The following is a 121,896-nucleotide window of genomic DNA, read 5'->3' as shown; positions in this document are numbered from 1 at the left end:
ACTGACTCATGACTCCCTTGTGTGATTGTGGAAGCCAAACTGCTCTGCCGCAACAAAAATCAAACCTCTTTGGTGGATAATGAAGCAACTGCTTCAGCTGCTCATATGTTTTCTTTCCAGGGGTCTCAGGAAACACCAAATTGTGTAACGTCATGTAGGCACTGTTCCTGAGCACTGTGATAAACATAAGTCTTTTGCTCGTCAGTGAAGCTGTTCACAATAGCAAACGCTTAGAAATATTCAATGTAGGCTTTCAGGTTACTTGTCTTGGACAGAAGTTCAGCAGCTGTTCCATGAGCAGCTAGCTGGGTTCTGTAGTTTTGGACCGGGAAACAGCACATAAGATGAGGACAAATGAAAGAATGACAACACGTCAAGGGTACACGTTTGTCCTTGTCTTACACGCTGTTTCCCCATGCAAAATGCAGCACCAACTAGCCAAACATCAATCCCTTATTCTGTAGCTTCTTCTGTGTCTGACAAGGTGCCTGAATTTTTTGCATGTCCAAGACTACTGTGGGTTATATAACCATCCTCATCACCACTGTTATGAGGCCAGACATACAATAGGCAGAAGACAAGTTTATTCAGCAGTGGCTTGCCGCACCAACATGAATACAATAAGACACACAGCCCCATCCAGCTTAGGTTTATATATGTAAATAGGTGTCAATGTTTATGCACTGATACTCGCGGCCCCCTGCCGGCCACGTACACAACACATACAATACTAAATTACAGTCGGATATAGAGAGAGAGAGAAAGAAAACTTTAGTGTTGCTCAGTGGATTTCGGATATAGAAAGTAAAACGCAAACAAGAAGGCTTATATAGGAGCACTTAAGTATTGGAATGATAGTATGCAAGAAAAATTCTAATATGACAATTTACGTTGCAGAAAGCAGAACTTTCTTCATATGCACAAGCAACATTAGCATTGCTTCCAAGCAAGCTGCTGAACTTAATCATCAAAAAAAGCACACTGCTCACTCTTACGAATGTGAAACCTCTATTAAGTAGAATTTATTCATGAAGCAGGATTTTAAACCCTTATTATCTTAAATTACCTATGAGTCCTGTGCCGTTGAATGCGAAGGTAATTCATCTCTCCTAAGTCTGCTGCCACTTGGGTGGTGTACCCTCTTAAATAATACAAGGAAGATGATTGACATTTAACAAAATACAGTGAGAACAATGTGCCCCTCACGAAAGACAACAGCAGACACATTGCATTTGCACAAGTCCAACATGCCACACTGTGTACGTTATGCAAGAGTAGCGCTCATGTTCACTAATGTTTTGAGACATAACTTATATACAGACGTGTTACTCACTTATATACAGTCATGTTGGCTATGACAACTTGTACAGAAGTATGAGAAGATAGCAACCTACGCTTGAAACATGGCAAAGCACCTCACACGCACATTTCCGCAGGTTGCACGCAAAACACCACATCAGTTTACTATGCTGTCCATCAGCCAACTGAAATAGCTATTCCTTGTGCGTCCTCCGACGTTTATCACATGGCACACGGTCAAACATCCAGTCATCATCATTCAAGCCAAGTTCATCATCACTGACAATTCCTAAAGTGTGTGTTGCGGTCGCTTCCTGCGTTGATGGTTTACTTTGGTTATGAAAGGATGGTGTGTTATAGACACAACTGCTTGCACTTTCAGATGGACTTGTGGTGCTTGTTGAAGAGCTACTTATTAATACAGTCCCATTTGCCACAGCTTTCAAAGTGGTGCTACGTGGTGATGTCTCACATGTCTTCACCAGTGCAAACCTTTTTAACTTCTCTTGTGCACTACTGAATGAAGTAGTTGGTCTCGGCTTTGATGCTTTCTCTGATGAGACACAATCTTTCACCTGCTCCTTCAAAGCACTGACATCACCTAAGGTCTTTTGTAGTGCACAGTCAGTGACACTTTGCTGGGAAGGCTGAATGCAATTTCCGCGGCTGGGTGTCAATTTATCACCTTCACTTGAGTCCCCTGATGATGTTGCAGGATGCTCTGCCACTTGCTCTGAGGGTTGTCCCAGTCTATGCAAGTTATCTTCAGCATGAGAGTTTGCCCCCGAAAAAGGCCTCCTCTCATGTGCTGAGGCCTGGTTTTTTGGCTTGCGAACAAAAGTTTTAAGAAGCTTTGCAATGTCAACATTTTTATCAACATCAGATTTGGGGTTGACATCACTTGTCTTGCTTGCAAACAATGCACCCTCCTCTGATGCTTCTTTAGCCTGATGTGCCCCCGAAGTACGCCTTTTCGTTTTCAGTGCAATACGACGTTCACACAGTGAATCTTGACTAGTGCTACATTCACTGTTAAGACCTTCCAACCCATCTTCATCTGCACTGACTACACTGTGCTGTGCTTTCTTTGAACCGCTTTGATGCTTTTCTTTCACACTTTTTGATCCTTTTCGACTACTGTGGGATTCTGCACATGCAGCCAGTCTAGATATGCCCAGATTCCGAGCCGTCTTAGTTGCTTCATCATGCTGTGACCTTGGCTGCCCTGTGCTACTCTTCTGTGATGTGTCACTGATACGTTCACCTGGGCTAACACGCTGATCTTGAATATCATCTTTAGAAGAAAGGTGCAGCTTTTGGCCAGCACATACGTGCTCATTGCAGCTCTTGTCTTGTAGTGATAATTGGGAGCCATCACTGCTCTTGCGGAATGGGTAACTCTTCCCACAGCGGTGGCTTAGTTCCTCCTCAAGGATGTCAAGAAGGCCAAGACGGGTCAGAATAACTTTTGCTGGAAGAACAAGAAAGGTGCAGCAATGCAAGCACGTGACTTTTAAGAAAACTTTGCAATATCATCAGATCTGTAAGTATATATATATATATATATATATATATATATATATATATATATGGGTATCACACATGATATCAGCATTAGAAGTTTACAACACGACATGGGATCTATAAGAGGGCTACATTTCGGCTAACTGTGGGCTCACAGCCTGACACATATTATTGTTTTCACCCTGGAGTGGAATGTGTGGTTCACATATTGGTGTAGGTTTGGACAATCTAAAGGACCAAACTGCAGGAAAATTTAGTCTTCGCATAGAACTTACACCTCCAAAATTTTGATCCTGATTGAACATAAAATATCAAATGATGCTGGTGGGAAAGTTTCTTTCGGAACTCACATGCCACTTTGCAAAGCCAGCACAAAGAATGCCAAGTATCTGTCTTTGACAGAGACCAATGTTCAAATATACATGAGACAGAGCACTAGACTGTTTCTCATTATTCCCAGTGCTGCTGTTAAGGTGCAATAAAGGCACCAGAACTGCTTACCTGAACATCGTCTTGGAGCATTTCACAGGCACATGGGATTTTGAACTAGTGCATTTCCAAAACTCAAAGTGGCTGCAGTAAAATAAAGCAAAGATATTGCACTACACTACAGTTTACCTTGATTTCGATACTCCTTCTCCGGGTCTGTTGCAAATCCAGTGTGTAATGCATCAACATTTTCTACAAGGGCTGAACTTTGCATGGACACCTCCATAAGTGCCACAGCGACAACTGCATCTTGGACACCAACCTCCTCTCGAAACATGAGCCTTGCATGACCTATTGGCAGATTATAATGTGTAAGTAAAAGGGAAAGGCTTGAATGCAGACACTCAGATTCAACTCAATGTACCACTACAGCCAAAGGCATGTCCCCTATTACAGCAGGTGTATCAGCTGCCTTACATTGCTTCTTTTCCGCATGCTGTGGTTGACATGGATGAGATTTGTTCCTATGTGAGTTCACTCTCATCACTACCGTGACAGTTGCATCACAGCCTAAAGATAGAGATTTGTATACCACCGTTCATAAGCTTCCATTTTTTGTCAGGCCAACATCGTCTGCCTCTCTGGCAAAATAATTGCAAGCTCCTACTTTAACTTCATTATAGTGAGGTTTTACAGTATGTATGCAAGTTAGCCTGCAATACTCAGAAGCAGCAGGCAGGGCAAGCTTTTTCTTTTAAATTATTTTAATTTAATTTTTTGCCTATGAACCCACAGCTTTATTATGAAGTATATGCAAGTTGGCATTAAATTTCTTTCTGCTAAGAAAGCTGATACTGCAAATTTTTCAGAAATATTCTAGTCAAATTTAAATACTGCATTCAAACTAGCTAAACATTTAAATACACTTGAACAGACAAAGCTTAGACAACAGTAACATATTTCCTTGGTGACACTGCAATTGTCCATTCAGGAGTAACATATCAATCCAAAAACAAGATAAATATTTCTCGCCAGTTTTCCGTCTGTTACTTTTGTTGTTGTTGGCCATTACAAAAATTAATCTTAGCTGCACCTCTAAGCACTATCTTGAAGAGTTTATTGATTACTGGCACTAAAGAAGCCCAGTGACCATACTGTAACGCCCTAACATGAGCCTGTAACTTGCAGTAGGCACAAACAGTTTGTGTGAAACCTAATATAAGTTATAATACTTAAGAAATGGTCCACAAATATTACTTTAAATGAGGCAGGGGTAGCAAGTAGACTAGTTGAAAATATTTTTTAATTTGTTACGTTTGGAGAACGTTAGTAAAATGCAATTGAGGATTTCACAGCCATTATTTATGTATGTCATGCTTTCAATATCTAACTTGTAAACATTTCACATGGACTGCATTTTAAGACTAGAAACAGAGCACAAATGAGAGTGAAAACACAACACGGGTGCCGACTTGCAACTAACTATTTATTGGGAAAGCATCGAGTGTTGCGAGTCGCCAGCTGTGTTGTGTTTTCACTGTCCTTAGTCCTTTGTGTGCTGTTTCTAGTCTTCCAAAATGTACCAACATGGATACCAGCTCTCGATTCTTCAACATGGATTGTATTGTTTCAAAATAAGCAAGTTCACTTCCAAAAGGGTCATTATCTTAAAGTGGATAGTAGCTTTCCTTGGCTCTTTCACGTGTTTTTGTAGTTGTTGGTTGAAGGTTAACGGTAGGAGGTTGGAACAAAAACACTGACAGAAATGGCGCACACGCTCTTGTTGCAGGGTGCGTTCATTGCTGAACGCCAACAGTCACAGCTCTTTGAGGCGCACATGCTGTCCAACTATTCTACCGCTAGAGATGTGCTGGTTAACGGCTCTGTTCTCTACAGAATTATGCAATGAAGCAACAAACGCTATCTAAACGTCCTCACTGCAACAAATATATGTCGTCAAGCACACCATTCCTTTAATAAAACAAATAGCTTTCCTGGAGCATTCAGCTACTCGCTTATGTTGGCAATCATCGTCAATGGTCAACCGCCTTCCCCCCTCCGATCGCCTGCATCGAGGAGGCATCATCGTTCAAGATTGCAATAATTGATTATATATTGAGTTTATCACTCTAAATACTACTAATTGTTTGGCCATGTTGTTTTGCTATCGTTTATTGTACCCACCCCCTCTGTAACGCCCTTCTGGGCCCTGAGGGTACTGTAAATAAATAAATAAATGGTTTCTGCACAAATTTTTATTGCGGCACCACATTTATATTTATGCTCATGAATATTTCTCACATAATAGGGGATATGCAAAATACTGGAAGTAGGCTTTTCCACACTATATTAGGTTGCCCGCATGATATGGCCGACCTCACTCTCATTGCACCACTGAACAAGGGGTAGGCTTGCAAACAGCAAAGATGTAGTGGGGAAAATATGGCGGCAAACATAGTGGCACCAGCTAGTGTGCTTCTGCTTTATTTCCACTTATACAGCGATGTCCACCATCTTGTGAAGGGTCAAACAAGATATGCGAGGAAATGCACTAGCAGAATTCCGCACATTCGATATTAATGAATGCATTCACCCTTTGTAAACTTGGCAGAATTTCACACATTTCCAAATATTTCTCATGTAGCAGATACACAAGGAATAGTCTGATGGCTTCATACCCTGTGACAGTCGAACTAGACTCTCCAGAAGTCGCAGTGTTGTCCTGGCAGCATCACGCTGAGCTACACTCCTTTGACATCTGTAGTACTCCTGCAGAACTCTATAAGAGCAATCAATACGCCATGAATTAGCATTGGTAGCAGACACGTAACACTTGAGATGGTCATGTTGCAATTATTTTGTGAAGCGAATAAACTGTATTCTAACTGAATAACTGACACCATAAGAAGCTAGCTCAGATAAAGTAACAGCTGCTGCAGTAGCTCCCGCGCCATCACACTTACAGCCAATTGGCAAAAGCAGCTAGATTAACTACATGTACACAAGGCACACAGCACAGTTTTTGTTTTTTTAGTTAATGGTGTCCTTACAGCTACATATAGTACTTGTTTTTTTTACCTGAAGCACTAACAAAAGCTAGCACTAATTCAGGGTCGACTGGTAGGGGGGATTATTTCTGAATTTCTTCAGTGCAAGAAGATGGTTTCCTAAGGGACGAAACAAAGTACAAAATAAGAAGCTTGTAAAGAAGCAGCAGTTATGAGCCAGGAAAGTGTGGGCGAGTAACAATAGCTCACTTAACATGCACATTTATTGCCAATATTGAAGTGCTATTTGCTGCAAGTTGAGGAAATCAAAGCCACTGCATGTTTCTCTTTTACAGCGTATGCTGTTATGGGTTCATTCCAATAGCCGTTTCGGGTCGCGATGATGCCGCAGCCGGCGTCCGCCGCGTAACCGCTATCGCCAGAAACGCGAAAAAAGTACCCGATTCCCGCCGGGAACAAACCCGCGCCCACTGTGTGGAAGCCGGATACTCTACCACTGAGCCACGCAAGCGCTTGCTATCGGGCCGCGGAAAATACCCATATATAAGGCAAGCACGCAGGGGGAGACGACTCGAGCCTCCACCAGTATGGTGGCGCCGTCTAGGTAAGATGCGTGCAAACGCAGCATCCGCAAGTGCAGACGATATGCAATTCAGATGAAGCACGCAATCAACGCGCTCTCGAGCTGCCGAGCCTCCGCCAGTATGGTGGCGCCATCTAGTTAAGGTGCCTGCAAAGGCGGCGCGCGCCCGACATGTAAGTTGCAGTTCTAAGGCTTGATCAGGCTCAGCAGACTGCTGTGCAGAGAGCATTACAAGCCGCAGCTCGCCGTCGACGCCGGGCGGACAGTTCAGATCGTTCTCGTCAAAACGAGGCGAACAGACTGCCACAAAGATCCTGTTGTGCATGGCGCCCAAATTGGAGCTACTCTTGAGCCGCTCCACCAGCTTACGCTGTGATTGTGCTGCGTGTGCCGTGCAGGCCTGTGACTTTTTTACATAAATTTGTTAACTATTAGAATTATGTGCTTCAGTTTGACATTAATTATATCTCAGTTTGATTTTTGTCTGAGCGAAACAAGTCACATTCACCCAAGCCTACAAGCTACAGTGATGTGACAAGCCTTCACCATGTTTCATAGTTTGCTTTCAGCTAATCAAGGCCATCACAGCTGGAAATGAAAATAACTGCTCCAAAAATAAGTATAAGAATATTGTAAAAAGAAAGTTTACTGCAGCAATCAAGAACCTATGGAGGAAAGTGCTTTTACTAGTACTAAAGCTCTTGCTCCTAGCCACCAATTAAGCTAAACGAGCATCTGAACTCCTCAATACCAAACATAGAAACAAACAGCTACCTTTGAGCATCTTCAGTCAACCTGGGAGTGAGAGCTTTGATTGTCAAAAAGTAGGAGCGCATTCGGCTTATGGACCAAAATCCAGTGTCCTCCCGTTCTTCTGAAAAATGTAAAGCATGTGACACTTTTGATGATTCATCTGGTAATGTATAACATATGAAGCACCAAAGAGTCCTGCAGCATGTTTGAAAGATAGTTCTGGACAGCTTCAAGAAGTGCAGGAGAAATCGTTTCATCTAAAGATGACCTTTTGGCAATGATTTTACCGGAGCCTTGCATAACATGCCAGGGATTCCTAAATTCCACTGCCCTGCAACCAACTAACAAGTATAGTCAAACCTCATTATAACGAAGTTACATTGGACACAAAAGTAACTTCATTATATCTGACATTCTTTATGAGCATACATGCAGATATCAGCGGGAAAAAAGATTGTGATCACATCTATGCAAAAGAAACACAAGCAAGGTGCCTCCGATAGGCCAGCAAAAAGTCTCCTTTAGATTTCGATGGCCTGTCAACATCTTGCTGTGGCGATATGAGGCACAGGAACGACAATAAATTACATACATGCGCTCTGCACCACCACGAATACGCAACTGCGCAATTGTTGCTATTATACGGGATAGGCACGTTGGCTAGCCGACTGCAGTCCAACCAAGCCAAGCCACTGCCATCCGACTTTTTTTATATAAGGGGACCGCTCGTGGATACGTACTCTGCTACTACAACCATCAGTCATGCCCATGAACGTGATCTCACACTCGATCACTGATAAGCAGTGTTGTACACGTTCCTCAAAAACAGGAATGAAAGCCCGTTCCTCGTTCCTTCCCAATATTGAAACGAGTTCCCGTTACAAGTTCCTTTAATGCGAAAGGAACGCGTTCCAGTTACACTTCGAACATTGGAACGTATCATTACATTAACGTTACATTAACGTTACATTTGAGTTTTTAAAATTAAAATATAGTGTCGGATAATCCTGAGGCGAAATAAAGTGAGCAATTTAAAACTCACATCAAACTACGTATATTATATGAATTTCAACATTGCTGACAGCAGATTATCTGGAGATAAAAAGAATCCAATGAAACGCTCCTAGATGAATTTGTTCAGGGAGCACCACACATACTCCAGGCATGTCTATTACAAGTGCAACACATATGGCACCTTCCACTTCAGTCTTCAAATGCGCAGTCAGGATACTGCGCTTCAGATGTGCAAATAGAGAGAGAGAGAGAATAAACTTTATGCAAAAGAGCACGCGAGCGTAGGTAGCTCCTCTGCCCTGCAGTGGGTGGTCCCCTCAGTCTAGGAGATCAGCAGCTTTAGCTGCCCTTCTTGCTCGGTTGACCAGGTTGAGCTGGTCCGTCGAGTCAGCGCTGCCTCCCATTGCCGTTTCGTGGGTGTGAGCTGTGGTATGGTTGCGCAAGCCCATACCATGCGGTAAAGCGTTGCGCATTGATCGCAGTGTGGGCATTTATAGGAATATAGCGCAGGATGTATGGCGTGGTAAAGACTCAAATGTGCATATGTGTTTGTTTTCAGTTTTCGCCATATTACGGCTTCCTCTCGCGTCAGAGCATTGTGAGGCGGCGGTAGAGTTCTTTGTTCTTCGTGAAATGCAATAGTGTTGTAGGATGTGCGTGTAGGTTAATGGTATGGGCTCGGGATGAAACTGCTCGGCCAGGCCGTCTCGCGGCTCCCGGTGTGCATGCGCTCGGGCGTAGGCGTGTGCCTGCTAATTGCCACGTAAGGACTCATGCCCTGGAGTTCACACGAATTTTATGTATGGTGGGAGCTGGTTCGCTCCATCCAGAATGCGATGTGCAGTCCTGGAAATTTTGGCCCTTGAAAAATTTCTGCGTGCTGTCTGAGAGTCCGTCAGAACTATGAAGCACTCCCAGTGCAGTCTCGTCGTGATGGCTATTGCTATCGCTTGTTCCTCTGCCTCTGCAGCGCTCACTCTGGAAACCGACGACACATAGAAAGTTACTCACATGCATCAAAATAATTAAATTTCTTGCACAAGAAACCAGATCAAAAGAAACAATACATCGGCGTTTAATGAATGCTGATTCAATATTGCAGTATGAGTGGAAGAAAAATGTCCACTATAAATATTCGCAACTTAGTAAAGTCCCTTGTTTGAACTCAGCAAGAGTTGCATCTCGATGTTGGTGTCCGACAGACGAAACCTTTTCTTCGTCAGCACTTCGTTGGCAATGTTGAAGAGCCGTTCTACCGAAGCGCTTGAGGCTACTGCCGTGCTGTACTTGAGAAGTTGGTTCAGTCGCTCGAAGTTCTTCATCTGTGACAGCGGGTAGTCAACTGGTACCAGTAGGTACTGCAACAGCTCATCCTGTTTCTCAGCTGGAAGGGTTTGGTGCCCGAACGAGAAGAAATCTTCGGGAGCAGACAAGGTGAAAACATCTGCGCTGGCTAGTTTGGTCACCACAACCAACTCTGTCTTTATGTTTATGGTCTACAGGAAGGAGCATCACGTGACAATATTGAAGCCTAGCCATAAAAAATACAGCAGAGAACGCACGAAAAAAATGCACCATAGTCACGTGACAGGCAAGCGGTAGTTCTTTGCGCCTGACGTGGTCGCCCATCCGCCCTGCATGATGTGTTGCATACGTGCATGCGTCCATTCAATGTCGTGGAACGTTTGCAGAAGGAACACCGTTCCCTCTGTCGTTCCTTCGTAAACGTAACGAGTTACGTTACAGTTCCACCTCCCCTTAATGGAACGGTGGCATTCCTCCATTCCTCCCAAAAGGAACTAGTTCCAGGAACGCCGTTCCGTACAACATTGTTGATAAGGTATGCGAGTGCAAACACATTAACGGTGAATTTCCCACAATGGCTTGTCACTAGCCACTCTGCCAGCAGCACAATGTTCATGCCCTTGTTCATGCCCAAAACATTGTGTGGTGTCTGAAATTTTGGTTATTGCCATTATACATTGATGCTAGGGGTAGATGGCAATGCCACAAGAATTGTGATGGTCCGAAAAATTCAGGCGTCTGCAAATCGTTTGGTGGCTATATATTTGACATTTTTGCTACCTGAAGTTTAAGTTGAGCCACGTGCAATAAAAAATTGCTTCGCTATAACCGATACTGTGACGGATCCCACATTTTTGGCTTCGCTATAAGAGAACACTCTATAGAAATATAGCACGGCCAACCAAACTTTAGATGTACTTCCAATAATTTGTCATATCTGCGTTCGTTATACAGTGTAGACTGCTTATAACGTAAGTCGCCGGAGTCGCAAATATCCGCACTATAATGGTACCGCACTATAACCAAAGCAACAATTTTCAAGGCCCGCACATATGCAAAACATGTGCACCGAGCCGCCACGCGTATGCAACAGTCGAGGAATGCGGCTAGAACGTTTGCATTCAATGTACAGTCGAATCTCGTTAATTCGAACCAAATCATGCGGCGGCGCCTCCGACCGGCATTGCTCCGGCACCGCCATAGAGTAAAAGCTTATGAGAGACCCTTTAATGTCGCGCGCGAACAAAACAAAAAAAAGAAGAAAAAAAGAAAAAAAAATGCGGCAGAAATTTCACCCTCTCTCAAATGGCAAGGTCGCCGATTCTGCGTTGCGCCAGAACATGCGTGTACGTGCCGACGTCTCAGCCACGCTACCGTAGCCACGCGTAGAGAATGGCAGTGAACCCTTCTTTCTCCTTTATGCTTCCTCTACGTTCTAGTCACGTGTTGACCTTGCACGCTGCGGCTACGGTGAAGCGGGAAGCAGCGGCGCTGTCCCAGGCCGGCCAACGAAAGTGCCCACGCCAGCAAACGCCCGCTTCCCGATAACAGCAGAAAACGAAACTTCGGGGAGCTGGCGCCGGGCTGGCCGACGGGCGCGCACGGTGACAGTCGAAAGTGAGGCAGCTACGCGGGAGGGCGAGGGGAGCCACCGAAGCGGCGGAGTTGCCGAGGCAAAATCCGCTTCCCTGTCACCCTCTTCCCTCACATTCCACGGTCTCCGCGTGCGCCCTTCACTGTGCTGTGCCGGCGCCGCCCGCTCCCTGCAGTTTCGTTTACTGCCATTATAGTGAAGCACGCGTTGGCCGGCGTTGGCAGTTTCATGGTCCTCGCTCGCTATGCGCGCCGTGATATTTCACGACTTGCACTCAAGATTCTGGTTTCGGCCTCACTGGCTGTTCGTTCGCACCACGTGCCCTTCTCCTCCACTTCGTCTCTCTTCCTCGAGCACTCCTTGGGGCGCCCGTTTGAGGGGAGCATTCGCCGTCTCCGTTGACTTCCGTACTCCCAGGCAGCCGCACTGTAACCGGTATTTCGTCTCCCGCAACTGCACTGTAAGCGATACGTGTATACATGGAGTGCTATGGGAAAATTAACGGGAGTCTGAAAAGACCGCACTATATCCGGTCCTGCACTATAAGCGGTTAAGTTAAAAGTGGTCTATGCTATATCGAGGTTCGACTATATTATCCTTTTCATTGTGTCACAAGAGTGTCATCACAGATTGAATGATGGCGAAAGTCTAGAAAGGTTTTCCAGTGCCATGACTGTGTGTAGCTGGCAGTGGCCATGGAAAAAATAGGTTTGAATGATGCATCTGAGTAGTGCTGTTCTATGGCCGGAATCATTCACACTGTGGCATCAAAATTTTTCTCATTCATGCAAGTTTTATATACATTATACCCAGCAGCATGGGATTACAAGAGAGGAAGTTGTCACAATGCTTGGCACATGCAGCTAAAAGCCATCTCGCCAGTTGCAAAAGGGATGGAATGCAAGAAAACCTGTGCACACTTAGTAGCGTGCTAGAGGATTCCGAGGTGCCGCTTTGGGACATAAATCCCTGCAATCAATCAATGAGCACGTTGTATTCTATAAAGTGCCAACCCATTAACTGCCCTGGACAGCAGATAGGTTGCAATGCCTTGCCACCACGTGATCAATACATGTCATTGTATGCCAATATTGTAGCCAGTGAATTTGATAGTCTTTGTTTTCCTTGCTTCTGTATGCACTGCATTCTTCAAGACGAAGTTACACCAACTTGTCCAACTGTTGGTTCCTGTTAAACATTTCAGTGTGTCGCTCAGGTTTGGAAAAATGTGTTTTAGGGCCCCTTTAACTGTTTCCACTGTAATAATATCAGGCTTAATATGCAAGTATGATTAACAGTTTGTTATTACAGAATGAAGTGGCAGCACCAACTCAAAAAGCTAGAGGTGACACCACTAACCAACCTGGAAATGTTTAAAACCACTTCGGAAAATATAGCACAATGTCTGCATCCCTTTTCCAATATTGAGGAGCGTGCGTTCCATATAGTACTCGTAAAACACACTGTACAAAGAAAAAATCAGCTGATATAGTAAAAAAATGTGGTTGATCCCTCTTATATAGGAATCGGTATAGAACACGAAAGTGAAACGTGTCTTCACAGAAGTAGTGTAATGTTTATTGCACATTGATATATAATGTCTATTGGTGTTTTGTGGCTAAAGCGCCCTTAGGCGTTGATGCACCCACGCTGACGCCTGATGGCACGTCTCCTCCATCACGACTACCAACGTCGATGACAATGAGCAACCGTCGTGCATATGGAAGCTGCACTACGCTGCACACGCTAGCACAACGCGAAAGACGAAGCACGTAACTGACACACTAATACAACGCGCAAGACAAAGCACGTAACTGAATCGTCACCGAGTCAAATCAGCGCGTACAGCGCGTCGTAATTGCAGCCTCCGTGATCAACTTCAGAAACATTTTCAGAGCTAATTGCGGAGGCCACGCTCCGCTGTGCTGAGTACGGTGAACGCCACCTAGGTGGCGTTGGTAGTGCTTCTTGATGCCAGCGTCCCTTCGAATGCTGGCATCGAGGCGTCGTAGTGCTGAGACCACCGAAGCGTTCACTGTCGGTGCGCGTTAGTGTCATAATGCAGTACTTCTCTTTTCTGCTCGTAGGCGGCGGCACCGCCCCGAGCAAGAGCGCGGGTACACGGAGGAGTGTTAGATATATAAGGCGCGTCTGTGTAGCTCTCTGCAAATGCGTTTGTGGCGCAATGGGTTAAACGCTCGGCGATCTATCGTCGCGGACCGAGAGGTCGTGGGTTCGATTTCCAAATTTTGCATGTTTGTGGAACTTTTTCTTCTGGTTTCTTTCTTTGTATTATGTTCATGTACATTGTAAGCTGACGTATTTCCGTGACGGAAATACGTCAGTGAAGTCTTGGTGGACCCCAGCATAAAACACTTTCGTGTTAAAAAAAAAAAGCAAGGTATGAATAACAGGGGAGTACAAAGGCATTCAAACTATGACACTGCCACATACCTACACAATTGTTAACAGTTATAAGGACTAAAAACAACCTACCAGTAAAAAGCATATTATGTGCAGAAGTTTCCATCGTGTGTTTAGTTATTTTTATAATAAACCATACTTCCTATAACATACTGTGTCAATTCATTTCACATAGTTCAGTGTTTTCATCAGTACAGACAAATCTCAGTGGTCTCAAGGAGTACGAATATTATTGCAACTGGAATGTACATTTATTTTATGCAGATATTGGCATTATATAATTCTTTTTTTACTCACCAAGTGGGTTTTGTCCCTGAAGAATAAATTTGGAGACCAGTCGATCCCAATCTTGATTATGAGAATCCTTCAAGACAAGAACTAAGTCAAAACGACTAAGCAGAGGACTGGCGATGCCAGTGTTCACATCCAGTTCCTGCAAAAACATATGTTGTTAGCGCTGTCGGTTTTTAACTAGTTTTGGGTTTGAGTATCAAAGTGCCTCTATCAGCCAACCTCTTTACATCCTTTAACATCTTGCCACATCATTGTGCATAGCTAACCATCCAGATCATAAACTCATTCTTTCTCCACTCTTTGACTGCGTCTGCTTGACTCCACGTTGCCCGGCTGGTGGTGTTCTTTGTTCAGCCATTCGTGCCTACCCGCTGGCTGCATTGGCAATGCCACAGTTAGGTGCCTCCGTTTTATTTTATCCAATTACACATGTTCCTACATTTATTATTGTCTCCTTTCTATGCTACATCCAATAGGCTTCTATTATCCTAAGAAAGCTGTCACTGGTGAGTTGCAATGAACACACTGCCTATGTGAAAGGGTGCATGCCGTAGAAGATCGATGGATCTTCTACTTGACTTATCATTAACCCTTTCACTAACATGTTTCTCTGCAAAAACAACCTAAAATATACCAAATGCATTTATTTGTTCAAACAAAGATATACACAATGAAGCAGCATGAAATACTATTGAATATATTTGTTTCTGAAGAGGACTTTAAAAAGTACATTTTGAAAAAAATTTACTGGAAGTTTGTTTAACCCCAGTACTAATAAAAATTTCACTGCAGAGCTTCAAAACTCTAAGGTTAGCTGAGAAAAGTGTATTCTTTACACTAAAATAGAGCTGTGCTATCGCTTTGATCAACCCCGGTATAACTTATCTGCAAGCTTACTTAGTGTAAGGAAGCCAAACCTGTGATTGGAGGTTTTCATATGGACGAGCCCGGCTTGTACTCGGTGGGAGTGGTACAAATTTCAACAACTAGCCTGGCTCGTCCTTGGAAGGGAAAGGACACCCTTCTGTCACAAGCAAGCTAGTGAATTCAGCTTTCTTACCCCATCTGCTGAGCATGAGCCCTTTGGATTTGTGGCTGCCAGCACAGAACATCTTGTACTCAACTTGGTCACCAAGCCTGCCTGTAACATAAAATGTTGAGTCAAGATGAGATACGACCAAGAAAGAAAAAAGGAAGAACATGAGAGCAAGAAAAAAAATGAATGACCACTTAAAACATGAGTGCTGGATCGTCAATGCTAACTGAAGCTGGACATATATGCACATTTTGGACAATGGCTTGGCTGACCTGCAGCTGGTAAGCCAACATGCCGATCCTATATGATCACGTAGATCGCACAGCTGCATACTGACGATGGTTCAAAACACGTCTGTAACTTAGCACTGTTCATGTGTCATGTATCAACACAGCAAGCCGCTGACAGTCTATCAAAATTGACAGGGAACCCTTTGCTGGCCTGTCAGAGGCATTACATTTGCACTTCCCTCACAGAGACCCAATAGCAAAATTTTTTCTCACTAATACCAGCGTGTATACTAATAGTAAAGTTCAACTTGTACTATACAGGAAAGAGGAACTGCTTAACTTGCAGGTCTAGCCACCAAGAAACTGGCTATGTTAAACTAAAACCATGCACCTGACCTTTAGCTGCTCACTCTGTTGCCTGGGGCATGTATCAGCAATTCCCCCCCATAAAGCACAAAGCCTAAAAGCTGTGAGGGCTCATGTCCACTCAAGTCCACACGCTGAAATGTGGAATCAACATTGCTACCAAGGAAGAAGCTGAAGTGAAATGCGGGACGAGCCAGGACCAACTAGACAGTGCCCTGGCTAGCTTAGGGAAGAATTCACAAGACTGTGGACATACAGCTGCCAGCTGTACGGCTGGCAGCTGGCAGAAATCTTCAGGCAGCATGATTACAAGCACCGGAGCACTAAGCGTTGCAAGAGAACCTTGGAGTCGTCGACAGCAGTGACAGCCATGGTTCACGAACCCAAATGTTTCTGAATTAGAGTGTAGTGGGCATCCGATGAGTGATGGCCATCCATTGATGCACTATCTCGGCATACACATTTGTGTACATAGCGCCTCAAGGGGTTGATGTCTTTGATGTGAGACTGCAGGAGAAGAATGTAGTAGCTAGGAGACACATTATGTGAACATGCTATTAGCATCATGGAGACCCAGTTTCAATGATGCTATAGTTAGAAAAACATCTTAGCGAGGAACATATGAGTGATGTTCTAATGTATCGGTAGACAAAACAGTGTTAACTTGCGATACCACTGTGCAAAACAGTTGTATCACACGTGTGAAACACAAGCCTGACAGCAAAGGGTTGCCATCGATAACTAGTGCTGTAAGTTTTAGATTGAGTATATGAGGAAGTTTGCTTAGATCATATGATTATTTTGTGCTCAACATGGTCCTACTGATGTTGCCCTGTTAGAAACACTGCCGATGAATATAGGACAAGCTGCTGAAACAGTGCCAGTCGCTTGTAGCAACTGCCGTCATGCAATACCAGCTCTAAGACACAGCATCTAGTGCGACAGTCACCAGCTCTGCTAGTCACTTTCACTAGCAGAGCTCTTTCTGCTCAGCAGAAGGAGCACCGCTACTTAAATGAAGGCTGACAATACCAGCACCTGCTCAGCACAATGTATAAGTGACGCAATCAATAGAAAGTTGTCCAATAACACTCAAGTCACTGGTAACTCAAACTACTAAGTGCCACAGATGCTGGTGTGAATAACCTTAAAATTAGATTATTGGAAAATTGATACTGATTAAAAATATACACAGGTATGCACACACACAAAGCATATGCATCCTTTAAAAGTACCCAACAAAATCACATTATATTGCTATGTTGCAGAAGTCACATATAAAAATGTATTTACACTATTTACAAGGAAGGCAACTATATACAAACAAGATGGCTGTCGTGACCGATTACAGCTCGACATATCAAATCGTCGTCTTCTGACTTTGGCGCCACTCTTGATTGCGCCGTAACATAACCCCCACCAGTAAATGCGCCGTCTCGGTGCCAGCTATAATGGAGGTGAACTCGCGGCAAAGTAAGGCTTCAGCCAAGACACATGCACAATGTCAGTGGGGACTGGCGAGTCCAGCGGAGCGACCTCGTAGTTAACATCGCCAAGCTGCCGCAATATTGTGTAGGGCCCTCTGTAGCGCAGCAGCAGCTTTTCAGACAAGCCGATGCGGAGACATGGCGTCCATAGGAGGACAACGAAGCCAGGGGAAAACTGAACATCCCGATGTCAGCTGTCCTACCAGATCTTCTGCGCGGCCTGAGAGTCGGTGAGCCGGAAGCCAGCAACCTGACACACTGTGTGAGCCCTGACGAAGACGTCCTGAGCATATTCAGTGGTAGTGTTCATCGAGGAAGGAAGCAGTGTGCCAAAGGGAAAAGTAGGGTGGCGGCCGAACAGAAGATAAAAGGGTGAAAAGCTAGCAGTCTTGTGACGGGACAAATTGTAACCGAAAGTCACGAAGGGTAATGTGTTGTCCCAATCACTGTGGTTGTCAGAAAAGTACATAGACAGCATTTCTGTCAACGTGCGATTGAGTCGCTCCGTAGTCCGTTTGTCTGTGGGTGGTAGGCGGTGGAAAGCTTGCGCTCAGCAGAGCAGGAATGAAGTGAGTCAACGATGCGGGACAAGAAGGTGCGGCAGTGATCAGTGAGGAGCTGCCAGGGTGCAGCGTGATGGAGGATGACGTCATGTAAAAGGAAATCCGCCACCTCGGTTGCACAGCTTGTGGGCAAAGCTTGCGTGATCGCGTAACAGGTCCCAGTAGTGAGTCGCGACAACGACCCACTTATTGCCAGATTTCGACATCGGAAAAGGCCCGAGAAGATTGAGACCAATGCGAAAGAAAGGTTCTGAGGGCTAATTGATGGGGTGAAGGTGTCCAGCGGGCAGCACAGCAGGTTTTTTGCGGCTCTGGCAGAGCGCACAGGCTGCAATGTAGTGGCGCACGGAGCGGTACAGGCCTGGCCAGTAGAAGCGGCACTGTACGCGGTCGTAAGTACGAGAAACTCCGAGGTGGACAGCAGTAGGTGCATCATGCAACTGCTCAAGAATTGATGTCCGCAGATGGTGTGGCACAGCGAGTAAAAATTCTGGTCCTTCGGGCCGTAAGCTGCGACGATAGAGAACATTGTCATGAAGTACGAACGTGGACAGAGTGGGCTCCGAATGTCCAGAATGAAGACGATCGATGAGAACACATAAGCAGTCATCATGCCATTGTTCAGTGCGGATGTCACGCAGATCAGAAATGGCCAGGACACAAGCGCCGGTGTCATGTGCATTATATTCCGGGTGGTCGACAGGATGACGGGAGAGGCAGTCGGCATCCTCGTGCAAGCGGCCTGACTTGTACAAGATAACAATTGAATATTCTTGGAGCCGTAGCACAATCATCCAGTGGGGTCTTTAAGTGACGACAGCCAGCACAAGGCATGGTGATCAGTAACCACGGAAAATGTGCGGCCGTACAAGTAAGGGCAGAATTTAGCAAGCTACTGCCCAAACTAATGCCAAGCACCCCCGTTCAGTAATTGAAAAATTTATCTCGGCGGCTGATAGGAGGCAGCTGGCGTATGCAATTAAGCGCTCTTCGTTACGCTGCGATTGAACAAGTACAGCTCCAATGCCATGGCCACTGGCATCGGTGTGAAGTTCAGTGGTGGCAGATGGATCATAATGAGCCAGCAATGGGGGAGCCGTTAACAAGCATACAACGGCAGAGAAGGCTTTGGTTTGAGCAAGGCCCCACGTGAATGCAACGTCCTTCTTAAGTAAGTCGGTGAGTGGGCAAGCGGTGTCGGCGAAATTCTTGATGAAGCGACGAAAATAGGAGCATAGTCCAACAAAGCTTCTTACATCTGCGGTAGAAGATGGCACAGGAAAGTTCTGGACAGCGCGAATCTTGTCCGGGTCGGGTTGAACGCCAGTGGCAGCTGACGAGATGGCCAAGAACAGTAATTTGACTACGTCCAAAGTGGCACTTGGATGAGTTCAACTGCAGGCCACTGCATCGAAAAACAGCAAGAATAGCCGACAGGAGCGTTAGATGACCCGCAAAAGTTGCTGAAAAAACTATCACATCGTCTAGATAACACAGACATGTAGACCATTGATAGCCATGTAGTAAGGAGTCCATCATTCTTTCGAAGGTAGCCGAGGCATTACAAAGGACGAAAGGCATAACCTTCAATTGATAGAGGCAGTCAGGTGTTACGAGGCAGTTTTCTCATGATCCATGTCATCTACCGAGATTTACCAATAGCTTGGTCAAACGGTCTATGGACGGGAAGCACTTGGCTCCGTGCAAGCAGTCCAAAGCGTCATCAATACGCGGCAAGGGGCAGACATCCTTGCGCTTGATCTTGTTGAGATGCCGATAATCGACACAAAAGCGCCAACTGCCGTTCTTCTTCTTGACAAGGACAACAGGGGACGCCCACGGACTGGAAGATGGCTCGATAACGCCTTTAGTCAACATCTTATCGACTTCTCGTTGTATCACTTGCCATTCGGCATACGGATACCATACGGCGTCTTTTGCTGCCTGTGGTGCCGCTGCCTTCAACCGCATTTCTTCTAGCAACAGTCCAACGTGCTCAGCGTCTGCCACCATTTTTTCTTGTCGCATCGAAGTGGTCGGCTGCAAATGTGCGGCCTTAAGTCCCCTGTATCTGCCTTTTGAACTTCGCTATTGGAAATGACAAATAAAACTTCAGCGTACTAGAAGTTACAGCTTCAGTGATATTGTGAAGAAACATTAGGAAGAACTCGGAAGCAATATTTTTTGTAACTTGTTTAGAGAGTAACAAGCGAATGTAATGCGGTCCTGTACAAAGGGTTGGGGGCCAGAAGCCCCATTTTCTTAAGTTTTGACTGGATGCCCGGATGATCTCGTTTTGTTCTCGCAACTTGCCGGCACGTTCTCATTTTGAGTGCCCGATAACGGCTCTGGCTTTTGGCTCAAGGTCACTTGAAGGACGCCGACAACAAGAGCTAAAAGCATTTCATGCTTAATACGATGGGTGACCACCAATTCTGGGCTAAAGGGCGGCCATCAAGGTAAAAAATGTCACAGTAAGTTTCCAAGAGACGGCAGAGGTCAGCAGCTTGTGCAGGAAGAAGGTCAGGTGCGATCATCTTCCTAAGTTCGTCTGTGAGAGTCGGTGAATCAGCGCTTCCAGTAGAAGGCAGCGGAATTTTGGCATCAAGCGCCGATATCTCAAAATCGTTGACAGGTAAGATATCACCCAAAGACATGCCTCTGGGAACAATTTGAGTCGAGCAGTTAAAATTGAGGACGGGGAGTGAAGTCTTATTGCCTGTAACAGTGAGCACAGTATGGGGAATGGCCAAATTCCTTTCAAGCAGTATGTCAGTGGTGGGACATAGCACGTAGATGCCGTCAGGAACAGATGGAAACGACATTAGAGTGACGTACGTAGTGGCTTGGGGGGACAGGCGGATGTCTTCAGTAGAGCATAACCGTGGCGGTGTGACAGGTAGACTATAGCAGCTGCGGGTAGCTCAAGCTGAATGACACTAGACGCGCAGTCAAAGAGGGCTGAATGGGACGATAAAAAGTTTAGGCCGAGTGTAACATCGTAAGGGCATTGTTCCAAAACGGCAAACAACACAGTGGTTATGAATCCCGCGATGCCAATGCGAGCAGTGCAGATACCAAGTACGGTGGGCGTTCCTCCGTCGGAGACACGGAGGGTGCGTGATGGAGCAGGTGTGAGGACTTTGTTCAGCCATTGGCGCAATTGGGCACTCGTCATGGACATGTGCGCGCCAGTGTCAATGAGTGATGGGACACTGACGCCATCGACTACAACGTCCATCAAGTTCTGGTTGGTCGACAAAGTGATCAGAGGGTTTTGCAGTCAAGTCGTCAATGCAGTGTCACCTCCGGGAGCTGCATCGCTTAGTTTTCCGGAGACGGGCGTCAAGGCTGCATCGCGGACAGTGGACGATGAGCCTGCAGCGATAGGGACGATGGACAACGAGCTGGTGGCGAACGGGACTGGTGACGTCGGAATGACGACGAGGGACTGTTCCAAGTGGCACGATCATCATTGCTGTTGGGCGTCAAATGCAGGCTGGTAACGATGCAGGCTCTGGTCGGGGCAATAATAACTGGTGAATGGCGGTTGCTGAGGGGAACAGACAGCACGGTTGTTACAATGGCGAGCAACGTGACCGATGCGCTGGCAGGCAAAACAGATTAGCCGATCGCCTGTAGTTGGCCACTCTGCTTGATTTCGGTAGTGTGCAGGATACCGCTGACCATTGGATGGCCGAGGAACACTAGACAGCTGTGAAGTGGCAACGGCGCATACAGAATGAACTCCAAGATTAGCGAGTTCTTCGCGAACTATTGCCTGCACAAATGGTACTGTAGGCATGTTGCTCGGCTCACTGGGGCGGGAAAGAAAGGCTGCAGGAGCCATGGCTTCCAGTCTCAGCCATACTATCCGCTTCAGGTCGTCTGATGATGATGGTCGCTGCATTCCTAGCCTGTCGTCACAAGAGGATGTCACGGCTGTGTTCGGCAGATGTGCAAACGGCGCTGCAATGCAGCGGCTGCTTGGCCTCCTCTTGGCGATGCAGCGGCTGCTTGGCCAAGCGGCTTTTGGCCTGCTCAAAGCATTGACACTCTTTTATGATGTCCTGTACTGTCTCACATTTTTGCACATGAGCAGGTTGAAAGCATCGTCAGCAATCCCCTTCAGTACATATCCAACCTTGTCTGACTCGTCCATATCGCTGTCGGCCTTGTGGCACAGAGCCAGCAAGTCCTGGATCTAAGAGACATATGATTCTGTGGACACGGGTCGCTAGTAGTTTCTTTGCGGCGCTCTTCCACCCGGCGGGACGGCCGAACAAATCCCTCAGCTTCTGCTTGCACGTGCCCTAGTCGTTAAGTTCTTCCTCATGATTATCATATCACACCTTTGCCGTGCCTTGTAGGTAGAACACCAAGTTATCCAACATAATCGTCGGATCCCATTTGTTGTGGGCACTAACATGCTCGTACGTGGCGATCCAGTCTACCACGTCGAGGTGGTCGATGCCGCAGAATGTTCCTGGATCCCGTGGCTGAGCCAGGACAACCGTCGGGGTTGTGCACGTTGAAGTGGGCCACGCCATTTCGGGACCTGTTTCGTCCATCATGTTGTCCTGTCCGAGGTGACGACCACTGCGGAGCTCTGTTGTTGTCTCTTGTGGGTACCCCGCACCTCTCACCAATTTGCCACGTTGCAGAAGTCACATATAGAGATGTATTTACTCTATTTACATGGAAGGCAACGATGTACAAACAACATGGCTGTCGAGACGGATTACACCTCGACACGTCAAATTGTCGTCTTCTGACTTTGGCGCCACTCTTAGTTACGCCATAACAATATCATCATCAGCCTATATTTATGTTCACTGCAGGACCAAGGCCTCTCCCTGTGATCTCCAATTACCCCTGTCTTGCGCTAGCTGATTCCAACTTGCGCCTGCAAATTTCTAAACTTCATCACCCCACCTAGTTTTCTGCCGTCTCGACTGCGCTTCCCTTCTCTTGGTATCCATTCTGTAACTCTAATGGTCACCGGTTATTCATCCTACGCATTACATGGCCTGCCCAGCTCCATTATTTTCTCTTAATGTCAACTAGAATATTGGCTATCGCCGTTTGCTCTCTGATCCACAACGCTCTCTTCCCGTCTCTTAACGTTAGGCCTAACATTTTTCGCTCCATCGCTTTTTGTGCGGTCCTTAACTTGTTCTCGAGATTCTTTGTTAACCTCCAAGTTACTGCCCCATATGTTAGCACCGGTAGAATGCAATGATTGTACACTTTTCTTTTCAACGACAGTGGTAAGCTCCCAGTCAGGATTTGGCAATGCCTGCCGTATGCACTCCAACCCAATTTTATTCTTCTGTAAATTTCTTTCTCATGATCAGGGTCCCCTGTGAGTAGTTGACCTAGATAAACATATTCCTTTACAGACTCTAGAGGCTGACTGGCGATCCTGAATTCTTGTTCCCTTGCCAGGCTATTGAACATTGTCTTCTGCATTTTAATCTTCAACCCCACTCTTACACTTTCTCGGTTAAGGTCTTCAATCATTTGTTGTAATTCGTCCCCATTGTTGCTGAATAGGACAACGTCACCTGCAAACCGAAGGTTGCGGAGATATTCCCCATTGATCCTCACTCCTAAAGCCTTCCCAGTCTAAGAGCTTGAATACTTCTAAGCATGCAGTGAATAGCATTGTAGAGATTGTGTCTCTTTGCCTGACCCCTTTCTTGATAGGTAACTTTTTACTTTTCTTGTAGAGAACCAATGTAGCCGTGGAATCTTTGTAGATATTTGCTAAGATATTCACGTATGCCTCCTGTACTCCTTGATTATGCAATGCCTCTATGACTGCTGGTATCTCTACTGAATCAAATGCCTTTTCATAATCTATGAAAGCCATATAGAGAGGTTGACTGTACTCCCCAGATTTCTCGATTACCTGATTGATGACATGGATATGATCCATCGTAGAATATCCCTTCCTGAAGCCAGCCTGTTCTTTTGGTTGGCTGAAGTCTAGTATTGCCCTGATTCTATTGGAAATTATCTTGGTGAATATTTTATACAGTACTGAAAGCAAGCTAATGGATCTGTAATTCTTCAATTCTTTAACATCTCCCTTCTTATGGATAAGTATAATGTTGGCGTTCTTCCAGCTCTCTGGTACACTGGAAGTTGTGAGACATTGCGTATAAAGGGTCGCAAGCTTTTCAAGCATATCTCCTCCGTCCTTGATTAAATCGACTGTTATTCCATCTTCTCCAGCAGCTTTTCTTCTGGTCATGTCTATCAAGGCCCTTCTAACTTCATCGCTAGTTATAGAAGGAGCCTCTGTATCCGGTTCATCACTATTTCGAATGAAAGTAGCTTGGCTGTTTTGGGCACTGTACAGGTGAGTATAGAATTCTTTCGCTGCTTTTACTATGTCATCGAAATTGCTGATGATATTACCATGCTTATCTTTCAGTGCACACATCTTGCATTGTCCTATGCCAAGCTTTCTTCTTACTGATTTCATGATGCGTCCATATTTTACGGCTTCCTCAATCTTTCCCACGCTATAATTTTGAATATCCCTTACTTTCTTCTTGTTGATCAGTTTTAACAGTTGAGCGAATTCTATCTGATCTCTTGAGTTGGACACTTTCATATTTTGTCGTTTCTTGATTAGGTCCTTTGTTTCTTGGGGGAGCTCACCTACTGGTTGCCTTGGTGCCTTACCTCCTACTTCAATTGCTGCTTCTGAGATCAGCCTAGTTACGGTTTCATTCATTACCTCTATGTTGTCTTCATCTTCATGTTCTAAGGCTGCATATTTGTTTGCGAGCACCAGCCTGGATTGGTCTGCTTTTACCCTTACTGCGTCTAGGTTGGCCTGTTTCTTCTTGACTAATTGCACTCTTTCTTTCTTCAAATTGAGTGAAATCCTAGACCTCACTAACCTATGGTCACTGCACTTTACCTCACCTAACACTTCTACATCTTGCACTATGCTGAGATCGGCAGAGAATATGAAATCTATTTCATTCCTTGTTTTTCCATTAGGGCTTTTCCAGGTCCACTTCCTGTTGCTGCGCTTCCTGAAGAAGGTATTCATTATTCAGAGCCTATGCCTCTCCGCGAATTCTATCAACAGCTCTCCTCTCCTAGAATCGATACCGTAGTTGCTTGCTCACCAGCCTGCTTTTTCCCCACTTTTGCATTGAAGTAGCCCACGACTACAGTATACTGAGTTTGCACCTTTCTCGTTGCTAATTCAACATCTTCATAAAACTGTTCTATTTCTTCATCATCTTGACTGCAGGTTGGCGCATAGGCTTGTACTACCTTCATTCTATACCTCCTATTCAGCTTTATTACGACGACTGCTACCCTCTCATTAATGCTGTAGAATTCATCAATGTTACCAGCTAAGTTCTTATGGACTAGAATTCCTACTCCGAATTCTCTCTTATCTGGAAGACCTCTATAGCAGAGGACGTGGCCGTTAGTCAGCACTGTATGAGCCTCACCGGTTCTTCTAACCCTCACTAAGGCCAATAATATCCCAGGCAATACCTGATAATTCTTTAAATAGCCCTGCTAGCCTCACTGGATAGGGCGCGCATGTTGAACGTTGCCAGGTTCAGTTTCCAGTGGTGGCCTGTCCGGACCCTGAGATTCTTGGCACCCTCTGCCGCGTCGCAGGTCTGACCGCCGCCTTGGTCAGGTGCTCCGCAGCTGCTGGGGACTGAGGGCCATGGGTTAATTGTAGGAGTCATGAGGGAGGTAGTGGCCGAATACTGCACCAAGGAGGCCAATTCCTGTTCTGGTGAGGGAGTGACTTTGATGAAGCTTTGATGAAAATGCTCATCGGGCTAGAGGAAAGATTGTGATCTAAGAGTCACTGTGTGTCTCAGAATATTTCTGTATAAGTGACTGCTTTGTCAATACGTGATTTTGGAAGAGAATTTTGCATGCAAGCAGCCATATCATGATTACCTATTGCTCTATGAGCATACGCTATGTCACTCATTTCTTGCTCAGAGAAGTCACTTAATTTGGACGGTTCTTTGCTCAGGGAAAGAACAAGTTTGAATCAAATAAAGCCTGTTAGGATTAAATGGCGTTATTTAAGTACACTGGAGACATACATGGCCAACCAAAACTTCATAGCATTAGCTTAATTTATCGAAATTAATAACTATTTGAAAATAAATGATCATGAATTGACAGATTTATTGATTTCCTAAATCACTATTAAATTGCTGTCATCTGACTTTCTTAGATTACTTACGAAAGATATGTGTAGTCTGGTTGGAAGCATTTGCTGTTCATTTAGAAAATGTGCATCCATTAGGAATGTCTTTTACTCATTAAGTGACAGTGCTGTCTTGCAAGCTCAAGTGGACAGCGTTTAGCAAGAACAAAACGAGGTAGCACACCTTTGCCACGCTGATTGTCTGCTGCTCCATGGCCTCATGGATGCTACCACGGTCGTGCTCCCGAATACTGTTGAACTCATCTATGCAACAGATGCCTCCATCTGCCAGGACCAAAGCACCAGCCTCCAGCTGCCATTCCCCACCATCCTGCATGGTTGACATACAAGCTGTGTCATCATGACTCTTCTACATAAGCATGCTAAAGGCAAAAGCAGTGGCTCATACTAACAGACAAGATACACTTGCTATGCAAACTGATTCTGCTGCTGATAGGAGATATAAATAAGTAAGACCGTCAAAAGTTGAAGCCACATAAGTGAAAAATAACATGTACCTCTAGTTTCTGTTTATGAACTCTGAACAAATGGTACTTTGTTGATGGATGAAACTGGTATTCGTATGTTGTATGCAGTTATCTTGATCAACTCAGAATATTATGTTGCAGTCCATTTACTCCCCTGATATTCTAGAAGGTTGAAGAATGCATTCAGAAGCACCTAATGCAGTTGTTCCTATAAGGTTACCTTTCCCATTATATTACTTTTTCCAGGTTCTCAAGAGCGAGTAACGAAAACTGAATGAAGGTCTCTTGTCCAGTCCCATTGAGGCCAATATATGAACCCCTTTGTTGTTTCTAAGTATTAAGTAAAAGCCTTTTAAGTTTGTTTCAAGCTATGTGAAACACCCAGAATAGCCATGCGAGAAGTGCATGCATTGCTTCTTTCATTACCTCGTGTTTGTTTTTAGTACCACTGTAGAACTATCTCAAACAATGTGGCATAGATGGCATTTGGGGCTACTTGTTGTGGACTGTTGATCACCAAGACCTGACTGCCAATAAAAGCTGTAGCAGTTTTTGGAGTCAGCTCTGTCGCAAGTTACGCAACAAGCGGTGCATACAAAAACCAAAGATATGATAATGGCTGTAGCTTATGGTGCAATATGCTACATCAGCAAAAAAAAAAAAAGAAAAAGGACACATTTCAGCAAGATGGATAAGCAGGCTAGTTGGCCAACATTGATCATGAGTATTATTCCAACCCAATGAAAAGATGGGAGGCAGTGAACCACAAGACAAGGTGCTTACCCGCAACTGAAGAAATTATTGAAGCTTCAAATACATACACATAAAAGTAATCGCACATGAGGAGCAAAGCAAGGAACAAAAACCAAAATAATACCTATACTTAGTAGTGAAGAAACCTAAAAACTGAAAGCCAAACATACACGTGTGCTAACACTCGAGAAACACAAATTTTTCATCATGTCACACGACAGAAAGACGACTGATGGAAACATACCATCTTTTCCTAAAAGTACAGTAAAACCTCACTAATAATATGTAGTTGGTGGGGAATGTAGATCAAGTACACACTAAGCGATGTACTAATTAACCGACAATGGCAAATAGAGGCTATAGACTTGCTGGCCAAAAAAGAAAAAGGAAATTAATTCTCACTCAAACACACACACAGACAAGCTTTACTTGCGAGCAGGCAGCAAAAATTCTGTGATTTTCACTTGCCGCAGTGGCGGCCTTGCAGCAACGACAGCGTCCTCAAACTCAGCAAGGCTGCGAGCCAGTTTCTCCAATACGCCACACTTCTCAGCAAACGCCCTCATGACAGTTCAACGCACTAGCCAGATCGGATATGGAAGGGCCATCATCCATGTCGTCATGGATTACGACGTGGAAGCACTAGAAGCTCTGGGAGCACGAAACACGTCATGGCTACCATGTTTTGACGTCACTATTGGTGGCGACTGCAGCCCGGGAAAGGTCCGCGCTCCACAATTTCACTCTCTATGTCCTGCACGCACATTTCACCAGTTCCATGCTTGTACGTGTCGAAAAATGAAGTAAATACTGCACACTAACCATCTGGCATGCGTTAAGCGACTACTATGGAACCTCGTTGATACGATTCTGCATAACCCGTTTTTGGGATAATACGTTTCTTTTTCTTTTCCCAATAATACGTTTTTGTTGGATAACATGGTGGATGATACACTTTATTTTCCGGTTTCCATGAAGATCGTATCAACGAGATTCCACTGTACATTAAGCGGTCAGCTAATACATTAGGTTCAATGGCGCAAGGGCGGGGCATTCATTGTGAATATATTTGAACTGGAATTACTTGGGTATGTATTAACAATGTTTTACTGTATGGAAGGCCTCTACTAGTTTATATTTGTGTGATTGATTCAAAAAAGCTTCTACAGTAGAACCCCGCTGATACGTTTTTCACGAGACCGTTAAAAAAAAAAAATACTTGAAAATCGTTGTTTTGGTTATAGTGCGGTACCGCTTATAGTGCAGATATTCAAGACTCCGGCGACTTACGTTATAAGCGGTCTACACTGTAATGCAACAAGCAGTTACTTTGCATTTGTGAAGAAACAGAACATTGAGCACTGGCCGTTGGCTTATAATTGCTGATACATGATAACTGGTGCCAGGATTCAGTTGTAATGGCACAGACAATTTAACACCAGCCTCCAATCACACACAGTGCAAGTCACAAGAATCGGGTAACAGCTAGAAAAGATTTGTATGTACATAAAAGAATGGTAAAGCAGCAAGCTGGTTTGGTTGCATCACAGGGAACTAGCGCACGGGCAACAGAGAGAGTTGCAAGTCTAGCGATGTGTCATGTCTTCTTCCTCGATCTGTGTTGCCTGCTGAATTGGTTCCCAATGATGGAACAAATTGTTGCCAACTCACCTTGATTGCAGCTGCAGTAAGGCCAGCACTAGTGCTTCCAATCCCTGTTGTCAAAACCGAACGAGCACTCATTTTGGCTGCATATTTCAGGAACTGAGACTTGGCTGTTCCTGTTCACGTAAATAAAGATGCTTCCATAAGAGCAGGCAAAAATAAAAGCTATATCTCATCAAACTCGGAGAGATAATTGTGCATATGTCCTTAACACTGGGCCACAGTGCACAGAGCTGACATGTCTGGACATAGCTAAGTTAGAAAAACGAAGTAGCTGACACACCACATTCTCAATTCATACCAGTGTTTTACTGAAGCATGAGCAAAACCTATCACAATGAAGCGCACATAGAACTTTTTGTTCATAAGGAATGACTAACATACAAAACTGCAACACTTTTTCACAGTGACTGCACAGAATTTACAAGTGCAAAATGCATTGGAGCATACAAATGCACAGCATGGTTGGATACGGAAACTCTAGCAACGAACAACAGCATTGTCCGGTCAGGGGAACTTGGCAGAACGCAAAAAAGCAATGGTCACTCAAGATCACAAATGCAAGATTAGAGCCCTCTTATGCACTTTTTGATTTTACACCTCACCCAGGTAAGGTGGGAAAATGGTTAGATACAAACAAACATACATACATAGCACCCCAAAAATGTCTGAAGTATTCGAAGAATGCTAATGCATTAAAAAGCATTGCAGGGAGCTCTTCAGGTACACAACAAAAATAGTGACCTAGCGCTTGCCAGTTGTACTAGCTGCAAAACTCACCTGGATCCCCGACAAGGAGCAAATGGGATTCGCCACGAATTCGAGTGCCACTTGTATCACAATGCTGAAAGTTAAAATAGTTTCCAAGCTTTAAAGATGCAATATAGAAATAACATGAAAAATAATCTTGGCTGATAAGAGTTTTCATGCATGGAAATTAGTACCGTATTTTCCGGACTGTAACTCTGCACCCCCCTCAAAACGATCAGTTTTTCTGGAAAAACACGTATATAAGTCGCACCGGTGTATAAGACGCACCTGTTCGTTCAGTAAGCGATTAAAAAACAAAAATACAGTGACATTTCACTCCGTGAATGCGGGCCACGCGCAAGCGTATGGGTGCCATATATTTCCACTCCAGACGCATTTTTGCCGTCGTGGTTGCCGCGATGTTCCGTATAAAGTCCAGGGGATATAACATCGGCCCCATGAGCCGTATGTAGCTTTATATGCAAGTGAAAGCGTGTGCCAGTGAGCCGAACCGCGCACATGGGAGGAAAGCGAGAAGGCAGCACGGGAGGAGGGGGGGGGGCGGCTTGTATACTCTGGTAGCAACTGCGTAGTTTGCGCAGTGGCGCGCGCCATATCTTGACAGCGATCTGCAGATGCGATGATTTCAGGGTCGGTCAACTCGCGGTCGGCCTGACGCTGCTTGCGTTGCTGCTCCGTCCTCGCACGGCACTCGGGCACTCGATGATGAGAAGAACGCGGCACCTCGACAGTGCGCACAGAACACGTGCAGCAATTAAGTCAACCAGTGCGCCTCGCGTATGTGGCCATAACATCGAATCCGATTTTGACGGCAGTTTTTCCGGGGGAAAAAAAAATGTACATAAGTCGCACCGATCTATAAGACGCACCAACCAAAAATTCAGAAAAAAACCACGACTTATAAACCGGAAAATATGGTACAATGAGTATCTGTCAGACAAGGAAATGAAAATTCACAATGTTTCCATTAACTGTCTGTTTCTGCAATAACAGCAACATGCTGCCAAGACATTTGTCATGAGTCATGCTAAGCTGTCAAGGTCTCTCAAAGAGCAGATCCATTGGTGTTCTAAGTGGTGTTTTCACATTACCTCGTGCAACAAGCTTTACTTGTCCACAAGCAACTTATACACTCTCTCAGTCACCTCAGCTAGGTATAGTATACTCAACTCCTTTGCACATAGGAGGTTTGCATGCCTAGAATGCTAGCAGAGAAGCTCAAGCAGCTCACATGAGTGGTGCTGTTATTAGAAGGAACTATTTGCAGGTGGCATTAGTTAAATTTTAGCTATGCTCTCACAGAGCTTCATAGGTATGCAAGCAGTCGTGCCAGTCAGTCTCCATAAGGACTGTGCTGAGCTTGTCAGGTGTTGCAAAGTCTCACCAGACTTGGTAAAGTAATTGGCAATAATTTTTCACAACTTACCAATTAAGAAAGAAGAAAGAATAAATGGCAACAGATATTTTTGTACAACTGGGATTCAAACACGGAATCCTTCCTGTTTTCTAATCACATCTGAATTCGAATAGTATCTGGCTTGGTATTACAGGGGACCGGGCCAATTACTATAACCATTCGGCTACCATTACACTAGCACCAGCATGAATTCACATCGGTCACTGCTGCTTGCAAAAAAGCAGGTGTTTGTTGTCAGATAAAGGAGGAGGCATGTGTAAGTCCTGAAGGAATGGTTAAATAAAAGTGTTGATATTAATTACAAAAAAGAAGAGGTTGTGATTGCAGTAGACGTGTGATTGTAATTAGTTTTTTGTTGTGAAAAATTTGCAATGTTGTCCACTGTGCCAGCTCCTGCTGGTCCGGTTGAAAAAAAATATATGCACAAGTGTTTTGTCTGTGGGCAATTAGAAGTTCTGGCATTCCACTAGTACAACGTCAAATGGTAATTGCTCATAACACAAGGCCAAATCTCTCCATGTCCCTTCTGAGTGCAGATACAGTGGAATCTCGATGATATGATCACGGCTAATATGAATTTCCGGATGATACGAATTTTTCTGTGGTCCCGGCCGAGCCCCATTACTTTGCAACGTGCTAGAGAACGGTTGTTACGAATCGATTTCCGACCCGCGTCGGTTGATACGAATAACCGCCGCCCCACCGACGGCCGCGAAAGAGAACAGCGCGCAGTCACGCGCTTTCTCCGTTTCTCTTTTAGTGCGGAGGCGCGGCCACGGCGCCGGACAGCGCGGAGGTCGCGACTGGGCGCGAAGAGTTTGACGCGGTGGCGCTTTTCTTGCTTTTGCGCTTTTCCCCACGCAGGCGTGGGGAAGTGCGGTCTATCGCTACAATGGAAACTGAGCGGTGTAAGCACAGCGCATACAAAGGTCAGAGCCGTGTGGAGATCACTTTCAAGATACGGTGCGCGCGACAACCCTGACAGCCGGCACAGGCGCAAAGTATAAGAACGCATTTGTTGGCAGAGTAGAAGCCACCCCCCCACCCCCTCCCTCCTGCGCTGCCTTCCCGCTTTGCTCCTTGCTCCTTTCGCGTGGGAGATTGCGTCGCCAGTTAGCCTTGCGCCCGGTTGCAAGATACGCATTTGGTGCCCCAGAGCACAGTGTCGCCCCCCCCCCCCCCCCCCTGGCCTTTCGCGCGACGAAAGCAGGGCCGGGCTCGACTGGCGCGCCCGGCCGTGACGGAAGTTGCGTTTGCTCTCCGCTGTGCGTTCGCTCTCCGTGCGTGAAAGCGCGCGTCCCCCGCGTGAAAGGCGCGCTTTCACTCGCACATACGGCGCGCGGCGACGATTTTATCGCCCTTGGACTCATGCTCCACGTCTTATGCTCCTCCTCTGCATCGCCCTCGTTGATCTCCTCTCCCGTCGGTGGGCGCACCTCGTTGAGAAGCGTGCTCGCTACCGCCCTTGTCGGCAAGATTTTCCAGCGGAAGCCGCATTATAACCGGTATTTCGTCTCACGCGGCTGCACTGTAAGCGGTATGCGTATACATGGAGTTCTATGGGAGGGTAAACGGGAGTCGGAAAATGCCGCGTTGTAGCCTGTTCTGCACTATAAACAGTTACGTTATAAGTAATCTATACTGTAAATGCTTTTTACGTGCGTGTGCCTGAGTGAGTTCACCTCCGACTCTTTAATTTAGCTAGTTTTAATTGTGTTTCGATGATACGAATTTCTGCTAATACGAATATTTTTCGTGACCCCGTGAGATTCGCACCGCTTCCACACATACCTTGTGAAGATTCATGATCACTTTCACAGCCACTTTCACATGAGTCTTAGGTTAGCACACATGTCAACTCTGCCTGTGTGCATGACTTTTCACTATAATTGTGCAGCAATGATCTTAAGAGCCCAACAGACTTTGTGGGGGTCTTTTCTGAGGTGATATGCCCAATAACTACTGCTGTGCTGCGTTGCTTGCCAGTTTCTTATATGTAATAGCCATGCTCTGTGCTGAGCAGCTGTTCTCCTTACATGTCAAACATGTATTTTTATCTGGCAAGTCATTCACCGCATATTTGAGCCTTTAGGCCCAGACATTAAGAGGCCCTGCTACACATTTTGAGCATTCTAGATAAACATCTTAGTCACTAAACAATTCAGTCATTATCATCCAGGCCTAATAGTATTTCTGTTTTCATAGCAGGGATCCTACAGGTTCATTCAAAAAACCACACCAGCTGTAGCAACAACTTGATTTAGGTGAGTTGGTTCATTTCGAAGGTATATATACCATATTTTCCGGTGTATAAGTCTTGTTTTTTCCCCAAATTTTTCATTGGTGCATCTTATAGAACGGTGCTACTTATATACGTTCTTTTTTTTTTCGGAAAAACTGCCGCCAAAATCAGGATGGGATGATATGGCCACGCGAGGCGCGCTGGGTTGACCTCCTCTGGCAGTTGCTATGGGTTGTGCGCGCGCTATGGAGGTACCGGTTCTTCTCGTGATCTAGTTGCCGAGTACCATGCAAGGAGGACAGAGCAGCAACGCAAGTGGTGGCAGGCCGACCGCGAGTCGACAGATTCCAAAGTCGTCGCATCTGAAGATCGCTTTCAAGATACGGCGCGCGCCGCTGCGCAAACAACACAGTTGCTACTAAAGTACTAGCCGTGGCCCCCCTCCCTCCCACGCTGCCTTCTCGCTTACCGCTCTTGTGTGCAATTCGGTTCTCCATCGCACGCTTTCACTCACACTAGCCGTGGCCGCGATGGTGACTGCCGCATTCCTATATCATTGCTATCGCAATTATACAGGAATGACACCCATACGCTTGCGCGTGACCCGCGTTCACAATGTGAAACGTCACTGTAACTTTTGTAAATTGCTTACCGAATAAACAGGTGTGTCTTATACACCGGTGCGACTTATATACATTCTTTTTCGGAAAAACTGCCGTTTTGAGGGGGGTGCGACTTGTACAAAGGTGCGACTTATAGCCCGGCAAATATTGTAAGCTGTTGAAGCTATTTATATATACCTTATATAAAAACATACACAACGGCACTAATCCTGTTGTGTACATTTTTGCCCTCGTCCCATCGTGCTGCCTCATTATACCATCAACCACCTTCTCTTTCCTTTGACCTCCTACAATCGCTGCCACGTTTTGTGTTCATTCATATACACCTTTAAATATGATGGACATCAGCTGGCTTTCTATGCATGTCATGACTAAGCAGTGCCTCTGGCTGAAGCAAAAGTGGAGAAATATCATAACTGATGGAGCAGTGGTGAAGTATACTGCTGTGCTGGAGAAGTATACTGCTGTTCCAAAGCTATGGCCTTCAAGATCTATGCTTCTTCTAGAAGCATTCTGACTTTTACAGCCAATGGCCATTGTTTTTATGAGTATGTACGGATATAGATGAAACTTGACGGGGAATTCAGGAAGATAAAACAAAGAGCGGATAGTCTTTTGAACAAAACTGTAGGCTCCTTGCTACAAGTGGATGAATAAAGTTAGGTTCAAATGCTCACAACACAATTATGTAGCGACTAACCAGGCGTATTTACCATGTTAAAAAACTTTGCATTTAAGTGTGAAATATGAGAAAAAAAAATTTGTCGAAGTTTCACCCGAAAGGCGAAGCACCAATTGCGATAGCAAATTAGTAGAGAGCTATACGGAGTAAGGATAGTAGTTTTATCAGCCGTATAAACTTGGACATTCAGCAGCACCAGCAACGCGGAGAACTGTTGTCGACGCTGTCGGCGTTTTGTCCGCGTTCGCACTGAACGCGCGCGGCGTTTTTATATAAATACGCATTTAGTGCCGCTAAACGTCGCCTCCCGTCCCCCCACAGCCTTTCGCGCGACGGAAAAAGTTGCGTTTGCTCTCTATATATGGAAAGGAGGAAAGAGACGCTTAATTCTGCAGCCCTTCAGGGAGCACGGCGCAGAATGCGCGTTTGCTCTCCGACGTGCATTCGCTCCCCGTGAAAGCGCACGTCACTCGTGCCCTTTCACTCACACATACAGCGTCCGGAACGCGGCGACGATTTCATCGCCGTTGACGTCATATAGAACCTCACGGCGACGACAACGCCGATGGCAGAAATCTGCTTTGGAGTGTCCATATAATTGCTATCGCAATAAAAACAACTCAAGTAGGCTGTATCTGGGACGCAGCCACAGTGGAGTATTTTAAACGTTTTGTGTGTACTGGGAGATGGTGTACAGGCACTAGGGTACAGAAATGACGTAACCAAATAAATGGTACATTTATTCAAGCATTATAAAGTTTACATGCCTAACTTATGTTACAGATAGTGGGGGCCTTATGGCCAAATCTTTCAATCATGCTCACTCCTGTTTCGTAGTGCATTCGTTTGTTTTCCATAGGGTGTTTAGGCACTAGTGTAAATTAATGACCCCCTTAGTCCTGTAGACGGTTGGGGCTCCTGCACCTGCCTTAACCTCCTTCGCTTGCACTCCCTGAAGAGATGTACAGGTTCCATCGTAGTCAAAGGGGGTTGGATACCCGTCTGTCTTGCTGTCTGAGTCCCTTCACGCCACTTTTGAACCCTACACCGGATGCAGGGATGCCCTACCTGAGCAATTATGACATTTTTGCAACAAATTGCACGCCTGTAGGTCTTATAATGTCTGATAAGCATTAGATTGAGTTTGATGGGTTATACCTACTGTGGCATAGTGAGCTCTCTCAAACGCAACCATTCTTGCTCGGATGGCAAACGTTTTGTCCGCGTTCGCACTGAACGCGCGCGGCGTTTTTATATAAATACGCATTTAGTGCCGCTAAACGTTGCCTCCCGTCCCCCCACAGCCTTTCGTGCGACGGAAAAAGTTGCGTTTGCTCTCTATATATGGAAAGGAGGAAAGAGACGCTTAATTCTGCAGCCCTTCAGGGAGCACGGCGCAGAATGCGCGTTTGCTCTCCGACGTGCATTCGCTCCCCGTGAAAGCGCACGTCACTCGTGCCCTTTCACTCACACATACAGCGTCCGGAACGCGGCGACGATTTCATCGCCGTTGACGTCATATAGAACCTCACGGCGACGACAACGCCGATGGCAGAAATCTGCTTTGGAGTGTCCATATAATTGCTATCGCAATAAAAACAACTCAAGTAGGCTGTATCTGGGACGCAGCCACAGTGGAGTATTTTAAACGTTTTGTGTGTACTGGGAGATGGTGTACAGGCACTAGGGTACAGAAATGACGTAACCAAATAAATGGTACATTTATTCAAGCATTATAAAGCTTACATGCCTAACTTATGTTACAGATAGTGGGGGCCTTATGGCCAAATCTTTCAATCATGCTCACTCCTGTTTCGTAGTGCATTCGTTTGTTTTCCATAGGGTGTTTAGGCACTAGTGTAAATTAATGACCCCCTTAGTCCTGTAGACGGTTGGGGCTCCTGTGCCTGCCTTAACCTCCTTCGCTTGCACTCCCTAAAGAGATGTACAGGTTCCATCGTAGTCAAAGGGGGTTGGATACCCGTCTGTCTTGCTGTCTGAGTCCCTTCACGCCACTTCTGAACCCTACATGTCGGATGCAGGGACGCCCTACCTGAGCAATTATGAAATTTCTGCAACAAATTGCACGCTTGTAGGTCTTATAATGTCTGATAAGCATTAGATTGAGTTTGATGGGTTATACCTACTATGGCATAGTGAGCTCTCTCAAACGCAACCATTCCTGCTCGGATGGCAAACATATTGCCGAGCTATATAACACGTTCTTGTTACATGCAGTTTTAGCAAGCGACTGCCCCTGACTGATTTTAAAGATGTTGCGCATCAATATCTTGCATTAAATTTACAGCATGGTTTGGAATAAAATGTAAGGTGCCTTCTCTGGCTGGTAACTACATGAAAACAAACTCATGTTATAAACCGCATTTACTCACATATCCACAACCTCCATCACTGGGATTCGAACCCATGTCAATCAAGCAGTGTTGATTTGGGAGTTGGGCGTGCTAACCACCGTGCTATCACGCAACAACAGCGCTGGGCAATTACTGCAAGGTTTTGCATTCCACACAGACTCGGACAGCGCTGATGCCTGTGCATGTATTTCGGAGGCCAAACAAGCAATACTGTGGCGGATGAGGATGATAATATATGCATCACATAGAAATTGTTCTTGACAACATGGCAGTGTGTTGACATGAAATCCTTCATTGTCATGCTCGTGAAACAGCGTCAGTGGCACAAAGGAGACGTACATGACACTGATGATTATTGATGAGTACCTACAATAAAGTTTGTGCCAAGAATCAGGCGGCTGGTGAAAAACAATGAAAAAAGCCTTGATGGTGTCAATGCCAACAATGACATCGCAGCAATAACACAACATAGTTAACACAGTAGCTCACATGATCCACAACCACAAAGTGCCCGGCGCGGCAAATGTACAGGAGAAAAAAAAGTGAATAAATCTTGTAAGTAGCATTACGACATTTCGCTGATGACATCAGTTGTAGTAAATGTTTTGGCCTCACAGTTGATTAACCTGCCGGCAGAGGCTTCAAGATTACTCTTGGAGCTCAAAAAGCTGGATGCCTTTAACACATCAACTTCAACAATGCGGCTTAAACATTGATTTATGCAAATTTAAGAGATGGTGTAAGGAAACTTCATATTTAAAGGTCATCTGAATATGCCACGCTGCGAAAACGTCGGCCAGGACGGTGGACATTGGGCATTGGATGTTGCCCTACTGAATTAAGGAAACAGAAAATATGACTGTTGTACACAAGTTCTCTAAAATTATTTCACTGACCACAGCACAACCTCACCATAGTAACACACAACAGAAGCGAAAATAAACATGATGCAGCAAGATTGTCTGAATCAATTGTGTGAATACTGAAATAGTAAAATGTTACCCCCCTTAACAAAAAGTATAGGATAAGCCTTTGGCCAAGCAGCTGAAACAAAAGGTATAAAGCTATATATTTCAACTAAATAAATCTAGCCTATTTAGACATGGTGAGTCTGAGAGTGCTAAAGTCTGTGCATGCACATATTTTGAACTCCACAGCATGCACTACTATAGAGAAGTTCTGTACACCGCAAAGGAGGTAAAGTCACAAATTACTTATCTAATCTACACTTTTCTTGCTGTAATATCATTGAACTTATATTTATCGTTTAAATACTAAACATCATGAAAAAGCTTTATATCCTTACTTTAAATTAATACATTTTTATACAAGCGCACGCCTTCCGACAACCAACTGCCCTATAACTGCTAGCTTCTTGTCCAGTTAATTAAATGAAATTCTGGGCTTTTACGTGGCAAAACCACAATACGATTACGACGCATACTGAAGTGGGGGACTCCAGATTAATTTTGACCACCTGGGGTTCTATAACGTGCTCCCAAGATGCAGTACACAGGTGTTTTTACATTTCGCCCCCATAGAAATGCAGCCGCTGCGGCTGGAATTTGATCTCACGCCCTCGAGCTTAGTAGCGCAATGCCAAAGCCACTATGCCACCACAGCGGGTATCTTGTCCAGTTCCCTGTAGCAGGTGAGCACAATTATTTGAAGAAGCAGGCAAACAAAAATAAAATGGTGGTCTTCATAGGGAGAGAATGCAACATGAAAAGGCAGGCACTCCACCAAGCACAATATTAACACGTGCGAGCGGAGTTTGGATGAAGAGGAGAATGAAGCTGTGCTGGCTCGCGTGCGGTGCCATGAACTGCTTCCGCTGAGCGATGCCTTTGCATTCTTCATCTTGCAAATAAACGCGATCCATCATCACAATTGTGGTGAAAGGTGCTGGGTAAGCCAGCTACTCCCAAGTGCTACCTGAGGGACACCGTCTGCTAACGACAGAAGCGCAACAGTACGAGCTTTGCCGCAGCCGTCGACTTGCGGGCTAGGCACCACTACTTCATGAAATGAGCTCGAACGGAGACACCCAGCAACCGTCCGCGAGGGCATTTTCTTACCTCTACAGGGAGCCGCGCACCTTCACAGGAAAACCCGGCGACAACGTGGATGAGTGGCTCAGCCACTATCAGCGGGTGAGCCGATCCAATGGTTGGAATGCCGCTAGCCAGTTGTCTAACGTGGGGTTGTTTCTTGGTTTCACTGCGTTGTTATGGTTTAAGAACCGTGAAGACACTTTGACAACCTGGGAACTATTTGTGGAGGAAATTAAGAAATGCTTTGGAGACTCAGCAACGAAAAAGAAATGTGCGGAGCAGATGTTGTCGCAGAGGGCTCAAGTCACTGGGGAGACTTGCAGAATGTACATTGAAGAGATACTGAAGTTGTACAAGTCGGTGGACGCCCACATGGCAGAAGAAGACAAGGTGGGCCATATTGTTACAGGGAGAAAATATACGTATTTACAATATATACAGAGGGTTGTAGCTCTGTGGCCAGGGTGACACCATCTACCGAGCTCCGAGACACTTCAGCCTCTTCTTCCCCAATCAACGTCATTTTGTCCACAGCGGTACAAACTCGTACGTGACATGAACCCCCCGGTGGCAGAATCATCGTCTCGATGCTTCTTAGGGTGTCGAATCAGCGTGCGAGTTATAGGGCTTTAGTCGCGAAACGTGCACGATATCAGTTCCTGGTGTGGTAGAAGACTTTGAATTCACAGGTGAGATCTCATATGTGAGGCTGGTGACTTGGCGAAGAACTCGGTATGGCCCGACGTATCGTGGCAGCAGTTTTTCGCAAAGGCCGACGCGACGGGAGGGTACCCAAAGCAGAACAAGGGACCCAGGGCTGAAATGAGCGTCCCGACGATGACTGTCGTAACGGTGCTTCTGGATAGTCTGAGATGCCAGAAGACGGTCACGGGCAATACGACGTGCTGCGGCCGTGCGAACAATGGCGTCGTGAGCATAGAACGTGGTAGTGGTGGCGTCAGAAGGGAGCAGTGAGTCAAGAGGCAGGAGAGGGTAGGGGTGGGACGTGGGCGGACGGCAGACTGGATGTCCATGTTGGCAATTTCTTGGCGGACAACAGCTTGAATGAGCGAGATGGTCATGTTGTCGTGCGTATGGGGAGAGTGAGAACTTGGAGCCATAGCCTCAAGTTCGCGGCGGATGACCTGTGTCAAGCTTGGCGTGGCAGGCGGATGTGATGCCGGAGGGTCGTTGCAGGAGGAAGTGGCAGCCGTATTGGGAAGTCGGTCGAAGCGTTGTACGATGCGTTTGCTCTTCGCTTGCTCAAAATTCCGGCATTCCTTTATGATGGATTCAACCGTTGAGCAGTTCCTGCAAAGCAGGAGGTTGAACGCATCGTCTGCGATGCCCTTCAAGATGTGTCCAACCCTATTGGCCTCTAGCATGTTCGCGTCCGCTTTACGGCAGAGAGCCAGAACGTCTTGAATATACGCGACGTATGATTCGGTTGGTGTCTGGACACGAGACGCTAGCTCTTGCTTGGCCTCCATTTGACGTCCCACAGGCCTTCCGAAAAGATTGCGTAGCTTTTCCTTGCAGGAGTCCCAGCTTGTAATTTCGGTTTCATGCGTCTCGAACCATACCTTCGCGGTTCCTCCCAAGTAAAGGATCAGGTTGGCCAGTAAATGTGTGGCATTCCACTTGTTGTGCTTACCGACGCGCTCATACGACGTCAGCCAGTCTTCGACGTCGACCTTGCCAGTGCCAGTGAAGATTCCCGGGTGACGTAGCTGGGTTAGTACCACTTCCGCCGGTGTCTGAGCGGCGGAGGCAGCGTCAGCGTCGGAGGCAGCGTCAGTAGCCATAACAGCGGAACCGATGTGACGCCCGCTGCGAAGATCCAGGGCCGGCTTGTGGCGAGATTACCCCGCACTTCCACCAAAATGTTACGGGGAGAAAATATATGTATTTACAATATATACAGAGGGTTGTAGCTCTGTGGCCAGGGTGACACCATCTACCGAGCTCCGAGACACTTCAGCCTCTTCTTCCCCAACCAACGTCATTTTGTCCACAGCGGTACAAACTCGTACGTGACAATATTCTCAAAGGTATTGCCGAGGATGTTTATCACTTGCTCATCAGCAAGGAGAGTCTGGAATCAGTGGCTGATGTGATTAATTACTGTAGAACCTTCGAGGCTCTTAAAACATGTCCCATCACTTCGAAGTTTGGATGTCTGGCCAATGTCATGACGGTCGCCACCGTCGATGTATGCCATGATTCTCTATCTGCCGACCTTTCCTCCACCATTTGTCTCATTGTATGCGAGGAACTACGTCGGCATGCTTCTGTTCCTGTGCAAGCTAGAGAAACGCAGTGTGATACACCATCCACAACTATCAATGCTGCAAGTTTCAACGAGCGCAGCTACTAAAACTGCGGGCCTCGCCAGAGGACTCCACTACCAACGGCTTCTAACGTCGAGCCACCTTATGCGCCCCGTGACAGTTACAGCTACAACAGCCGACCATCTTTCATTCCAGAGTGGGAACAGTGTGCCGAGTACACTCACAATACCGTGACTTTTGGTATGCCACGTGAACAAATGTGTTTTAAAATCAAGACATAAAATGTTACCCACACGAACACCTCCAGCCAGAACCAGTGCCACGGCCAGCTTGACAAGGTACAGGCCGTACACTTGAGGACATACACTGGCCAGGATGAGGTCTCTTCCAACGAGTGGGCAATCCTTGTGCTCGTCCCAGAATTCTCTGAACTCTTTCTTCTGCACGAAACAAAAGAACATGCATTGCAGTGGAGCCCTCTTATAACAAGCCTGGCTGTCAGGTGGGACCTGTTCACTAGATCAAAGTTTCTACAAAAAATTTATCGGTTGATTCACAAAAATTCATGGAGAACAACTTTATCAGAAGAAGAGACTCAAGCTTCACATCGGGTGGACCTCATGTGTGAGCTGTCGAATGACACCTACCACTTCTGCAGTGACATCCTGTGAAGCATACTGTTCCTCGGCAACTTCCACGTTGTGCGCATGAAAGAAAAAGTTGACGTCAGGGCGCTGCCCACGGATGAACTTGTGTTGGCGTGCAGAGAGAATGCCACTGCGCAAAAGAGATTCATTCAAGTTATGACTCCTACAGGTGCAGATTAATTTTATCTGTACAAAATTCGTCATTAGCATGTTTCTTCTATCTTCAGCATCGTTAAGTATGAATGTACAGCAGAATAGCTGAATTAAAATTAGAATTTTTCATCGCGCTTCGTCATGTGCACAGATGTGGGCTACAGGTTTGAACTCACAGAAACGCATCAGGTATGAAAACGCATTTGACTATTTTGATTGGAAAGTGCCGTGCCACTTGAGGAATCGGCCTGATGTTATGAATTCTCTACGCAAAACAAAAGAAAAAGAACTGCGCGAGTCATCAGACGTATGAGAGGTAGATTTGCCTGAACGCTGTGTTTTCACTTGCCACATTAGGCATAGAAATATCCATTTGTTTGTCATTATTCCTGGCTGGATCCTTTTCTCAACAGATGCATATCATTACTCTTAAAAAAAATAAAGGGCAGAACCCACTATATGACCATGCACTGGTACAATGAACGAACAGACATTTATGAAGCAAATATTCTCTCCAGGATACTCTACACATATGATAATCAATCAGAAGTATGTTAAGACATATACAACACATTTTAACTCTTTCCTTACTGGGCCTAGAAATACTATCAATCATTTTGATTGGCAGATTTCCGAGACACTCTTAAACATTGCCGTCAGAATGCTTCCACGAGCAACTCCATGTACCATACGAAATGAAGACTGCACGTTACCTTATGATTAAATTTAGCCATTTTCAGAATACTATTGGTGAGTTTTGAAATATAAAACTTCAACAGGAGGTATCACTGAATCTGGCCTTCAGTACTACGAGCACTTCCGCAATCACACAATACAAAATTGTCACTTCGGTCGATTCAGGTGCATAACTTTTAAATGACAGCAGCAGTGAAAATCTGGGAGCTTCTCTCGAGATGTCCGATTTTTCGCTCCGACAATTGCTGCAACAAAGCCTCAAACATCAGCACATGCTCAGGAGAGCATGTTGTTTTGCATACTGTGTTTGAATATTATAAAGTGCAACTTTATTTTTTCCCACAATAAGTTGCTTTTATCTATTTGCGATTCGACAGCGTATGTAACACATATTATGAGAAATCCTTCCCGTTGTATGGAGTTTTCCCTCACACAAAAGCATGCAGTCGATTTCGGACCAGTCTTTCACAGAACCTTGACTAGCAGTCTGATCTCTTCTTTTTGGAACATATCCTGCGCAAATACATACTTTTATTTATTAATGTACAATACTGTGCAACATTGTAAATTACTGTATAACAAATTACAAATTCAGTCAAATGACTACTATATGTATAAAGAAGTGCTTGGGGCCTCCGAAATAATTAGTTATACAGGTTACTTTGTTGTAAATGTTTCACAACTCACAACAGAACCAAGACATAATTATTCCTTCGTTATAAAGGTCATTTCGTTGTAGAGGTGTTTCTTTGTAGAGGTGCTCGACTGTAGTGCACAAAGCTACAAGAAGGCTCCAGCTACAGTTCAAGGAGCATGACAGCCAGCTTTCCTACAGAGAAAAGCTAATCGAGCATGATAATTGAGTACAAAGAGGATTGTGGATCTCCTCAACATGGCAATCATCACTTCAAGAGCCTAAATATGCAGAAAAATAAAGAAACCATATGCTTGCTGCAAGGAGCCAATACGAACACTCCCTGTACAATAAGTTCATTCATAATCAAATTTGTGAATCCATGGCTTTCCCACATAGCATGCCAGCAAATCTGCACAATATTTTTTTACCTGGTCCAACTTGGAAAAGTTGGAAACCAGGAGTATGACAAATATTTTGTATATTTCAGGTTTTCTTTGCTCTCAGTACTTTTAGCGACAATCGAAAATTATTTTTTTTTATTCGTGGCTCTTTACATAGTTTTTTTGAAATTTCCGTAAGAATTCTCAAGAACTCTGAGCAATTATTCCTGCTTTTTATTTTTCCAGCTGCGATTTTCTCTGATACTAAGTCCTTTATTGGCTTGAAACAAGCACCGCAAGGTTTCTGGAATGATATTTTAACAGTCCATGCTGACGTAATATTGTGAGCTTTTAGTGTCCTTTAAAGCCCACAGCTAAGAGCAAGCTAATTAATTTGACTTTATTTGTAGATTCTTTGAAATTCTACTCAACTACTGTGTTTCTTTTTTTAAGACTACATGAACAATAACATCCATGCGTTTGCGTATAATAGCGTTTTTATTGCCCAGTGTAAATTAACTTCTACTATATTCAACAGAATGATGAATTGGGCTAGTTGGTGTACATTCATTGTTTTCTTTCGAGAGGATCTGAGAGGATCTGTTGATTTCATTCCCCACTTTGTTCCCACAGTCGCAATGCATCATTGTATTCATTTGAATATACGATACGATCTGACAATAAACCAGTTGGTAGTTTGCACTTTTTTGTGTCAGTTTGTGTGCTGGTTCCTACTCAGTGTTCCTCTTGTCCCCATTAATGTGTGTCGTACATAGTGCAAGAACAATGAAATTTCACTGTGTTACTTAATGCAGGTACATATGAGCCACTCCTTCTGGTAAGCTTTATTTTTTGTATTGTTGATATTTACATTTTTTTTAGACTTAGCATGTTTGTGTGTTTGTGGCACGCATGTGCGTGTTATGTGGGCAAAAAGGCATCCTGAGTTTTTAAACTGTGTCCTGGGGTAGCTGGCTCTAACATTACATTACCGTCTGTCTGCAGTTATTGAACAACAAACAAATAAGAGTTACAGTTGCATTACAGCTTCTTAGTTACAATTATAACAATCTTATTTTTCCTCTTGGACAAAAAAATTATCCCTCACATCATATTTGTGCAAATACAGTACTTCTAATGCAATGACTACAGATATACACATGGCATAACTGCTTGTGATGGCAGGACTAACCTGACAACCACTTCCTGTCCAGGCTTGCAGCATCCAACAAGGTCATCTTCAAGGACAACCCAAATGCTTCCAGGAACATTGCGAAGAACAAGGTTGTTGGCTTTCTCCTGAATCAACACTTCCTGGTAGTCACTGCACTTGGACAAGTCTGTTTCTGTGTGAGAGCAGCAGAAAGAACACGGAAAAGCGAAGTCAAGAACACAAATACTGTGTTCCAAACATGAAAGGCTAAACATTGGAAGCAGCTGTCCTGGCTCTTTTATGCAAATCTTCTGATTAAAAGAACATTTTCTTGCAACAGTGCTGCAACATTGTTCTAGAGAGGTTGCTGTCGTCCTCAATGGATGCAACTAAAGTTAATGACAATAGACAGGTCTGCTCCTGATCCCAGAACTGGCCAACGAAGGTCACTTGCAACCAGACTTGTGTGTAACACTAAAAAAATGAAGTAAAATTAGGTTACTTAGTGCCAAACAATTTAGGTAACTAAACAGAGTATAAATTAACAAATTCCAGCAAGTATTTGGGTAATGTACTGAATACCATAAATTTAATTCATTATTTGAAATATAATTCCAAAGTCCAAATAACCTTATAAGGTTAGAAAAACATTGCCAAGTTCCACCAAGAAAACCCCAAAATTTCAAGGAAATACTTAAATATATGTGTGACTTGGTGGGAAGCACACATCACATCCTGTGTCAGCAGTTGATAGTCACGGCATAAACACCCACTGCTGGTGTGTTGTTGCTTATTGTGGTAAAAATGTTTTGCCTCATTCTGTGCCTATCACGGTCAAAGGTTCCGCATCAGTTCTACAATTTTCACTTTTGTGCCGTCATGGCTGCCTGCCGCCTTTCAGCCTCCTCGTTGCAACAACCTCCAATGACATCATACATTCTATCACCATGCTGCACCGTTGTCTCAAACACCTGCAAGCTGTTCTATTCTCAGCTTCTGTTGTCACTTTCATGTGCCGCTCTCACTACAGGGCCCTGCAGTGCATATCTCGCTATGACTTCGACTCTCACTTAATTACTTTTAATTGCATGAGGCACTCATCACAACTATGCATCAAAATGAATGAAGGGAGTCCACTGTGTGTATGCTAACTTGCAGCTCATTAACCCAGTTCCTCAGTCTGCAGCAATTGTTTACAAACTGCACAGATTTGTGCCTTATGAACAAGCTCGCTAGGCAATTATGTTTTTCAGTAATTATACCTGTGTCTGTCATAATCACCCAGCTCAATTCTGAAAGCTCTAAGTCTAATCATATTGTGAACTATATCTGAGCCAAGTTTCAGCTTGCTACTGAACTCCTCTGCTTGTAGCAACTGTTTGAAACCTTATAGCAAGTTGTGGACACTACATACAGCAGAGAAGCATGCTGACACAGAAAATATGATGCGAAACTTACTGCAAGTGCCAATCAGAAAATCAATTATTAAGGCTATTAATTAAACACTTATATATCTCATTAGTCAGTCGACCTTGAGAAAAAACACGTAGGCGGCACGAAAGGTAAAGAAAGGCTATGAACCCTCGACCTTTCGTGGGAGTCGAACCCACGACTATTTGTAGGAGTCAACAAACCCATGACCTTTGGTGTTAATGAAGGCGAAGTTAATTCAGGCACAGTTAATTAAGATAAAGTTAAGGCACTTGAACCCATGACCATTGATGGGAGTCGAACCCAAGACTTCTGGTGCGAGTCGCAGTCATCACAGTTGGTGGTAATTAAGGTGAAGTTAATTAAGGCACAGGTAATTAAGATAAAGTTAAGGCACTTGAACCCATGACCATTGATGGGAGTCGAACGCAAGACTTCTGGTGCGAGTTGCACTCATCACAGTTGGTGGTAATTAAGGTGAAGTTAATTAAGGTACAGGTAATTAAGATAGAGTCAATTAAGGCACTCAAACCCACGACCTTTGGTAGGAGTCGAACCTAAGACCTTTGGAATTAAGAGGGATGACTACACGACTCAGTCTAAGCGAATTAAGGGGGATGTGAACATCACGTGTCCGTCTTTAATGCATCAGCACTTGGGCTTTCGCCTTCAAGCCGTCTTAGGGATAACATAAGAGACCATGTGAATTTTTGGTTCACATGAAAGGTTGATTATCAAAATAAGTATCTGACCTTAAGACAATATTGTATTTCGAAGTACGCTATGAATATCTTGAAAAATGTGTACAAGACATTAGGGCAAGCATTGTTAGAGTAATTTATACTAACCCTTCAAAGCATTAGCATGCATTATTTTGTTTTTTGCTGGAGCTTGTTTCCACTAGATTATCACTGTCAACAAATTGTTACTCAGTGTAACATGTACCTACAGTATCCAAAATTTCCTCAACATTCTCGCCAATTCTATAGCAAATGTGTCTGGTCAGATTGCACGCACATCGCAAATAGAGTTGTACATTCTCGTATATATACAAGCACCACTGATTATTCTGCAATATACGACGAGACATGTATAAATAGCAGATGAACTCAACCCGCGGGATTAGATTCAAACCTGTGGATTAGATTAGTAAACAAAGAATGCGCAAATGCTTTGCTTTAATATTGTAGGCATGCACATTTCCTGTCAGCACTGTTCTCAGTTGGTATTGCTGTAGAGTACACAGACAGATGCACAACAGATGCTATATGACAACAAGGAGTGCCCTTTGTTACACTGAGGTACCGCATAGGACATTAGCACCAATCACAAAAAATAAGGATTACTGATTGTTATTACAGAGAGAGAGAAAAGTTTAATGATACGAAACGCAGAGAGGTCGGCCTGAGGTACATTCCTCTAGCCAGCTACTCTGTGCTGGGGGAAGGGGAAGAGGGAAAGAAAGAGGGAAGAAAGAGGCACATGATGGATGACGATGACAAGAGAAGGAGGATGTAAAACATATAGCAAGCAATTTGGCCTGCTCATAGCCTACAGCCCAGGCCCGTACTTAGTCAAGTAATGCCTGGATGGCCTTAAAACTCAATTTAACGCCTGGCCAAGGGCCTAAAGTAAAATCCTCCGACAATGGTGGGCTTTCAAGGCGCATAAGGTCATTGCTCAACTTTTGTCACTCTTCCACGTACTGAGGGAAGTCACACAGCACATGACCTATAGTCTCATTCCCATTGCACAGCTCACAGTCTGGAGACTCGGTGCATCGCATGAGGTGCACATACCCACACGCAAACGCTACTCCCAGCCTTAGTCTGTGCAGAAGACTCGCACAGCTGCGTTGAATTTTTGGTGGTAGGCTAAATTTCATGGTAGGGTCTAATCTTTGGAGTCATCTGTGGCAATTATTCAGATTGGCCCAGTGGTTTTCCGTCACTTTCCAGATGACTCTTGAGAGAAGGCAGTTGGCGACCACTCTGGAAAAAGGAATTGCAAGCAGTGACTCAGGTTCTTCGAGTGCTTTGTTCGCTTCGGCATCGGCCTGTTCGTTGCCGTGTACACCACAGTGACTCGGAATCCATTGAAATGTAATGTGGTGGCCGTTCTCTTCTACTAGAGTGTATAGCTCGGCAGTTTGAAGAGCCAACACTCGGTAAGAGCTTCCTTTCATTACAACTCTAGTAGCTGTAGAGCAGATTTTGCATCAGTGAAGACTGTCCATACTTGAGGAGACTGTCCCAAAATATAGTTAACTGCCTCTCTGATTGCCACTAGTTCCGTAGATGTTGGTGTCGTCTTGTTACGCAGACGAAATGGTCGAATGGCTCGATGCGCAGGTAAGACGAAAGCAGCACCAGACGCATACGACAAGACTGATCCGTCTGTATACACATTCAACGAGGACCCATATTATTTCTACATATATTCAAGTGTTAGATGTCTGAGGCCCATGGAAGGTATTCGCGATTTTTTAGAAATTCTGGGAATAGAGAGATATACCCGTACTTTGGACATTACCTATGGGGCATACGTGGAAGATCATCAGGGGCAAAGTATGATGGTATGGCGGATTCTTGGCATTTAATGGCTGTGGAAAAAGTGGAGTCCGGCCATATGTCGGGAAGTGTCGAAATGTCGATAAGGGGTGGTGTCAGTGACGGCACAACAGCTGCAGGAATACTCAAAGAGGTTCGCATTGTAGATAGACAGGTAAAGGGGCGACGCGAGCATCCTCAATTGTACCATAAGCTCATGTGCAACGTGAACCCCTAGACATGTTCTCAGCATCTGTGCCTGGACACTTTCCAGCGTACGCAAACATGATGGGCTCATACTTGATAAAACTGGCAGGCTATACCGAATGTTGCCGACATAGAGAGCCTGGTACAACCGGAGTAGCGAATGCTCAGATGGGCCCCACTTCATACCGGCCAGACAGCAAAAAACTCAAGCAAGTCCACTTAATGTTTTCTTTAACATTGCCACATGCTTCGACCATGAAACACCGCAGTCAATGACAACGCCGAGGTATCTGTGGTGGGTCACATATGGGATGATATTTTCATTGATAATAATCGGATACGGACACAGAAGCTTCCGTGTGAACGCTATCGCAGTGCACTTATCTGTGGCCAGTTGCAGTCCTTGGCATTGCCCGTACTGAGAGGCTAAAGAAACAGCTCACTGCAATCTTACACAAATTTGCGGTCGCATGATTTTGGATGCCCATATGCATATATCATCGGCGTAGGTGCTGATGCGTACTGTATGATGTGATGCGTACTTCCGCAAGGCCAATAAGGGCAACATTGAAAGGGGTCAGGCTGAGCACTCCTCCTTGAGGCACTCCACAGACTACAACGTGTCTTTGCGTTTCGATATCAATCATGGACATGAAGACTGTGCGACCATCTAGGTAATTTACAATCCACATGTAGAGACGGCCGCCAATGCCAAATTTACTGAGGGCATCAGGAATGGCTTCATGCAGCACATTGTCATAGGCACCTTTTAGGTCTAAGAAAACTGCTCCTACAAGTCGGCGCCTCCCTCCTTTTCTTCGTGTTTGATCGTGGGCACAAGATCAATGACCCCATCTATAGCAGACCGTCCACATCTAAATCCGTTCATCATTTCAGGATAAAGCTCATTCTTTTCCATGAACCATTCCAATCTAGTGAGCACCATCCATTCCATCACCTTACCGACACAGCTAGCTAAAGCTACTGGCCGGTAAGATGACATTTCGTAAGGCGCTTTTCCTGGCTTTAGGAGGGCCACCAAACGGCTCGTTTTCCACTGCTTCGGGATTGTACTGGACAACCACGTGGCGTTATAGTACGACAGCAAGACTTTCCGACCTTCCACGCCAAGGTGGCACAGAGAAGTATATGAAATACCGTCAGGTCCAGGTGCAGAGGATCGTCTCAAAGCAGCACGAAGACCAGGTACTATCTTACTACTGACAGCTACTGACAGCGTCACATGGACAAGGGAACAATGAATTCATGTATTGGAGGTGGGCAAGGTACAATGAAAGAGGCAGCTACTGCTAGGGTCACTGCTATTGGTGGGTTTCCTCAAGTATGCCTTATCACCCATTTCTTTCTTAGTCTCTTAGCTTAAAAATCATACTCTGCAGTGCCTTACCTCTACCTTTTTTTCATCAATCTTATTTATCTTTTAACCAACATCAATGTAGACTCACAGCTTACAAAGTCAAACTTCATTATAACAAAGTTGCATCCAACACGAAAATGCCCTCGCTATATGGTAGTATTTGCTATGAGCATACATTCGTTACACACTGATATCATGTGAGACACATTTTAAGATTCACTTTTGTTATATCCGATAATTTGTTATATCCATGTTCATAACATCAAGATTCAACTGTATATAAAATGAGACTGCTAGAAATTCCCCACTCAGGTAAGCATCCAAAAATGTATATTTTTAATATCTTTCATTTTTTTTTAAACTGCAGTGCTTAAACGTTTAATAGTAAGGATTAGTGAAGGCCGGAGAAACAGTCCTGCTTGTCTGACCCAAGCAATTAGTGCGGTTTGGTCTTTCCTCATCTTCACCAAATAGTGCAAGAAGCCCAGCTTTGAAATGGTATAACAAGTAGATCAGTTACCTTGAATCAGCTTCCTTGCACTTTAAGTAATCCTTCTACAGCCACCATGATAGAGAAGATTAGGTGCGCAACTTAGAATTATTTTCGGCATGTAGCACATGCACATATATAATCGTCACATGTACTTCTTCACCTCAAGGTTTCATTGACAAGCTAGTTTGTCTTCCTGTTATAGGAAAGCACAAGAGTCTGCTCTGCATTGGTGAAGAATTTTGGCTGTGCAAAGACGCTGCCTTAGAGTAAGTTCAGCAAAAATTGTTTAATACACACAATTACCCATGCTAGTACTGATATGCAAAGCTGCCATGATGAGGCAGAAAGCTGTGCTAGTTGGTTGGTTGACTTACGCATTGTATCTACAGCATTAAAGATGAAGCCACATGAAATACAAGGGCCAGTGAGACAGGTGAGCACTCGCCCTGTAAATATTGTCACCCAAGTTCTCAGGAATATGATAAAATTTCTCAAGGAATGCTCCATGTGGCATTTACAATGCTCAAATGCAAGCAACCAAAGTTGGCGAGTCCAACCGGCTAGCAAATGAAGATGGTTCATACCCTTTGAGGAAGGCACAAACTTGAAGCCACGACAACCAATTGGATTTGGGCAAGTGGTAGGCTTGGTCAGCGTGCAGAACATTACTAATTCAGCCTTGACGGTGAAGGAGTAGCCACATGTAGTGCACACGTAGTCCCTCGAATGTTCCAATACCTTCATTCCTTTTATTCTCAAAACAGTTCCTGTGGGAAAGCAAATGAGGAATAAAATATAGCATAAATAATGGCTGCAGTTAATGCTTTTTATTGCTGCCCTCTCCACGAGTGAATGCCAATAACACTGTTGTACACCTCATAAAACAGAAGGAATGTCATTGTGCTAAAAAAGGAAGTAATAGATTAAGTGTTGCACAGAAGAAAGACTGATGGGCAAACTTCCTTAATGGGGGGTGTTAAACATCCACAAAAGCCCCTTTATCTCAAGTAACAATTAACATATAGCTGCCCAGTGTGTCATGATATGATATCAAAAACAGGCACTGCAGCATGCGGCACTGCACCATGCTGTTGCTCGGAGTCGTCTTAAATATTGCACTACAGATGGCAGACAATGTCTGTCTTTATTCTATAACAAAAAGAAAATTCCACCATACTATAATAGCTGAGCTTTTCAGTTAAAAGCAAATTAATCGCTTAAGCATATCGAATTTTTCGACAGTCCAGTCCAGTCCATGATTAACTTAAAACAAACTGTGCACAGCACTAACATGTGAGCACGGGAGCATGTGGTAGAGGGTGCAGGACATTACCAGTTATGGCCTGAAATCTTGAGACTTGCTTGCATTTGGGCAGTGTGGCTGTTTGAATGAATTGAGGGAGATTTACAAGTCGAAGATGGACATTCTCTTTCAAATTCTGAAAAAGCAGTAAAATATAACCAGTAAGGCAGAGTAAACGTTTAACTTGTTGCACCTGCTGAGCGAATTTCTGTAAGGCTGGAAAGAAAAAAGAGTTTTATCAAGTCGTATATCAAAGGGAGAATTAACATCACAGAATAATGTAAAACAATTCTACTGCTGGTTTGAGAGTCAACTGCGCAGCTTGAAGCAGCTAAGCAAGCCCCTTCCTTACAGGTATAATATACAGCTTCAAAGTTTATAGAACAGCAATTAGAGCAAGCCACTTTTACATGCTGTATGGATGATATTCTGACAGCAAGTCGTGATTAATGAAAATGAGAGTAAACCAGTTGCACCCATTCTAGTTTCATGAACAAAAAATTAGTCAACATTAATGCTAATGTTAAATTAGTCGCATTAATGTTGATGATAGTCAGCATTAATACGATTAGCATTAAAACAATGTAGCAGCACACCATATTGACACCACAGAAACGCGTTATGTACGAGGCGTGCATGCAGCCGGGTTCCTCTTTCGTGCTTCCCACTGAACACACTGCACCATCTCGCGGCACTCTGCAATGTTTGCGCATGGCACATGTGTGTATATATATTCAGACAGGATTGCCTCAGTATAAATGATGTGGGATCGATTCCCTCCAGCACCAACAAAATGTTTAATGATTTTTTTTTTGTCATTGAAGAGCAGCACATACCGAGTGACCCAAGTTGGTCCGACGGTTGGCTCTGAACCCTGTTTCCTCAGCACAGCAACTCAATGCTGTACCCATTAAACCATGGACTATCCAGTGATACAAGTTGGTAGGAAAACAGTTAGATAGTTCCCTGAAAGTGTGTGAAGTTCCAAAGAGTGCTAATCGCATTAATAATTTGTTATACATACATGAATGTACAATTCTTTTTAGCCTTCTTTGGTAACTCGACCCACTTTTCAGTTTGCATCTGAGCTCTTTCATCCAGTGACCAAAGTTGTCTACTAAGCTTAACCACTAGGTTAAGCTAGCTCGCTGGCTGCTGCCATGCCGAGCACACAACATGGCTCACTGGGTGCGAGGCCAATTAGAGAACTTGCTGCTGGCTGCTGTCTGGCCTAGTAGACAACTTGCATCAGTGGGTATGTGCCCCAACAGACAACTCTATTGTATGTGCCTATTCCTGGCCAATCTCCCAGAATGGATGTGCCAAGGTGACACGAGGGGTATGTAGCCTTAAAATATATTAAAGTGATAAAGCCCCACCCACAACAGACAGAGCGCGGCCACTTAATTATGATGATGATGGTGACCTTAATGAAGAGCCATTGTAACGAAGTTACAGCCAGGACACTAGCAGTACTATAGAGTTTCACCTAGGGTGCAGTGATTACAAGATACACTGTGTCGTGGTATCATTTGGCATTGTGGTTGGCAGCAAGACTGCCACTTCGTGTCGCTGCGGTGGCAATACAGTGTGTCGCTACATTGCTTTAATGCTAATCACCTTAATGTCGACATTCATCTTCGGATGGGTTCAACCAGAATTTTTTAGAATGCATATTTATTACATAAGGAACATAAGGAAGGCAAAGGGAAAATGGTGCATAAGCAGGCAATCCAACCAGTTTCTTTTTACATGCAGGAGGTGGAAACAATGTATGCAGTACAGGCAAAGTCACAGCATAGTGACCATAACATGGAAATGAGGATACTGAGCAGTTTTGCTTTACAGCATGAAAAAAATAAAGCACATTCTTGCAATGACAAAAATAGACTAAGCTACTTGGAAATGCGCTGTTTGCCACTCTCTTGGGTATTCTCAAAAAGTATATCTATACCTCTGATTCATTTTGCCTTTTCCTTGAAAGCCCATCATGCATATCCAGCCACATCATAATCATTTTGTTTCACGTGCATGTTTTGTAGGCCACACTCAAACAACTCATCCATGCTGCGTTGGGCCACTCGTCCTTAACATAGTATTCCCAATGAAGTCGATTCCACATATCTGAGCCTTCAGGTAATTAACCTTTCATGAAGTGTTGTCATGCAATAACGTCTGTCTCGCTTTTTGTTATCTATGCCAGCTGTTTGTAGATTTTCATTTTTTCACTGTATCCTGCGTATAATTGATAGTCGCTTTATTTGATCTGATTTTTACTTTTCTCGCTGTTCTCGATTAAGCTATGTTTCTCTTTGTTTATGCCCTATTGTCTTTACATTATTTAACCCCTACCCTATCCCTTACAGAATGATCGTTCCAGAGCCCGTAAAGTTCGCATAAATAAGTAAATAAATAAACAAAAGACTGGCGCACCCAGGTGAAAGTGTTCATTCGGTCCGATCGAGTGGACTACTTAATTGCTCGATCGCAACTAAAACCACCAGAAACTAAAAATAAACCGGCTGCAGAGCTGAGAAATGGACAATAAACCAGTTTTACTGTTCAGTTATCTTTACCTAGTAAATGTAAAAGATAACACGTAAAGTGACGTGTAGGCAATAAACACACGTGCAATAAATATGAAGAAAAGTAACCAAACCATATGTGATTACAGAGTGTGCCCACATATGTGAGTAAATATGCTATTAAGAGAAAGGAAGAGATAGAGCAAAGGAAACCTCACGTATTTGTCTCCAACAGAGCATTCGTCCAGAGCATCTCTCAATGCCAAAGCCACAGATGTGTTCATGGAATCAAGGGTTTTCAGAGGGTAGTAGAGGAGAGATTCTCCGAACTCCACGCTGGCATCAAAGAGTGTAGTCCCACTAAAAGAAAATAAGCATTAGATTGTGTATACATCGAAGATGGTGCCATACCCGAACACAATGATAAATATATGGGAGTGGATATTGTCACATGCCAACGCGCGCAAGACTCGTTCATGCTTGCACCGGCCCAACAACACTACAGCAATACAGGTGGTAATGATATGGAAGAATTGAAATGATGGTGGAATAATATCCCAATATTGTCTTACTTGACTCGTAGGCAATAATGTCGCCTGTCATCGTCAGATGCCAGAATGGCCTCAAGATCATGCTTATGATTTTCCAGCAGAAACGTCTTCAATAAACCTGCATAAAAGATTGGCGATTATTCTTTTAACTTAGGGATGACAACAACATCCTACCTTCGATGCGGTTCATGTACGACGACGTTAAGGTCAGCGATTAAAATTAAAAACTTTGCGAACTGAGTGTCTGCCGTCTGCTAGATTGGTACGGACAACGCGCGCTCGTTGTTTAGAAGTGTAGTTCGAGTCGTAGCCGCTACAAGCCGTTCTAGCAGTTCTGATTCCGGGTTTGTTGGTTTCGGTTACGGTTTTGTTGGTGAACCGAACCTGTCTACGAGAGCTGTGTCTGGAAGGAAAAGATGGTAGCGTAAACCACAAAAAAAAAAAAGAAAAAAAAAAGAATGTGTTTTTTTTTTTCTTTTTAGGTTTTAGTGCCACAAAATTATATACAGCTTGAGGAGCAAGGCAGCAACGGTTAAGTGTGGACGATAAGAGTAAACAGAGGCTGTTTATTCGTGGTTACAAGTCGTCTCAGCTGTCGTCGATGTGTTAAATGCGAAGCATTTCTTGGCGAACATTTGCTACTTTGACAGTATCTATCTCTCTATCTAGCCGCCTACGACTTTGTGCTCTCATGGTCGTTTCATTAACTTCGTATATACAAAAATTGGCATACTATGACAAGAGTATATGACGAACATAAATGATATGCCATGACATGCGTGTCATGTAGGTCATGAAACAGCCGCCTACATCTTGGTGCTCCCATGGTCCTTTCGTTAACTTGGTAGGTACCAAAATTGGCATAGTATGACAGGAGTGTATGACAAACTTAAGTGATAGGTCATGTCATGACATACGTGTCATGTACGTGCGTAGGCCATGACAATGATGCAGCGAAAAAGATTACCACTCAAAAACCACTGAAACGGGTTCCGACGTGGGTACTAAGTGAAGGAAACACTAAAGGATAATGGTAGAAATCTTAGTCATGAGCATGACTCAGCAAAAATGACAATGACTCGCGAAAAAAAATTAACACTCAGAAACCACTAGAATGGGTTCAGATGTCGGCACTAAGCGAAAAAAACACTAAAGGATTGTGGTAGAAGTCATAGTCGTGACCATGACTCAGCAAAAATGAGAAGGACTCAGCGAAAAAAGATTAACACTCAAAAACCACTGGAATGGGTTCGGACGTGGGCACTAAGTGAAGAAAACAATAAAGGATGATGGTAGAAGTCATAATCATGAGCATGACTCAGCGAAAAAGATGAATACTCAAAAACACCGAAATGGGTTCAGACGTGGGCACTAAATGAAGGAAACACTAAAGGATTGTGGTAGAAGTCATAGTCATGACCATGACTCAGCAGAAATGAGAATGACTCAGCAAAAAAAGATTAACACTCAAAAACAAATGGAATGGGCTCGTACGTGGTACTAAGTGAAGGAAAAGGCTAAAGGTTGATGGTCATAGTCATGAGCATGACTAAGGCCATCATAAATCATAGATGCATTTTCATGCATCTTATGATTTCTTAGGTGTAGCCAAAGGGACTCCCGAGTACTGATGACATGAATGTCATGACATGCGTGTCATGTAGGTCATGAAAGAGCCGCCTACGTCTTCGTGCTCTCATGGCCGTTTCGTTAACATGGTAGGCTCCCCGCACACTGCTTCGCATAACATCGATTCCCACAGGGTGTGGGATCTGCCGGCTTTTTGTTTTATTGAATGGCTCTACTTTTTATGCAAAATACATTCAGGTTATCAAAGGTCTGTTAATTAGTTGTTACTGCAAATTTTGCTAGTAAGCGGGCGGCGGGTCATGGACCTTGGCGGTCCGCTGTAGCACGTGCATTTCATCAACTTGGCTTTCGTTGGTGCAACAGAAACACTTCGCCACTTACACTTAATCCTGAATTATCCCTGTTACAGTTCTCAGTGAGCTGCGCTTTACATTAATTGGTCTTAATATGTGCTACACTGGACATTTCATGTTCAAATGGCTCATATTAAGTTTTGCATGGCTTAATTCATGTCACAGCTGGGTGATATCATGGCAATCGGAGGCGATGATTACGTGGTAGTATTGCAGGTCACTGATGCACATTTCAGCTTTTACATGTACACCATACTGTTGAAAGCCAGTTGGTGTCTTGGGTGACTAGATGTGCGTCCGAGTCCTGCTTCACTAGATCAAAACGCATTTTGACCACGTGGAGTCGTCTGTGTGTGTGCATACAATCATCTGCAATTTTTTTTTGTCTAATTTTTCTAATTCCCTTTTCCTTTCCCCTAGCGTAGGTTAGCCAACCAGACACACTAACGTTCCTGGCTTCTCCATTCATTTTCTTCTCTCCTCCCCCAAGTAGCTCCATCGTATACCTTGTCAAATGTGCACCAGGAAAAGAAAGGCCGAACGAGTGATGCAGAAACGACTTAACATGCTCGGTTTTCAATGGCATAAGAATGGCATTGCATGTCAGTTGCACCTGATCAACTGGAGTATGCATCAGTGGAATTGTGATACTACATGTGCGAAATATATTGTGGCGCATGCATGATCATGAAGCCACAATGCCTTTGGTGCATGTTTTATAAATATATATTGTATTAAAGGACAATCTATTTGTTGTGCACTGAAGGAATTGAAATGCCATACTGTAATTGAGTGGTTGACAGCTACAGAAATAAAGACAAAAATTGTGTCCGTGCTACTTTGAGCCCATGCACGTTTAAGATTTCACACATTTTGGGTTAGCATACTACTCAGTACTCATCAATTACAATTATGCTTGTTTAAATTTGAGTGCCTCTGAAATGCAAGGCTGGCCCCATTTTCATGCAGTGATCATATATCATACCATGTTGGTAAAATAATTCAGAAGCAAATATTTGTGGGATGTGGTTGCTTCCTGCTGAGGCCAATGAGCATGGCATTGCAAGTGGGTGCGATATAACTACGACGTGCATCAAACATGCAGAAAATGCATGGATGCCGATTGTAGTAGCTCGATTGTTCTAGAGATGAGAAATTGCAGTCTTGCTCTCTGGTTGAAAAACAGTATTACAGCAAGCAGTGCGGCAAAAGCTGTTTCAAGACTGTTCTAATATGGCAGAGCCAGTGTATGCATATACTATGCACATGCAAGATGCTTTAGCTGTAATATTTCCCCAGCAAATGGTACTTCCACAGCTTTATTAAGTTTTGAATGCTGCCAGGTTTCATCATCTGAGGAAAAAAAAAAAAGCATCCTTTCTGGTTTGAACTGCCAAACACACACAAAAGCATGTGTAGCAGTGAGGTTTTTTTTTTTAAATGCTTCTTAGCACGACAAATACTGGTACATTGCAGTTTCCAGTCAGTCAGTGCAGTTTCAAAAGTGTGATCAGGGCAGAGAGAACAAGAAAACCTGAACCGTAGATGCAGAAATTTATTTGAAGCAAATGCAGATTTATTAAAGCAAAGCTTTCCTTGCCTGCCAATTCATGACTTCACCTGGGTCGGTCAATTGCTGATTGAGTTCTTGGCGTGCAGATTTGCTTTCACTTGTAAAAAAAACAAAAACAAATCAGGCATGTTTTTTGGTGTGGATTCAAACCTCTGCCTCCTGCACAGCAGCCCGATACTCTAACCATTAGGCCACAACCACTTTTTTTCTTCTTCTTATTTCATTGTATTTATTAAACATATAAAACATGCATGCACAAGTTATATACATAGCAGCCAAAACAGCCATATATAGCCGCATCTACAAGCAACCTATAAGTAGCAGCATGTCAAAAGGCACAACTTCACATTTAGGTGGCACAAGATATCATATGAGGACTTACATAAAGATTGTTTTTAAAAGTATTTTGGAGAACGCCTTAGAATAAGATGGCGTCCTTGCAGCTATAAAGCAGTGTTCTATAGTTTCTGGTACATTACAGAGATGACAGTTATTCAAAGATCACGTACACTTCTCTCGTGCCAATGCCAAAACTAGCTCTTTTAGATGATCGCCGCTTGTTGATGATTATGATTCCTGTACTATGGCACGTACCCACAACGTGGGATTGGCCAAGAAGCATGCTCACATGTTGATTATGATGATGACTTCCGTATTATAGCACATACCTACAACGGGGAGTTGGCCAAGAAGTGGGAGTTGCATATCATGCCAATGCCAACTAGCTCTTTGAGATGACTGCAGTGTGTTGATGATGGTTATCATTTCTATACTATGACACTTACCCACAATGAGGGATCGGGGAAGAGGCAGCGGGTACATTTCAAATAAATAAGAAGAAATCAAGAAAAACAAGCCAACATAAGATTTGCCACCTTGCATAGCACAGGCAAGTTTCCTTTACGCCAAAGACACAGGAATGATATGGGCAAATTTATAGCATTTCGTTAACCACTTCACGAAAGCTCTGCTTCACACAGATTCCAACATGTGTGTTGGACCTGCATAATTTATTTTGCAGAATGATCATGTTCCCAGAAGGCCCTACCAAATGCCATGCACAAAATATAATAGTCAGCTTCCATTGATTGGACACCTGTTGTGCAGGGGCGGATACTAGGTAGCATGACGGAGGGGTTTATCAAAACGATGGCAAATGGGGGGAGGTGTAGAGAACAACACCGTGGATGACGGTGGTCAGTTGTGCTTTCACTACATGCCTTGCACTGCACGCTCAAGTTTTTTGGCGCACAAGATTTCTGTGCAACGTCTATACTAAGCCAAGACCACATCATGTGTCAGAAGTGCACCTGCAAGTTTCGGTGAGGGCGGGAGGGTGCCCAGAAAGACAAGCAACACTAAAATCACGGTAATGGTAATCACTGTTATCGGATATAATCTAGCAAGTCTGTTATTTTTACGTCCCACCATACATTTCGGAATAATCACTGATGCTCGCAATCTCATTAGACATGCCTCTTTCACTACAGAACTTGTAACACTAAACAAATTCTGGAAACTGAAGGCACATTTTGCGCGAAGTAATAATTTGATAACAGCGACTATCTAGTGATAAAAGCAAAAATAACAATGCAAGTAAGAAATAAAGTTCGGCAGTTCATTAAACCAGTCACCATTTTGTTAAATCAAGGCATTTCTTACCCAAGATGCTTATTACAGCGAAGCTGTTAAGGGCTCGGTTCCCGAGGATCGTGTCCGTGTGTAGAAAAAACTATCATCATCAGCATTGGCTCGAGCGTCGTCGTCTTTTTGAGCGCATGGCTCATCCTTCCTCCCGGCTGCGTGCCTGCGATCTCTCTCCTCTTGCGCCAGTCAACCTTCTTTTATGTCGCGTTCTCCCCTGAGTAGAGTCGGGCCTGGCTGTGAGGCTAGCGCGGCAAGCCTGCTGGAAGCTTCGCCCGACTAGAGTTGAGCCCTGCTGGGAGGCTAGCGAGGCTAGGTCGGTGGCACTGCTTTGCGTCCCTCTGCCTCGGCCGCTGACGCGCGCTATTCCCCTCGCCCCTCCGGCTGTTCCACATGCGTATGGAATGAAGGCGAGGAGGGCGCGGCGCAGCGGCCCGATGGCGGGGGAGAGATAGGCGGCTGCAGCGGCTGCCACGCATCACTGTGCGTGTGTGTGCCTGCTCTCCGACTACGGCGCATGCGCACGGCCCTGCCAGCCTCGGCCACCTGTGCCGCAGGCCACCGTTACTAGATTACTTTGCCAAGGCTAGTAACCTTGCCGCAGGCTCTCTCCGGGCTCCCGCCTGTCTACGAAAAAAAGTAGGTCAATGGCCGGAGGAGTGGGGTGTGAGAGGAATTCGCGTTAGCGTTGGTTGTACTATATACGGCGCTTTGGGGGGGGGGTTATTCTGTAAGAGTCCACCTAGTGAACTGTCCATTTCGGCTGTCGCGAATGGCTCCAGCTGCACGAACGAGGAGACTGGCTGGCTCCTTCTCGCTCGTGCGACTGGAGCCAATCGCACCAGCCGAAGTGGACAGTCCACTAGGTGGACTCTTACAGAATACCCCTGTCAAGGACTCTTGTCTGGGAACGTCGTACAAAAGCGTGAGGAACGCTGTCACCCGTGGATGCCGAGCTAGCTCTTTCAGAGCCGGGCATTGTATAGCCATCGTCTAAGCGTTAAAAAATCCCCATTCTGCTACTCGGAGCCGGCACCAAAGCCTTTCCCCGAGTACGTAGCGAAGAGGCCGGTTGACCATTTTGTAGCCAAATTCAACATAGCAAATCCCCAATATAGCTAAACCCCAACATAGCAAATCCCACCAGAGTGCCAGCTTCGCTGGATTTCCCTCTTCAGACGTGGAAGGGCTCTGACTTTTCTTTTTATTGCTGCCCAGTCAAAAAAAAACGTTTGACTCCAATTAGCTTTTCCAATAGGAATCAACTGGGACCAATAGGAACCAATTGGAAAATCCTTACTTTCAACCGGTTATGATTGGGTCAAAGGAGAAACCAATTGGAGTTGCCAATTGAAATGAACTGGACCCAATTGGAACTGATTGGAAAATCCCTAGTTCCAACTGGTTACGATTGAGTCAAAGTGAAACCAATAGAGTCTGATTGGACTTTCAACTGCTTTTGGATTGGTCAACTGCTTTTTCTGACAGGGTGTGTATGAAAAATCAATGACATTTCGAATTTACAGACATGCGACTAATAATGCATTATAGACATACTATATATAAGGAAGCTTTAGCAGTGTGTGACTGCACTAAACAGGGGATGGTGCTACCCAAGTTGGCAAAGAGGTTCATTGAAAACCAGCACAGGCTGAATGGCACATTAACAGTACTCCAAGTTGGCGTCAAAGAGTTCCTTCAAACAGCTGTACCTACCCAGTCCCACATCTACAGTGATTGCATTTTTCGTCATTATAGAGCAGCACATTCCCAGTGGCAATCACCTAGTTACCCAAGTTGGCGCCAAAGACGCTCATTGAGGAGTGGCACACACCTACTAGCACATACCAAGTGACCTAAGTTGGCATCAAAGAGGTCCATTGAAGAATAGCACAGACCGAGTGGCACATACCCAATGCTCCAAGTTGGCGTCAAAGAGTTTCTTCGAACAGCTGTACCTAGCCAGTCCTGCATCTACAGTGTCCCATGTCAGCGTGAATGAGGTTCGTTGTAGAGTGGCACGCACGTAAGTACGCATCGCCACATACTCAGTGACCCAAGTTGGTCTGATGGTGGGTTTTGAAACCTGGTTCATCAGCACAGCAGCCCAATGCTCTAACCATTCGACCATGGACTACACAGTGACCCAGGTTGGTGGTTGGTGGGAAAACGGTTAGATACAAACAAACAAACAGATATATAGCCCCCGGAAAGTGCATGAAGTACCATAATTACGCTAACACAAAAAAAAAAAAAAAAAAGACGAGAGAGGAGGGGAATTAAGGAGGATGCCAGGAATTTTACAAAAAGCATGCGGTTGTGTACCATGATAGGCATATGCGGTGTGCCGCAAGCCTGGCCTCGGCGCACGTTTCCTGCTCTTAAGCATTCACTCACGTCGGCTCCTTTTTTTGGTGCGTGTGCCTGTGACATGCACTTTGCTTGCTGGTTGCCTGCACTCACGCAGGGTCCAGATTTCTGTCAGTTTTTCTTTATTGAGTTAGCAATTATATGGACACTCTAGGCGAATTTCTGCCTTCGTTGCCGTGAAGTTCCGTATAAAGTCCAAGGGCGATAACACCGTCGCCACGCGCACTATGCTGTATGTGCGAGTGAAAGCTTGTGAGGGGAGCCCACGAGTGTGGCTCAATCTCGTCCGCGCGAAAGGGAAGAAAGCGGGCAGGAAGTGCGTCGTCTTTTGCCGCATGTGAGACACCCAGCGTTGTGAGGCATCGGGGGGGGGGGGCGGTATTTTACTCCGGCTGCAAGTGTATGTGGCTTTGTGCGTGCTGTGTGTTCTCGGCGCTCAATTTGCGTTGAAGTGATAAACTGCATGAAGGTCACTTCGCTAGCTGCTGCTGCTGCGTTTCCTCACACCAGCGTTTTGGCAGCGAGTGTCCGCGGTCATCGAGTGTGATTGTTCATGTTTGCTGTGCGCGCTGACACTATGCTTGTTAATTTAGTTAGCAAGCGAATGTTTACAAGTTGACACAGGCGGATAAAAGTACTATCCTTACTTCGTATGTCTCCTGGCTAATTTGCTATTGCAATCAATGCTTCGCCTTTTGGGTGAAACTGCAACTTTTTTCATCCTCTGCATGGCTAGGTAAAATTCCTAGGGTGCAACATGCTGAACAGCCAGCAAGAAAGAAGAGAGCGGTTTCAGAGGAGGTTGGCTTGTGAATGCTAGGTGCACTCCATCCTAATATCTTTTTTTTCTTTACTCCATGGGTCATGGTACCTGTTGAGGGTTGCTTCAGTAAGGGCAAGGTGGCCGGTGTTTAATTTGGATCATCTCATATTTCTAGTATAACACAAAGAAGTTGAAGGCAGCTTTGTCACACGATTGCCATGTTGGTAGGCCTGCACATTGCCTTTCTTCAATTTTTGTGCCAGAAGTTGGTGTGGCATGTCCTTTTTATTTATTCTCACAGAACTATAGACATCTGTATTGTGTTGAGAGAAGATCCACAAGCTCCAGGGAAGTAATAAAATTAGCTATAGTCGGACAATAACCCTTGCCAAGCAAGGGCGCAATCAGCTTCTTGGCAACCATCATCAGGATTTACTGTTGTGCTCAGATCCCTTTTCCAGTTTAATGAACACATCCCACACCCTTTCTGACAATGCCTCACAGGGCATGAAAAATAGAACAAATCTTGCTTTTTTTCAACAGAATGGATGGTAATTATCTCAGCCTTCTATTATAGAACATGAACCTTTCATCTTTGGAAATGTCTCTCACTGTTATGTAGGCAGAGTGGTAGTTCTCCAGCTAACGACACAAGAATGGCCATACTTTATATAGCTTCAGCTGGGGATGGTCGCTGAGATCAGTGATGCTTGCACTATCCACAAAATGGAGCACACTCATGAGCAGCTTAAATCAAGTTGCTGCTCATCACCTCTCATCAGTGTAAACAAGAGCCTTTTATTTGACATCAGCAATGCAGAGAACACACATCCCTTCCTTTGTGATAGGCACTCACATTTTGAGGTAGAAGTGCTTACTAGGACGGCTGCTTTTCAGTTTCTAAGTGGCATTCCAGTTAGTTTCTTTGACTATCAATGAAATGAGCTCATCACCGAGAAAGCAGCACAAACCGAGGGGGCATTGTGGAAATGCTTTTCATGTTTATTTCTGTCCAGTGAAGCGCACTTGCAATCCTATCTTTCCAACATTCCTCTTTTTCACCTGAGTGAGTGAGTGAGTAAAAACTTTATTGAAAATAAATAAAAGAAGGCACGATGGTTGGGGCCCCTATTCCAGGGCTTCACTGGCATGAGCGGCTCGCTGGGCTTGGTCCAGAAGAGCCAATTGTCTCTCCCGGCCCTCGTCCGCAAGCCATGCCTCCCACTGCCTATTCCTCATGAGTGGATGTTTGAGTACTATTGGGCTGTCTATGTGCGGAGGCCTCTTGGGACACTCCCATGTGATGTGTTTTAGTGTGGGTGTGTCTGTGCACCATGGGCACTCGTCAATAAATCTCGTGGGGTGTATTCTGTGTAGGTGGTGCGGGTTGGGGTATGTATTCGTCTGAATACGACGCCAGTCCCTCTCCTGTTGGCTGTTTAAATTCGAGTGAGGATGTCCAAAACTTCTCCGCTCCTGCCTTTGCTGTAAAAGCATGTCACGAGAATTCGGTGGAAAGTCGTTGCTGGGCCCTGCCGTTGCTCAGACATTTAATCCTCGAGCAATACGGTTTGCCCTCGCGTTCCTTGCCAGTCCCTCGTGGCCGGACACCATATGATAGTGTGGTGCCCTTCTAGTTGATTGCCCAAAATTTTTATTATTGATTGGGTTGCCGTTCCATTTAGAAACAGGCGGCAAGCTGCTTGTGAGTCGGATAATATGACAGCCGAATTGGTTTGGTGCTCGGCGTCCTGAATGGCCAAGGCGATGGCTCCAGCCTCTGCCACACATGCCGAGGAGGTTTTGAAGGATGCCATTGTTACGTTGTTCTGACACGTAGAGACTACGGTGAACGTGTCGGAGCTGGTTCGACTAGCATCTGTGTAATACACACCCAGTTCCATGCCGAAACATTTGTGAAGAGTCTTTGCCCTTGCTCTGCGTTGTCCGAGATGGTGGAACTGCTAATTTCAAAGTTGCTGTCGTTTTCGCTTCCTGAAACTATGTACACCTTAGTGACAGAACCATCATTGTCAGAAGAACTCAACGATAAAGAAATTGTTTTTCTTGAAAACAGGCCCAGCAACATAAGCATAACCGCCACCGCACAATATTTTGAAAGCCCAGCTTTCCATACAAAACATGTGCTCCAGACATTCCAGCAAAAAGAAATGACCAAGAATGTGTTCCCATCTTTTGGGCAAAACATTAGTTATAGGCGAGAATGAGAGTCTCTTGTCTAAAATAGTCAGGGAGTAAACTTTTCTGCAAGACTGAGCTACACTCATTCTAAACACTGTAGGGTCCGATTGTTATGGAGGACATGCAGAACCTCTAGTCACAGAGTAGAAGGCACAACAAGGAGGTAGTTGGCATGGATTGGCGAGAGGTTCTTCACAAGACCATTGTGCAGGCAAAATGAACATAACCCACGTTAAAGGATACAGGGGACAGAAGAGGTCTTGCCTTCTGGGTCTGCTCGCTTCTCTGTGAAGTCACTCCCACTTAATGTTCCCAGGAGTTGTTGTCTTACAGTAGCATATGACAGGGAAAGAGTGCATTGTGATAATTTAGGTTATGGCAAAATTCCGGCCATTTATAGTCGTGTTGGCTGGAAAATGTGAAGGCCCCTTCGGGCTGACCAGCCCAGTGGATCTTAGACTGCATGAATAACATTAGAATTAAGGCAATTAAATGACAATGATCGCATGACAACACTGTGTTTGCATCGGAGCTCACATCCATTCTTATGTGCATCACTTGCCTCCTTGAGAAGCCTCAGTTTGCACTACGTGCCGCACCTGCGAATCGTGCATGACAGCAGCCAGCGCCAAAAAGTGGTGGGAAGAGGCAATGAAAGCTTCGCTTTAATAAACTGCAGTGGGACAAAATGATTCAGCCATGATCCAGTGCCACAATCTAACTGCAATTCAAGACCAAGAACCACCAACCTCAAAGTGCTTACCAATGGCCACAAGGTTACTGCTCTTGTGGACACATGAGCTGTCTTCTTTCATCAGTGGACCCTTTGCTGCAAAGTTGAAGAAAGCAAACCCTGCCTGGGACAGCTCTGCATACGGGTTGTTCCATGCCATCTTTTCTTTCGGAAACAAGGCCTTTGTGATGCTTTGAACGGGTCCCCGAGGCAGAACCCCAGAGAACCCAATCAAGGACAAAGCCTTTTGTTCCAAGAAAGCACACAAAACATTTAATGTAACCAGTATAAAGAATAGATGATAAATATGTAATGAAATATTCACAGCAAGACACAAATACAATTTAAGCTAGTATAGTATCAACACACTAAGAGTGAGGGCATAGCATGAGAGCAATCATGCGATACAGTCAGCGCAACAACAGTTCGACGTTAATTGGTGGCGGCGAAGCAATGAGAGAAGCGGCGGTCGTCTCACCCAATATATTGATGGAGCTGAGCGACGAGTTGGTGACCAGAGTACAGCTGTTCTGACTTGCAGAGGGGACGCAGGTGCTTCGGCGGAACCTCCAGGTGGAAGTGGCGGGAGACCTGGACGTTGAGGCTAGGCAGCTGTGCGCAAACTCGGGCACGTAGCCCGACCGCTTACGCTCTGCCTACGGGCACAGACGTCCGCCGGCCTTGGGTAGAAGTCTGCGGCTTGACGGAGTAGCAACCTGTACCTGTACCTGAAGCCCAGGTACAGGTCGGCAGGATTCGGAAAGCACACGAATTTCCCGTTCGGGTGAATTCTGCCAACGCGCCTCGCTTTTCTTCTGCTCTGGCCCTTGTGTCTTTTTTGGATTGGTGATTTTCGGAGCTCCGTGCTTACCAGTGATTGGCTCTTGGGAGCAACGTGGGTTTTCCCAATTGGACCATTTTCCTTTTATTCTCTTCGCTTGCGTCGCGTGTCCTTGTGTTTGCCGCTCTTCAATGTCATCGTCTTTTGTAACACAGAAGACTCACGTCCGCGCATGCATTCGTCTTCATCTTTTCATTTCCCAATCCACAGCACGTTGCTTTGCACACCAAACACATCAGAGCTTTATTGTATGGCTACATATTTAAAAGGCTAAACTTTAAACCATAACTTAAAGAGTTAAAAAATACCTGCCAAATCTTCTCTCAGCACTTCCAGTGGGCAGCGAAAAGCTTCTGCAGCTCCTCTAAAGGGTCCTCACCTCTGGCACACTTAGTGTTTACAGTGTTCTCGAGAGCCTCCAGCTGGCGATATAGCTTCAAGTTCCGATACTTGTCGCTTAACTGCAGGCTTGTCCTCCCGAGAAAACCACCTTCTCTCAGTATGCGTGCCCAGTTACCCTTGCCGTACTTTAGAACGCCGGCCACGAGAGCCTCCTCTTCCAGTGGTGTGAAGGGCACTCTTCGTTTCTTGTTCTTGAGCTTGGTTGGGGCGCTTTCTTGTGATGCATTCTCCTCAGACTCTGAACTCAATTTTCCGAGTGCTGACGTATGTGCTTGCGAAGTTGAAGGTCTGCTGGTGCTGCTGCAAACTGTCTTTGGCATGGTGGTAGCCTCTAGAACTTCTGTTGGCTTCTGGAAAGGCTTCAAAGAAACATTGTCATCATTACCTGAAGATGGAACTACTCTGTCTTCTTTAGGATGCTTGAGCAATAGTGAAGCTCTATGTGGCTTCTCCGGTTGGCCCATAGTGCTTCGCTCACTGTTTGATGACTCCCCTCCAACTGGCGACACCACATGCTGTTGCCGCTGCCGCTCATACCTGGTGCGCAGTTCCTTGAGGGGGTTTATGCCTGCGCTCAGCATGTCTTTCACTTTTTTCGTGACATTCGCAAGATGGCCATACTTTTCCAAGTTCCTGTACTTGTCACTGAGGTCAGTGGGTCGGCGCCCATCGAACCAGCCATCATTGCTGATTTCTTTCCAGCTTCCTCGCCCGTATTTCATAACACCATACACAAGCGCCTCTTCTTGCAGGGCAGTGAATGGTACCTTGCGTTTCTTCAGCGGCACCAACACATCAGGGCTGACCGATCTCACAATGCGCTTCTGAGCACCTTGCGGCAAATCTTGCACCCCTTTACTGCTACTCTTGGACAGTCTCGGCTCTTGGACACCCAGGGGTGATGGCTCTTGGTGTCGCAATAGAAAAGTTTCGGACACAGTAGCTGCTGGTAGCACTTGTTTGTCTGTCAACTGTTCAGCCGTTTCCTTTTGTATAGGAGCTGCAAATCTGACACTTAAGCCCTTTTTATGCACGCCCTCAGATGATGCCTGCGACAAGCTGGGTAGTGATCGCTGAGCCTTGTTTGGGCTTGAATGAAGCAGCGATAGTGAACTTTTGTCTTGGTCAGGCAGCTGAGAGCCATTTTGCTGGGGCTGCTGTTGAAGCACAGGTCCTTCCATGTCTGTTGCATCGCTGTCAGAGTCAGCAATACCTTGTGGACAATGTGGATTGACTGAAGGCTGTTTCTGGGATTGCCCAGGGATAGCAGTAAGAGCAGCAGGCAGGGGCACATTGCAAAGCCATTCAGTCACATGGGAGTGGCGTTCGTTATCTTTGGACCCCTTGCCCATTCTCTTTTGGACAGGTGACTGGTGGCGAGGAGAGTGGCAGGGAGAGATCTCCTCTAGGGAAAGCATGTCCAGTTTGGCAAGATCGTGCACAGGAACAACGGCCTCAGTTTCACCCGACACAGCAGCTTTTACCTTTGCAGCCACAGTGTCCTGAACTCCTGAATTTTCCTGGCTGCCTGCCTCAGTGCCTTGATTACCTAAAGATTGAGGGCTACAGCTACTCGGCCTTCCACTTCTTTTATGCAGTGGGTGAAAGCGAGTGTCCACAGAACCCGTACAACATTCCTCTTCAGCAGTCAGTGTGTGCACCTCCGATGAAATAATGTCTTGTTGCTTTGCGGTTGACCTCAATCGATGCTGCTTGTCATCCGATGAGCTCCCCTTCAATGGCATTTTGCATGCATTTTTAACATTCGTCTTTTCAAAAGACAAGACTTCAGCATGTCCATTTTTTGAATTCAAATTTTCATTGGCTTTCTGCGAGACTGTGAAGAATGGAAGCACGGAACTCACAAGAGCACATGTGTCATTTCTAGGAAACCCTGGCAGACTCATCTGGGAACCAACTTCATTAATGGAGAGAACCAAATTCCTGCCAAGGGGCCTGTGCTTGCTTAACTTTGAGATCAACTGTTCGTTGGTGATACTCTTGCACAGTTGCATGATGTGCTCTGGAACGGGGCCCACATCGGAAGTGCTGTGCTGTTTGTTCACCCTACAAAGGCAACACACAACAGGAGACGTAGTTAAGTAAAAAAAAAGGATAGGCAGAGTTCGTCATGTAGACATGCAATATCTCGTACAAGAAAAATCTTGCTGTCATAGCATTTTCAGCATATTTAATATCAACGCTATCTATTTTACACTTTTGTTCAGCAATATAACATAGCAGATGCAGTGCTGTGGCCACATACAGCTGACAGTATATGGTTTCAGTGTGGTAAAAATCAAACTTTTAACATGGCTTCACAATCTAGCATGTGCCAGTCAGCCCATCACATTAGGCAAACTGGCAAGTGCATTAATGAGAATTTAAAAGTACAGCACAATATTACGCATACTACGGTGCAATGCCACCTATATATTCACTGTTTTGACTGTGACTAGGTGCTCCTTTAACAATTGTGTCATTTTGGCTAAACACAACATGCAGTTAACAAGTGAAATTGAGGTTGAAACATTTATGGAGTTTTACGTGCCAAAACAATGATCCGATTATGAGGCACTCCGTAGTGGGGCACTCTGGAATAATTTGGACCACCTGCTGTTCTTTAATGTGCACCTAAATCTAAGCACACAGGTGTTTTTGCATTTCGCCCCCATCGAAATGCGGCCGCCATGGCCGGGATTTAATCCCATGACCTTGTGTTTAGCAGCCCAATACTGAGGTTGATAACATTGAAAACTAGACAGATTGTGTTTCAATGCTCCTTCAACTGTACTTTTGTTAAGTAAGAATGCATATTTATCTGTATTTTGAATTTTGTGTGCAAAGCCTTGCAAATAGCAAGCACACAATATTTGGGCAACGACCAAATCCCCCTTTATTTACAAGAACTTTATTTGAGTCCTGAGGAACTGAGATCTAGGCGAGCCGAAGGCTCCCCCAGATTAAGTCGGTGGCTCCGCCCACGATGGGACCGGGAGACTGTGGTGCCTTTTTTTTCTTCTTTAGTGCATGCCTGTATATGTTATACAATATGTACTTTACCAATAAATAGTTATAAGCCACGCCATGTTTCATTCTCCCTTCCTCATGTCCTAGTGCTATGTTACACGAAAGGTACGGGGATCCATGGCCCCCCAACACATTCACTAAGTGCTGAGAGAGTTATTTGGGTTGTCGAAGCGGCAGCCAGAAACGCAGTGGCAGCAGCAAGCGCTCGGCTGGATGAGCAAACTGGCTTTGAGCAATGCAATGGCGATGGGAATTTCTAGTGTGCTGATCTTCCTTACAATTGCTATGAATCACCAAGTTGTCTAAGCCTCCACAGCCCTAAGCACAGAAATTAGGTGCGAAAATGGCAAGGCATTATCAGACTTTTGAGTTCTACAAATGACATATTAGTAGAGATGGGTGAATATTTAATTCTTTGAATATGAATAGTAAGTATTTAATATCAAATAGCTAAACACAGATGCATATATTTATAGCAGGAATACTTATTCTGGTATAATTAAGTACCATGTCTGTACTGATTAGTGCAAAAAAGGCAGAACTATATTAAGTACAAAGGATCAGTTTTAAACACTAGACATTACTAATTATCCATTAAACACTGCATGAATATCCTCTCTATCACAAGCTCTCCAAAAATGAATGGCTGTTTGAAAAATGAATGCTGTATGACTAGCTTTCCAAAAACGGCAAATAAATACGTAGTTGCTGAAAAAAATTAGGTTGCAGAAAAAAAAAAAAAAAAGCTGTTGAAGGACTTGCATGCCATGTAAAAGGGTCCATTGCAAGAAAAATATCATTGGTTGTAGCTCAAAAAATTAAAATGCCACATGACTTGACTGCAAAAAACACTAAATGACAGAATACAAGCAAAAATCACAGGTTGTCATGTGGGTTCTGCTGCAATACGTAAAACAAGGCTTGTATTACCCATTATTTCCGCGTTGCTTCAAAAACATTTGTTGTTTCACTTTTGGTAATTTGCAATACATTGTTTAGCTGACAGAGAGCAGTAGCAGCTCGTTGCAAAATATTTAATAATTTTATAATATCTGAAAGTACCAAACAGTGCCTCTTCGAATATGAATAGTTATGGTGGAATATTCTATTTGTATTCGAAACTTTGAATATTTGCCCACCCCAACATATTAGCTGCAACAAAAGTTTATCTTTACTTAGTTGGCGACACACGCCCTACACTCTTTCACATCTCGTGGGGGTGCGGGGGCAAACCTCAACACTTTAAGACGCCTAACACGTCATTTGAGAGATACAGCTGACCGGCGATACCCGGCGGGACAAGAAACTCTCGTCCAGCAAGTACGTCGAGCAGCCATGGCCAGTGGAGTCCTGGAATGAGGACACCACCCACTCGTCCTCAAGATCAACGACCTCGATGGTCTAAATAAATGTTTTTTCTCTCTCTCTCTTACTTAGTTCCTGCGCTTTGAAAAATCACAATAGTAATGCAATTGGCTATAACATTGCCAAGAACAACGATCACACCTAAAGGTTGCCATCTCTTATGACCATTACTTATTGCTGGCACTACCTTCCGCACCATCCAGTGAAGGTGTGGTCAGAAGGCACTGCTGGCTCGGGGAACATTCTACATTATTCTGGAAAAATGCACTGAAACTGCAGTTCGCTAGGATTTTTACACTTCATTTTTACCGATAATTCTTTGCCATCTAGTACCTTGAATGATGCCCCGAGTCACTGAATAATTAATTCACTTCACTGAAAAGTCACTTTCTCATAATTTTAAAAGCCATTTACAAAGGCTCGATACACACCACAGGTTTCTCAATAATTAAATAAATGCTTTTAGAAAGCTGGCCATAGGATTCAAGGCAACAGCAAGCTCAGTGAAAAGAGGCCTGATATGAAACAGTGGCTAGCTACTGTCAAACATCCTAACCCAGCATCCTTCCCACAAGCTGTGTCGATGGATGTGTTGCCCAGCTCTACATGAAATTATTTTAGTGAAATCTTGTACAAAACAGCAAGTCAACAGATCGACAATAGAGTTTTGAAAAGTGTCAAGCTAGCTTTCCAGCAATGCACAACTACTCAAAATACAGCAAAGTAATCATTGCTAAAAAGGCAATTACCTGTGCAGCTGATAAATTGTTGGTTTTGTACAATAAATATGATTGAAAGGATGCACAAGAACAAGATGAATGATGCACTATCTGCCGAGTAATTGTAAATTTACCAATGCATTAGCTGCCATAAATTAGACAATTGTGCAATGCTGCACAACCAGCTTGACATATTTTAAAAGGGTTCAAAAGTGCTCCTTTGATGCCTCCTTTCTTCTTTGTGCCCAACAGCAAATGCAGAAGTTTTAGATGCTCCTTAGTTTTTCATTCATTTCTGACACCTAGAAAGACTATACAAGGTGTGGGTTCCAGATGAGGGGTGATATAACAACGGCGTTAGCAAATGACAGATGTGATGGTGGGATTAAAGGATATGTAGTTATGAACAATGTTGTCCTCAAGAAGATTGTTACAGTGCTGGCTGTCCGTACAAAAAAAAAAAGAAAAGAAAGGAGTATATGTGGCTGTTGTTCAAGCATGTGGCGAGTACACCAATCTCTGGTGGCATATACGGCTGGAGGTGAGGTAGGCTGGTTTGATAACCGAGCTGTTAAGAGGTAATGAATAATAGAATTTACCAAGGAGACAAAGTCTGGACACTTTGTGTCATATTTGTAGGCGGGACAGGCGTGGTATGACCTTTACGTGTGTTACACTGACATTGCATGAGAAGGCGGAGGGAATAAATCTAACAGCTTAATTCTGAAAATGTTCATGCACTTGAGTATTTTGGTGAGGGTCCCATACCACGCTAACATATTCTGATCTTGGCCTAATGAGAGTTTTAGGTTAATAATTTTACTTAGGGATGAGCAAGAGCTAGAATGCGCAAGAGAAAACAGAGCACTCTTAGCTTTGTTAATACATAATGCTTATTGTCACTTGCTTATTGTAACCAGTTAAGGTTATGGGATATGTTAGTGCACAGGTACTTAAGCGATGTGACCAAACAAATACTACAACCATTCATTAATCCTCACAAGAATTGTAATACTGGCACCTGTGAAAAGAAATAAGCTACATTTTACTCTCATTTATCATCAACCAGTTTTGGCTGGTTGCCAAGTCATGCTGTAAGGCTTGATTATTTGTTGGACTATGAATAGCATGATAGATGAGAAATGAGAATCGTCTGCAAAGAGACGAATGCTAGAAGAAATAGAGTTAGGCAGGTCATTAATAGGGTACTGCTAACCTACCTGTCTTTCTTTCTCTCTTCTAATGTCCATTCACATGAACCAGCTCAACCTATTTTGTATATCTATTATGTATATATCATGTATGTACGTTGTTGTGTATGCACTCAGAATGATATGTATTCACATGGCCCACTTGCCATATTTATGGGACACAAATCTTCTTCAAGCCGATTGTGGCTTTTTGACTGTGTTCCACGACATTTGGTGTCAAAACTAAAGATTTGGTTAAATATATAAAGTCAACTTTCATTAATTCGTCCTCGATGGGACCGATGAAACAGATCAATTTACCCAGTTAGCCAAATTAAATAAGGGCACAAAAAATGTCCAAACACACCTCCACTTCATTTGGCTGTATTTACCCGATTCTAACATGCCTCTAAATCTAAAACATGCCCAGCTTATAGGTTTCAAAGCAAAAATAATATTAGAGCTCCTAAAAAAAGTACATATCTAACATGCACCCAATTTTTTAACAAAAAAGAAAAAGAAGGTACCATGCCTCTGAATCTGGCAATCAGAAAAGGATGAAAATATCAAAGTACCTACACAGAATGAAAACTTACTGACATTTAATAACCACTGTTGTCACTTTCAGACCGCACTTTATCAGTGGCTATGGAACACAACATGTCCTCCGCCTTGTCTATCGCACATTCCATAATCGAATGGGTGCTACAGGGATACAGTTGCCCTGGCGAGGGGGTGAGGCACTCTCCAAGCATCCCGCACCCCCAACTTTAGGCACTGGCCTAACGTATAATGAGCTTTTGGTGAGGAAACCCACAATAGTGCCAACGGGACTACATGCCTAGTTGTGGTGGTCTCTGTAGGTGCAGCTGATGGATCAGGAGAGGCTGGAGCATCCATTATTGAACCGTTAGCTGGATCCAAACCATGAGCCTTGGTTCGGAGGTACCTGTACAATGCAGACAGCATTACCAGTGCCTTGCTGGTAGTTGTGTTCAGCAAGTTGAAGTCAATTTTGGAATGAATCCAGTAGGACTAGTAAAAAATGAAATTAACTGGACGTTATCTACTGTAGAGTATCTTTTTCAGAAAACCAGTATCCACATGCCTTGTGTCAAATATCTGCCCAGTTGTATTTGAAGCTATATTTGTTAAAATCTTGACATGGCAGACAGCAAGTTAATGATCCTACAATTTAACAGTTCTTTATCATTCCCTTTCTTAGGAATGAATGACCCCCCCCGTACCAGCATTCTTCCATATCAGATGCCTTTATTTGTGAGGAATAAGGTGAAAAGTGTGGCAAGCTTTTTGAGTGAAAATATCAGCTATATCTACAAGCCACACATGGCAAACAAACGCAGTGTTTACATACAGTGCAAATGCGGCTGCAACATTTTCTCAAGCTTTCTGTACCGATGCCTTCTGTAGCAGTGACTCACAGTTTACAACAGTGCATGCTACACAGAGAGCTGGTAAATTTGACAAAGATACGCAAATTAACCAGACTGTTTCACACTCTATTACATTCTTTTCGCTCCTATTATGACTCCAACTGACTCTGGCTGTGCATGTAATTACTAAGTTGTCATTAGGCCCAAGTGCAGCCGGCAGAGTGCTGTTCTTGTTTCTTGCAACAAATATTAACATGCCGATATTTCACAGCACTACAACGGCCCAATATTACACTACACTGATATTTTAAACAGCAGCTTGTCTAATTATTATCAATCAATGTTACGTCCACTGCAGCACAATGGCCTTGCCCAGCACCCAGCAATCATCGATTTTTCTTGTTTTGCGCCAGCCAACTCTATCCCACACCATCGAATTTCTAAATCTCATCACAACCCCTAAGCTTATGTGGCCCTCGAATAGGTTTCCATTGCCTAGGCAGCCATTCAGTTACACTACATGACCTGTTTATGCGCTCCACACTGGCCAATTGCACATGCATCCAAAGGCAGCATTAAATTGAAGTTTAGCCGACTAAGGTAGCACAATAATCAATGGGGATCAGAGCGAAGGGTCTGATGTTAATATTAACCATTCGATGTCCTAGCATCAATCCAAGTTTCAGCGCACAAGAATTTTTGCATTCAGCCCATAATGTACACTGGCCACCATAATCACAATAAAAATGCACATTTTGTGATTGCTGCAGTGCATAATGAGTCTTTGCTGATTGAACCTACAAAGGTGCTGATGGCACTGTGCTTCTGGCAGCACCGCTTGCCACAGATGCCACGTTGGAACCGGGAGATGCTGCTGCTTCCTGCAGAGGGCTTGTAGCAGTGCCTCCCTTAACTGGAGCTGGCCCACAGACCTTGCTTTGGAGATGCCTGCACAACAGACAAGGCTAACAATGCACTGTTGGCAGCATTGTCAAGCCAGTTTGGCTGGTTCTTGTAATGCAGTACCGGTAGGCCACTAAAGCTGGAGGAAAGACAAGAACGTCTGCTTTCACCATTCATCAGTTTTAGTGGCACATTTGCGGTTTGTTTGGTTGCAATATGTGTGAATAAACAATTATGCAAGATGCGTTATTACAAGTGAATCAGGACTTTTTGTGAGGATTTCATTCTAAGAAATGTTTATTTGCGCAATTTTAGGTTGAGCCACGTTTTAAGACGAGCAAGAAAGCCCACTGATATCTCCGCATTTAACTGTCGCACTAATGAACACCTGCGTGCAACGTTCCCGAATTATACACGACCTGCGCTACGTTCCAGTACGAAAATTGATTCCCCCCCCATCTCCTTTACTATTTTCTCTCTCTTTCCTTTACTCCCTACAACCATTCCCTACTGCTGCTCGCTATTCAGGTGTCACCTGCTACAGCTACGGTTGCAGTGTCACAGCAAGCAGGAATTTTCCTATTTTCTTCCCTTAATTATTTCACCGAATATTAAACAAACAGTTATCTCTCCCTCTAAATTTTCCACTCTCTTGTAGCCATGCGTTACCGTGAAAACCTGGCACAATGCGGCTCCACTTGAAACCAATGCGTTTCGTCCTTTACGCACGAAAAACCAATTGAGGTATTACAAAATATGAGCACTGCACAGTACATGTCTGACGCGCTCGCATCAGCTGAACATTGCAATGTTTCGTTCGTTAATTTGCATATGTACGCCTCGACGTGCACGACCGAAGCACAATCAACCCCTCACAGGCACTGCATACTCGGATAGTGCGGTCAATTTAGAAATAGACCATATTAGTAGCGGAGGTCCGATACTTCATGATTTATTGAGGTCTGACTAGCAGGCGAATTTGAGAGAAACATTAAGCTAGGCTAGCAATGACTCATGTATGAGGAAAAAAAATAGAAGCAACGGACAAATGGGCGCAGCGGTGACGAGATGCTGCTCGTGACCCGAAATTTCCTGAAAGCTAAAGGACCGGACTACCCAGTACAAGCTTATTGTCATCAGTCGGAAAGGGCAGGAGAATGCTGCTTAACTTGTGACGGCACTGCTCTTACTTGGATGCAAGACACTCCAATGCTGAAGTACTGCGGGTATACACTGTGCATTACATGTGCACGCCCGCGAACTTCACCGAATGAACCATAGAATAAGAAGAGTGTTCGGGGTGTGACCACAAACCGTCTGAACTAACTGAACCACAGACACAGACATACACAGACTAAACGCGTGCTTGCGCGCCAAATAATTTGTACTAATAGTGTCATTGTCGATGCGGTGGATGGGCACATGTTGTACCCACCATGGCTGTATCAGATTCAGGCTTCATATAAACGCCACAGCAATAAGAAAATTTAAAAATAAATAACTGCAAAAGAAAGAGAGTTTATATTAGTCGCAAAAGCTTATTGTACTAAAATGTCATTCATACAAGCAAACCTTTTTTTTTTTTTTTTTTTTGGGGGGGGGGGGGGGTGGATAGACAATGACAATGGATAGGCATTTGGTTCACCCCAATTCACAGCAAGAGTTATTTTGGAGAAACTATGCGCACATCTGCGCTCGAGAGAATGTGTGCATAATTGCTCAGAGGCACTGAAATTGTGTGCCATGGCCACCTCGATCAAATGCGCCTTGCGTGTTTTCATCAAGCGGCTGTCCCCTATACACCTGTACGGCAGGCTTTCGTACGGCCCTTACTACTAGCGCTGGTACCACATCAAAGAATTTCTCTATGACCACATCATGTAGCTTGCTCAGCCAAATAGCAGCCATCGACCTTGTAGCAGCCGGCTCAGCGTTGTTACGGTGGCTACCGTAGCGTTGTCATCGCACCAGCTGGCAACCTGGTCAGACCACGACCTACTGGAACTACAGACCTGCACAGATGTCCGGCTTCTATGGGAGCAGCTTGCGCCCACTTTCGTTCAACCGGTGGCCATAGGTGGCGCTTTTATAACCTGTTCGTCTGCTACTCGGCGGGCGGCTGGGCGGCGTTCGAATGTGTGCGCCTGCTCTTCTGTAGCGAAGACAGCTAGCTGTTGTCTTCACATTTCTTGTGAAGACAACAGCTAGTATGTCAAAATTGTTTAACTGTACTCATTGTAGTGGTATGTAATAACACGTAAAATAGTACACAAATTCTTTCTCGGTTTGCCATTATGCAGAAATTTCGCGCTGCTCCACAAAAAAAAAAAAAAAAAAAAGAACTAACTGATCGAGTGATTGTTTACGTGTTTTTTCGGCCCGTCAAATACGCATCGCAAAGCTTTTATGAAACTGTGAAAACTGATGCTAGAGTCCTTGCTTTGTTCTGCTTTGCGTGATGGCACACAGCAGTATACCATAATGTGATCGTTTACGTTATCCCATCTGTAATTAACTCAAGCAAGCTGCATGTAGTCAAGGCTGAAGTTGCATGCTTCAGCAGCGTCTGCAGATTCACGCAGTTTCTGTGTGGTCTGCGTATACATATCGTCTGCGTGATTATTTTAAATTTCCTTGTTCATATCAATATGTCCAGTTCTTTATTATTCTATTTCATTATTACTCCATTGTACTATGTTTTATCCCATGAATCTTCTGGTAATCAGATTTCCCCCCCCAACTGCGAAGGAAATCTTATCGTCTGCCGGCTGTACTCGTTTTCCTTTCTTGCACCGCTCTTCCTACTGTATCTCGTGATTGAAATGAGAAGTAATCATTTGCAAATTTTGTTTTCTTCTTTATTTTCGTGAATTTATGCATTTACAAACAATGTAAACGATCTGTGGCTGCCGAAATAGCGGCACGAGCTCTGGAAGCAATCGCAGAAGCAGACGACAGCGAACAGGTTATAACTAGCGCCACTCTGCTCTTACGTTCTATCCCTAGCGGCAAAAGGGGTGAACTAGACCAGGCGTGCTGGAGCAGGGAGATCTGTGCAGGTCTGTAGTTCAGTAGGTCGTGGGTCAGACAACCGCCAACTATCCAATCGGAACCTGACGTACCACAGACGTACTACGACAGCCTTTTCTAAAATGGCGCTACTATCACAGTTTTGACAGTATCTTGAAGAAAAGTTTTTTCTGCGCTCAAAAACACTCAACGTGTTGGTTCTGCTGTGCTGTCCATGTGTTTAGTGTCAACGTTGTTGGCATAGTGTTCTCGCATCAAAAGGCAAGTGTACTAAGCTTTATCCTTTTGCCTGAGCATGCTGCGCGGCGTCTTAATTCCTTGCTCGAATGTCTAAATTGAAGACAATAAATAAATTATGAGGTTTTACGTTCCTAAACCAGGATATAATTATGTGGCACGCTGTAGTGAGAGACTCCAGATGAATTTTGACCACTGGGGTTCTAATGTGTACCCAATGCACGGTACACGAGTGTTGTATTTTCCCCAATCGAAATGCGGCCGCCGAGGACGGGATTCGACCCCGCGCCACTCGAATGTTCGATCTCGTTTGCCTCTTCATAGTTTTTACCACGCATTGTTACATTTTAACTGAGCAGAATCCTGTTTTCGTGAGTGATAGCAAGAGCTCTAATGTTATATCCGCCCGTGCGGCATTTCATTTTATAGTAGTAGTTTGGTTTGCCTCTTGGCAAATGATTACGCTGGTCGTGTTAAGTGTTTGAGCACGTGTCATGGTCACTTGACAACCATTATTCTCTGTGTGATGGTGCTAGCAGCAATCGGTGTCTTTCTTGTTGCTGTTCTTACTAAAGAAAACATTGTGGGCAAACCACACCATTTATTTACGCACATATCCAAGCGTGCAAACTTACATTGGCAATTAAAGTAAAAAAAAAAAAGGATTGAACTAGTTTAATTATTCCTTTTTTAAGTTGAAAGCAGATCCTACTGTACCAGAGGATATTTAAAGTTCAATCAGATTATTCAGTTATTATTAAGCTTATATTGCTGCGCGCTCAAGTGACTGTATTTGCTGAGCTTGTCATGGAAGGAATGCTGGTTTGGTTACTTGGTACACATTGCAAGCATGGAGAAACAATGCAAGGGTTGGACGACTGAAATTGACGTACGAAATAGGGAGCAGAGCCCGAAAGCTGACTGGAGATTTGTGCAGCTGCTTGCACTGAGCTTGCAGGAATGTCGTTGAATGTTGCAGATGAACGTAGTGGTCAGAATTAATACGGAGTCCCCCACTATGGTGTGTGCCTCACAATAAAATTGTGGTTTTGGCACGTAAGACCCCAAAATTTAATTTAATACTGGTGCAGGTTGGGGGGGAATTGTCAAGAGGTGCTAGCAAACATGTAGCCAGTTGCTGGAGCATGTTGGATAGGTGTCTTAAGCTGACAAAACCCCTTAAAGTGTATAGAGCATGAGCTGCAGGAGGGGAAGGTTGAGGATGTGTGAAGGCGTCATGTTAAGCTGGCTTGTACTGATAGCTTTGTGCATTGTTTCATGAGTTCTCAACCTGACAGCTAATGTAACAGCATGAAACTTACTCATAGTTAGAATTATGTCTTAAAGGTGGTGTCCAAATCCAGACCCCATAGAGTGGCACCCTCTGAATTTAAAATGCGGATCTTAAAGGCTATGCTTTTGCTGGTTGAATGCAGCGGAAGCGATTTTGGGACCCGGAAACACGTCATATACATAGTGTTTTGGTCACCACCAAATGAAGGTTTGTTCAATTCAGAAAAGGTGCCCAGCACCACAAATTTTTTATTTGTTCAGTTTATCAGTTCACTCACTGAAAGGTTAAAAAGTGCACTGCACCACAGCAGCACCTTGCCATGTGCCCTGTGCAATTGAGCACGGGTGTGCAGGGTGCACTGCTGTACCTCGGTGAATCGAAGGCCTAGGTGCAGTGCGCTGTTAATAAGTGAAGAGGGTGCAGAGAAACTTGGTTGAATCGCATAGACCTTGAGTGTTTGATAGCCCGGAACTTTTGATTTAACATTTAAAAAATGGCATATGTATGTGCTGCACAGATGTAATATATGCAGTAGGCTGCTGGAAGTTTATTTTTAGTCGACTTTGCTCAGGGAAAGTGAGTAACTTACTATTCATCAAATACTTGACCTTAGGTGTAACATTGGCAAGCATCTGCCGGGATATCACTGGGGTGCATGTACTGTCCCACTGAAAGATTAAGAAGATACCACTTTACTTCAGTTGAAGTGAGAAGCCTTTATGACTACTCCCATGCTGGCAAACATGCTGACACTGCTATGCAAAATACTTTTTGCCATCTGGATGATGTTGCTGTGGCAAATGCTCGATTTGCTACTCAGATTTGCCTATATGTCACTGGCTACATGGGAACAGTGAGGGTCGAAATTACACAAAAGTGATTAGCACTGCCTGAGCTGCACCAAGATTACGCACAGTGCTGTGCAGGCCAGTTCAGTTTGTGACTGACCAAATAGTAGCAGTGTGAACTCTTCACTCCCACTTTTCACTGGATTAATCTGTGATGGCAACAGGCAATGTGACAGCCCCAATTTTTAGGAAATGTAGGCATCTCTGCCAGCTCTCCTGATTTTTTATGTTTATGAATTTTGGCTTTTTCTATGATCTTACTAATGTTGTCATGTTTTGGGAAAAAATTCTGTTCACGAAACTGCAATTTCAATAGCTTTAAAAAGCTATTGAAAGATTGCAAACAAACGCATGCAAGAAGAATTGTGTTGGTACCTGGTACCCTCTTATAGCTCTGCAAGATATACCAAAGGGGTACTAGACAAGTTCCTGAAGCAGGTGAAATTGGCAGCACAGAAGTTGTTGAAAAGGTCACTGTGTGATCTAAAAACAATATGTTGCCGCCAGTTTCTGCTGTTCCAAGCTTGCTGCTGCTTGTGTGCTGTGTCTAGACAAACATGATTGTCGCTAAAGTGTGTGTGTCTCACAAATGGTATCTGCTCAGGACAGTCTCTCTCCCCCACCTCCTTCCTCTGCATTGTCATGTCTGTGGGATTTTTTAATGTCCACAGGTTGGAAGGTACAGGAGGTATGCTCAAGGGTGGAAGCGCTGTGCCATCCTGCTCCAAAACATAACAGTGTGCCAAAACTGCCTCAAACCCGCCACCGTGATGTTTTACCATCAAATTTAGCGAAACACGGGTCCTTTTCCTCACACTGGACCATTGTACGATCCAACACACCGTAAGCGACTGCGAGAAGCGCATTCAGTTTGGCGCATCTGTACGCTGCTGCAGCTAGCTGCTGCAGCTAGCTGCTGCTATTCAAACTGAAAATGCCCACTGGCGAAGCCAAATATCCGAGACAAGGAAAGCTCACAAAGGCTGTTCTTTTCCTGCTGCATGGCAATGCACACTGAGAAAGAGCTCAGTGAAAACAAGCAGGCACTTCACCATCGAGCATCTTTGTCAATAACCAGCAGGTCGAGCTTTCTTCAGACAAAAGTATACTTGAAGCATTATATGAGTGAGGCCATGAACGAGCCAATCACTAGATATCTTCTCAAGTGTGTTGGAAAGTCATAAGGGCCGGTTGCCAACGTGTTGAAATTGAGAAGGCCTCAGCGTCGCTCAAGCAAAAACATGAGCCGCTTGCAGAAGGCAGGGAAATAAACAAGCTGAACAAGGAAAAGTCCAGCCTTCAGTGCTGTCTATCCTCTCTGAAGGCACTACTGACCAGTGCCCAGGAACTTATCAGCACAGACATAGGATCAAAGCACATTCACAAGGTGGTGAGCGGAAATGTACTGCTTGTTGATGTGCACTCCAAACTGCCGGCGGTGCTTAAGCGCATCAAAGTGATTGACTCCACGCTTAAATCTATCGAGTCAAAATAGGCAAAAGCTATTAGTCAAACTTGGTGTTCAGTTCTGAAGTGTACAAGCAAGCATTTCGTTTTGAGATAGTCTTTTCCAAATTGTTGATCAGGTAAACTGTGATATTTTAAACACCTGTACATTTTTTGGCCATTTGTCTTGTCTAGCAAGAGATGCAGTCGTAGTCAGCAAAGCATTGAATGTTGAATAAAAGGATTCACATTGTGGTTTTTTGTTTGTCAGGAATTGAAATTATTAATGGTGTTTGACCCTAGAAATATGCTCCAAAACATATTTAGAATGTTTCAAAACTCTCCTTTTATTGCTTCAGTGCTGCTACAATATGGCATTAATACTGCTCTAAAATGCCTGAGCCCTCTTCCACCCCTGGATGCTGCTTGTCAGTATAGTAAAGAAATGAAAGGCCATCAGAGAATACTTCATTGCAAATTTACAGCATACAAGGTGCCATTAATACCATGGTGTGGGAAACGTTCAGGCTAATGTTCCCTTGAATTGGGGGCCACTGGTGTTCTTGTAGGTGAGTATTCCTGCAGGTTTTCTCAGCAAACAATTTGTAATACTCCGTAAATGTCTTGCCGCTGGGCTTCCAGCTCACTGGTATATATGTATATACAGGGTGATCATTTTAAGTTTCCTGGGGGAATTTTTAGAAGCCGCCTGTGGCAGATAGCATAATTCTTGTCCTTGAGCTGTGTTATTTGACGAGGCAGACATTGCTAGCATAAAAAATCGAAACATATTCTACTAATTAACTAAAATTCACTAATTACCTTCCTAATTATTTTACGGCACATATTGCAGTTTGCAAATTGTAGCTGGGTGAGTTAGCAAGACATATCCACTTGAAATTAATCTTCAGGATGACAGCAGTTTCGAGATCATCATCAGCACATATTTAGGTCCACTGCAGGACGAAGGCCTATCCCAGCGCTCTCCAATTACCCTTTCTTGTGCTAGCCGATTCCAACTTGTGCCTGAAAATTTACTAATTTCATCAGCCCAGCTAGTTTTCTGCCATCCACGACTGCATTTCCCTTCCCTTGGCATCCATTCTGTAACCTTAATGGTCCACCGGTTATCTACACTACGCATTACATGCGTAAGGTAGGTAACACAATTCGAGATATAGTTTCCTAAATTATGGGATGAAATACTTTCTAGTTAGTTCTAGTTACTTTTGTGCTTCAAATGCACAAAAGAGTATTTTTGTTAAAAAAGCAACAGTGCATTTTTACGTCGAGTTTGGTGGCGCATATCTCCAATCTGGTGTCATTCTGGAAATTCATTCCCATTGGCTGCGCTGTAAAAGTGCATGTAAAAGCTCACCGGCTACAATTCGTAAATTGCAATATATGTCGTAATTAAGAAGTTATTTAGTGAACTTAAATGAATTAATTGAATATGTGTTTCAGTTTCTTATGCAAGTAATGTCTGAATAATCCAGCTCAAGGATTAGAATTATGTTGTCTCAGTCTGCAACAGGCAATTTTTAAAAATTTCAGAACACTTAAAAATTATCACCCCGTGCGTGCGTGTTTGTGTGTGTGCAAACTGATGCATCAACCCATTTTTACATAACCGTCTTTTTGTTTTTTTTTTCCTTTTTTTTTCCCTTTGGGGATCCAAGCTATGAAGCATCGCTGGAAATGAAACTTTGACATTGCAAAAATACAGCACACATTAAGGGGAGACTCATGCATGGCTGTGTATGTGTCCTCTTACGGTGTCCCATGGTTTCGTGCTGTTACAGTTTCGTATCTAAAAATGTCGTAATGCCCCGCCTAAGTCAAAACTGTTTTAAGGCAACACCAGGGTAATATAGAGGGTTAATGCCATTGTAGCGCAATTAAGACAATCACAAAGTATCATACACCACAGGTGCTACACTTGCAAATGATTTATTAGGCTTCCTCAGCTGAGCAGGAAAGACATTCAAAACAATATATCAGTGACATGTGTACCTGCCTCTTTTTTGGTGAGATTCAGTTTTTCAATTTGTTTTCTTTGCCATGTTGAACCTGTATGCATGCACTATTATTCTGTGCATTTTTCCTGCTCAGCTGGGGATACCCTATAAATCATCTGAATGTGGTCAATGTTGTCCCATGGTGTCCTGTCCTCCTGTCCTCTGTTCGTTGTTTGTCTTAACTGCCTACAGTGGCTTCAACAAACATCAACCAAGTTGTCCAAGACCAAGTTATAATAATATTAAGGGCACTGTAGGAAAATACTCAGAAAGATAGCGTAAGTTTTCATCTCCACCACCTTTGTGTCGGGCTAAGGACATATAGGCAGCCATCACACCTGATGTGCGACAGTTTCTGTTATGAGGTGTGCTTTGCACAGCAGCAAGGTAGCACAAGACTACTTGCCTTGCCAAGCCTATTGCAGTAAGTCGAGTTGCTCATTCTTGTTGGAATACAAGATTTGAATCGTCAGGCATAGGCGGAAAGTTTTTATTTTTCCGGGGGGGTCTGGGGCTTGACCAGCTTTCCGAAACTTACCCATACCATATATATATACCCTCTGCTAAAATTTTCTATTTCTAGCTTTATGGCGACAGCAATTATATCGACACTTCAGACAAATTGTCGTGGTTGTCGTCGCCGTGATGTTCCGCATTAAATCCAAAAGCCATATACATGAGCGACCCATACCCTGTGGGTGCTGGAAAAAAGCACGTAACAGTGAGCCGAAAAGGATCGCGGCTTGATGGGCATTATTTCCCACGCGCTCAATATTCGGGTTAGTTGTAGGTCACGTAATCAAACGCGAATGGGAAGGAGAGAACGCGTCTTCTCCTCTAGCCCTGCCGTAACTGTGAATGACTGTGCGCAGTTGACGCATACGGTGCCCGCGTGCCATATCCAATTGTTGGTAATCATTGGGGGGTGCAATGATCAAGGGCGAGCAGGGATGGCTGCTAACTTAATGCGCACTGTCTTCCTTGCCGGGCTGTCTTTCTGCGCCCCTAGTGTTGCAGAGTTAAGAGACAGAGGTCATCGCAGATCACTCACAGAGGCCGTCAGTAGTGGACATAAAAATAGGCAGATAATGATAACGAATCTAATTTTCAGAGTTGCGGTGAATCGCACGGCTGTACGAACCGTTCGCCTCCGCTGCAGGCGTTCTTCATAAAGCTTTCGTTGTGAAAGCGAGTTCTCGAGGTCATCCAGTGAGGTATTTACAGGTTTACATGGTCCGTGCTTACTATGTCCACTATGCTTATTATGTAATTTTAGGTGAATGTTTACTACAATTTATATCGCCACTATAACTAACGTATAGACGCGTGTAAGGGTCACACTTTTCTGTCGTGATTTTGACGAGCCTTTCATGGGACCGGGCCATTAGACCTCATTTTTACAACTACGAGTATGAAATCAGCCATAAACCACCGCGATCGCTTCCTCTCGACATCAAGTAGCGACGCGCGAAAGTAGGCTGCGCGCAACAATTCGCTGTTGAGCCCGATCAGAATCAGCGCACGGAACGTGATTGCTTCTCGGTTGGATGTCTTTTTTAAAAAATATTGGCTGTCAAGGGGTTATGGGTATGGCCCTTACACGGGTGCGATCCTTACATGGATTTACACGGTAAGAATATTTCTTCGTATAATTGTCATCTACTTCGCTATCACTAATACTGCTTCGCCTTCCCGGCCAAACTGCACTCTTTTTTATTTTTTTAGTACTTTGAGTCCGAGTATAAGCGTTGCTGCGCATGACTTCTAGACTTCTATTTATTCTGATTTTGAGTGAATCCTGGCTTGACATCATTTCGATTACTGAGTGAATTTTATATACAAGGTGTTTCACGAACAGTTTCCAAAATTTTTTAAGGTGGCAGATAGTACAATTCTAGTTCATGAGCTCGTCTACTCGAAGAGGCGGGCATTACTTGCAAAAAAAATTGAAATGCATAATTAACAAAATTAACCAATTAAGTTTTTAGCTAATTACCTTATGGGCCATGTTGCAATTTACAAATTCTAGCCATGGAGTGCGGATCCACATTTGACTAAATCTCAGGCTGACACCAGTGTCGAGATATTAATTCTCTAACTTTGCGGAGAAATACATTGGCGTGCCAGTCACTTTCTCAACAAAACGTCGTTTTATGCATCAAAGCACAAAAGTATGAAAAGAACAAATTATGGGATTTTACGTGCCAAAACCACAATCTGATTATGAGGCACGCCTTAGTTAAGGCTCTGGAATAATTTAGACCACCTAGGGTTCTTTAACGTGCACCTAAATCTAAGTATACGGGTGTTTTAGCATTTCGCCCCCATTGAAATGCAGCCGCCGTGGCTGTGATTTAATCCCGGGACCTCATGCTTAGCAGTCCAACACCATAGCCACTAAGCAACCACGACGGGTAAGCACAAAATTAACTAGAACGCCAATGCATTTCTCTGCAATGTTCGGGAATTAATATCTCGAAAGTGGGTGCCATCCTGAGAATTAGTTCCTAGTGCATCCGCCTTGTGAATTACACGGCTAGAATTTGTAAATTGTAACACGGCCATAAGTTAATATGTTAAAAACCTAATTGGTGAATTTTAATTAGTCGATTATGCATTTGAATTTTTTGTGCAAGTAATGTCCACCTCTTCGAGTAGACCAGCTCATGAACTAGAATTGTGCTATCTGCCACAGGTAACCTTTAAAAAAGTTTTGAAAGTGTTGGCTGAAACACCCCGTATTTATGGCCTCTGCATGCAAGACCCGATGTTTCCATCCCTAATGCGTCAATGTTGTAAATAATTAGAAGAGCTTTTTTTTTTCTTTTATTTTGTCACCAGTCGTTAGCATTGCCTACTGGAAAGATAATCAATATTGAGACACATATCACTCACGTGCTTTTCACACGCCGTTTATAGAAGACTCTGCCGAAGGGGTCACTGAAGTCTGCAGGTTTTTTTTTTTTTTTTTTCGAGATAAAAAAAGCAGTCAAAGTAATTTGAAGTGAGGTGAACATACATCAACATATTCGTTCTCTAGGTATAAGCTATCCATTTAGTTTACTACCTCCTTCTCTTTAAAAAATAGAATAAACTTTGTCCTTTGTATATATTTAAATATATTGTGTCTGTGCGTGGTGTTCTCAGCGGAAATAAAAAAGAAATGTTAAAGTGAGGAAACACGGATTACGTAGCCGCCGCTGGGGCTTCTAATGCGCTTGTCCTCCTATTGTCAGGATTTGCCGAAATAAAGCGAAAGTATAAATTAAACGCCGTGCACGCCCACGCCAACAATAGTGCCGTAAGCTTTTAGCCACAACAAAAGTGAAAATGTGGAGGCAACACAACAGAATCCTCAAGTTATGTGGGTAGCAGAACTCCGGTAATGACATTTTAGGGGCGGGGGTGTAGGCTTTGGATCTCCGGGGTGGGGGGCTCAGCCCCCCCCCCGTAGTCGGCGCCTATTTCGTCAGGGTTAGGTAACTGGTTGTCATAATTACTGTGGTTGGGTGCTAGAGGTACTTGATTTGGTGGTGAGTACAGAGATGTCAGTGCTGCGCCATCTTGCGCCACACCATCGAGCTGTGCGAACCTGCACCCAAAACATAAACTTCGAATGAAGTCGCTAAATTTTGCGGGATGTGAGTGTTTGGTGGCAACCACAGAGCCGTGTGTTGGCTTTATGGGGCAGCCCTAATAATTGAGCTTGTGCGAAATATTGGTCGGTGACATTGATCGGAAAGCCAGTGAACATTTTTTTTTCCCTTTATTAGTTTTGCAGAGTTTTTTTGTATTGTTTTTCTTCTCACCAAGTTATGTGGAATACTGGCAAACATGCAGTGACCGAGGAGGTAACGCCGCGCCCCATAGATTGCATCAATCTCAATGCAAGCCTCGTCAAATACAGGCACTTGGAATGAGCAGCCACTCTTTTCTCGACGTGTCAGCCGCTTTTGGCACACATCTTCGGTCCTTATCAAACCTGAAGTAGTGTGATGTGATGGTTCACTTTCTGAACCATTACAAGACCGCGCCGCTGTTTGGCACGTGCGTCATATGCACAACATACTTGATGACAATGATTACATCTGAGACTTCTGATTTCACTGGCACGGCGATGTGTTGTCACATTGATGTTTCTTTTAAATTGCGTGTTTTTTTTTTGTTTTTTTTGAAAAGGACCACATGCTGTTATCAGTCATTTCTCAATGTCCTTCCCAATCTTTGCAATGATACCTTATCCAATGTGTGAATTCAATAATGTTAGCTAATTAAACTTAAATATTAGTTGCTTGTGCTCAATGGAAAACAGCAAAAAACTCTTGACTAGCATTAACAAAAGCCTATCAGCATACAATGGGTGTGGTTCGCATAAAGCCCTCCGATTATTCTTTTTCTTGCCCACATTTATTTGGCACATACGGTATGTAACTTAATAGTGGTTTCCAAGAAACGCATACGAGTTTCCTTTGTTGGATTATGGCAATTTATTACTTTCATGAACTTTCCTCCACCGTGCGGGCTTTCACAGAACTGATTCACCATAATTTAAGTGTTCTGCAAGAACATCTTTTCTTGGTTAGTCTGTATTTCACTCTTGTTGAGCTTTACCTAGCATGTTCCAAAACGCGCATCTTCTGCTCCATAATGCACAATTCCTGATCCTAACCTGCTCAAAGTGCCAAATTTGCTGCTCCCAGAGGTGCTTCAAAACTCCCTTGGCTGCTTCCATCCCTGTGAGGATGACAATGGTGGTGCAGGAACTGAGGTGCTCAACCCTTACAGTGATTTGTAGATCTGCTGCAAAGTGCGGGAGGAAGCAGTGCTGGCGGTCCAAGGCAAACTGTGTTCGTGTACAATGGTGGTTGCTGTACCAATAAGGCCTTCCAGTGATATAAGAGGAACACACAGAACTGCTCTGGGAAAATGCTCTCATAACGGCTCTACACCAGCCATGGTGACACCACCTGAGGCCTGCATGAGCCCTCATGAGAGCATGCCTAGAATAGTTCTCAGTGCTTCTTCTGTTCACATCTGGAAAACAATTTATTTTTCCTTACGCCATTGCTCATATAAGACATTGTCTATAATGCCAACTACTTTGTTTGAGAGGTAAAAGAGCACTGGAACAATATTTTCAACTCTTTCTTATTTTCGTTAACTGAAGGTCGTAGAGCTCTGAATCCTTAATAATTCAATATGAGAACTTTTCTACAGCGAGTTTTGGTTTCATTTCCCATGAGGTTACTGATTCGTGACGTCATGATGGAGAAGGTGGTCACATCGGAGCAGGACATTGCAGCGTATTGAGACTCGCTCTATCCCGCTTGGTCACTTCCTATGCTATTGCTCGCTGTGAGCAAGTGGGAGCGAGTGTCAAAAGGTTGCAATATACTGCTTCCATGTGACCACCTTCTGCATCATTACATCACGACACATTATAAAAGAAACTGAAACCGGCTGTTGGAAAGCTATTATATTCAATTATTTAGGGTGCTCTGAAAAACTGTGAGTTTAGTTTCTAGCATTTGAAGGACCCGGATCTTGCTTTATCGTGCAAAAAGAAATTAGTCGAAAATATCGAGTCAGTATGGGGGGCCTTTATAGGGCAAAAAGGAAGACGTATAACAAATCTATTTAAAATAGTATTCCTCTCATATTAAAAATATCTGAGGACACCTAAGCACTTCTTATGAGTTGTGAATGTGAAAGCATTAATGTCCAAATTGAACGCTGCTGAGCGGTCCTTTGGAGTTATGAACTCCTTGCGGGCAAGCGAGCGCATTGAGATGCTTGGCGCATTTTCATTTGGCCTTACCGAGGTACAGTTAGAATGCAGGCGAGAGCTTGTGCGGGCAGAGAACACGCAGATAACACAGGCTTCTGAGAGTGACGTGGCGTCGCGGCGATGCCCTCTCCTCTCATGCAGAACCTGGTGCATAGCAGCATGTGTCCCCCTTTCACCCGTTCTTCTCCATTGAGACATGCTTGTGATGTGGCGTCAGAGCCAGTGGGAATGTACTTGCTGTTTCGCTGCTATAGACGACAAACATTGGCTTTTTCGCTCAATGGGCTGTTTGACGCTTTTGCGTCAATAAAATATCTGTTATCCAATCCTCTTTCTTGTCGGGTTCGTGGAAAATTTACGAATTTTATTGTTGGCAGGTATGACATTTAAGTGGTGCCATGCCCACTGGTTCTTGAGAAGTTGTGCCATCAAAGCAGCTCCTGAAGTGAAGCAAGTTGTGGGCCCTATCTCCTTTCTTAAACTCTAATTTGAGATCCCAAATTGGCTGCAGGTGTGCTGCATCTTTTCCTCATCTTGGTTCAAATAATGCTTTATGGGGACAGTAAAAGCTTTCTCATTCATATTTTTCATTGACCGTTGCGATAGGGCTGGCTGGGGTAGAGTCAAGCATCCGGGGCCATCTTAAAGCAAGGATTGTGATGGCCCACTTCTGGGCTATTGTGATTATGCGCTGCCTCTGGTAATCTTGGTTGGTTGCTTCTCAAGAAAATCATGAAGGGGCGAAAGGAATGTAATTGGCATGAAACTGTTGTGTTGTTTTGTCTTGGAGTAGCTAAGGCTACTCCAAGCCCATGAGGTAACATGGGCTTGGTAAACTGAGAGAGAGAGAGAGGGGGGGAATTTATTGAGGAAACAGAGGTTGGACTGAGGTAATATCCTCTAACCTGCTAGTTTGCTCTGAAACGAGGGGTAGGGGAACTGGGGGGGGGGGGGGAACTAAGTGTATTGGCTTCCTGCAGCCAACTCTTTTTTGTGAGATGAAACCTATTGTTGTGTTTTGTTGTTTTCATGCGGTTTAGTCTAGTATGAAGTTATAGAAGCTCGCCCAACTTTGTTTCTATATTTATTTGTTGTTGCCAGAACAATGTTTAAACTGTTTAAGTTGTACATGATATAGAGAATTATTTTTGATTAACTTACGAAGTCTCGACATGCTCATATGTGCCTTTACTACAGATGTTTGCTGCAACTGTAACAATACTTTCAATCACCTCTCTTAATATCAAGTGATTGGCTAGCTAGGCTGTGTTCTGCTACTGAGTATGAGGATTTTTATTCAGCTCTGTTTGTCATAGTTATGTTTCATGCACTAGGAAGGCGCAGAAACATACAGGTGCCTTATGCCAACAATCTGTTGTGCAACATAATCTACAGTGATTTCTTTGACTCAATGCACTTTCACTTTAAGTCATTAAATCAAGCTTATAGTGTGCCTGCTTTTTTTTTTTTTTTTTGCCCTGCAGCAGAACTTGCAACATGGAAGCAGCTGCAGTGGATGTAGACATGGAGAAAGAAGTCACCATTGCATCTAGGCTTGAGAACCCTTTTCACATTAAAGCTAGCAAAGAGACCGAAGAGGAAAATCAGAATGAAAATAAAGATTTGGACTGTGAAGGCAAAGTTTGGCCAGCGGTAGAAGCTGATGGCAACCTTGCATCAAGGCCATGTGACAATAGCATCATCGATTCACCTAGCTCAGAGGCATGTTCTAGTGGTACTGCTGGAGAGAGCTGTGGGATCACAGAGAGGCCTGGGGACCCTTCTAGCATGCCAGCTAGCAATGATATAGTAAAGCAATCAAAGAAAGATGAAGTAAAAGTTGAAGATGAAGACTTAAAAGACGCAGAAGGAAATGGTGACTACACTTCTACGCCACGTGACAGCAACATTTTGGATTCAACTAGCTCTGAGCTGCGTCGTCCTGTTCAAGGTAGCTATGTGACTTCCAAAGAGCCCCAGTACTCTTCCGACGTTAAAACTGGCAAAAAAATACTACATTCAGAAGAACAGAAGAATGAAGACAAGGATGTTAAAGAAGTTTGGCCCAAGGCAGAAGACAGTAGGGTTGCATGCAAGTCTTCCCACAGTAACACTGCAGATTCTACCTGTTCTGAGCCAAGTGGCAGTGGTGGTGTGAAAGAGGGCTATGCAGCTTTAACAGAGCCTCAGACCTTTTCTGACAGTAAAATCAATAATACTGCAGAACAGTCAGCAGAAGGAAATAGTGCTAGTGAGGATAAGAATAGCATTTGCAAAGTTCTGTCAAAGCTGGGTGAAGAGGACAGCCTTGCACCTAAGCCATGCAGCAGTAATCTTGTAGAATCAACATGCCCTGAAATAAACTGTAGCAGTGCCACTGATGAGACCACTGTGCGCTCAGACAATCCACATGGCTTTTCCTCATTTGTACCTAGGGAAAACAAAGCAGGAAAACAAGGTGAAAATGACAATGAAGGACATGGCTCTTCCTCCATTGAACCTAGCAAAAATGAAACTGGCAAAGAAGAGCAAAAGGACAGGGAAGGACATTGCTCTTCTTCCATTGAATCTAGAAAAAATGAAGCAGGAAAAGAAGGGCAAAATGATAGTGAAGGACATGATGCTTCCTGCACTGAACCTAGAAAAAACAAAGCAGGAAATGAAAAGGAAAATGATAATGAAGGACGTGGCTCTTCCTCCATTGAACCTAGCAAAAATGAAACTGGCAAAGAAGAGCAAAAGGACAGTGAAGGACATTGCTCTTCTTCCATTGAATCTAGAAAAAATGAAGCAGGAAAAGAAGGGCAAAATGATAGTGAAGGACATGATGCTTCCTGCACTGAACCTAGAAAAAACAAAGCAGGAAATGAAAAGGAAAATGATAATGAAGGACGTGGCCCTTCCTCCATTGAACCTAGCAAAAATGAAACTGGCAAAGAAGAGCAAAAGGACAGTGAAGGACATTGCTCTTCTTCCATTGAATCTAGAAAAAATGAAGCAGGAAAAGAAGGGCAAAATGATAGTGAAGGACATGATGCTTCCTGCACTGAACCTAGAAAAAACGAAGCAGAAAATGAAAAGGAAAATGATAATGAAGGACGTGGCTCTTCCTCCATTGAACCTAGCAAAAATGAAACTGGCAAAGAAGAGCAAAAGGACAGTGAAGGACATTGCTCTTCTTCCATTGAATCTAGAAAAAATGAAGCAGGAAAAGAAGGGCAAAATGATAGTGAAGGACATGATGCTTCCTGCACTGAACCTAGAAAAAACGAAGCAGGAAATGAAAGAAATGATAATGAAGGACGTGGCCCTTCCTCCATTGAACCTAGCAAAAATGAAACTGGCAAAGAAGAGCAAAAGGACAGTGAAGGACATTGCTCTTCTTCCATTGAATCTAGAAAAAATGAAGCAGGAAAAGAAGGGCAAAATGATAGTGAAGGACATGATGCTTCCTGCACTGAACCTAGAAAAAACGAAGCAGGAAATGAAAAGGAAAATGATAATGAAGGACGTGGCTCTTCCTCCATTGAACCTAGCAAAAATGAAACTGGCAAAGAAGAGCAAAAGGACAGTGAAGGACATTGCTCTTCTTCCATTGAATCTAGAAAAAATGAAGCAGGAAAAGAAGGGCAAAATGATAGTGAAGGACATGATGCTTCCTGCACTGAACCTAGAAAAAACGAAGCAGGAAATGAAAAGGAAAATGATAATGAAGAATGTGGCTCTTCCTCCATTGAACCTAGGAAACACGAAGGAGGTAAAGAAGATAATGATGGTGAAAGTGAACATGGAGATCTCAAAGGCAACCTTCAGCCACCGGTGGAGAAACCTGCTAACAATTCATCTGAGCAATGCGACAGCCAAGCATGTGTCAAAGCATCAAGTAGTTTTGAACCATGTAGTCATGCTGTAGATGACCATGTGCTTTCAAAGGAGCCTGAGAACTCATCTTTCACTGAAACAAGTAAAGAAGTAACAGAACAAGAAGAGGAAAGTGAAGATGAAGAGGGAAGTGATGATGAAGCAGACCAGGAAGGGAAATGTCATCCTAGTGTGTCAAAGTTTCTTCATCGCTACATAAAAATTGGCAAGTACACACCAGCACCTATGTCGAAGGCCGGTGACTTTCGCATGAAAAAGTCAGACACTCTGCTTGAAGCTCCTTCGTTGGTGACGCCCTTACTCATAAAAAGACCAGACTACTTTTTGGCAGAAAACACAAACTCTGAGGGAAAACGAGAACGAAAAAGAGTGTTGCCTTTGGGGAAAGGTGGGAGCTCTGCTGATGACTTCTTTGGAAGCACAGCTGGTGAATTCTTCATTGGTATCGGCTTGAGCAGAGCAAAAGAAGTGTACAACCGAGAGCAATTAAGGCACAAGAAATGTGAGATAAAGAAAGCAGGTGACTGTGCACAAGAGGTGATCGATGACTGTCGAAGGCTGGCTGAAGTGCACCAAAAATTCAGAATTGCAAATGCTCCTTACAATTTTAAAATGAAGTCGTGCAGATTATGTGATTTTAAGACTGAATCAAGCCTTGTTCTAGAAGGCCACCTACTGACGCCACACTTGACACCACGACGGGAGCTTCGGTGCAGCTTTTGTGGCTTTACAACTCGTGATAGGGAAGCTTTTGTATTCCATGTGGAGGCTATGCACAACCGACAGACAACTGTAGAGCCCCCACTGCTTCTTCATCAGTGCCCTTTTTGTCCTTTTGAGACCAATCTGAAAACGAAGGCTACATCCCATGTCAGTCGTTGCGAAAAAGTTTTCAGTATTGCTGCGAATCAGCAGCTCTCTTGTGACTTTCAGCCTCCAGGAATCACAGCTAAGCCCATCACATTAGATGATGTCAGGAGTTATGAAAAAATATTGTTGACATTAGGCCGCAATGCTAAAGGTCCACAGAAGGGCTCTTGTGCTGCACGTAGTCAAAATGGAGCTCCTGCACTGTTAGCGCCTCGGGGAAAAGTGCCACTGGCACCCAAAAAACCAAGATCAGCTCCCTTGCTAAATCATAATCAAGGACAAATACATTCTAGGCTAGGATTGATCCGGCCAGATTATTTATCGAACCAAGTGTTCCAATTTATAGGGAGTGATTCAAAGCTTATCCCACTGCACAATGGAAGCACCAGGCAGACTCTGGCTCTTGCTCACACACCTTCCTACATGGCAAATTTGCATATTCGTGCCCCAGCTCCTGTGCAAGCCCAGCAGCAGACACAACCACAAGCACCTAAATCCTTGGAGGCCGCTGGCTCAAGTGTCCCTTTTGTCGTTTGTGAGATCTGTGATGGCTACCTCACAGACTTGGTGCACCTGCGTTTGCACATGCACCGGATACATCACCTGGTGATCCATCGTGCCACGCTGACCCATCGCCCGCCACTCAACTGTCAGAAGTGTGAGAGGCGTTTCTTCACTGACCAGGGGCTGGAACGCCATTTGCTAGGTGCTCATGGCATGGTCACACCCAACATGCAGTCCTTGGCCAAACATGGTAAAGATGCTGGCCGTTGCCCGGCATGTGGCCGCATGTATGCTACCAAGCTGGTTTCGCACATGAGTGAGGTAAGAAGTATACTATTTGCTCCCTATGAGGAAGCTTTACCTTCAGAGTTTGTTTCTAGATACATTGGAACAGAAAAACATGTTTTATTAGTTATCCACAGAAATAATTTTAACGACGTCTGTTCTTTTAAAGGCCAACTGCAATGAAATATTGTACTGCGTGAAAAGCCTAGTTTAAGATAATGTAGATATGAAGGACCCTTCGTGCAAAACTTTGCTATTTGAAATACAAGTGAAAGTGTCTCAAACAGCTTGCAAAAATAGCCATTTTTGGGTCTTAACTCATTGTGACAACCACCAGGTACTACCCGCCGCGGTGGCTCAGTTAAGGCGTTGCGCTGCTGAGCACGAGATCGCGGGATCGAGTCCCGGCCACGGCGGCTGCATTTCGATGGAGGCGAAATGCAAAAACGCCTGTGTGCTTGCGTTGTAATGCACGTTAAAGAACCCCAGGCGGTCAAAATTAATCCGGAGCCCTCCACCACGGTGTGCCTCATAATCAGAACTGGTTTTGGCACGTAAAACCCCAGAAAGAAGAAGAACCACCAGGTACTTATGTTGTCTGCTTAGGTGCTTTCTAAATTATTTTAAAAAAACTATACATTTACCAGCCTTGCGGCTTTGCCAAGATTGCTTCAGTGATATATACTACTGATATATAACAAATTTTATCCAAAGTGAAATTTCATTGTAATTGGCCTTTAACATTTATTAACGTGTATTGGGTGTTAGAAGCAGATTTTCATTTAGACCTTGAACTTACTCACAAAAATTTGCAAGAAATAATTCTAGTAAGATGATACACAGTGTGTAAGTCTAGCTCAGCATTTGACTTATTCTGTGCCAAAGACGAGAATTTTCTTTCATCTATTGAGTGTGACAAGTCAAGTGGCAGTCATTTTATCATTTTTGTGTGAGTGCACTTGTTTTTTTGCACCAGAAAGTTGACTTTTAAAATGTAGCCACAGTTTCTCAAAATGCTAGGTTTACATGTGTGTTATGGCCAGTCCTTTTAAAGGATATTTTAGCCCAAGCTTGTATTTTTCTTATAACCTGTTACATTTGTTTGCATTGACTGAGTATTGTAAACCTGCACTAAATGTATTGCATTTTGTTTTTTGTGCAGGTGCATAAAATGACAATAAGGTTGGCCACCCTGTCCTACAAATGCACAGTCTGCGCTGCAGTGTTTGACCTCTATCAGCATTTTGAAAACCATGTACGCAAAGTACACGCTAAGGCCCCAAACAAGTCGTCTGCAGCAGCCTTAAAGGACGCCCCTGCGAAGATGGCATTGTCGGCTCAAGCCTCTACTCCCACAACAGCTCAGCACAATTCCTCAAAACGACCATGCTTGCCTGCAGCCTCTACTCCCACAACTGCTCAGCACAATTCCTCAAAGCGACCATGCTTGGCTGCAGCCTCTACTCCCACAACTGCTCAGCACAATTCCTCAAAGCGACCATGCTTGGCTGCAGCCTCCACTGCCGCACCACCCAAGCCCAATTCTACAAAGCAGCTATTCATGGCTCTAACGTCTAGTCCTGTAACTTCTGATACCAATTCTGCCAAGCGGCCACTCTTGGCTTCAACTTCTAGTCCTGCAAGTGCAAATTCTAGTTCTGCAAAATGGCCATTTTCGGCTACAGCCTCTACTTCTGCAACTGCCAATCCCAATTCTGCTAAGCGACCATGCTTAGCTGCAGCCTCTACACCCACAACAGCCCAGCTCAATTCTGAAACACAGCTTTTCTTGGCTCTAACGTCTAGTCCTGAAAGTTCTGATAACAAATCTACAAAGCAGCCAATCTTGGCTTCAACCTCTAGTCCAGCAAGCTCAAATTCCAGTTCTGCTAAACAGCCATTCTTGGCTAGAGCCTCTACTTCTGCGGTGGCTAAGACAGTAGCCATTCCTGCAACTGGTGCACCTAGTTCTGAGATGAAGCCAATTGCCTGTTTGCCAGCAGACCAGCCTACAAAGCAGCCACTCTCGGCCCTGGCCACTGTGGCTACAGCAGTCACTAAGGCAACAAGTGTTCTAACTGTTGAATCACATTCTAAGCTGAAAGAACGCTCGAGCATGTCGGCAAATCCTGTCTGTAAGCCTGCGGTGTCTGAAATAAAGGTGGAACAGGCAGTTGATATGGAAGTTGCGCCCTCTGTACCACTGGAGCTAGACGAGCCTGTACTTGGTTGGTGTGTGACGTGTAAGGAGGGTGTAGAGGACTTGGCTGAACATCTGAAGGACAAACACATGCGGCAGTGTCATGTTCGTGTATGCCGCATTGAGAGGTGTGACCTGTGCCTGTCATCATTTCGTGGCCTAATAGTGGTGACCACATCAGACGTCGAGGATGAGGACAGTTCAGAGGAGGACGGGGAGGAAGATGACAGTGAAAATGATTAACCTGCAACTCTGGAAACAGTGGACCTGGATGGGCCACACAGTGCTGAGCCAATGAATGTGGAAGAGGCTCACTGCCCAAAGAGTAGCCCGACGAGGCCGTGTGTGGGGAAGGACCTTGTCCAAGTCCATAGGAGTGCATTTTGCAGTTCTCGAACCCTCGCTGTTGAAGCAGAGGTTCCCAGACTCCTTTTTACAGTATCCTTAGGGCTTTCACAACGTGTTGAGGCAAGCACATTGGGTACTATAAACTTAATGTACTTGCCTACCAAGATATTCTTAAGCGTAGAAAGGATTCGAAGATTAGTAAACATCCACACCTGATCAGTCACATTGTTACCCAGATTATTATGTAAAAATGCATCCATACATGTTCAATCAAGTGGCAGCTGAAGATTTGTTGCAATCAAATCAAATGAACATCATTAGGAACGGAATAATGCATACGTTACAGTAGTGAAAAAAGGAGAACAATTGGGACACATCCATTTAGGTCATTTGACTCTAAATGTGTTCTGCAAAACCTTAGAATTTCACAGAGATCAGTATGGGAACCTCTGACTTACAAGCCTATAAATAATCATTGGTCTGCTTACCCTGCAAGGGGATGCAGAAGAGCTGGGTTGAGTTCTTCTGTTGCACATATTGCCTTGAATTATTTGCTGCTGTCCTGCTGTGTTCACAATATTTAATTGATGTCTTCTTGTGGTAAAGTAGAACACTGATTCTTGTTGCATAAATTGTAGGCTGTCACTCCTGTGTTCAGCAATGTGCAGCGAGTGGCAGCAGCAGCATTCATCCAGTTTGCTTGCGACTGTGCACATTGTCCTTTCTCTCGATGTGCTTGTCGTTGTTAATAAGGCTTAACTTGCAATTTAGTGGTTTCAGTACTGTTTGTATAATTTATAGATTGTACTGTCATAGCGTTTTGTATTTTCATCACTTATGTGGTAAGGTGGAGGAGGCTTCCAACTTTGCCTTCATAGTTTTTGTCCATTCCATTTATGGCGTGTCAAATATTAGTTTTGTTTGAATACTGTAAGTGAAAACCAAAGTTCCTGCAGTCTGCAAGGAGAAATGTTGATGCAAGTGTATACTCTTCTGATCGAGTGATTCAGGTGCAGAAGAATTGCAGTATGTGTGCAGGCGATCCAGTTACTGTGTCATGTGAACACAGATGTGAACTATGCAACTTATCATGTTCTCCTTCTGCTTAATAAATTAAAGCAGCAAGCACTGCCTGAAGATGGGTGCATTTCTTCTTATTGTGCATGGTGAAAAATGAAACAGGTCCCACAGACTTACTGTTGCACCTTGCACATGTTCGTGCAGGTTCCTGTCTGCATATAATTCGTGTCTCGAAGTGCATTAGGGCTTTGTCATTAGAAAATTTGCCTAACGATACTGTGCATTTAGAGCAGAGCGACATTAAATTGATCAACTTTCAAAACTATTTTCATTCATTTGAAAGGCCAAGCGTTCTTTTCCTCAATTTTGCGCGAGCCCTGGTGCCAGTACGCCAGTGCAATGCCTGCTTTAACTATACTCGCGGACAACTTTCTGTGGCAGGGAAGGGAAAGCTACGGGCGCGTGGATGCTGCACATGTGTTAATGCGCCAAGTAGTCCGGCAGCGTTTGAGAGCTTCCACGTACGGCGTTTGCCCAGACGCAGAAGAGAAAAGCCGCAAAATAAGTTAGCTTTTACACTCAGTGGTGTGTTCTGATTTATTTAACTGTTGCTAATAAGCTGTTTATGTTTTCTCTTTCCCAGCCTAAACCAACATGGATTAAAATGCGGGACTCTTTTCAGGGGCACTCTCACTTGTGCGCGCTTTGCCTCCGTAGCTTTCCCTTCTTTGCCACAGAAAGTGGCCCGTGAGTATAGATACTTAGAACGTCGCTTGCTTTCTCATATCAGCCGCCCTACCACGCGTTGCTAAGAGGCGCCGCGAGATAGCCCTCACTAAAGCCCTCACCACCGCTCGGTCCTAGATTAAAGATAGTAACTTTACTCTCCTATATAAAGTGAGATAGGAGACACACTTATAAAGCGAGATACAAGAAAAAAGAATCATGTGGTTGCTGCGGTAAAGCAAGGGAAACGATGGAGCATGTTTTATTGGAATGTGAAGATATCTGCCCAGCGGTCGATTTAGACACTTCTGGCCTCCTTGAAGCCCTTGGGTTCAGCGAGAGCACTGTAAACATGTCCACAATAGAGATTAGTAAGAGGCGATTGGAAGGTTGGTGGATGAAAAGTATGGAAACGACAGACTACGCAGGCGTACAATAACGAAGTTCAGAAAGTTTATTAAGGGAAATCCGTTTTTTTTTTTTGAATAGGTAGAACATTAGGCAATATAATAAGAGCCTGGTGGCGCAACCCACCGCCCCGTTCCAAAGGGGACGCTCCTAACATCCATCCATCCCTAAAGTTCCTCAATCATCCTCCAATCCCTGAATCTTCCAAAAGTAGCACCATTCTTAGATCTTTTCGCCACCCCGCTCACCTCGGCGTTTCCTCCTGGCCGCATCCTGTCGCCCCAACCTCCTCCGCTCCTCCATTGGCCAATCCGTGTCACGTGGAAGCGCGCGTGGCGCCTTAGGGTCATTCCACGCCAACTGTCCCAACCTTGGCGATCGACCATCAGCGATTTCTTTGAAAAAAAAAAAAAAATTGAGGACTATCTATTTAAAGCAAGGAGTCTTCCTGTAAAACTATTGCGAAAAAAAAAAATCACAGCATATCCACGGGGTGAATGATGACGAGTGGGCGAAGCTCCGGAGGGAATCATCGGATCTCCCGCTTAAGGGGACGCTAGCACAAACGCGTTAGAAACGTGCAGTACTCTCTCGTAAGGGGGAGCGGCCACAGCGTCTTACGCAGCCATTTACACATGCCGGAACGTGCACCGCGTTTGCCGACGCCATCACATGACTGCTGAGAGAGTATACCCCCCGTATTCATAAACGCTCCTCGACTTGAACTTGACTTGCCACCGCCTTGGGCAGCGCGTTCGAAACGCGTTGAAGGTAAGGCGGAGAGGCCACAGCGTCTTACACCAGCTTCTTACACGGGCCGTAACGCGCTAGCACAAACGCGGCCTGTCGTTAATGTTGGGTATTTATTGCCATCGTGGTGCGTGTGTTTATGTGCGCTTCGTGGCGTAGTGGGCTAACGCCGCGCGCTCGGAAGCGAGGGGTCCCTGGTTCGATTCCGCGCTACGGACACAACTTAGGAATTTTTTTTCTCATTTTTCTCGGGCTGGTTACACACTACTACTACTACGACGGGGACGGAACGGGTGCCGCTATAAGGAGCTTCGCTCCTAAAAAAAAACTTACCTCGAATGTAGGCCGAACGAAAAAGCGAGGACAGCATTCGCAAAATGAAACAGCATTTATTAAATTTGAACATGCCGAGCTCATTCTATAAAAAACAGCGCCGCAAGGAGCATCTCAAGTTTTTCAGAAAGCTCAAAAAGCATTTGTCGTAAAAAGCATTGTCGAAAAATTTGCTCTTCTTAAATTAGGCGAGGACACGATTTTCCCTTGAGAATGAAGATAGGCTTTTCACTTAAAAAAGGATTTATCGATCTTAACGTTTCCGTGAGTTATTTATACGGCCCTAAATATGCAAAATTTGGCCCATATTGGGAATTTTTAGTAGAAAGATAGCTTTCACTCAAAGTTTCACTCAAAGATAGTTCACTCAAAGATCCCCGTACCTCTTTGAGGTACGGGGATCGATACCCAGCACCTCCACCAGAATCTAATGTGAACACAGTACAAGAGAGCAGCGGGCAGCGTTGGCAGCGTGTCTCAACCAGAGCGGCTCAGGCAATCTCGAGCTCGCGCTTCCCGGATGACTGGCGATGTGGCTGCAGCGCCGGGCATTCGTCTTCACTACATAACTAATTGCCAGCAAGTTGTGCTGTAAGCGAAAAATAATTTGGGACGGATATGTCGTAAAATGGCCTGTACAGCTGGCGACAAAGTTGCAAAAAAGTTAGTTTTACCTGATGTTTAGTCGTAAATTTAGCATTGAGGTGGTCGGGGCAAAAATATGCCAAATAGTGTATTTATTAGTAACATCCATTGTCTACAGACAGAAACCTTTATGATATTACTTTTTGTTTTAAGCAAGACAAAAATGTTTTTGAAGTTGTCTTGTACCGGTCTCTGTGCTTGCACGTGTTTCCCCTTCGTAGGTACGCGTCCTAGCGGTAAGTAGAACTTGAGCGGACGCAAAATTTCTTGAGGGAATGAAGGAACATCTGGAGAAGATAATCAGCTCAAGTGTTTATTTGAGTGCTTTATTAGCCAAGCCAATAAAAGATGTCACAGTTTCGCCCTAAGGGCGAAGCAATGAATGCGATAGCAACACAGCAATGCCATGCGAAGTAAGGTGAGCGGCTTTGGTAGCAATATGAATTGTAGTAAACATGAGCTGATTAAGTAAGCAGGTGTGCTGCGCCGTAAGTACACCGACATGAAGAGAGACTCGATGACCACGAGAAGGCGCCTGTGAAACGGTGGTGTTCATGAGAAGCGCTTCCCGTGGGCAGCGCGTGCGAAGGGACACACCTGTAGCGCTGCACTGCCGATCCGGGCAGCATTGCATGTGTAGCGTGCATTGGAAAATGTGGCCCGACTATTACTAACTGAATGAACAAGCGTGGTGTGAGCGCGCACTAACATGAATAGATCACACTGAATGACTGCAGACAACGACTGTCAAAACGCTGGCAGCAAGCAGCGGGCGAAGGTACATGCGGTCTATCGCTTCAACGGAAACTGAGTGGCGAATGCACGGCGCATAAAGGTCAGAGCCGTGTGGAGATAAGCGACGGTGCGAGCGAGCGACGAGCGCGGTTGCTGGCAGAATAGAAGTGCCCCCCCAGCTCCCTCTGGCGCTGGCTTCCCTCTTCCTTGCTTGCGCGTGGGAGATTGAGTGCGTCCCCGCACGCTTCGGCTCGGGCATACGGCGCGCGGCGAAGATTTTATCTATAGGGAACCTGACGGCGACGGCGACGCCGACGGCAGAAATCCGGTTGAAGTGTCCATATAATTGCTATCGCAATAAAACGCGAGCCCCAATTAACTGTTTCCGTGGTGATCCCTTGGACGGCGTCGGACTGTTATTTGTATGTACGAGAAAACATAATTCTGTTACGAGGAAACTCAAACACATAACCCTTTGGCCAGCATATCTACCATACCAACAGCGGCGCGCTCGGGTAGGCTACTTGCGAAAATCTTATCCAGATGGCGCTCGCATCTTCGGCAAGGCTTCAACCTTTCCTATTTCAAGCAAGGAGAATGGATTAAACAGTCATTACCAGGACTGATGTATGCGGATGACATTGTACTTATGGCTGACAGCAAGGAAGACTTGCAGAGATTAATGCATGGACATCTGTGGTAAAGAGGGAGATAGCTTAGGTTTGAAGTTTAGTAAAGAAAAATCGGCAGTCATGACTTTTAATGATAATCAGGGCAGCGAGCATAGGATACAGGAGGTTACGCTGGAGGTGGTGGATAAGTACAAATATCTTGGAGTGTTGATAAACAATGGGGCTGAGTACCTAACGGAACATGAAGAATATGTGACGGCTAAAGGTAGCAGAAATGCAGCTGTGATGAAAAATAGGGCACTGTGGAATTACAATAGGTACGAAGTGTTGAGAGGGATTTGGAAAGGAAAGGTCCCTAGTTTGACTTTCGGCAATGCGGTCCTGTGCATGAGATCAGAGGTTAGAGCAAGGTTGGAAGTTAAGCAGCGAGGGGTAGGTAGACTGGCTCTGGGAGCACACGGAAATACACCCAATCAGGGGGTTCAGGGTGACATGGGATGGACGTCATTCGAGGGCAGGGAAGCCAGCAGCAAGATAGAATTTGAGGAGCGATTGAGAGAAATGGCAGAAAAGTGGTGGGCAAGGAGAGTTTTCAGTTATTTGTACATATGGAATGTTGATACAAAATGGAGGAAGCTGACCAGAAAACTATCAATAAAATATTTGAACTGCAGGAGGGGTGCAAACCAGGAAACAGCGGTTAAGAAAAAGGTGAAGGAAACAGAGAGGGGTCTGTGGAAAACAGGGATGCAGATGAAATCAGCACTGGGAACATACAGAACTTTCAAGCAAGAAATTGCCAAAGAAAATATCTATGATAATTCTAGGGGAAGCTCTTTGTTGTTTGAAGCCAGGACGGGAGTATTGCGGACTAAGATGTACCGAGTCAAGTACCAATTTATAGACATGTTGTGCGGTGCGTGTGGAGAGGAAGAGGAAATGGCTGAACACCTCATACTTTTCTGTAAAGGGTTTAACCCTACAGTGCAAAGCAACGGGTCTGATTTTATCAAAGCATTGGGGTTCAGGGACAATGGAGGCAAAATAGACTTTAAGCGGGTAGAAATAACCAAACGGAGGTTATCTGATTGGTGGCTAAAATCAAGGCAGGGGTGAAATTTCACCCACCACAAAGTACAAAATATGTTAATAGTCACGGCTAGGTGGCGTATGCCACTGCCCGATTTAAAGGGTTCAGCCTCATCCATTCATCCATACTACGACCGTAAAGCAGGCGCGAACGCTAGCCGACGGGAGACAGTAGGAAAGGGTAATCGGAGAAGGTGGTGAACCGTTGGATCAGAGGAGACGCTGGCCTGCCTAATGCCTTTTGGACACGCGCGCGCTTCGGGGCAATAGAAAATTAATAACATAATAAAAAAAAGGTCCTAGCGCCTTCACATTTTAATAGACAGTTTAGAGTGTTTACCAATATAAGACGACTTATATTGCCCATGGAAAAACGTCTTCCCAGCAATGCATTTCTGTTTAAAAGCGAAGCCGACCTTAAGGGGATTGGTGTAAGCTTGGTCTTTGTAAGATGGCTTTCCCACGTTCTGTGTTGCACTGAAACCTACTCAAAGAAAAATGCGATGCCAACGGGTCCCGATAACGCTATCACGTTCCGCTCTTAAAGGCGAAGCTTAAGCGTCCTCCATTTTTTTTCGCCATTGTTAGCCATTAAAGCAATAATGCAGGTCCTGTCAAGTTTCACGCCACTGCAAAATAATACTGTAGCGACTCGCCGCAGAAAGTATGCTTTTGTGTGTGTCAACGCTGGGGAATTTATATGTTTGTTTCGACGATTGCAGCTTTGCTAGCGCAATGTTGCGCACTTACGCGTATATTGCAAATATTTATTTCCAAGTATTTGCAGGTATTGATTTGCAGGATTACTTATTGCGGGTAGTTCTTTGTGAGTGAAGCTTAATAAGTGAGTAAGCAGTGGCATGACAAACGTAAAAAAAACATACTGTTTGACGGAAAAGAGCGAAATGACGCGGACAACCCGTGAAACGTAGCAGATATGCGTAAAGCAAACGTCTAGCTCATGCTTACGCGTTGTTCATTTCTTTTTATTGCGATAGCAATTATATGGACACTCCAGGCGCATTTCTGCCGTCGCTGTCGCCGTGATGTTCCGCATAAAGTCCAAGGGCGATAACATGGTCGTCGCGCGCCGTATGCTGTTCAGGTTTGCCTGGGGTGTGCGTTTGGGGTCGATGGAGTGTGAAAAATATATGTATGGACAGGCTTATTGAAAGGGCTTTACTACTCGGTGCAAGGGGGGGGGGGGGGCGGTGATACACTGGTCGTCTAAGGTAAGTGCCTGAGGTGTGACATGTAAAAGTGTATTGCTTAGTAGAGTATACTCGACTCAATGTTGTCATAAATCTGTCGTTTCTTGAGTAGATATCAATCTGAACTACAAGAGACAGAGCAAAACGGTATCACTTAAATTTTTTCCTGCAGGTGGTGTAATATGCGAATTTCTGGCTCTTCTGGATTGCCCAATGTTTTGGACAATAATAAAATTTGTTTTAAAAAAACGGTTGCTGTCTTCTGATGTTTTTTTTTTATAGTCTTGAAATTTTCTCTGCGAAAGTCATGGAAAAACCTGAAAAAGTCAGGGAATTTTGAAATAAGAAATTTGTACACACCATATGGTTAGGGTTGTTCGTTTTCGGGTAAAATCCGATTTTACCCGATTTTTGCACCCCGAACATGTTTCAGGAGAATCGGGTTACACCCGATTTCTCCCCGGATTGCAAAACCACGTGCCAACCTTTTTTTTTTTTTTGTGCTGCACAGAGCTTGCGGTGCACACGCGCTAACTTAGCTAGCCTGCCTCGGGACAGCCAAGTTAGGTCCTGTTGGCTTAAGTGAACTCCAGTGACCTATAGTTCATTTCACACGCTGCATGTAGCACTGTGGACGCTACACGGTTCTCAAACACCCGCCCAATGAGCGCGCCTAACTCTGAGTTAGTAATTAGCCGTGCCATTCTACGGAAGCCGGCTGCGTAAAAAATCAATGACCAACTTTTCTTGAATAAAATGTTTCATTTTCTAGAAATTATCAGTGCTCTTTACTGTCATTATTGCTTCTTAATTTCTAAACAAACGCCGAACTTCGGAGTATTTGCTAGAAAACCCTCATGTCCCCACCGATTACCAGCTTGAAACGAATCCCTAGCTTTAACGAGGTAGCGAAGGAGCTCGTGATACCCTCCGATAATAATAATAAAAAAACGAAAAAGAAACAATGTAATGTATTACTTAGTACATTTGTAAGTTTACCCCGAAAAACCCCGCATTTTGGAACGGTTGCACACACACAAAAAAGTTTTCTATTCGATTATGAGCTTGAAAAATAGCACCCGATTTTCACCCCCCGAATTTCAAAAAAAAAAAAAAAAAACACATTAAACCCGAAAACGAACAACCCTACATATGGTGCATGTATTTGCCTACATTTCTTTCTTTTGACTTAAAACGTCCTTGCGGCTTTGCGCATTGACCATATTAAAAAAATGTTACATCATAAAGGCAATAAGCAATGGTTATGCATACGTGCAGATACATATTGCATTCATGTATTCAGAAAAACATGATTGCTTGGAAATTTAGAAAAATAAAGTGCCATGAGTATGCAACAAGAACATGGTAAGCCACAACTATTAGAAGTATGCTGAACTGAGCTGATTGGTGCATGTCGACGGGAATCAAACAGCGCAAAAAAAAAGGGGGGAGGGGAATGGGACGTAAGGAGTGTGTCTGTCGCGTGCGTCAGCGCAATGTCTGCTGTATCTCCTCACGTCCTGTGTATTGTGCAGTTTGATTTCCTTCCCCAAGATAAGACACGCCCATGTATACTAACCGTCATTCCCATGGTTAAAGTGTGCTAGAAATACCCATGGTAGCAAAATGATTGCAGCACAAGAGTTCCCTGTAATATTTTAGTAGGAGATGTGGCCTATTAAGTGTCCTCTTACGGTAAACTTGGCCGATTTTCTATTGATTGTCTAACCTTAAATGCTGCACAAAAATCATAAAGCTATGTTTCCCACCCACTTATGGTGAATTCTTAGTGTTAAGCAGTCATTCAAGCTCACTGTACTTGGCTACGCTTTATGCTTAGCGTTGTTTGTGTACAAATTTGTGCTAACAATGGATGTCAGCATACGTCGTATTAGTGCCTCTTCTGTTTCAGACTGTCATGTACTTATGTGCCAGTCCTCGAGCCTATACCACAACCAGTGGCACGCCTTCATTGGCAATGATATCGCAGTAGCCATGTCTAGAATGTTCTACACTCTAAAAAAAAGTTTACACCCTTTGGGTGGTTTCTTGTCCCCAAACAATAATCATCATCTGTCTTGTCTGCATTTCCTTTCTTTAACGCTGCGAGCCCGGTACTTCCTATAGTCACGAACGGCACGCGCGTTATCAACGTCACATTGCATTCTCGACAGGAAGGTAGCGAGCGCCGAGTTTTCAAGAAAGGAAGCGCAAGCAAGGCAGATGACGATTATTGTTATTTAGGGACAAGATACGACCCAAAGGGTGTAAACTTTTTTTAGAGTGTAGTGGTGCCTAGCATTGAGCCGACATATCCTTCCGCCACGCGATGACTGCACCAGCACACACCTTCACCAGATGTTACTATCCACAAAAAGAAAGCAGACATCCTCACTTTCACTCATAAGTGACACGGATGCAAACACGCTGAAATGCCTTTTTTTATTATTGCTGTGTTTTTGAATGCCAGATGAACAACTTGTTTACACAATACCTTTCATTGCAGGAAACCTGCACACGGCGCTGATGGCTGCCTTGATCTCACTGGCTTCAAATGTATCGCATGCGTTCACAAGAACTTGTAGTTGGCCCAATGCGTATGGATTGGCGGGAAGTTCGAAGCACTTCCTGCTGAAAGCGTCGACCACTTTCTCGTAGCAGGGAAAGTCTGATATGCGTTTCTTTTCAGTAATCAAGTTATTCACTTGTTCTGTGTTTCCGTAGGCAAGCAGGTGGGCCATCTCCCTGACCTTTTCCCTAACAAAGGACCTATTAGCCAGAATGTTCTCCAACTTACTCTCAAGGGCTTGCTTTGAATGTCGATCAGTAGCTGCTTCTATCTTCCTTGCCAGAATGGCTACTGGCACTTCGCGACTGTCGACTGCATCCAATGGCACGGTCGGTAAGACGACAGGCTCTGCAATTTTTCTACCTTGAAATTGGCTGACCATCATGGCGCCGATGTGGAGATCTCCGTACTCCTCCACATGGCTTGTGCTCGTCTCCCTCCTGACAATATCGAACTGATCTATCAAAGTCTCCTTTCTCAAGTCTTCTCTGTCCGAGTCTTCCATCCATTTCACGCTGTAGACGTCGCCCAGGTATGTTTCACGAATCGGGTCCCAATAGCAGGCGTAGGAAGACTCGTCAGGATTCGCCGCTGTCGTGGCATAGACGCTGACGTTGTTCGGAAGCATGCCGTCGGCAAACATGGAGCCCGATTCACATGCTTCGACGTAGATCACCATCTTGCCAAACAGACCCTTGTTGTGCATAGACCTGATGGCTTCACTCAGGTTCCTAGCGCGTAAGACGTCGTCTGGGAATGCGATCACGCCGGGACCGCCGTGATCAGTGAAGTAGACGAATATGTGGTCTTGTGGCCCGCTAGCAATCACCTTTCCCGTGCCTCCGCCGCGCGGTCTCCGGCCCTGTAGGACGTCTAGAAAGTTGGCCGGGGTGACCAAATCACCTGTGTAGTCCTTTACCATTCCCGGATACAGGTTGGAACCGTTGATGTGATTCACGACGACACCAGGCGTCGGGTTTTCCTCGGCGTACGCTATGTCGTCATACATCATCACCACGATATGGTTGTCTGGGATGCCGTGGTTTCGCAGCACGTGGTAAGCGTGGCAAACATCGGCCTGGTGCCTGTAGTTGGAGTAACCATTGGAACCGGCCACCAGAAGCGCCCAGAGCTTGACGCTATCTTCACTGCGGTTACTTTCAGTCGGAACTTCGTCTTGGTACGCATGACCTATACACCACAGCGCACAAATGTAGGCAATGCAAGCAAAAAAGACAGTTGGCGACTGCACCATGATCGTGTTAGGTTTTGCAACGCTTCTGTGGGTGTCGAGCGCGCGACTGAGTCGGAAAGCGCCGTTCTGCTTCCTTCGCTTGCACCCTCCTTGCTGTCCACAATCTGCACGAGCGTGCATCAAGTGACGGTGTTGACGGCGCCGGCGAGATAGCGGAGGTTGTCTCTGTATATATAGGCTGAAGCTGACACCGCTGGTACCCTAGGAATGGCGCCGCAGATGTGCGATTTCACACATATCATATGTACGCGTTCGCTTTAACTGCAGACGTCCCTGGAAACAAGCCCGAGGCATACAAAAACAGTCCTCGTCTCAATTTCCGCCTCTTATTATCAGTGTCAGACGACTTAGATACGCGCACGTGGTTCGGTTGAATGCACTGTTTTCAGCAGCACAAAGCGAACGCCACTTGTCCACTCATACGATCTGTTATTGTGAGTAGTACGGAATCACAGGACCAGTGCTTGCAGTACAATACATGCAACCTGATTTGTTGACCCGATGATTGGTGGCGTGTTTTCTTTCTGCCTCTCTTTGTCCCCCACGCACGCATTGCTTTTATTCGCCTGTAATCTAAATAATACGAGTTTTATTGCGATAGCAATTATATGGACACTCAAAAGCAGATTTCTGCCGTCGCCGTCGCCGTCGCCGTCGTCGTGAGGTTCCGTATGACGTCAATGGAGATGAAATCGTCGCTGCGCGGTGGTGGTAAGTGGTTCTTGAGGGAAAGGGAAAGGTTGGCGCTATCTTCTGCAGCCCTTGAGGGAGCACGGCTCAGCGCCAACGGGGAGGGGTAAGTGGGAGCGAAAGAAGGGATAGAGTGGAGACGCCATGGCTGGGCGAAGCAAAACCGGCAGGCATAGGCGGCACGTATCAGGCCGAGATGGAAGGCCTTGGTGTGCTGCAGAGTCTGCAGGGGTGTTGTGCCAGGCCGGTCAGGCCCGGGGTGGAGTGGGAGGCCGTGAGGCCTTCCCGCTTGTAGAAATGTCCTTAGAGGCGTGCGGAGAGCCCTGACGAGTCAAGGAACTCCACGACGCCTCGAAGTGCAGAAAGGTGGTGTCGGCCGGGGAAGAGGAGATCTTCCTCCTTGCCACAGGGGAGGCCCAGGCGGCGGAACTCCTGCAGGAGTGGGCCCCGCTGCTGGAGGTACGCCGGGCAGGCCAGCAGGAGATGTTCGATCGTCTCCGGCTCCCCGCAGGAGCTGCAGGCCGGGGACGTCGCTCGTCCCAGTCGGTAGCTGCGTGCTGCCGTCCAGCTGCAGCCGATGCGGAGCCGGAGAAGGAGCGAGGTCTCCCTGCGAGCCAGGCCTCGCTGGGGGAGTGGTCGTGGGGGGCATCCCAGTGCCACCCGTTTGTCTGGGTGGTGGGTCGCCAGGTGTCGCCGCAGCCTCAGTCCTGTGAAGTCCCCCTCCGTCACGGCCCGACTGAGGGGCACAGTGGAGTGGTGGGCGTCCTTCGCCAGGGTGTCGGCTGCCTCGTTGCCCGAGATCCCTACGTGGGCGGGGATCCAGTGCAGGGACACCGGGTGGCCTGCGTCCTGCAGCGCTGTCAGCCGGGTAGACAGCAGTGCGACTCCAAGGCTGGCGCTTTCTGGCCTCTGCAGGCCGAGGAGGGCTGCCCTGGAGTCGCAGAGGATGGCCGCTGGTACCCCAGGAAGCTCCTCAGAGAGTAGGTCGACGGCCAGGTGGAGGCCTGCCACCTCCGCTGCAGTCGAGCTGGCGTGTCTGGGCAGTCGACACTGCCTGCTCTTCTGCAGGGCTGGTGCCGTGCAGGCCGCCGTGGCAGAGCCGGTGTCCGGTACCACCGAACCGTCGACGTACACCAGGAGGTGGTCTCCGAGGGTCTCGTCCAGGAGGCAGGCGGCCGTCTGCTGCAGGGCGCAAGCGGGTGAGCGCCTCTTCGAAATCCCGGGCAGCTCCGTGGCGATGGGGACAGGAGGCCTCTGCGGTGGGGGCAGCTGTACCGCATTCGGCGGTGGGTTGCCAACCACCTCCTCGTAGAGGCGGCACAGCTGACCCATCCTTGAGGAAGGCCGGGACTGGAGGCGACGCAGCAGGCCTCTGCCATCAGGAGCATGGTGGAGGCGGTCGACGTGCCTCAGCCCCTGCTGCAGGAAGAGGAGCGACAGGGGCCATGCTCCAGCCTCCGCAAGGGTAGCGGCAATCTGGGAGCTCCGGGGGACGCCCAGGCAGAGTCGGATGGCCGCCCGGTGCTGCAGCTCCAACTTTTCGAGGCGGCGTGGCGGCAGCGCCACCAGCGGGAGGGCGTACCGCAGGCGTGATGTGGCCGTCTCTTTCTGCCTCTCTTGTCCCCACGCACGCATTGCTTTTATTCGCCTGTAATCTAAATAATACGAGTTTTATTGCGATAGCAATTATATGGACACTCAAAAGCAGATTTCTGCCGTCGGCGTCGCCGTCGCCGTCGCCGTCGTCGTGAGGTTCCGTATGACGTCAATGGAGATGAAATCGTCGCTGCGCGCCGCCGAACGCTGTATGTGCGAGTGAAAGGGCGCGAGGGACGCGCTCTTTCACGGGGAGTGAACGCACGGCGGAGAACAAACGCGCGTTCTGCGCCGTGCTTCCTTAAGGGCTGCAGAAGTAGGCGTCTCTTTCCTCCTTTACAATCACCATATATGTAGAGAAAACGCGCCTTCTTCCGACGCGCGAGAGGCCGTGGGGGAGGGGGGGAGGGGGAGGGAAGGGAGACGACGTTTAGCTGCGGCACCAAGTGCCTATTTATATCAGAGGCTCCGGCAACAGTCACCAACGCCGCAGGCATTTTGAGCGAACGCGGGCAAAACGCCGACGGCGTCGACAAGAGTTCTGCGCGTTGCGGTGCTGCTGCATGTCCAAGTTTATACAGCTGATAAAGCTAACATCATTACTCCGTATAGCTCTCTACAAATTTGCTATCGCAATTGATGCTTCGCCTTTCAGGTGAAACTGCGATTTTTTTATAGTTCATGCGTTAAAAAAGAAAGAAAATACCGTCATAGTTGTCCTGTGATAAATCTGTGAGCGAAGTTAAATGTGTGTCAATCAAATAGTCTTTGTAAAAAATTTTTATCAAGTTCTCGAAAGCGTTTTACGGTCATGTTAAGCTATGTTTCTCAGTGTACCGAAGAGAGAGAGAGAAAAAAAAAGAACACTACGTTACACGTACCGAGCTTATCTTTGTTGGAAATGGGAGAATCTTATGTGTAATGTGTGGGGAAACTTTACCGCTCCTAGGTTAATTAGGAGCATTGAGAATAATTACTGAACTCTCATTTTTTTATAGTCATGCGTTATACGAGGTTCATAGTAGGTTTAAACGGTGTTCTCGCGGTGACCTAACAAGACACTCAGCTCATATTTGGTTAAAATTAGGGGAAGATTGTGGGATATGTGTAGGAAAAGTTAGAAATGTATGGAGTAATTACGTCCTTAGCAGTAAATTACGTATACAAGCGATTCAGAGCGTTATAGGTTTGTTTTACGAACAAAGTGGAGTTTAGACCGCTGCCCTGGGAGAACTATAAGCGCCACTGGGATCAAATGTAGCAACAATGGTGGGAACGCTATGGTAAATCTGCATGGAATGTCGGATACCTATAACTCAAATGCAGCTTTTAGAAAAAAATATTATAGGACCGAGACCGACCAAGCTGTCAAGCGCTTTTTATTCCAAAAAGGAAAGCGCCCCAGCTCATGCGTGAAGAAGTAGAAGAAGAGGGAAGATGATGATGGCTATGTACAAATGAAAACGACGAAGTACGTTAATAGTGCTTACACTAACTTCCCCCCGTCATGGAAGCGGCCAGCCTGGCCGCAGATTAGAGATTATCTAAACGGGGAGTGAAGGGCTTCATCCGCGAGACGTGAACAATTTCGGCATTCCGGCGGCGCCGGTCAGTGAGGGAGTGTACTGGGCGCACGAGATAGTTCACTGCAGATGTTTGCTGCACAACGGTGTATGGGCCAATATAGCGTTGAAGGAACTTCTCACAGAGGCCTGGAGTTCGGACTGGAGTCCAAAGCAGGACTTGGTCTCCAGGGTGAAAACGGAGGTCACGGCGTTTGTTGTCGCAGCGACGCTTGCGCTCAGCTTGGGTAGCTTCCGTGTTTTGCCGGGCGATTTGACGGCAATGTGCAACTCGGGCAGCAAAATCTTCTGGAAGGGACGCGTTAGGCGAAGAAAGTGCTAAAAAGAATTCTCTGTCGAATATGGTGGAAGGAGATCTTCCATAGACAAGAAAGAAAGGGCTGTAACCGGTAGTCCGTTGAATAGCAGTAGTATATGCGAATGTCACAAAAGGAAGAATTTTATCCCAGTCAGTGTGGTCAGGACGGATGTACATGGAAATCATGTCAGACAGCGTACGGTGGAAGCGCTCAGCGAGGCCATTAGTTTGCGGATGATAGGTAGAAGTATATTTGTGCACGGTATCAGCGGCCCGAAGAACTTCCTCGAGAACTTGGGAAATAAACGCCTTGCCACGGTCACTCAGAAGAACGCGAGGAGCCCCGTGGCGCAAGACGGTGGAGCGCAAGAAAAAGTCAGCGACCTCAGACGCGGTACCGGATCGCAGAGGGGCAGTCTCGGCATATCTGGTTAAATGGTCGACCGAAGTGACAATCCAACGGTGACCGGAGGGTGTCAAAGGCAAGGGACCATATAAATCAATGCCAACAAATTCAAATGGTGCGTCCGGGCAAGGGAGAGGTTGTAGTAAACCGGCAGGAGCGGATGTCGAGCGTTTTCGGTGCTGACATGACGCACAAGAGGCAATGTATTTGGCCACCGTTGTGGATAGGCCAGGCCAGAAGCAGCGGGTCTTGATACGGTCGTAAGTCTTGTGGAAGCCTAAGTGACCAGCCGATGCGTCGTCGTGAAGTGCCTCTAATACTCGCAGGCGAAGGCAGCGAGGTAGAACTGGGACCCACCGGTGACCTGTTGGGTGATAAACGTAGCGGTGTAGCACGCCATCTTGCAGGCGGAATTGTCGAAGTTGGCGTCGCAAGCGGCTGTTGGGTGGTTCGGCGAACCCACTAAGGCGATCCATGAGAGTTCGACAGTTGGAGTCGGCCCGCTGAAGCAAGACGAAATCAGAGCGTGATGAAAGCGTAACTAGGTCCAGGGGCGTTATCGAGAGCTGGTGTAAGGCAGGCATAGCATCGGAACGACGTGGTGGGGAAGACGACGACGCGTTACCGGGAGAGAGCGAGAGTGGGTAGCGAGACAATGCGTCTGCATCATGATGACTTTTTCCAGACTTGTACGTTACTGTAAAGTCGTATTCCTGCAAGCGGAGTATCCAGCGTCCTAAGCGTCCTGACATGTTTTTCATTGATGACAGCCAACACAGAGCATGATGGTCGGTGACGATGGTGAAGTGGCGGCCATAAAGGTAGGGGCGAAATTTCTGAATCGACCAAACGATAGCCAGGCACTCTTGCTCTGTAATGGTGTAGTTCCGCTCAGCTGGAGAAAGTGTGCGGCTGGGATATGCGATGACTTGCTCTTTAGAGGCTGCATTGCGTTGCAAAAGTACTGCACCAATACCTTGTGCGCTTGCGTCAGTATGTAGTATGGTGGGGGCTCGATCATCGAAGTGGTGAAGCACTGGTCCGGAAGCAATATGTTGCCTAAGAGCTTGAAAAGCCGACTCGCATTCGCTAGTCCATGTGGAAGAGGCACCGGTAACCAGTAGCTTGTGTAGAGGAGCTGCTATTGCAGCAAAGTTGCGTATAAATCGACGAAAATATGACGACAAGCCGAGGAAACTACGTAGATCTTTCTGCTGCTGGGGGCGAGGAAAGTGGAGAACAGCACTAATCTTTTCGGGGTCTGGCTGGATGCCATCTTTTGAGACGACGTGGCCCAATACATTTATGCTCTTACTTGCAAATTTGCATTTTTTTTGTATTGATCTGCAGACCAGCATTTGAGGCACTTGAGAACTTCAGGCACTTGAGAACTTCGTCTAATCGATGAAGATGTTGGCTGAAGTTAGACAAAAAGACGACAATATCGTCCAGATAACAGAGGCAGGTCTTCCATTTTAGTCCACGAAGTACGTTATCTATCATGCGCTCAAATGTGGCGGGAGCGTTACAAAGGCCAAACGGCATCACGTTAAATTCATAAAGTCCGCCTGGTGTAGCGAATGCGGTCTTTTCTTTGTCAGTCTCGTTCATCGGAATTTGCCAATAGCCTGATCGAAGATCAAGGCTGGAGAAATACTCCGCCCCTTGCAGTGTGCCTAAAGCGTCGTCAATTCGAGGTATTGGATATACGTCCTTGCGTGTGATCTTATTGAGCGCTCGATAATCGACGCAAAAGCGAACTGAGCCATCTTTTTTCTTTACAAGAACCACGGGAGAAGCCCAGGAGCTAGATGAAGGTCGTATTATCTTCCGCGCAAGCATGTCAGCAACCTGTTGTTCAATGACCCTCCGTTCCGACGGCGAGACACGATAGGGGCGTCGTCGTATGATAGCGGAACCATCGGTTTCGATGCGGTGTATAGCCACAGAAGTTTGGCCCAACACAGAGGAACAGCTATCGAAACAGGCTTTGTGCGTCGCCAAGACCGCCAGTAAGGCTTCGGACTGCGCGGCGGTTAAGTCAGAACCAAGAACGGCTGGGGGAGGGAAAGAGTCATCCAAACCTGAGGTTGGTGCTGGCGATGAAGAAGGGCAAAGCGTGACTATAGAGATAGGTTGAGTGTCGGCGAGGGTTGCCACAGTCATCCCTTTGGGGGCAGCATCACAGGATCTGGGGTCGTGTTGCAGGTAGACAGGAGGGCGCGGCCACGTGAAAACCGGACGAGACAGGCGGCACTGAGGATTCTGCGAGAAGTACAGCGGGAAGTAGGGGCGACTAGAGCGTCTCCGTCGGCGATCTGGCTGGATGTTACGGCTACAACGTCTTCGTGACCAGGACGCAGGACGTGGTCGACAGCGATCGCCAAGTTCACGCATGAAGGTGAAGAGTCCGTAACAGGTGCAAGCGCTGTATCCGTGATATGAACAACTTCCTCTCTACATGAAATGACGGCTGAAGCAGAATGTAGGAAGTCCCAACCCAGGATAAGTTCATGGATACACGTTGGAAGGACGATAAACTCAATGTGGTGGCGAATGCCGTCTATGAGAACACGAGCAGTACACTGCCCGTCGGGGTGAATGAATGCATTATTAGCACCACGCAAAATAGGTCCAAGATAAGGCGTTTTTACTTTCCGGAGCCGTGAACACAGATCACTACGAAGAACAGAAACGGGGGCACCGGTATCGATGAGAGCAGACGCGGGAACACCTTCAACAGTTACATAAAGCATGTTGGCCGGGCGAACAGGAGGAATTTTTGAAAACCGATAGGGAGCAGTTGCCCCTCCAAAAACTGCAAGTTAGTTTTCCGAGTGCTGGTCGGCAAGGTGGGAAGTGGGACGAAGCGGCGATGTAGAGCGCCGGTAAGGCGAAGGAGAACGACGTCTGGCCGAGCGCGAACTATGAGGCAGATTGGGAGCAGCTGGAGGAGACGGAGAACGGTGCTGTGAGAACGAGTCCAATCCGGGATAGTAGGCGTCTGGTCGGCGAGTACGGTCTCTCTCGTGCTCAGCATAGCCTCGTCTTTCATCCTGCTGGCGACGGCGGCAGAAGCGAGATATATGGCCGCGTATACCACAGTAAAAACAAACCGGACGAGGTGGACGCCACTGCGGGTAGGATGGCGCAGCAAGTGCTCTGGTTCCCATCGAAGCCAAATGGTCATAGGTAACGTCAGGAGGCACGGAGGTCACGGTAGGGGCGGGTAGCGAAGCAACATTTGCGTAGGTAGGTGTGGGGCGCGCTACCGGAGCAAGATGTGTCGTGGGTGAAGTCATCGCTGTCAACTCCTGCTTTACGACCTCGCGCAAGTCGAAGGTGGGGGTTGGGGCACAGGCAGCAGGTGAACGCCTCAGGTCTTGTATTTGAAGCTCTTCGCGGATGATGGTGCGGATGAGAGCACGTAGATCTGAATAATGGGGAACCTGGGGATCGCCGCTGTCATGTTGAAGACGAAGAGACTGCAGCTCGTCTAGGCGCTGACACGTGGAAGTGATGTCTTCGACACAAGCCGGATTTTGCACGATTAAGGCGTTGAACGCTACAGACCCAATGCCTTTTAATATGTGTCGAACGCGTTCGGCTTCCGTCATGCTAGGGTTCGCACGGCGGCACAGAGCCAAGACATCCTCTATGTACGAGGTGTAAGACTCTTGTGGAAGTTGAAGGCGCGTACCCAGCTCCTGTTTGGCGACTTCTGCAAGGCCAGCCGAGGAAGCAAAGATTTGACGCAGCTTAGTGGTAAACGTGGACCAATCCGCGATGTCGGATTCGTGGTTGAAATACCACGTCTTTGCAACACCAGTCAAGTAGAATGCGACGTGCCTCAATTTCTGGGTGTCGGTCCACTTATTGCAAGAACTCACGCGGTCGTAGTTGTTGATCCAATCGTCGACGTCATCACCGCGGAGGCCCGCAAAGACAACAGGGGGATCGCGTTGAGGGCTCGATCGTCACAGTCCAAGAGGGCACCGCAGGCGGAGTCGTCTGTGTGGTAGGGTTAGAGGCGCCGGAAGAGCCAGGGTTGGAAGTGTTAATCGTTGTAGGGGTAGCCGGGCGCAGGCGGCGACCGGAACGTAGCTCCAGGGAGGACGGGAACGCGAGAGGACGTCGGGATCTTGACGCACCTCTACCACTTTATAAGACCGAGACCGACCAAGCTGTCCAAGCGCTTTTTATTCCAAAAAGGAAAGCGCCCCAGCTCATGCGCGAAGAAGTAGAAGAACAGGGAAGATGATGATGGCTATGTACAAATGAAAACGACGAAGTACGTTAATAGTGCTTACAATATTTAAGAAAGTGCTTGGAAGCGTTATGTGCGTTCAACGTTTCCAATGAGCGAGTCATATGCGGCCATCGTTTTCAGTGTGGTTTAATTTCAGGCAACCAGAATTCCTAATGGCGTTGCTTCGCTAGAAATTGGGCCGTGATTCTTTAAGGTCGCACGTGCCTGTCTTCTTGGTCCTGATTAATTGCATCAGAATGCGCGAGCATAGGTGTACGTATATGGCTTTTGTTTAGGGAAGCACCTAATTATAGCAGGAGATTTAGTGAGAAGCGTAACAAAGAGTCAATGATACACTCTTACGCTTAAAGGGCCGCTCACCAAGGATCTAATTATAAGGCCACGTTGTGACTTTTAGAGCCTAAGAAATATCACAGAAACAAACTGCGAACGTATAAACAGAATGGAACGTTGGCTTACGGCAGTTCGTCACTCGCAACAACCATAAAGTCACGTTTTATGTCCGTAGAAAACATTTTGTTTCTTCGAAGTTATTGCTCGAGGATAAGATTAAAACCGGCAGCTTACATCACAGTAGCACATTACATTGTGCGAGCTCATTCTGTCGCCATCTAAAACAGCACCTCGCGCTGCTGCGTAGGTGGTGAATTACAAAAGTGAGACGGACAGAAACTGGGAAAAGAAGGAATGAGGCACAGTTAACGCACCACGTCTGTCATCAGCTTCGAACAAGCTCTCTGCTTAAAGGAGAGTGAGTTTAATTTCACCGCCCACTCAATGGCAGAAATGACAGCTATAGTACATGAAGCAGCAAGAGTTGAGTGACTAGCCACGCGGACTCGAAGCCAGCGCTGAAGTCTGCAGTTTGCCATCGCGGTCCAGCTTAGTGCGCCGTTACGAGGATTGCTTCAATGTCCCAGAGCACTGTATATAGCCATGGATCACCAGAAGGGCTGGTGGGAAGAAGAAGAAGAAAATAAAATCAAGAATCAGGCGACTTAGGAGGAAACGCCGGCGCCATGGGGAAAGAATGAAGCCATAATGTAGATAATCGAAACTGGCTGCAGTTTTCGAGAGTCGTTAGAGTTGAAGGCTGAAGCGGCCGCTCTGGGCGTAACTAGGCAACGCGCTGGGCTACTTTATGTTCAGGAAACACACCCCCGGCATCTTGTTCCTCATCTCTCAATCGCCAACAAGAAAAAGCGGCCCCTTTCTGCAGCACGACCCGCGGCATGCACTGGCGGCCAGAGCGACGCCTCCCACCATCCTTGCCCATTACTCAACGTTAATGTCGCTGGCGGAACACGCCTCCGAGCTGGTTGCGAGCTCTCTACGGTGGCGTTCGCTTGTCTTCAGCGGCTCGTGGCCCCGATGCGGCGCCAACGGGAACAGCCGTGCAGTGCTGTGATTACGAACGGGAGAGGGCGTTCGCTGCCCACCGCGCAAACTATTCACGCTACCGTGGAGTGGCAAAAATTTCGCGCTTATGTGCTGCCGGCAGCATCGTCGGCGGCGCCTTGCGCTAAGTAGCAGCATGTAACGGCTACTAATATAGAGGAAGGCACAGATGGGAGTGGGTGAGGGAACGTCAAAGTGCAAATCGAAGAATTTGACGTAAGTGCCCTGCGGCGTCCCTTCTGGTGGTAAAGTGCTATTTTCTACCTTCTTTTGCGACTGGAATACCGTTGTTCTTTCGTTTGGACATTTCTGATCACTATTAAAGGTTGTATGCGACACTTTCTGGCCCATTTCTGTATTACGAGTAAAAATATGATACACTCACTGACGTACTAGGCCTATAGGGTACACTTACCGTGCATTAAAAATTTTGTAGACATTGAAACGTTCGGGGCACATATGGCGGAATATTAGGTAGCTGCTGATTAAAACATACTGACGTTAGAATAAACATAAAAATAAAAATAGATGTCAACCCCTCTCCCACACACATACACGCACGCACACGCCGTTTACTGAGGTGTCCCTCATAATCCGTGTGTAATAGTTCAAGCTCTCAACTGCAATAACGACACAAAGGTAGACGTAGGCTTGCAGGACGTTGTGGCTACCAGTCGATCCTCGCGGATTGTGTAGTACACACGCTAACGTATGGCGTCGTGGTGAACTTCAAGAGAATAAGTCAACGTTTTATGACTGCGTGAGATGTCCAGACAAGGCAGAAGTACGCAGGGGGATGCAGTCGAAGGGATCGACGGTGGTCGAACAAGTGGTCTCTGCGGAGCCAACGTTTCGATAAGGGGCTCGTGTTC

The 121,896-nt window shown here is 45.2% G+C and overlaps 4 protein-coding genes across 7 annotated transcripts; 1 reads left to right on the top strand and 3 right to left on the bottom strand.

Moving 5' to 3' along the window:
• Nucleotides 1–562: 562 nt before the first annotated feature.
• On the bottom strand, nucleotides 563–55,889 carry LOC119442978 (DNA helicase MCM9-like). Its single transcript, XM_037708076.2, has 17 exons — nucleotides 55,763–55,889; nucleotides 55,610–55,706; nucleotides 55,256–55,397; nucleotides 52,543–52,648; nucleotides 51,794–51,976; nucleotides 45,191–45,344; nucleotides 42,133–42,262; nucleotides 41,779–41,925; nucleotides 29,811–29,874; nucleotides 29,037–29,146; nucleotides 26,309–26,455; nucleotides 15,288–15,368; nucleotides 14,231–14,366; nucleotides 7,618–7,717; nucleotides 5,931–6,031; nucleotides 3,442–3,603; nucleotides 563–2,770 (listed from the first exon to the last, which is right to left on the bottom strand). Exons 1-17 carry the CDS (start codon nucleotides 55,776–55,778, stop codon nucleotides 1,494–1,496), a joined length of 3,153 nt encoding a protein of 1,050 aa, XP_037564004.1. The 5' UTR covers nucleotides 55,779–55,889; the 3' UTR covers nucleotides 563–1,493.
• Nucleotides 55,890–66,367: 10,478 nt separating this feature from the next.
• On the bottom strand, nucleotides 66,368–76,721 carry LOC119441254 (uncharacterized). The gene is made up of 3 exons (XM_049662492.1): nucleotides 76,559–76,721; nucleotides 75,181–75,312; nucleotides 66,368–70,126 (listed from the first exon to the last, which is right to left on the bottom strand). Exons 2-3 carry the CDS (start codon nucleotides 75,261–75,263, stop codon nucleotides 67,981–67,983), a joined length of 2,229 nt encoding a protein of 742 aa, XP_049518449.1. The 5' UTR covers nucleotides 75,264–75,312; nucleotides 76,559–76,721; the 3' UTR covers nucleotides 66,368–67,980.
• Nucleotides 76,722–79,771: 3,050 nt separating this feature from the next.
• Nucleotides 79,772–100,553, top strand: LOC119442977 (uncharacterized). 4 transcript variants are annotated; one of them, XM_037708069.2, is made up of 3 exons: nucleotides 79,772–79,951; nucleotides 92,809–96,898; nucleotides 98,025–100,553. In XM_037708069.2, exons 2-3 carry the CDS (start codon nucleotides 92,819–92,821, stop codon nucleotides 99,303–99,305), a joined length of 5,361 nt encoding a protein of 1,786 aa, XP_037563997.1. In that variant the 5' UTR covers nucleotides 79,772–79,951; nucleotides 92,809–92,818; the 3' UTR covers nucleotides 99,306–100,553. The 4 variants fall into 4 exon arrangements, with proteins under 4 accessions (XP_037563997.1, XP_037563996.1, XP_049518448.1 ...); XM_037708068.2 differs by having other exon boundaries at nucleotides 92,806–96,898; XM_049662491.1 differs by lacking the exon at nucleotides 79,772–79,951 and having other exon boundaries at nucleotides 92,809–94,853; nucleotides 95,061–96,898.
• Nucleotides 100,554–109,394: 8,841 nt separating this feature from the next.
• On the bottom strand, nucleotides 109,395–110,914 carry LOC119442976 (legumain). The gene has a single exon (XM_037708067.2). It carries the CDS (start codon nucleotides 110,901–110,903, stop codon nucleotides 109,443–109,445), a length of 1,461 nt encoding a protein of 486 aa, XP_037563995.2. The 5' UTR covers nucleotides 110,904–110,914; the 3' UTR covers nucleotides 109,395–109,442.
• Between the last annotated feature and the right edge of the window lie 10,982 nt (nucleotides 110,915–121,896).

The sequence above is a fragment of the Dermacentor silvarum genome, chromosome 2, assembly GCF_013339745.2.
Source record: "Dermacentor silvarum isolate Dsil-2018 chromosome 2, BIME_Dsil_1.4, whole genome shotgun sequence".
Taxonomy (NCBI): Eukaryota; Metazoa; Arthropoda; class Arachnida; order Ixodida; family Ixodidae; genus Dermacentor; species Dermacentor silvarum.
This window is presented reverse-complemented; position numbering and strand designations above follow the sequence as displayed.

What these genes read in the sequence shown, in the direction of transcription:
- LOC119442977 (XM_037708069.2), top strand. Translation starts at nt 92,819, where the DNA reads ATGGAAGCAGCTGCAGTGGATGTAGACATGGAGAAAGAAGTCACCATT. An exon ending in TGGTTTCGCACATGAGTGAG is followed by an intron (nt 96,899 to 98,024) that starts GTAAGAAGTATA and finishes TTTTTTGTGCAG; the next exon opens with GTGCATAAAATGACAATAAG.
- LOC119442978 (XM_037708076.2), bottom strand. An exon ending in AAGATTTCAGGCCATAACTG is followed by an intron (nt 51,977 to 52,542) that starts GTAATGTCCTGC and finishes GCTTTCCCACAG; the next exon opens with GAACTGTTTTGAGAATAAAA. An exon ending in AGACAATCAGCGTGGCAAAG is followed by an intron (nt 15,369 to 26,308) that starts GTGTGCTACCTC and finishes TTTATGTTACAG; the next exon opens with GCAGGCTTGGTGACCAAGTT.
- LOC119441254 (XM_049662492.1), bottom strand. Translation starts at nt 75,263, where the DNA reads ATGGATGCTCCAGCCTCTCCTGATCCATCAGCTGCACCTACAGAGACC. An exon ending in GTAGTCCCGTTGGCACTATT is followed by an intron (nt 70,127 to 75,180) that starts GTGGGTTTCCTC and finishes TTGCCTTTGTAG; the next exon opens with GGTGAACAAACAGCACAGCA.
- LOC119442976 (XM_037708067.2), bottom strand. Translation starts at nt 110,903, where the DNA reads ATGCACGCTCGTGCAGATTGTGGACAGCAAGGAGGGTGCAAGCGAAGG.